The sequence below is a fragment of the Protopterus annectens genome, chromosome 14.part0 (genome assembly GCF_019279795.1).
Source record: "Protopterus annectens isolate FY-2018-M chromosome 14.part0, PAN1.0, whole genome shotgun sequence".
Classification (NCBI taxonomy): domain Eukaryota; kingdom Metazoa; phylum Chordata; order Ceratodontiformes; family Protopteridae; genus Protopterus; species Protopterus annectens.
In genome coordinates, this window is record NC_056748.1 from 898,569,232 (window position 1) to 898,713,410 (window position 144,179).

Genomic DNA, 144,179 nt, shown 5'->3' on the forward strand with positions numbered 1-144,179 from the left:
TTGATCAGATTTCCTGAATTGTTTAGTTCTGTCCAGATAGAAGCGGAGCTGATGATGAACGTCCAGACAATGTAGTTTTTGCTCCACCCTGTTTGAATAATTAGGAAAGAGAACTGGAAGATCAATAGATTGATTTAAATTTGTCTGAGAAGCCACCTTGGGTAAAAAAGATGGGTTAGTTCTTAGAGAAACCCTGTCTTTGTGGAACAGTAAATAAGGAGGGCGAATGCAGAGGGCATGAAGTTCAAATACTCTCCTAGCCAACGTAATGGTGACTAGGTATAGTGTCTTCCAGGAAAGTAACTTCAAGGAACAGGTGGCTGCAGGTTCGAAGGGAGGGAGAATCAAGGATGCTAAAACTAAGTTTAAATCCCACTGTGGTGGAGGGTCTTTGATCGGAGGCCTGAGTAAAAAGATACCTCTGAGGAATGCCTTGCAAAGCTTATGGGACATGATGTTGGAGTCCGATAAGCCTATGTGAAAACTTGAGATGGCTGCTAGCTGAACTTTTACTGTGGAGGAAGAAGATCCTGAGTGAAAGATTTCGGCTAGGAAATCTAAGACTGAGTGTATTGGAGCAGTGAAGGCATCTATGTTCCTAGCCTTTGCCCAAAAGGAAAAGCATCGCCATTTACTAGCATAGATCCTTCTGGTGGAAGATTTAAGGGAAGCTACGATGATATCACAGACAGAATTTGAAATCATTGGAAGCCTGGCTAGGGACAGAAGAGGAGCAACCAAGCTATGAGGTTGAGAGATTGGAGGGATTGGTGCAGCTGCCCTGATTGATGGGTCAAAAGATCTGGCATTTGATCCAGATGCCAAGGCTGCTCCAAAAGGTAGCAATGCAGGAAAGGGAACCATATCTGTCGAGGCCAATAAGGGGCAATGAGGATCATCTTGGCCCTCAAGGTGGTAGCTTTCTGAATTGTTTGTGTGATTAACGGAAAGGGGGGAAAGGCGTAAAGAAGTCCCCGAGGCCAATCGTGGACTAGAGCGTCTCTGGAGGGATGACCTGGAAGGGGGAAGAGTGTGAAGAAGTCGAGGCACTTGCTGTTTTGTGGTGTTGCAAAAAGATCGCAGCAAGGAAACCCCCACTTCCGAAATATTTTGTCCGTCACCGATTGCTTGAGAGACCACTCGTGAGGCATGAGAACAGCTCTGCTCAGCCTGTCCGCTATGACGTTGGACTTCCCGGGGATGTGCATTGCTATCAGAAACTGCTGAGAAGAGATCGCCCATTGCCAGAGTCTGAGTGCTTCTCGACACAGGGGATATGACCTGGTTCCGCCCTGCTTGTTGATATACCATACTACAGACATATTGTCCGTCTGAATTGCAATCGTCCCCAGGGGAAGAGAGTCTTGAAGGGCTTGCAACGTCAAAAGCACTGCTCTCATCTCCAGGACGTTTATGTGCAAGTGGCATTCGAAGGATTGCCATGTGCCATGGACTGTCCTGCCCTGAAAATGCCCCCCCCCCCAATCAGGGAGGCGTCCGTTGTGACTGTGGCAACCGGGGGGGAGGAGTAAAAGGTCTGCCTTGATGGACTTGAGGGGAGACCATCCACCAAGACAGATATTTTCTGCAAGATAGAGTTATTAGGATCTTGTGTGTCAAAGGGAGCTGTTGGAAGGACCACTGGGAGAAAAGCATCCACTGAAGAAGCCGCATGTAAAAGTGGGCAAGGGGAAGGAGCGTGATGGCTGCTGCCATGAGACCTAACACCTTCAGAACATATCTGGCCTGAACTTTGTTGTTCTGAAGAAGGACCTGAACATGACTTTGAATATCTAAGACCCTTTGCTCCATTAACTTTGCTGAGAGTTGAACGGTGTCCAAGGTGGCGCCTATGAAGGTAATAGACTGACAAGGCGACAAGGCAGACTTTTCAAAATTTAGAGAGATACCTAGCTCTTTGCAAATGTGGATGGTGTAGTCTCTGGCTAGAAGAAGTTGACGCCTGGTGGTGGCAGTGAGGAGCCAGTCGTCTAGATATGGAAACACCTGGAATCCTTGACGTCTCAGGTGAGCCGTAACCACTGCCATACATTTGGGAACACTCAGGGGGCTGTAGTGAGACCAAAGGGCAGGGCACTGAGCTGGTAGTGACTGGCTCCCAGCCTGAAGCGGAGAAACCTTCTGGAGCGCCTGTGCATTTTGATGTGATAGTACGCATCCTGAAGGTCCACTGAGCACATCCAATTGTCCTTGCCCAGAAGGGATAAAATGGACTGTAGCATGACCATCCGGAACCTTGTTCTTTTTACAAACTTGTTTAGATTGCTGAGATCCAATATTGGCCTCCAGTCCCCTGTTTTTTTTGGTACCAAAAAGAACTTTGAGTAGACTCCGGATCCTAGCTGGTCTGCTGGGACTGGCTGGATGGCTCTCTTTTTTAGCAGCTTTGATATTTCTAGTGCTGCTTGTTCCCTTAGACTGGGTGGAACATCTGGAAGAGACCCCATTTGAATCATTGGGGTTTGGATAAAGGGGATTTTGTAACCCTCGGATATGATCGACTGCACCCATTTGTCTTGAGTGAGGGAGAGCCAGGCTTGTGGGTACAGCGCTAATCTTCCCCCGACTGCCTCCGAAGGTGGACAGTCAGGCAACACCTCAGGTATGCTGGAAGGGTTTGTCAGAGAAGGTTTCTATGCTACCCTGGTTCTGCGGACCCCCTCGGCCTCTTGGGCGGTGTCTGTTGTTGTTGTTCCCCCCTCTGCCTCTAGGGGTGAACTGACCTCTTGCATCAGGCGTGACTCCTTGTGATTTATGGAACTACATTTTTCCACCCTTATAACCCTTAGGATATGGTCTGGATGGGGTAGAAAAACAGACTCCTACGGCAGAAAGAGTCTTGCCATCTTGTTCGCATCTGGTCAAAGTATCTTTCACTTGAGGTCCAAACAACGCTGAACCATCAAAAAGGGAGTTAGTGAAAGATGCCTTGAAGGGGTCTGCGAAGTTACAAAGCCGCATCCAGGCATGACACCTCAAAGCCACACCTGTGCCTGCGGCCCTACTCGCTCCATCGGCTGCATATGAAATAAGCCGCATGGAGGAGTTGACAATAGAATTCAGGGTTCCTAGCTGTGAGTTAATTTTTTCCTGAGACCCAGCAGCTGATGGATCCTGTAGGACTTCACCCAGTTCTTTAAGAATGTCTCTTTGAAGATGGGTGAAGTGGCATATGTAGTTCAGCAACCGCATGGCAAAGGTCGCTGACGAGAACATCTGCTTGCTGTACCTATCCATTGTCCTAGATTCCTTGTTAGGTGGATGGATAGGTACTGAAGTATCAGCCAGTTCCTTCTTAGTGGCTGCCGCCACCACCATGGCATCAACTGGGACACCTTTGGATAAAAATTGTTTATCAGAAGGGGCTGTTATAAATTTAGAAGGATTCCAGAAATGCAGGCAAATCACTCCAAAATGTAGTAAATCTTTTTATTTCATAAAGTATGGGATGTGTTGTACTTTTCAAAATAAAAGGATTTACTACATTTTGGAGTGATTTGCCTGCATTTCTGGAATCCAGGATAACCTTCATTGTGCCGGACACCTTTGTGTTTACTTGGTTGCTGTTTTTCTTTTTTGGTATAAATTTAGAAGGCCTCCGTGGGGTGGGTTCCAATGAGTCAGGGGCCGTCCATGCCTTCTGTGCCACCACTTCCATAAGGGGGTCGAAGGGCGGAGACACCCAGGAGGTGGAGGGTCGAGAACAAAAACCCTCCAGGTAAACCGACTCGTCCTCGGAAGGATTAAGGGAAGACCAGTTCCCCCTCTGTTTAAGGATTTCAAGGATGTCAGAGAAGGAGACATCCTCAGAGGGGGACCTTGGGGATCCTTCCAACTCATCCAAGTCAGTATCAGATGTGACGGACTCAGGGGAGTCCACATGCTTCCTCTTACATGTCCTCTTACGCGGGGGTTCACCTGATGGATCAGTGGAAACCTCGGAAGAGGAGGATATTCCCAATGGGGAAACCTGAGGCGTTGGGTCTTGATGGCCGGGGGTGAGAGAGTAGGAAGAGACATCAGCAGGCACTACTATGGGAGGAGCTGATGGAGCTGACCGTTGAGCAGGCACTGGGGCCAATACACTCCTCATGACCTCGAAGGCGCTCCTGTCAGGCAGGCTAGAGAGCTCCCGCTCCGAAGAGCTAGGAACCCCAGCCAGCACCAACAAGGATGGCTCCGACATCAATGTCAGGGCCGAACTCACCAACGCCGATGCTCCAAGGGGGAGAATGGGGTCGGACAAGGGTCCGATGCCACTCGCCCCCTCGGAGCTGGCGAGAGAGTCCAAGCACCTGGATCCCTCCACCATGGATGAGATCGGAGCAGATGACGGAGCCGAAGGGGGAGGTATCGGCTCCGACATCAAACCGGTCATGGCTCTGAGGAGCTCCAGCTCTGAACACTGTGGTAGTGTCGAAGGAGGAGTAGTCTATTGTATGGACGTAGCCGCTGTCTGATGAGATGGGCTATGAAGCATTTGGGCCAGTGCCTGAGACTTTAATAGTCTACTTACTACTCTCTCAAGGTCATGATCGGAAAGTCTGGACGACCGAGAGGAATGGCTCTGATGGCTCCACTCTGAGAGTAACGGTGACTTCGGAGCCGAATGTATGGACTCCAGTGATGGAGATCTGGACCTCTTTCATGTGAAGGGCATCAGGGTTAATGGAGTCGATGGAGCCGTAGACACGTCGGCTCCAGCCGGAGCTGACTTTGAAGACAGAGTCTTAGAGGTATCGGCTCCGGCTGGAGCTGATGCAGATAGCTGCGATACTGAGGTATCGTCTCCAGCCAGAGCCGATAATGTCGCAGGTGATGAACCACCATCCGAGGGCTTGAAACTCGGAGCCGACGGTTTAGGTGGTTTCGAAAGCTTCCCCTGCACAGACTTAGCCGGGGAACCTTCGGGCGTTAACAAGCCCCTTAATATCAATTTATTCCTGCGCTCCTGCAGGACTCTAGGGCTAAAAGCATGGCACACTGAGCAAGAGTCCTGCAGGTGCTGGGGTCCCAGGCAATAAACACAAGAAGTGTGACAGTCTGTCAGAGACATCTTCTGACAGCATGAGTCACACTTCTTGAAGCCTGAGACCTTTGTCTCCTTCGACATGGAGAAGTCGAAAGGAAAACCACAGTTAGCAGAAAAAACACACACACCCCAACAAATAGGGATACAGGAATACAGGGGAACACACAAACAGCAAAGAATCCCTGTGAGGGAATTAAAATAAAACGGAAGGCCTAAGGCCTAACCTAGGGAGAGGGAGTATGATAGGGATAAGGGATAAAAAATAGAGACTAAACTTTAATTTTAACAGAAACTAGCCTATTAAAGACTAAAAGGTATACTAGGGGAAAAACTAAGGAAAATACTAGGATTTTGTGAGAAAAAAACAGTCACTAACCTGAGCCAGTAAAAAGAGCAACCTCGCTAGCATAAGCGGCAAACGAGATCTGGGTAGTTACCGCCTAGCATCATGGGATATAGGGTTGCCTCAAGCCGGTAAAATTAGCTCTCGAGCTTTAGTATAGGCAGAGTCGGAGCCAAGACTTCAATGGAAAACTGGAAGAACAAGTTGTTAAACCAGGTTTATTCCAAACGCACAAAACAGAGAACACTCCAAGGTAGCAGCACCAGTTCACCAATGACCTAGGTTTCGTCCCAAGGAAATGACTTCATCAGATTGGTGAAGTAGTACTACTCATTTATACTAAAGTAAATTAGATAATTACACTCAATTAATTCTGTTAAAAAGACAAAGTACAAATAACATCCCCTAACCATAAAGGAATGAAAAATTAATAGGTTAAAAACAGCCTGTTGATTCATATACATTTGCTAAGTTGAGTTGTTGCTTTTAATACTTATAAAAAATGAATAATAGTAATGATTGTGTACCCACATAGTTCCACAGTAAATCTTCCTACCCTGTATAAATTGATGCCCTATATATAATATTAATGCCCTATACATGTAATTTATATATATTCTGGTGTGTATAATTTCTACTGGATTAAAAATTCTATAACAATTAAATGGTATATGTTGTATGATATATAACTAATGCTGACTAAATGCACCTGTCCTAAGTAAAATATAGTGTGAAAGGTTAACCATCCTGGCACCCTACACCCAATTTATAACCATAAAATACTATATGTTCTGAAGGTTTTTTAACTTAAGCCAGGGCTTGATTGAAATAAATTCATTCAGGCCTGGGTCATGATATGCATCAAGTCTAAGTTGCCATGTAAGCTCACTCATATCTAAGTGGTATTGGGTGATTCTTCCCTGTTGATCAAAGAACACTTGCTGAATTACACAAAATCTAAAATTGTGTCCATCATTGGCCATGACATGTCTTGCTAGGGCGTTTGTCGGTTTCTGGTGTTTTATATCTAGAATATGTTCTTTTATTCTGTCCCTAAACCTTCTACAGGTTTTCCCTACATAAAATGCCCTGCATTCTTGACATTTTGCTACATATACCAAGTTTTTGCTGTAACAATCAAAATGCCCATTAATTAAAATGTCAAATTGATTAATAGAAATTATGTGTCCTGATGTCCAAATGTGTTTACAAGTTGTACATCTACCACACTTATAATTCCCCTTACATTTGTTGCTCGTGACCATTGTGTCAGCCATACTTCTTTCAAAAATGTCCTTTAGTGACATGTCTTTCTTATATACAAACTTAGGCTTATGTGAGAAGAGCCTCGGTTCCACCTTATTATTGTGAAATATCTCCCAGTACTTCGTAACAATATTAACTAAAAACTCAGAATCCATGTTGTACTTTAAAATGTACAAAATAGTATCACATCCAAAAATATTTAATTCACTATTACTTTTAGAGTACCCAAACTGATCTACATTTGATGTGATAATTGGAATCATTATCTTGTTGTTTCTTTTGAATACAATTTCCTTTTTCAAATCAAAACATAATTTTTGCGGATAGCCTCTATTAAGAAACATTTTTATAACAAAATCTAATTCGTTCTCAAAGTCCACATTGTCACTGACCATACGCACAACCCTAACCATCTGCCCCTTCACTATAGCTTTTTTCTGATGTAAGGGGTGCCAACTATCATAATGTAAATAAGAGTTTGAGAAGGTAGGCTTTCTAAATATTGTTGATTTAACCTTACCTTCTTTTTTATCATATATTAAACTCACATCCAAATAATCTACCTTTTCAGTGTTAACCTGATGTGTGAACTTTAGGAACCAAACTGTATTGTTAATGTAGTCAAGAAAATTGTCCAATAAAATTTTTTTACCCATCCAGATGATAAAAATATCGTCCAAAAATCTCAAATACATATTAATATGTGAGCTATATTCACTTGTATGTACATACTTTCTTTCCCAATAGGCCATAATGTAATTGGCGTAGGTGGGGGCACAAGCTGCTCCCATAGCTACGCCAAAAGATTGTTTAAAGTAATGGCCATCAAAATGTAAAAAATTGTTTCTTAATACTAAATCCATTAATCTTACGTATGTGTTGACTTCATCTTGTTCGTAAACCCCAGTGACACAAAGCTGTTCCTCCAGCCATTCTAAACCTACATCATGTGGAATCACACTAAACAAGTTGCATACGTCTATGGTAACAAAATAAAAATCTTTTGGTATATTCCAATGTTTAATGTTTTCCAAGAAATGCCATGAGTCCTTTACTATATAAGGTGTAACTCTTAAACCTTTCTTTAGTTTCTGATCCAAATACTGGCTTATAAAACTGACTTTACTGCGTTTTCCATCCACTATAGGTCTAAATTTTACATTGTTTAGACCTTTGTGAATTTTGGGTATTCCAAAAATAGCACTCACAACAGGGTATTGGTTCAACATAAACTCATACTCATTTTCAATAATCTCTCCCTGGTATACCATATCGTCCAAGGCCATATCTATTTTTTGATAGGCTATATTAATTTCGTTAAGACTAACTTCACTATAATTGTCTTCTAACAACATGGACATCATAATACTATTATAATCTTGCTTATTGGTAACCACTATACCATTGCCCTTGTCCGGTTTCATTATACGTATACATTGTTTGTTACTGATAAATTTTAAAATATCATTTTCCTCTTTTGTTAAATTGTATTTACCTAAGTACTGTCTGTGCCTATAGTGTTCCCTAAATTCCTGCTCACATAAATGTTCAAAAGTTGAAACTAACTGATTCAAACCAGGGTTAAATACACTGAATTTTTTTAAAATCCTTCCATCATTTCCATGCCTAGTGTTACTAAGGTCCGTTTCCATATTAATTTTTAAATTCATTTTACGAATAAAAAGTTTTAAATCAATTAGTGAATCAACAATATTCCCCCTCCTACTTGGTACAAAGTTAAAGCCTTTGGATAAGAAGTCAGCATGTTTTATACCAATATCTATATTTGAATAGTTGTACACTTTAAAATCTTTACTGGTGTTTGAAATTACTTTGGGCTTACTTAATACACCTTCACTCTGTACTGAAATAACAGAAATAATGTTCTCCTGACATACCTCTTCATAAAAACTCACTATATCAAAATCGTGAATTATACTTCCATCCAGTACGTTCTCTTCTATGCTCAACTGTTCAGCTACTGGGTTTGAATAAAAATGGTCGGCATTCACAACTTGTCTTTTTTCGAAAACAGCAACTGTGTTTAAAGCATCTAAATATCTATGCCCTTCAACCCCTAGATTGTCACCAATTATAGTGCTGTCCTGAGCATTAAGATCATCACATATCATATGTATACTTAGGTTCATTAAGTCAGATTCACAAATGTTTAAGAAGTCTAAGTTTGTATATCCTTCAACCCCTGGTTTAACACCATTTACAGTTCTGTCCTGAACATTAAAATCATCGCCTATCATATGTGTGCTTAAGTTTATTAAGTCGGAATCACATATATTGTAACTGTCAGTGATATCATTCATACCTTTCTTACACAATTGTGCATCATTAACTACACCAGTTGCATCATTGTCAAATATTGAACAATTCCCATCTTTATCTACATTGTCAAATTGATTTTCACTACTAAAAGTTTTCCTATATATGATATCATTTTTGACATACCCATTATACTTGTCCATCAAGATAGTCATATTGTCATTTATACCATTACAATGTGCACTAATTACTGAATTTACTTCATAGTTAAACAGTACATTACCATGATCGCCAAATGTTTTTGAAAGTTCGTCTTTGTTTGGTTCCTCAGTTACGGTTGTAAAAAAAGTTCCGTCGGTATTAACATTAATTTCCTCCATAAGTGTAAGTGTTCCAGTATCAAATTCATTGTGCAAGCATAAAATACCATGGTCACCATGAATGTCAATAGAATCTAATACGTTAGATTCCGTGAAAACAGTTCGCAATTTGGTCCCATCAATGTTGTCATCAACGGTCCGCGTGTGCGTACTTAATGCCTGTATGGAGTTTTGGACCATCCCTTGTGTGGGCCTGTGGTTGTCTTGTTTTTGGCTCTTGCCCCCATCCAAATCGCTTGTTGTTCCTCGTGGTTGACTTCCCGATTCCGCAGGCATTCCGAACGCCTTAGGCCCTCTCCTAAAGGGTCCTCCTCAGCTTCACGACAGTTGTTACTCTCATGTGGTTGGCCACGTTCGTTAACATCATCACGTCTCCGCTTCCGATAGGTTGTATTATCCGATTCAGTTGGCTTAACTTTCTGCTTATCGTGGAATGGGTAGATACGCCCTTCCTCATACAAGTGGATATCTCGTTGTATTTTAGCCAGTTTTTTATTGTATATTGCCTCACAACTTTTTTCAACATCTGCTATCAAGTACGCGTAGTCTTCATAATGATGTGCAAATAACAAATCTTGAGTGATTTTGGTGTTTAAATCATCCAGTTCCTCTAATAGTTCATCTACTTTTTTGTTGTTGTACTTAACCATCAATCCCATTATTTTTGTACCAGTTTCGTCAAACAACTGGTGCAATTCAGTTAACATGTCCGGATGTTTGTCACATCCATTGGGATATCGCCAGACCCGTAGGCCCTTTGGAACCATCCTTAATTCTATATTTCTTTGGAGGTAACTGTTTTCAATATATGTTCTCTTTAACTTGAATAGTTTTTTCTCAAAAGTGACCATGAGTTCTGTTAGTGATTTCACCTGCACATTTTGTCTTTTAAAGATTGGAACACTGTCCTTTTGAAACTCATACTGGTTTTCTTTCCATTTATCCCTAATTTGCAACAAACATGTGTTACCCATGTTATTAGTGTTTGGGTTAACTGTATCCGAACTTTCCATATCACACAGCTCATTTGTACCTGTCCTTTCTGAATTAATAACTGCAGTTACCGGGGTACATTGTGTCAAAGGCAAACCCAAACTGCTACTAGTTGCTGGCACATGACTAGAATTATCTCTGTCCATCAGCTTTTGAATTTGAATCGTGTGCTCACCCAGTTGTTCATGAATGCGTTGGAGCATACCCATAAGGTCAGCAGTCTGAGTACCGTCCTCCATGTATAACCGACTAAGAACCAAATCCTGTACAAAATAGTACTGACTTCAATGGAAAACTGGAAGAACAAGTACAAGCTGCCAAAGTTGTAAAACCAGGTTTATTCCAAACGCACAAAACAGAGAACACTCCAAGGTAGCAGCACCAGTTCACCAATGACCTAGGTTTCGTCCCAAGGAAATGACTTCATCAGATTGGTGAAGTAGTACTACTCATTTATACCAAAGTAAATTAGATAATTACACTCAATTAATTCTGTTAAAAAGACAAAGTACAAATAACATCCCCTAACCATAAAGGAATGAAAAATTAATAGGTTAAAAACAGCCTGTTGATTCATATACATTTGCTAAGTTGAGTTGTTGCTTTTAATACTTATAAAAAATGAATAATAGTAATGATTGTGTACCCACATCGTTCCACAGTAAATCTTCCTACCCTGTATAAATTGATGCCCTATATATAATATTAATGCCCTATACATGTAATTTATATATATTCTGGTGTGTATAATTTCTACTGGATTAAAAATTCTATAACAATTAAATGGTATATGTTGTATGATATATAACTAATGCTGACTAAATGCACCTGTCCTAAGTAAAATATAGTGTGAAAGGTTAACCATCCTGGCACCCTACACCCAATTTATAACCATAAAATACTATATGTTCTTATGCCAAGGTTCGGCTCCGAACCCATCCAGCAAGAATGAAGGCGAGATTGACAATTTAACATCTACAATTTTTCATAAAACCTTACTTGAAATCCAAACTAAAAACACAATACCACCATCATCGAAATATTCCTTAATCACACCCATTATAAAAAAGAACAAAGATCCTACACACTGCAGCTCTTATAGCCCAATATATCTTCTTAACTACGATTATAAAATTGTCATGTCTATACTAGTTAACAGAATTAAAAAATCTTTAACCTATATTATAAATGAAGATCAAACTGGATACACAACAGACACACATACGATAACATACAAAGGATATTAACACTTATTGATATATTGAATAGAGAGAATCAAGAAGCCATAATAATTGCACTAGATATAGAAAAGGCCTTTGATTCCTTAAAATGGGACTATTTATTTAAAGTCTTAGAATTTTATGATTTTTCTCTCTTTTATTACTGTGTTAAAAATATTTACAAAAATAATCTAGCATATGTAAAATTAGGACCTTTTCCTTCCAAATCTATAGAACTAAAGATACTAAACAAAGTTGCCCTATGTCTCCCATTTTATTTGCACTAGCAATAGAAATATTTACCTCTAATATGTGACAACTCTAAAATAAAAGGTATTAATATATATGATTAATTCAATTCTAAAAAAGAAGTTATGTACTTACCATAACATTCCATGTGAGTTGTTCATCTCACCTTCATTCTTTACTGATGGGTTCGGAGCCGATCCCTCGGCTCCAAGTCGGCCAATTCCAACGCTCGAGGTCTTCAAATAGCTCAAGGCCAGGTTCCTATCCCATGATGCACCTAGAGTTAACTCAGATCTTGTTTGCTGCGTATAATAATACCATATGTCATTCTTTCACTCCCAAGAGAAGGTATAGAAGGATTGAGCAACCAGGATGGATCCAGCATCTCAATCATCTAACAGCCTAGGAGGGGGGAGGAGGGAGGGACATAAGAATGAAGGTGAGATGAACAACTCACATGGAACATTATGGTAAGTATACAACTTCTTTATGTGAAGTTGTTCTATCTCGCCTTTCATTCTTTACTGATGGGTAGCGTCCCAAGCACCATCAACCTCGGGTGGCTCACAGGAGTATATTTCTCAGGACCATGGATCCAAAGGATGCCCTGTCCCTGGAGGCCTTGTCAACTTTGTAATGAGTGATAAAGGTATGAGGTTTTGACCAAGTGGCTGCTACGCAAATGTTATCAATAGGAAGTATGGCAGAAAAGGCAGAGGATGTAGAAACAGCTCTGGTTGACTGAGCTTTAATTTTATGCTGTAAAGGCATGTTAGCAGCTGAATAAGCAAAGGTGATACAATCAGATAACCATTTAGAAAGAGTTGTCTTAGCCACTGGTCTACCCTTCCTGGAGTCTGAAAATGAAACAAAAAGCTGGTCTGATTTCCTGAAATCTTTTGTTCTATCCAATTAAAATCTGAGCTGTCTGTGAACAAGTTTGTGCAGCATGTACTCTAAATTGTTTGAATGGTTGGGGAAGAAGACTGGCAAATCAATAATTTGGTTGAGACTAGTTTCAGTGCAAACTGTGGGCAAGAATGAGGGGTTTGTTCTAAGTGAGACTCTATCAGTATGGAATATCAAATAAGGAGGCTTGATGGATAAAGCCTGAAGCTCTGACACTCTGCGGGCAGAAGTAATAGCTACTACAAAGATGGTTTTCCATGATAAAAATGAGGTCACATGAGGAAGCTGGTTCAAATGGCAGAAGAATTATGTGGGAAAGCATAAAATTTAGATTCCATGGAGAATAGGAAAATTTCACAGGTGGACTAATATGAAAGGTCCCTTTGAAAATAATTTGAGTGACATAATATTCAATCCTTCGAATCCAAGATGAAAATTAGAAATAGGAACCAGATGAACATGAACTGTTGCTGCTCCTTTGTTGAAAATCATAGTCAAGAACTCTAAAATGGAGGCCATAGGGGCTTGGTAAAGGATCAATATTGTTTTAGAGGCCCATATAGAATTTTTTTTCCATTTGCTAAGATATAGCTTCCACGTAGAAGATTTATGAGAGGATAAGAGAATTTGCATCATCTCATTGGAAAGGTTATTTTATTTTATTTTATTTTATTTTTATTTTACATTTGTTGACCGGGAGGATCCGACTGGATGCATGTCCATTTTCAGCGGAGGCCCGGGGAGAAAAGCTCCAAAACACAGGTTACAAAACACTTAACTAAACAATGAAGCAAAATATACATTCAAAATAAGAGCATTCTAAGTTATTCTTTCTAATTTATTTTAAATGTAAGAGGGGTAGGATAGTAAGGAGATGTAGAATATTCATGAGTTATAGACAGTTATTACATTCTTTATGGTTATGGAACCTGGCTATGATGGGAATTGGAGCAGCCAAGCTGTCAGCTTCAGGGAGTGCAGAGAGGGATGAAGTTCCCCTGACGAGTGAGTCAGAAGGTCTGGAACTGGGTCCTGAATCCAAGGGTCCTCCAAAAGATGAAGTTGAAGGAAGGGGAACCAAATCTGATGAGCCCAATGAGGGGCTATTAGAATGATGGTCCTTCCCAGGGTTTTTGCTTTCTGTAGAACCTTGGGTATCAATGGGATTGGTGGAAATGCATAGTGGAGACCTGGAGGCCAATCATGTATGAGTGTGTCCCTTGGGGCTTCTCCCGGAGGGAGAATCAGGGCAAAGTAGCTTCTGCATTTCATGTTCATGTGACTGGCGAAAAGGTCTCAGCAAGGCTGGCCCCACCTGTGGAATATCCTGTGCGCTATTTCTTTCTTGAGGGACTACTCATGAGGAACCAAAATTGCTCTGCTCAGCTTGTCTACTATCATGCTGGATTTCCCCATGAAGTGTGTTGCCAACAGAAAGCACTGGGTGGAAATAGCCCACTGCCATACTCTTGAGAGCCTCTCGACAAAGGGGGCAAGACCTGGTTCCTCCTTGTTTGTTCAAATACCAGACCACTGACATGTTGTCTGTCTGAATCACAATTGTACCCAGAGGAAGAGAGTCCTGAAAGTACTGCAATGCCAAAAGTACTGCTCTCATCTCTAGGACATTGATATGCAGATGTGTCTCTTGATCGGTCCATGTGCCTTGGGCTGTCTTTCTCTAAAAATCCCCCCCCCCCATCCTATCAGGGAAGTGTCCATGATCACTGTGGCTGCTGGAGGGGGTAGCACAAATGGGTGTCCTATTGTGACATGAAGTGAGGTCAACCACCACTGAAGATCCTTTTTGCAGGAATTTGTGATCATTATCATGTGAGACATGGTAAGCTCTTGGTAAGACCATTGAGTGAACAACAGCCATTGTATTATCCGCATGTGCATATGAGCTAGTGGTATGTCTAGAATTGCTGCTGCCATCAGGCCTAACAATTTCAGAACTTCTGATGCTGGTGCTTTGTCTTTGGATATCAGAATGGTGACATGCTGACAAAGAAGAAAGACTCTTTCTATTGGAAGCCTTAGTATGGTGTTGGTGGTGTCCAGTTCTGCTCCTATAAAAATGATATCCTGCGATGGCAACAAGGCAGATTTTTCTGAGTTGATTGTAATGCCCAGTTGATTGCAAAGTGACAGAGTGGACTCCCTGGCCTGAATGAGTTGATGCCTGTTGGTGGCGGTAAGGAGCCAATCGTCTAGGTATGAAAACACCTGAAATCCTAAATGCCTCAGGTGAGCCGTGACCACTGCCATCCATTTGGTGAATACTCTGGGGGCTGTACTGAGGCCAAAGGGCAGGGCTAAAAACTGGTAATGCTTGGCACCCAACTGGAAGTGCAGATGATCCCTGGGTGGCCTGGCCATTTTTATGTGGTAGTACGCATCCTTGAGATCTATCAAGCACATCCAATTGTCTTTCCCTAAGAAGGGAAGTACAGACTGAAGCGTGACCATCTGGACTTCTCTTCCTTTACAGATTTGTTCAGTCTGCTGAGGTCCAGTATGGGTCTCCAGTCCCCCATCTTTTTTGGAACTAAAAAGAATCTTGAGTAAGTTCCGGATCCTGTCTGGTCTGCTGGGACTGGTTGGATGACTCTTATACTTAGCAACATTTGGACCTCTATTGTTGCTTGTTCCGTGTAACTGGGTGGAATGTCTGGGATTTTTCTTATGGGTGGAGGGGGTATGGTGAATGGGATGAAGTATCCCCTGGAAATGATACTTTGTACCCAGCTGTCTTTTGTTATTTTGAGCCAGGCATCTGAGTACAATGATAAGTAACCCCCGACTAACTCCAGAGCAGGACAGTCGGGCCTCCTCTCAGGAGCACTAGTAGGGTTTCCCAGAGAAGTGATCTCTGTCGCCCTGGTGTTGCAGACCCCCTATCCGTGAGGGCAGCATCTTTCATTATTACCCCCTCCTCTGCCCCTGGAGCAGGGTTCACCACATGTGTCCTGAAAGGCTTCTTGGGCTTTTCGGAACCACATTTTTCCTCCCCTTTGACCCTTAGGGTAGGGTCTGGTAGGGGGTGGAAAAACAGACCCCCACAGCAGACAGAGTCTTCCCATCCTGCTCACACCTGGTTAAGGTTTCCTTCACTTTAGACCCAAAAAGGGATGAGCCATCAAAGGGAGTATTCATGAAGGATGACTTGAAGGCTCTTTAAGGAGATCTCTTTGTAACCTGGTAAAATGGGTTAAATAGTTGAGCGAATGAAGAGCAAAAGTTGCTGAACTAAACATGCACTTCCCATATCTATCCATGATCCTGGAGTCTTTGTTAGGAGGATGGATAGATGAAGTTTCAGACATTTCCTTTTTGGTGGCTGCCACCACCACCATGGCATCAACTGTCACACCTTTTGTTAAGAAAGATTTGTCAAAGGGGGCAGAAATTAACTTATTAGGCCTCATAGAGACAGGCTCCATAGTATCTGGAGACTCCCATGCCCTTCATGAGACCAGCTGCATCAGCTCATCGAAGGGCAGAGACACCCACGAGGTGGAGGGCTGAGACCCAAAAGCCTTCAGGAGAACTGACTCATCCTCAGTAGGGTTTTTGGACTGCCAGTCACCCCTCTGCCTCAGGATTTCAAGTATCTCAGCAAATGAGATATCTTCAGAGGGGGACCGTGGGGACCCTTCTGACTCATCTAAGTAAGTACCAGATGTTAGAGACTCCTGGGGGGAGTCTAAATGTTTCCTCTTACACAATATCTTCCTGGGAACCTCATCAGTGGGAGCTTCTGGTGAGGTCTTGGAAGAGCAAGGGCCACCCAATGGGGCTTCCTTAGGCTCTGGGTCTCTACGCTTGGCCAGGATGTGTAAGGCAGAAGCAGACACAGGTGCTTTAGGGGAGGACGAAGCCAGACTTGAGGTTGAGGATGTCTTAGGAGACATGACTCTCCTCATGGCATCAAAAGCACCTCTGCTCCGATGTGAGGGAACCGACGGATCCAAGGAAACCGTCAATACTCCTGGCACTGAGACAGTGGGCTCTGACCCAGAGGTAGGAGTCAAGCTCATCCAAGCCGAAGCCCTGATAGGCAGAGTCAGAACAGAGTGTCGGCTCCTATCGTCCTCGATCGGCACCTAGGATGTGAGAGTGAAAGGAGCTGAAGACAATGGAGCAGGCATCAGCTCCTAGGGTTCCAGAATCAACAGGTCCAACTCCTCTGACTCCGAAGGACCAGCATGGCTCAGAGGAGGAACAGTTTGAGCTGGTGTAAGAGTCTTCAGTTCTGAAGTCACTTGGGTTGAAGCCGATAACATTTTTGCCAAGGCCAGTGCCAGTAACAGCTTCTGCACCACACGATCCACATCCAGATCAGAAAGGCTGATAGAGGACCGAGATGAACGCACCAAAGGTGGTACCGACTGTAATAATGGACTCGTTTCGGGTACCGGTTCCAAGACTGGGGACCGACTCTGAAAAGAAAAGTTTGTCAGTTCTGATGGCAGTGGAGCCGAAGTCAAAGATATTTTTCATTTCTTTGATTCATAAGTCTTAGAAGACTTTGAGGACTTGCTAGATTCATCTTGGTCATGGAAAGCTTCTTGGAAGGACGGTTTCAATAAACCTCTGTCTATTAATTTTCTTTTCCTTTCCTGAAAGACCCTGGAGGAGAAGGACTGGCATATAGAACAGCTATCCTGTAAATGCAGGGCTCCTAGACAGTACACACAATTTACATGTCTGTCTGTTACAGACATCTTTTGGCCACACTTTGGGCACTTTTTGAAACCTGACTTAGGATGCTTCTCCTGGTCAGCCATTGTAATCTCAGAGAGAAAATTGCTGTCACCGCAAAAAAATTCTAAACAGTAATTATCCACAAAAGCCTTAAATAAAATCAGGCTAAGTCACACACACACACACACACACACACACACACACACACACACACACACACACACACACACACACACACACAAACACACACACACAAAAAAAAAAAACACAGAGTAATACTAATGTTAAAGTGACAGAAAATTGTCTGTCTAAAACACACAATAGGAAAAATATAAGCAGACTATGCAATGAAAAAAGAGGATAGCTGCTATAAGACACAACAAACCTTATCTAAGATTTTCTAAGGAATAATTATATCTGACAAAAATTACTGTCAACTGCAAAACTTCAACTGTAATTATCAATCCAAGCCTTTTCTAAAATAATGTTAAGGCTAAACACACCACACAGCAAATAACTATAAACTATCTAACTATTAAGTATAAATTGTGACAGAAGGTCACTGAATAAACACACTGTAATAATCAGAAAAAGGTTTTTTAAACTAGGCCTAAAACAAGAGGCCAACTAGTATTTTAAAGTACACTAATGGGAAGGGAATATAATGTAGGTAAACGCACCAAAAAGCTATAAGAGTTTATAAAACTATTCAAAACTATCTATAACTATCTAAATATCAATATAATTAAGTAAAGAATGAAAAAAACAGTTTTACTGGCCCGAGCTAATGCAGAACCTCCAATCTGTTGCAGTGGCAAACTAGATCTGGCGTAACTCTAAGTGCATCATGGGATAGGGACTTGGCCTCAAGCTATTTGAAGACCTTAAGCTTTGCAATTGGATGACTTGGAGCCAAGGGATCGTCTCTAAACCCATCAGTAAATAATGAACAGCGAGATAGAACAACTTCACATATAATGTTATTTGCTGATGAGGTGCTCCTTACTTTACATATATCAAAAAATTATTTAAAATAATTAGATAAACAGGTTGAAAATTTTTATATAATTTCAGGTCTCCACTTTAATAAAACAAAATCTAGCTTCATAGCATTAAACAAATCATATAAGATCATATAATTGGCAAACAAGCATCTACTTTAAACTACCTAGGTATATATTACAGGTTTGGACTGGTTTTCTGAATTTTTGTATGAAAAAGGTGTTGAACACAATAATGTGCAGGTATAAACTCAATTACTTGAACTTGTCTTGAGAAACAATTTTATTTATTTCAATCATGAAATTTATTTACAACAGGAGGGGGTGCAAATGGGTTCCTCATGTTGGGGCCTTTATGCCAATATTGTAGTCACGCAATGGGAAAAAAAAATCTTTTCACGTCTTCTTTTTTTGACTATGTAAAATGTTATACCCACTTCTTGGATGACATTTTTATTTTATGGGATGGACCCTTAGAATATATTAAGGATTTAACTGATTACACGGCTTTGACTACACCATTTTTAAAGTTCACATACAATTATGGTATGGAACAGTTACCTTTTCTAGATGTCCTTTTAATTAAGGATTATGGGAATAAGAAATTTGTGTCGAAAGTTTATAGAAAGGAAACATATTCAAATTCCTTATTTCATTACTCTAGCACACATCCTCAGAAACAAAAGAAAGCCATTGTCAATGGACAATTTGTTCAGGCTGCCCGTATGGTTTCTAATATGGAAGATTTTTTAAGTGAATGTGATAACTTGAAGTGTATGTTTTTACGAAGAGGTTATCCATGCAAGTTTATTATGGATATTATGCTGGAAGTAGTGAATAAAAGAGAGAGAGTCTTTTTTTTGCCCTTTATTAACTGACTCTGATACCAACACAGTTACTTATGGTAGTACATCTAACTTATCTAACAACAATCAGGATGAGAAAATGGATTATAAGACCTCTTTTATTACTATTTATACTAATGACAGTTACACATTAAGAAAAATTCTTGTGAAGAATTGGTTCATATTGAACCATGAGAAGGGTATTAGACCAGATATAGGTGTTCAACCTACTATGGTATTTAAGAAGGGTAGAAATCTCAAAAACATATTTGAAATGAAACCAATGTCAAATAGTAATGATGGCTACATGAGGAAATTTGCAATGTGTAATTACTGTAAACACATTAAGGAAGGAAATGTTTTCCAGATTAACAACATTGAAGTAAGGATCCATCAGAAGTATAATTGTGCCTCTGAAAGGATTATCTATTGTGCTTTATGCAACTGTAGCTGTTGTTTTTATATAGGTAAAACAAATCGTAAGTTAAAAAATCAAATTTATGAACATTTACATGACATAAATTTGAAAAAGGACACTAACGCACTTAGTAAACATATAATGGAAAATGTTGGACATTACTTTAATTTTATCATTATTGACAACATAAAAACAGAACTCCAGGGGGGGCTGCTTGGTCCCTATTATTAAAGAAGAGGGAACTATACTGGCAGCTGTGACTTGATGCATCCAGCTGGCCAGGCTTGAATGAACATATTTCTATAAGTTCCCTTTTAAAATTGAAGGCTTTAGAAAGATAATAAATAATTAATTACATTTTTAATTAAACTTTTAAATATATATACATTTATATATTTTTTCTTTGTTACATAAAGCATATTTAAATATGAATTTTTACTGTATTCATGGTCTATTTTAACATACTGTTTAATGTATTCTTATGTAGAAGTACCGTATTCAATATGTGTTTCTCTTTAAGGGAGTGTGTCATTTTAAATTTATTGATTAATTAGCTATGATTTTTTTTTTAAACTTTAGTATAAAATGTATTAGAAATATTAATTATTATCTGATGAAGTTCTGAAGAGTTCAGGATGAAAATGCTCATCTGTTTGCTGAATAAAATCCAGTATATGGATTTCTTGGACTGAGTTTTTGGTGTATTGCTCACTGCTGAGGGGTATATCCTACTGCTTGGCTTGGCTTTTTATGTGTTTGGAAAGTTTATTCATCTGTCTTCTTTTTACTACTTAGTTATTACTTTATGTAAAACTAGAGAAGAAACCTTAACTATAAATAACAATAACATCATAAAAATAATGAATAATTATGTGAATAAATGGAATAAAATGTATATAACATTTGAAGACAGACTGCAATTAATAAAAATTATATTACTTCCAGAATCAAAAAAGCCAAGCACCACCAATCCAACAGTTTAGGAACCGGAAAAACACTGCAGCTCGTACACAGAGAGTAAGAAAAAGTAGTTTATTCCTGTTTATTATTGTGGAAACTATTGTGGAATAAACTACTTTTTCTTACTCTCTGTGTACGAGCTGCAGTGTTTTTCCGGTTCCTAAACTGTTGGATTACTTCCAGAATGTTTATATATAGCTCAAGCTATTCCCATAATACCTGACAAACAGCTCTTGAAAAATTTAAATACATTATTACTAAAATTTCTATGGTACCTTAATAGAAACAGAATAGATTATACTCATCATATTAGACCATGGGAAGAGGGAGGCATCAACTTCCAAGATATAAAAACATATATAAAAGCTTAAATTTTCAACATTATCATAAATTGGATAGATTTAAACTACACTTCTAGCTGGAAGTCACTACATTTTACTATATTTCTAAATGAAAATCACATACTAAAAACTTTATGTTTTCTAATCCAATCCAACAAGTTATGGCATATCTTGTGTATCAACTTACAATATAACTTGATAAAACCTACTAAACTAAATTTTATAAATTCTATTTTCAATTGTTTTAGAAAATGTATTAATCCTAATATAGATATTAAAATTGGTTAGATCTATTAATACCTTTTAGCATTACAAAAAAAATTCTTTAATAAGATACATAAGAATGCCTTTAATACATGGGAAATAAAGAATTTTATATGTTGGGAAACATTGTATTAACAATCAAAAAGTCAGTGCATAATGAATAAATATGACCTGCTTTCATCCGATTGGCTAATTCTTCAAAGTGTATTAACATACTCACAAGACCTATGCAGAATTATAATAATTCTTCCTTTAAGAATGAACCTACATTTATAACATATCTAAATGAAATTGTTTATAATAATAATATGGAAAATGCAACCTCTAGATTATGTAAAATTCTAATAAGCTATAAAGCTAGTCCTCAACAGAAATTTTGGAATTACATTACTAAAGGGCATTCATTAAATATATCCTTGGAAAGCAAAACAAACATGTTGCGTTCAATTAAATTAACATCTAACATGTAATTTTAGAGAATCTACACATGGAAATTTATACATAGAGCATTTTATACACCTGATAAACTAGCCAATTTCAGTTCTTCCAATAATGCTACTTGCTGGAGATGTTTACAGAATTGTAAAGCAGACTGGATACATATTTTTCATGACTGTATTTTTGTTGAAAAATACTGGAATGATATCAACATTTTTTTTACAAGCCATGTTTACAGATTCATTTGTTCTAACTAAAGTTTTAATTTTGCTGAATATAAATGAAATGTTAGAATTGAAAAAAGAAAATATGTATGTACTATGGACAATCCTAGATGTTGCCAGGAAATGCACCTCCAGAAAATGAAAATCCAACTCTGCTCCTACCTTTGAAGAATTTGTAACATTATTAAATGAAACAGTGATACTGGAAATCAAAATCAAAGAAATGAGAATTTACCCAAAACTATGGAGCAATGATCCATGGAGAAAAAATGTGTCCCTTACTGAGACTTTAAAAATGATCTCTGACTCTTCCTAAACAGTTTATGACTAATGCTTACATATGTTGATTCAGAAAGGTTTCTATATAATTTTAAATTCAGGCTGAATGCAAATAGTGTATATATTTTTTTCTCTTTTTCTCGTTTAAATTTATTTGAAATCTATATCAAGATATTTGTTGCATTTTAAAAAAATAATAATAAAAACTTTTTGAGTAAAAAAAAAGACTATAGCTTTGCAAATAAGGTTAAAACAACCTAACATAGTAGGCAAAAATGTTTGTTTACCCACAGACATTATTAAAAGGGTCTAGGCAGTTCATTTGGCAAATGCTGAGAAAAAAATGCAGTCTAGGGCTGAAATGCGCAAGCTAAGACTTCTGAGGAATGGCTAACAACTTCTGTGACATATTTGTGTGAGACTGTGCAAATGACGGCAGCTCAAATGTTTGTATAGTCAGTTATCACAATTGTTTTAGTACTAAGGCAAACCAGTTACATAGACTGTCAAATACTATGTGCAAAGCAACAGATGCCAATAAAAAGCAGAAGTTTTAAATTTTTTGGACAAAATACTCACTAAGAACAGAAAATACAAAAGATATATCTGTAAGACATGCCTCATTGCAATTACAAAAAAAAAGTGCAACACACTGAAACAAAAGGTAAAGTCGGTCAATGATGTACCAAGGATTTATTTGAGGGTTACAATGCTATCTAATTGTTATGAGCTGAGTCAGTGATACATACTCCATATAAAGTGCCTAGTTCTCCTAAAAAGCACTGAACAAGACATTAATTATATGGAATAATTTGGTGAAATAGACAGAAATTACTGAATAAGTGAACAGAATGGTGACTGCAATGAAGCAAGAAAATTTAGGACTTGCACATACCCATAGAATCATAGCAAACAGATTCAGAGGGAGTGTTGAAGTAGTTGCCACTATACCTGTGCAAGTTCTTTTAAGTGGTAGATGCCAGTCGCAGAATGTGGCAGATTAAACTGGGTGATGCAAGCTATATGTTGTGGTTAGAAACAGATGTTTGATTTTGTCAGCACCAGAGATAATTCAATGTGCAGTAACTTTTAGTTATGTACTCACCATAACTTCAGATGTTTGGGATCCATCTAGCCTACATTCTGACTGATGGTTCGGAGCCGATCCCTTGGCTCTGACTCGGCACGCTTATGCCAAAGAGCGAAGTCTCTTATTGGCTGAGCTTACTATATCCCAGGATGCACCACTACCAGTCCCCCAGATCTAGTTTGTCCGCATACATGCACACACGCATGCACTGCTTATATAACATCGACAGATGATACAAGATAAAAACAGTAGAACTCAAACCGTTCAATCTCTTCTGATCTCCAAGGCAGGGGGAAGGAGGGTGGGTATTAGGAATGAGATGGATCCCAAACATCTGAAGTTATGGTGAGTACATAACTAAAAGATGTTATGTGATCCTATCTCGCCTACATTCTGACTGATGGGACAGCGTCCCTAGCACCTAAATCCTGGGTGGCTCACTGGAAAATACTCCTGAGTACCGTGGAACCAAAAGATGCTCGCCCTTTAGATGCCACATCCAATTTATAGTGGGAAATGAAAGTGTGCGGTTGGACCAAGTAGCCGCAGCACAAATCTCAGAAATAGCGAGCTTGGAATGAAATGCAATAGAGGTAGCCATAGCTCTAGTAGAGTGAGCTTTGACAGATGTTGTAAGTTGCTTATTTGAAGAGGAATAAGCCTGAGTTATGCAATCTCTAATCCATTTGGCAATAGTAGCTTTAGTGATGGTTTTACCCAGTTTATTATCTGAAAAGGACACAAACAATTGATCTGTTTTGAATTTGTTGAGTCCTGTCTAGATAGAAGCGCAATTGCCTGTGAACATCCAATGTATGCAAGGTGTATTCCGCTTTGTTTGAAAATTTTGGAAAGAAAACTGGTAGCTCTAGAGATTGTTGGAGACAGAGATTAGAACAAACTTTGGAACAAAAGATGGATTAGGCCTAAGTGATACTCTATCCTTGTGAAAAATCAAGTACGGTGGTTTGATAGATAGGGCTTGAAGTTCTGAAACTCTTCTTGCAGAGGTAATTGCAATTAAGAAGGCAGTTTTCCAAGACAGATATTTCAACTCACATGTAGCAGCCGGTTCAAAGGGGAAGATGTTAAGGCACGGCCAAATCAAGATCCCACGGCGCAGGATGAAAAACTGGGGGTCTTAAAAGCACAGCACCTTTCATGAAAGTTTTACATAATCTGCTGCTCATCAACGGTGGGTCTATGGATTCGTGAAATTTGGAGATAGCTGCTAGTTGGACTTTAATAGTAGAGACTGAAGATCCTTGATTAAACAAGGATGTTAAAAACTTCAAGACCTCTGGTATCGGGGCAGTAATAGGGTCTAAGCCTCTGAGTTGAGCCCAGATAGCAAACCTCTTCCACTTACTGTGATACAATTTCTTAGTGGTGGGTTTGTGGGCTGAAGATAAAATGTGAATAACTTCCGGGTCCAAGGTGTGATTTCTGACTAAAGTCGGAAGTGGAGGAGCCAAGCTGTTAATTTCAAAGTGTGAAGGGACTGGTGCTGTTGTCCCGACTGATGAACCAGAAGGTCTGGAGTTAGATCCAAAACCAAGGACCGTCCAGAGTATATTTCTGTAGGTAGGGGAACCATACCTGACGAGGCCAGTACGGAGCAATTAGAATCATTGTGGACCCCAATTGGGAAGCTTTCTGGATGACTTTGGGAGGAGTGGAACTGGAGGAAAGCATAAAGCAGTCCTGTTGGCCAAGGTTGGACTAGAGCATCCGTAGCTGCCTCCCTTGACGCGGGGTCAAGGAAAGAACCTTTGCACTTGTGTTTTGTGGTGTTGCAAACAGGTCGCAGCACGGAATCCCCATCTTTTGAAAATCTGAGCTGCTACTGTTTCGTTCAGGGACCACTCGTGAGGAGAGAGAATAGTCCTGCTCAGTCTGTCTGCCAATACATTGGATTTTCCTGGAATGTGGGTCACTACCAGGAAGCGGTTGGTAGCCACTGCCCATTCCCACACCCTCATGGCCTCTCTGCAAAGGGGTAAGATCTGGTCCCTCCTTGTTTGTTTAGATACCAGACCACCGACATGTTGTCTGTGTGGATAGCGATAATGCCTTGAGGGAGAAACTTGTGGAGGGCTTGTAGGGACAGAAGTACAGCCCTCATTTCCAACACATTGATATGGAGAAATGTTTCGTTGGAAGCCAAGAACCCTGAACTGACCTGCCCAGACAATGCCCCCACCCCGTCTGGGAGGCATCCGTTGTCAAGGTGGCCACGGAGGGGTATAACAAAGGTCTTCCTGATTCAGATTGGATGGCAGAAGCCACCAGCGGAGGTCCCGTTTGCGTTTCTGTAATCAGTATGTGATGATTGAGGGGGAGATCCTGAAAAGACCATTGTGTCGATAACAGCCACTGAAGAATCCTCATGTGCAATCTTGCCAGAGGAACTAGGAGAACCATGGCAGACATTGAACCTAAAAGTTGCAGGACCATCCTGGCTGGGGCTTTGGATCTTAGAAGCAGGGCTCGGGCTTGACCTTGTAATGTTTGTATCCTTTCGGTAGGAAGGAAGATTCGCATTAATTTTGAGTCTATCTCTGCTCCTATGAATCTTATGCGCTGAGAAGGCAGCAAGACAGACTTTGACCAGTTGAATGTAATTCCCAGGAAGCACCCAGGAGATGGTGGCTTGTAGGTTCTCTAGTAGTAGATGCCTGGTGGTGGCAGTCAGGAGCCAGTCGTCCAGATAGGGAAACACTTGGAATCCGAGACTCCTCAGGTGAGCAGTCATTACTGCCAAACACTTGGTGAACACCCTGGGGGCTGTGGTGAGACCAAAGGGCAGTGCACAAAATTGGAAATGACTGTCTCCCAGGCTGAAGCGCAGATACCTCCTGGACGCCTGATGTATCGGTATGTGATAATAGGCATCCTTGAGATCTATGGAGCACATCCAAACATCTTTCTCCAACAATGGGAGAATGGATTGTAAAGTGACCATTCGGAATTTGGACTTCATGACGGACTGGTTTAGTTTGCTGAGATCCAATATGGGTCTCAGGTCCCCTGTCTTTTTTTGGCACTAAAAAGAACCTTGAGTAATTTCCGGATCCGATCTGGTCTGTGGGGACCGGTTGGATGATTCCTTTTTCTAGCAGCTTTGAAGCTTCTACGGCTGCAATTTCCCTTTGACTGGGTGGTGGGTCCGGGATTTTTTTTGGACGGTGGGGGTGAGTGTGTGAAGGGAATGGTGTAACCTCCGGCAATAATCCGAAGCACCCATCTGTCCTGAGTAATAGACTCCCAGGCTTTTAGGTGCTTGGCAACGGCACCCGACTGGCTCGAGCAGCACAGCCGGGCAATCCCTCATGGAGTGTGGGAGGCTGAAGAGCCACGAAAGGACTCATGGTCTCCAGTGTTGCGGGGCCTCTGCCGCCTCTGGGACGGCGTCTCCCAGAAAATTTCCCGTCCTCTGCCTCTGGAAGGGGAATCTTCCTGCTGTTGAGGAAAGAATTTCTGTGATTTGGAACCACATCTTCCCTCCTCTTTAGCCTTGAGATAAGGCCGAAGGGAGTGGAATAACGTGCTCCTACGGCAGATAAAGTCTTTCCCTCTTGCTCACAGTGGGTAAGAGTGTCTTTTACCTTGGGTCCAAACAAAGAGGACCCATCAAAGGGAGCGTCGGCAAAGGAAGACTTGAAGGCCTCCAAATGACACAAATGGAGCCAGGCTTGTCTCCGTGAGCCACGCCTGTGCCTGCCGCTCTGCCCGCCTTCGCCACATATGAAATGAGCCTCATGGACGAGTTAGAAATCGAGGTGAGGATAGCCAACTGAGAGCTAACCGACTGGGCTAGCTGCTCAGGTAGGTTACCTGAGAGGAGTCTGAGCTCCTTGACCAGATCCCTCTGTAGTCTGGTGAAATGTGCCAAATAATTCAGGGACCTCAGAGTAAAGGCCGCTGAAGTCAAGGTGCGCTTCCCGTCCATGCTCCTAGACTCCTTATTAGGAGGATGGACGGACGTTGAAGCCTCTGCCACGTCCTGCTGGGTAGCAGATGCCACCACCATGGCATCTACAGCCACGCCTTTTAAGAACTCCTTCTCGGGTGGGGCAGACAAAAATTTGTTAGGGCGAGAAGGCACTGGTTCCACAGTATCTGGATGTTCCCACGCCTCCGACAAACCAAATCCAGGAGCTCGTCAAGGACGGAGACACCCAGGAGGCGGAGGGCTGAGCCCAAGGCCTTGAGAAACACCGACTCATCAGTGGAGGGTTTGGAATTCCAGCCGCCTCGCTTAAGGATCTCTAGAATGTCTGCAAATGAGACATCATCCGAGGACGACTTTGGGGCCCTCCGCATCATCAAGATCAGTGTCCGATGTAAGAGACTCGTCGGGGAGTCCACGTGCTTCCTCTTGCACGATCTCTTCCTTGGGGCTCCTCCGAAGACAACTCGAAGAACCCTCAGGAGGAGGGGAACCCCAGTGGGGTAACCTCAGGCCAGGGCTCCGCTGCCTAGACAGGGAACTGCCAAAGACCCAGTCTCCATGCCCAGGGAAGGTGCCGGTAAAGCCGTAGAGATGGCAAGAAGACTTGGCCAAGGCACTCCTCATAGCTCTGAAGGCCGGACCCCAGAATCCTGGGAGGGTCCGGTCTCTGGAGCCATGATAGCAGAAGTCCCGCCAAAGCACTGAGAGGGAGGCTTGGAACCGACAGCATTGGCCCCAAACGTCACCCCGGGTCCGGCAAGAAGTCCGTGTGCAAACTCGGACCCGAAGGCCGGGTTGGAGGGTCGGAGCCGACCCTAGGATCTCCACTGGCTCCATCAGCACCTGCTCCGCCAGACGAGAGTGGTCGGAGGAGGAATGGCAATGGAATGGGCTATCGGCTCCGAAGCCAAGTGGGTCGGAGCAAACAAATTTCTGAAAGACTGGGGACTGGAACAGTCTTTGGAGCACCCTGTCTATGTCCGAATCTGACATCCTTGATGACCTGGAAGAGACCGAATGGGTCGAGTAGGCCTCTCCAACGGCTCCAAGGGACTAGGGGACCGGCTCGAATCGACTCGACAATTATCGGCGCCAAGAAGTGTCCAAACCAATTTCCATCGGTGCGAAGAGGGCTTCGCCGAGGAGGAAGTGTCTGAGCGGACAACCTTCATCGCCGAGATCAGTGGAGCCGAATGTGATGCCCCAGCCGCCGGCTCCGAACCCAGAGGAGTCGAGGCTGGAGGCATCGAGGCAGACCGCCCTCGGCTCCGAAGTCCATGGAGCCGATGGAGAAGCCTGCCTATGTCTTTTGGCGGTCGGTTCCGACGGACTGGTCGGAGCCGCCCTTTTCTTTAGCAGGAGAAGGAGAGGAAGCTAATGCCTCTTCAAATGATGGTTTAATAAGGCCTTTTAGAATAAGTTTATTTTTCCTCTCTTGGAGGACCCTCAAGGAAAAAGCGTGACAGACGCTACAGGACTCCTGCAAATGTTTGGCGCCCAAACAGTACACACAGAGAGAGTGGTCATCTGTGATCGACATTTTGAAACTGCACTTAGTGCACTTTTTAAACCCTGAAGGCCTAGGAGCCTGTGACATAATGGCAACCAAATTAGTGTATAACCAGTAAAATACAAGACACACTAACTATCACAGAGAAATTCTTTTCTTTGAATCAAGAACTGTCACAAATAGAAAGGTATGACCAAGGAATACAAGAACCTTTAAAAATAAAAAGGAACTTGACAGACAACGGCTGACAAGGGAAGGCCCTTCAACCCAAATGGAACCTCCAGTCAGACAAAGCGCAATCACTACACAAAGTTTTTCCACAAAAAACTTCAATCATACACAAAAATACGATATAGCTGTTAAAACAGCTTTTTGTTGAATTTTAAAGGAATTCCTGACAGGAAAGTAAGAGAAAAAACCCTACTTAGCTCAGCCAAGCTCGAGACCACGTCTTTGCTTGTTAGCGGCAAACGAGATCTGGGGGACTGGTAGTGGTGCATCCTGGGATATAGTAAGCTCAGCCAATAAGAGACTTCGCTCTTTGGCATAAGCGTGCCGAGTCGGAGCCGATCCATCAGTCAGAATGTAGGCGAGATAGGATCACATAACATCTAACATTATTAATAGACTGGAAGATTTCAAAATTACTACTGATGACATTCTAGTGTGGGGTGTAGACCAGAGAGTGTGTTGCGACTTTAAGAAACATTTCAAAGTGAGGGCATGTACATATAAATAGAGAACATGTGCAGGCAGCAGTGCCATTTTGAGTGAACAACCAGAGTGTTAACCTGTATGAGCGCAGTACTCAGTCTGTTTATAAGTTTATTTAAGTTTAAGTTACTAATCCTCAGTCCTGATTTGTTTGTATGTAATAAAGCTGCTTGAATTGAACCCTCACCTGTTTATCTGTTTTATCCTGACTGGACAAGTGACACAGGGTACTGCAAGGAAGGGTGGAGACAATAAACCTATGGAGCTACTAGACAACTCAATCAGTCTGACTGAGCTACTAGACAGACTAAGGTCACAAGGTTTGAAGCAAAACAAAGCCAAGATTCAGACTAGAGTTACATTCTTGAAGTAGAAGAGTCATTTACTTACTGCAGCTGAGATACAGCCAGAATGCATGGAAAAGTAAACATTCAAACTCCTACTGATAAACACTTATTGATGTGAATCTTGGTGGGTGCTACAGTATCTGTCAAAGTTCATTCCACACTTGTCAGAAATAACCAAAGCCATAGCTGCAGTTTGGCAAAAGAGGCAGTCGCCACTGCTGTGAGTATTTAGGTGGCACTTTTGGCACTGTAGAAGAGGTGTCATATGGTCCCCTCCAAACAATCTCAACTGAGGTGATTTAAATGCCATTTCTTCAGTCAGTGGCCAATTTATGTTATGAGACATGAGTTGACCATTTCTCAGATTATTCCCTTTTCTCCAAGGTATTGTGATCTTGAAGTTAGTATATATAACTTTGGGAGCTTGTCCTCCATATCAGGGATGCAGATGGAGGGGCTTACCCCCTAAAAAAGAAGTTTAAAGGAGAAGAGCAATGTTCAAGAGGTGCTCTTCACCCTCATTTTCAATCATATTTTTTTCTGCTTGTCGGCACTCAGACAGCACTTCATAAGGGAGCCTATAAAAAAAGAAGTTATGTACTTACCATAACATTTCATGTGAGTTGTTCATCTCGCCTTTATTCTTTCACATGGGTTCAGAGCCGATCTCTCAGCAACGAGTCGGCTGCTTTCACAAGCTCGAGGTTTTCGAGTAACTCGAGGCCAAGTCCCTATCCCATGATGCTCTCTGTCTCACCTCAGATCTAGTTTGCTGATCCCAACATATATAACATAATAAACACATAAACATCACTCCAGCTGGAGTAAGAAATACTATAACAAGACCCACCAGACTGCAAAAACTCTTACTCGTTCTTTGAGAAGCCTGGAGGGGGAAGGCGAATGGGAATGTAAGAATGAAGGTGAGATGAACAACTCACATGGAACATTATGGTAAGTAGATAACTTCTTTATGTGAAGTTGTTCAATCTCGCCGTTCATTCTTACACATAGATAGTGTCCCAAGCACCATTCATCTTGGGTGGCTCACGGGAGTATATTCCTGAGGACAGTGGAACCAAAGGAAGCCCTGTCCCTGGAGGTCTTATCTACTCTGTAATGCGTAATGAAGATATGAGGCTTAGACCAAGTGGCAGCAGCACATATCGTGTCCAAAGGCAGCCAACCCATATAAGCTAAAGAAGTAGAAACAGCCCTAGTGGAATGTGCTATCATGCTATGTTCTAATGGTTGATTCATGGAGGAATATGTGAATTTTATGCAATCAGTCAACCATTTGGAAAGGGTAACTTTTGATACAAGAGGCCCTTTCTTGGTGTCAGCATGAGAGACGAAAAGTTGTTCTGATTTTCTAAATTCTTTTGTTCTATCCAAATAAAATCGGAGTTTTCTGTGAACATCAAGTTTATGCAACATATACTCCAGCTTGTTGGAATGGTTACTGAAGAAAGTATGGAGTTCAATAGTTTGATTCAGATTAGCCTCTGAACATACCTTTGGAAGGAAGGAAGGGTTAGTCCTGAGCGACACTGTCAGAGTGAAAAATCAAATATGGGGGTTTAATAGATGAGGCCTGAAGTTCGGACACTCTACATGCTAATGTAATGGCCACCAAGAAGATGGTTTTCCAAGACAGAAATTTTAGTTGGCAGGAGGATGCAGGCTGAAATGGAGGAAGAATAATCCTTGATGGAACAAAATTCAGATTCCAGGGAGTGAAAGGTTGTCTAACTGGTAGTCTAAGATGTATGGTACCTTTTAAGAAGGCTCTACAAATACTGTGAGACATAAGATTAGAACCTTCTGATCCGAGGTGAAAATTTAAATTGCAGCCAATTGAACTGGTATGGTGGCAGCTGCAGCAACTTCATTAAAAATCTTAGTCAAGAACTCTAAAATGCTAGCAATTGGGTCGATGTATGGGTCAATATAATTTTGCATAGCCCAGAAGGCAAACCGCTTCCATTTGCAGCCGTACAGCTTTCTGGTGGAAGCTTTATGAGAGGATACAAGGATATGCTGTACCGCCAAGGAAAAATTGTGGGACCTGGCTATGTTGAAAATCAGAGGAGCCAAGCTGTCAATCTGAGGGAATGAAGAGAAGGATGAAGAGCCCCTGACTAATGTGTCAGCAGATCTGGAACTGGGTCCAGAATCCAAGGTTCCTCTAGTTGGCAGAGTCGTAGGAAGGGAAACCAAATCTGTCAAGGCCAATATGGGGCTATTAGAATTATCATCCACCCCAAGGCTTTGGCTTTCTGCAAGAATTTTGGAATCAGGGGAATTGGTGGAAAAGCATATAGAAGTCCCAGGGGCCAAGTGTGTATGAGAAAATCCCTTGGGTTTTCCCCTGGTGGGGGATTCAGGGCAAAGTAGCTTCTGCATCTGGCATTCATAAGAGATGCAAACAGGTCACAGCAAGGCTGGCCCCATCTGTGGAAAATCATCTCTGCTACGTCATCTTTGAGGGACTACTCATGTGGCATCAGAATGGCTCTGCTCAGTTTGTCCACGATCACGTTGGATTTCCCCAGGATGTGCATCACTATCAGAAAGCACCCGGTGGATACAGCCCACTGCCAGACACTCAGGGCCTCTCAACATACGGGATAAGACTTGGTTCCCCCTTGCTTGTTAATATACCATACTGGCATGTTGTCGGTCTGAATCGCAATCTTTCCCAGAGGAAGAGAGTCTTGGAAGTACTGCAACACCAAAAGTACTGCTCTCATCTCCAGAACATTTATGTGCAATTGTGAGAACAAATGGATGACCTACTGTTATATGATGACTGGTCAACCACCATTGAAGATCCTTTCTGCATGAATCTGTAATCATTATCAAGAATGACATCAGAAGTTGTTGGTAAGACCACTGGGTGAAGAGTAACCATTGAAGTATTCTCATGTGCATACACCCTAGAGAAACTGCTATGAGAGTTGCTGCCATAGTACCTAATAATTTCAACACTTGAGATGTTGGTACTTTTTTGTTCGTCAGAATGTCTGATACCTGTTGTCAAAAAGTGACTATTCTTTCCAGTGGCAATTTTACCATGGCAGTGGTGGTGTCTAAGTCTGCTCCAATAAAGGAGATATGCTGCGATGGTGACAATGCAGACTTGTCCAAATTTATAGTTATTCCTAACTTAGAGCACAGATTGAGAGTGTGATCCCTGGATTGAAGTAGTTGATGCCTGGAGGTGGTGGTGAGGAGCCAGTCGTCCATATATGGAAACACTCAGAATCCTAGATGCCTCAGGGGAGCAGTAACCACTGCCATGCATTTGTTAAACACGCTGGGGGCTGTTGTGAGACCAAAGGGCAGTGCTCAGAACTGATAGTGACTGGCTCCCAGCCGGAAACACAGGTGATCTCTGGAAGGTCTGGCCATTTGGATATGATAGTACTCATCCTTGAGATCTATAGAGCACATCCAATTGCCAGTTCCTAGAAACAGAAGAATTGATTGAAGCGTGACCATCTGAAACTTCTTTTTTTTACAAAGGTGTTGAGTCTGCTGAGGTCCAAAATGGGCCTCCAGTCCCCTGTTTTCTTTAGAACTAAAAAGAATCTGGGGTAGCTTCCAGATCCTATTTGGTCTGCTGGGACTGGCTGGATGACTCCCTTTTCCCATAGCCTTTGAATTTCTATGGTTGCTTGATCCCTGAGACTGGGTGGAACATCTGGGATTTTCTTTCTTACAGGGGGAGGTTCTGAGAATGGGAAGACATAACCTCTGGTAACAATACTTTGTGCCCAAGAATCTTTTGTAATTTCTAGCCAGGCATCTGGATACAAAGACAAGCGACCCCCGACTACCTCCAGAGTAGGACAGTCGAGCCTCCTTTCAGGAGTGCTGGTAGGGCTTGCCAAAGAACTGATCCCTGTTGCCCTGGTTCTGCAGACCCCCTCTGCTGCCTGGGTGGCATCTTCCATTATTACCCTCCTCTGCCCCTGGAGGGGGGTTCACTACGTGTGTGTTCTGAAAAGCTCCTTGGGACTTCCAGAACCACATTTTTCCTCCCTTTTGCCCTTTGGGGTAAGATCTAGTAGGAGTGGAAAAATAGGCTCATATGGCAGATAGAGTCTTTCCATTTTGTTCACACCTAGTGAGTGTCTCCTTGACTTTAGGCCCGAAAAGGGATAACCCATCAAATAGGGTATTAATGAAAGAAGACATGAAGGCTTCTGCAAAGGGGTATATGCGCATCCAGGAATGTCTCCGAAGAGCTATTGCTGAACCCGCTGCCTAACTCGAGCCATCGGCTGCATAAGAAATGAGCCACATGGACGAGGTAACTATGGAATTATGGGTATTGAGCTGGGATGTCACCTTATCAGGAATGCCTTCAGTTGTAATACTCTGTAGAGTATCTCCAAGCTCTTTAAGGAGATCTCTTTGAAGTCGGGTAAAATTTGTCAAATAGTTGAGCGATCGCATGGCAAAAGTCACTGAACTAAAAATGCATTTCCCATACCTGTCCATATTCCTGGAATCTCTGTTAGGAGGATGGACAGTAGAAGAGGTTTCAGACATCTCTTTCTTGGTGGTCACCACCACCACCATGGCATCAACCAGCACTCCCTTGGTAAGAAACATTTTGTCCTGTGGCGATGTAATAATCTTGTTGGGCCTCCAAGGGACAGGTTCCACAGTATCAGGAAACTCCCACTCCCTTCGAGCAACCAACTTCATCAGTTCATCGAAGGGTGGATTCACCCAGGAGGTGGAAGGTTGAGACCCAAAGGCCTTCAGAAGCACCGACTCATCATCAGTAGGGCTAACAGACTGCCAGCTACCCCTCTGTTTCAGGATTTCAAGGATATCAGCAAAGGAAATATCCAAGGGACAGGTTCCACAGTATCAGGAGACTCCCACTCCCTTCGAGCAACCAACTCCATCAGTTCATCGAAGGGTGGATTCACCCAGGAGGAGGAGGAAGGTTGAGACCCAAAGGCCTTCAGAAGCACTGACTCGTCATCAGTAGGGCTAACAGACTGCCAGTCACCCCTCTGTTTCAGGATTTCAAGGATATCAGCAAAGGAAATATCCTGTGAGGGGGACTGTGGGGACCCTTCTGACTCCTTTAAGTCAGTGTCTGATTTGACAGACTCCTGTGGGGAGTCTAAATGCCTCCTCTTGCAAAACTTCTTCCTGGGAACCTCATCAGTGGGAGCTTCTGGTGAGGTCTCAGTAGAACATGGGTCACCCAATGGGGCTACCTGAGGCTCTGGGTCTCAACACTTTACAGGGACCTGTGATGTAGAGGTAGAAAACAGCACTTTCAGGGATGAGGAGGAAGGCCCTGATGAAGTGGGTGTCTTGGAAGACATAACTCTCCTCATGGCATTGAAGGCTCCACTGCTCTGACATGAGGAAGTAGCCGGTTCCGAAGAAGATGGCATGCTCCCCAGTGCTGAAACAGGGGACTCGGACCCAGAGGAAAGAGCTGAGCTCATCTGTGCCGAAGCTCCAAGAGGAAGGGTCGGAACCAACCCATCAGTTCAACTCTCCCCCCCCGGAGCTGACCGCAGAGTGTTTGCTCCCAGACTCCTTGAATGGCACGGAAGTAGTCTGAATCAGTGGGGCTGATGGCACTGGAACAGGCCTCAGCTCCGAGGGTTCCACAATCATCAGTTCCACCTCCCCCCCGGCTCTGAAAGCCCAGCTCAGCTTGGAGGAGGAGTAGACACCATAGGTAAGACAGTTTCGGTTCCGAAACCAGTTGAGCCAGAGTCGACAATATTTTGGCTAGTGCCGGATTCTCGAGGAGCCTCTGCACCACTCCGTCCACATCCACATTGGAGATGCCCCTCGAAGAACGAGTCGAAGGGATCGACACAGTCACCGACTGTAAAATAGGTGATTTCAAAGTTTAGAGACTGACTCCAAGACAGGGTACTGGCTCCGAAAAACAAGCTCGGTGCTCAGCTCCGAAGACTGCGGAATCGGCGACCGCACCTTCTCAGCAAGTTTCAGAGCCAAAGACTTCAGCTCTGAAGAAGTGTTCGAAGATTTGGATCCCTTCGAAGATTTTGAAGTCTGGTTGGCCTTGTTAAGTGATTCCTGAAAATCAGGTTTTAAGAAACCCCTGGCTACCAGTTTTCTCCTGCGTTCCAGCAAGACCCTGCTGCTAAAGCAATGACAAATGGAGCAGTCCTCCTGAAGATGGACTCCCCCCAAACAGTACACACAACTTACATGCAGATCAGTAATTGACATTTCCTGCCCACACTTAGGGCATTTCTTGAACCCAGACTTTTGTTTCTCTCTTTCTTTATGATCTGCCATAATTCAATGAAAGAACAGGATATATCTATGTCTATCTATGTATATATAAACTGTCTAGATACAAACACCACTCTAGACAAAAAGAAACCAATCTCTAAATAGTTGAACAAGCTAACAACAAGCACACACACTAAGAAAAAATGCTAAAGCTGTAAACAACTATAACAGCTATGGGTTGAAATAATTATCAAGTTAAACTAATAAACTTTTAAACTTTTTAAACAGGATAGGAGTAAATCTCAAACGCGGCCAATGAAAGGCCTAAGAGCAGCCACTCTATAAAGATGAAAATTCATCAAAAAGGACTAAGGACAGTGCCTAACAAAAAACTAAGGCTAACTAGCCAAGAAAAACACACTTTTTGGTAGAGAATCTAAAGTTAACTATCTAATAATGAATTAAAAATAGAAATACTGGCCCGAGCTCCACTCTCGACCTCCGATCTGTTGCAGTGGCAAACTAGATCTGAGGTGAAGCAGAGAGCATTATGGGATAGGGACTTGGCCTCGAGCTACTCAAAAACCTCAAGCTTGTGAAAGCGGCCGACTTGGAGCTGAGGGATCGGCTCCGAACCCATGTGTAAGAATATTAGGCGAGACTGAACAACTTCACATCAACTCTTTGAACATGATGCAATATGTACAATGATAAAAGTTTTGTATTACTAAAAATGTTGGAATTATTGTACCAGTGCTGAAGTACTTTGAATAAGCTTTAGCAAGTATGTTACAAGCAAGTGTAAGACAGCTGGGAGTAGCAGGACTGCTATTGCAGGAGGGAAGACCTGTTGCTTCTGCACTGAGTAATTAACAGATATATGAGTCACATATGCACAGGTGGAAAAACAGATGCTTAACATAGTGTTTAAATGTCAAATGTCATGACCACATTTATGGGAAACATTAAAATTAAGTCTGAGTGCAAACCTTTACAGAGTGTTTTCAAAAACTATTTGCGAAAAGTGGCAGATAGGTTGCAGGAAGTGCTGCTAACTCTTCAAAACCATGATATTGAAATATAATACAGGCCAGGGAAATTGATTCATGTCGTTGATGCACTAAGTAGAGCCATTCTAAAAGAATACAAGGAAGATCTGCTGGAAAAGATTTCTGTCTCAGATAATAGTTAGAGCTAAGAAGTTGCAAGAATTGAACTCTGCTTCTAGAGATGGTATAGAGGTAAACCTGTTATGTAAATCATTATGTCAGGATGGCTGGAAAATACAAAGCAAGTTCATGTATTCATCAGGCTATATTATATGTTCATAGAAGGATTATCCTACACATGAATCTGCTGTTTAAATTAAATAAAATCTTCTTTCCATCTCACTTCAGCAGACAAATGTCACTGAAGGTTTGCAAATCACATTTGGTAGTGTCAAAATGTATATAGAGAGATTTAGCAATATCATTTATTGGTCTAATATGACAAGGCAAATAGAAAAAAGTGTGCCATGTATAGCCATCAAAACCAGAAGGACAAGTTAATTCTACATGAAATTCTTAACACTCGTGATGTTAAAGTTGGGAATCAACTTAATCAAAAATAATAACCTTAGTTTTCTACTCTTTTGAGACAGTTTCAAGTCTTTTCGGGATAGAAAATTAATGAAGCTAAAACAAAGGCAACAGCTTTAAATTATGTACCCAAACATGAATTAGTTCAGCAATATCCATATTTATGGGGACATGATAAAATGAAGTACTTAGGAGAATGGATTAAAAAGGATTCTAGTGTGGCAGCTAAGGATATGTGGGAAGATACTAAAAAGATAATACACAAACGGAGAAGCTGGAAGCACTGTTTTATGAATATGGATAGCAAGATACAAGCAGTTAAAATGTTTTTAGTCCCTTAATTTTATGTACAAGGTCAGGCATATTTTTATCAACCAGAGGAGAAGTTGTGGATAACAATTAATAAAGAGCTGAAAGATTTTATCTGGGAGGGAAAGATAGCAAGAGTCAAGTGGGATAAGCTGATTCTTCCAACAGAACAATGTGGTTTGGGATTACCCAATTTGAAGGGGTATTTTAGAGCTACACAGTTAAAGCTCATATAAGTAGCACAAGCAGAAACTTATAATTCAAACTCGAAAGAAATTATAACAAAATAGGGGGAAGCTCAATAGACAAGGAGAGGCTGGGATTTTGGATGCAGATCCTTAAGGATAATAGCAATAACCACACAGAATATTATATTCATAAAGTATCAGAAATTATTCTAAGAACTACGCCAACACGGGAATGGAGAAAGGAGATTCTGCTGATAGGGATGTCTGCAGTTAGGGATACAGGCAATAGGCAAGAGGGGGCTGAAAATTATTGGAGAAAACTAGCAAAAGAACCAAGGTATTAGGAGCAAATAATTATCAAGGGAAAGGTAATAGAATGAAAAGAGGCCAATAATTTATTTGGACTGCAGGCTAGAGATTGCCTTCCTTATCAAGGATCAATAGAATATAGGCAGAGAGAAAGAAATAGGGTGATCCTAAGTGAAAGACCGCCACTGGTAGAGTTTTTAGTAGAATCTAGAACAGAAGCTGGCATTAAAAAAGGAATAATTAGTAGTGCTATCATTTTTTATATATATATAAATATTATAATATTAATAAATATATAATATATATATTAATATAATATATAATATATATATATATAATATAATTAATAAAATATTTTATTTTTATTAGCATTATATAGCTTATATATATATGTATATGTATATATATATATATATATATATATATATATATATATATATATATATATATATATATATATATATATATATATATGTATATATATATATATATATATATATATATATATATATATACATATATAAATACATATACATGCACATACATATACAATATTGCATGATACCTATAAGAATCAATCAGAGGAAGTTATAAAGAATTGTAAGAGAGATTAGATAAGCAATTCACAAAGAAAAATGGGGGGATTAATGCACAGCTCACAAATATGCAACAGAGTTAGGAAATTTAGGTTGTTTGCTTGGCAGTGTTTACAAAGGTATTTTTATACCTCAAGCAGACTTCAAAAAATGTTTCTTCAGGTAGACAACAAATGTTGGAGGTGTGATGGACCAGAAATAGATAATTGGGAACATATTTTCTGGGAGTGTAATGAGTTGGCAGGCTTTAAAAATTCCCTGCAGACTATTCTATCAGAAACACTAGGTAAGCAAACTGGTATAACTAAGGAAATTAGTTTTTGAGCTATGATACAGAATCGGAATTGTCTGCCTAGACATAGTAAGGCCTTGCTGAGTCTAATTATGGTGGCTGTCAAAAAAGCAATTACTAGAAAATGGAAACTAAAGTCTAAATCAATTATACTAGAAGTAGTGATTATAGTAACAGAGGTAAAACAACTCTAAATGGGATCTTTAGAAAATTTGGAATTGTGGGAACAATACATGCAGTGGAGGAATGAGGTTTAAAAGAAGGCAAGATTTGAATGATCTTTGTAATATTTAACTGATGGTGATTGGATAGATTATAAGTGATGTATAAATGTTGATTTTGTTGAATTCATCACACTATGCTTGCCAGTTTGTCAGATTTCAGCAATACCTACCATGTGGACAAAGGAGAGAGTTGCATTATATAACTTATCACAATGCCTCACAAGGCCTTGAAATATTTATAAAATGATGTATATAATATTAAAGAGTTGTGGGGCTTACTCTTTTCCATTAAATGTGTGTGTGTTTGTGTGTGTGTGTGTGTGTGTGTGTGTGTGTGTGTGTGTGTGTGTGTGTGTGTGTGTGTGTGTGTGTGTCCTATATGTGCATCTCATTGCTACCTACTTGTTCTCACCAGTCAATATTTTCTTTAGTAATGACTGTGTGCATTTATATCAGTGATGAACACAATGTAGTTAGTATGCCATATATTTTCATTTATCTTTCATATTTTCTTTAGCAGATGGACACAATACCCATCCAGTATACTGGCAATAGCATACTTGCCTATACCAGAAACAGTTTGGTAAGCAGAGGTTGCCACCATCTCTTTTGTGAAGCCTGGAGAATGTGGAAGAGGTATTGGTGCACCATGTGGTCTCTCACAGCTATGCTGAAAATAATACCAGGTGTTGTCCAAGCTGCAAGGAGAATCATGAAGACACTGATACTGTGCAGCTGGTTAAACTTGTGTAGGCCTTACCCAGTTATATAGCACATTATGTAGCAGGTAAGAGATCATATATTATGTTTTTCAGTGTATTCAGCTTAAAAAGTCATAGAAGTTGAAGAGATGGAGGGAGTATATAGCATCTGGGAAAGCTGCTGGTGCCTTCACTTTTATTTAATCTGTCACAGGTAGAGTTGGTAAATCTGTCAGAACGTAATAACATCCTGTCCATCTAGGGTATGTTTCTGTTCAATTATGTAACCATCTGTATCCTGTATGGCATTTCTCCCTCTGTAACAACATTGCCTTTTGACTCTGTTTGTGCCTATCTATCATGTTTCCATAATGATGTGCCATATCCAACAAAAAGTTGTCTTTATTAGTCTGCTTCCAGGTGTGTTCCACACAATCATTTCCTAATCCTGTCTTACACTAATATTAATTCCTATTGCTACATGTTCTCCTGTGTACTATGTTTTCTTCAAAATGAGGTCCTTTGTCAAGAATAAAAACTCTTTGTGCACACATTTTACATGCGTCTGCATACTGTCCTCACAAATCTCTGGATGAGGCTGTTCCTTTTCTTCTTCACAGTCCTGATTTTTATACTGCTTCTGACCTTTCCTAGCACCCATGGTTATTTCTGTGGGGAGAGTGTTGTTTTGTTCAAATTTTTTTATTTACACTTTCTTTCAGTAATAACTAATATGCAAAATCACATTTTGCAAAATTTCTTGTTCTTACAAAAATATTGACTTTGTAGTATTGTTTTTAGATGGGCTGTTATCTGCACTACATATGAGATACTGAATCTCCCATATTCATGCTGCATAACAGTTTGAGGTCATAGGAGCTTGTGGAAGAAAGAATTTTTGCATGACCTTATGATCTTATTAATATGTAAGCGTGAAGTTATAAGAGACCTTGCATCTGTCTAGAAATATTACTTTACATGGTTTGTTTTTCTTTATTGTGCTTTTTCAGGTTAGGACAATTTGACAAACATGCTGACTTTTTTCAAATGCATGTTATTTGAATGCAGGTCATTCAAATTTCTGTCATACTTCTGTGATCTTCTATTTTGCAAAATGTGATATATTCTACATGTGATTATTTATTTTTGAATGGATAAATGGACTGATCTGTTGGCTGTTTCCCAGCCATCACCTAAGCCAAATACAACTGTAAGCAATAAAAAATAAAAAAATACAGTGCTAAGGAAAACATTATATATATATATATATATATATATATATATATATATATATATATATATATATATAGATAGATAATCACATGAACACATTTGAATAGTTTGTTCAAATTGTATTCCACAGAAAATACAGAAGTTTTGTGCAAGCCAATATTGATAGGGTAGGTTTAAAGTTAAAGTTAGCACACATCCATAAGGGTAGCATAGGGGGGGGCTTTGCCTGCACTACCTTATAGATGTGTGCCAGTCTTAGCCTTGAACCAAACTCCAACTCTACACATTGCACTACTAAAAACTCTTTCCCTAACAATACCACTATACAAGACAAAAGGTCACAGATTACACACAATACTAAATCGGTTCCCTTATATAGTCCCTTACTCAATCCTTACCAGTGAAAACTCACACATACACATTAACTGATATAATGCATCCTTGCACATCTTCAGTCACCTTTTCAGTCAAACATTAATTTTCCTGCACATTCCTACTTACCTGCACTACATAAAATGTCAATTCACCCATATTCAGTTCTCACAAACATTTGTGCATTCTCTTTTCTACAGCTGTGCAAAACATTTCTACCTAATGTGTTTACTTCCTCTTAAGTTACAATCATTTATCCTTATCTGTCATGAATAAGACCATTGCACTGTATCAAATGCTTTATCATTGTTGTTTTAAGTAATGATAAATTAGTTCATAAAACACTTTTTTCTTATGGATTTACTATATTGTCTTTTTTTTTAAATTTTGTTTTCTTGGACTTTGCATAACATTCTAATAACAACTATCTTTTACGACTACCTTTTGATTGTTTTAGGTTTCTCCATGAAAATAACCACTTGTGAAAAGCCCCACAGAGACAGCAATAGAACTGTAGCATTTCATTCCATTCCTGATTTAATGTGAAGCCAGAGCTTTATATTACCAAAGTATACATATGGCGGCAGAACTGGAATTGTATTAAAGTAAGCAACAAAATATAACTTTCATTCCCATTCTTGTAATTTGTTCGATTCTTATAGCTACTGCATTAAAAATAGTAAAATAGTTCACCAGGGTGTTTAATAACTAAATGGAATAATCTAGAAATCCTAAGAAAAAAATACTGAAAGTATTAGAAGTTATCATTGCTTAATTATAATAGCAGTTCTCATGATTTAGCTTTCTAAGCTTTAGTGTATTATAGAGATGTGCTCATGTAAGTAGGAACATGGTAAGAATCAAGCTTTAGTTGTCATAAAAACTTTGCAGGCAGTCAACTTCCCTCCCCTAAAAAAAGGTCTTGCTCAATATTGAGGATGGTGTTCCTAGAAAATCTTTAGTGTGTTTGAAAAGTGTTTTCCTTTCTTATTTGGAACTGACAGCATAAAATGTTCATACATTCTGTTGGTTATGTCCATGAAAAAACTCTAGTACTTTGAAAAAATGAGTAATGTATATTTCCACTGTTAAATGACAGGCAATTCAGATCTTAGGTCAATATTTTATTTGTGTTACCTCATCCAAAAAATACTCACTGTTGAATGAAAAAACTATGGTCTCCATAGCCAAATGCCCATCCTTGGTCTTTAATTACTGTCCTATCTATTTTTATGGAAGAGTCTCTTTTCAAGCCAATTTTTAATTTTCTCAGCACTTTAAATGGAGAATAGAAGTTTTTCATTCAGGATTTCACAAAGGTTTTTATTACCCGGAATACCTTCCCAGCTTTAGTCAATACTTTAATCATGTGAGAGTCCAGATCATGTTAGTTTTATTTCTTGTAAAATAACTTCTGAACCTACACTATTGAGTCAGTAATGCTGATATTATTTCATTTTGTATTGCTTTCTAAATAATCTATACTTAAGTTCAGTTGTGAAATTAATTCTGATTGTTTTTGAAGGCAAATGGAGAAGTACCTCAATAAGCTTCTGAATGAAGAAAACACTGCAGAATCTGCACTGTTGCATGAACAGCCTACAGTCAAAGAGAAAGGTGAACCTACCCTCAAAGACGTACAATGTACATTATAGACAATTTAGTCAGGAAAGGTGGTAGGCTCAGATGACATCATTGCAGATATAATCAAGATGTTAAGTATGTCAGGAGAAAAATGACTTCTGAGGGTATTCATTATGACATGGAGTGAGGGAGATAGAGAGGGTGCTATCCTAGACATCTGAAGAATAAGTATTTTAGTGACTGGTACAAGAACAAAGGAGATATTCACAACTGCAGGTAGTACAGAGGTATGAAATGTTGGCACATTGCATGAAAGGTCTGGAGAGGATAACTGATAAATACACAAATTAGTAAAAAGTAAGAGGGGAGGTGAGCAGTTCAAATTCAGATCAGGATGCAGCATAACTAACCAAATGTTTTCAATGAGACAGACACTGGAGAATAATCTGAAGATGAGGAAGGACTCCAAATGGTATTCCTAGACTTGAATAAAGTATATGACAAGGTTCCAAGAAAGCTTATTTAGGCAGCCATGTGATGGCTTGAAGTCCTGGAAACACTGGTAGAATTAGTGCAAGCTATGATCCAATGATAAAAGAATAAGAAGTTACGTACCTACCATAACGTTCCATGTTAGTTGTCTTCTTCTCGCCTTCTTTCTTGCTGGTTGGGTTTGGGGCCGATCCTCGGCTCCAACTCGGCTATCTACTAAAGCTCGAGACCTACCCATATCCCACAATGCTTGGCGCTAGATACCCAGATCTCGTTTGGCACAGCTAACACCATAGAAAATTTTCAAGGACACCTGCCCAAACTACAAGGTTTACCTACAGTACTAAAACAGAGGAGGACATAACCCAGATAAGACTCAGCCAGAGGAAGAAGGCCTCAAAAAGGGACTCTTCTCGGTCTGTCCAGACTAGGGGGATGAAGGGTGGGACACAAGAAAAAGGCGAGAAGAAGACAACTAACATGGAACATTATGGTAGGTACATAACTTCTTAATGTTAAGTTGTCTATCTCGCCTTCATTCTTGCTGGTTGGGGCGGCATCCCTAGCACCTTATTCCTGGGTGGCTCATCGGAACAGACTCTTGAGCACAGTGGAACCAAAATCAGCTCTACTCCTAGAGGCCATATCCAACTTATAATGTGAAATGAAAGTATGAGGAGTGGCCCATGTGGCTGCAGCACAAATAGATTCCATTGGTAGTCTTGCTTGAAAAGCTACCAAAGTAGCTAATGCTCTGGTGGAATGACCTTTAGGTTTAGTAGGGAGTTCTTTATGTCTCAGCTGATAAATCAAAGTAATAATAGAGGACAACCACCTGGATAAGGTTACTTTAGAAACTGGCAGGCCTTGTTTGCCCTCAGCATAGGACAGGAAGAGTTGATCTGATTTTCTTGCTTGTTTAGTCCTATCCAAATAAAAATGTAATTGCCTATGAACGTCCAATTGGTGTAACTTTTGTTCAGCTTTGTTAGAATAGTTAGGAAAAAAGACAGGTAGATTGATAGCCTGATTCAGATTTGTTTCGGAAGGTATCTTGGGCAGAAACGAAGGATTAGTCCTGAGTGAAACTCTATCCTTATGAAACACAAGGTAAGGAGGATGAATACAGAGGGCTTGAAGTTCCAAAACTCTCCTAGCTGAGGTGATGATACTAAAAAGAGAGTCTTCCAGGAGAGTAATTTTAAGGAACAGGAAGCCGCAGGTTCAAAAGGGGAGAGAATCAAGGAAGCTAATATCAAGTTGGGGGGGGGTTGGGAGGGTGGCCTAATGGTTAAGGTGTTTGCCTTACAAACACAAGATGCAGGGTTTGAGTCTCACAAGGGATAATTGGCTAGGCTTAAAATGGCTCGCAAGGGCAGTTAGCTTAGTATGAACCTATGAACCCTATGAACCCTATATAAGTTTAAGTCTCACGGAGGCGGGGGAACTCTGACCGGGGACCTAAGCAAAATAGTTCCTTTAAGAAAGGCCTTGCAAAGTTTGTGGGACATGATGCTGGTTTCTGACAGGCCAGCGTGGAAATTTGTGATAGCAGCTAATTGGACCCTAATGGTGGCAGACGAGGAACCAGCTTGAAAAAGTTTTGCTAAAAAATATAGAACATGATGGACAGGGGCTGCAAAGGGGTCTATATTCCTAGCCTCTGCCCAGAAAGAGAAACGTTTCCACTTACTAGTATAAGTCTTCCTGGTGGTAGATTTGTGCGAAGAAAGGATGATTTCACACACCGGTTGGGAAATATATGGAAGCCTGGCTAAGGTTGGAAGTGGAGCAACCAAGCTGTGAGGTTGAGAGACTGAAGGGATTGGTGCAGCCCGCCCGACTGATGGACCAAGAGGTCTGGCACTGGGTCCAGATTCCAAGGCTGCTCCAGCAGGTGACGATGCAGGAATGGGAACCAAATTTGTCGAGGCCAGTAAGGGGCAATGAGGATAATCCTGGATCCCAATGCGGTCACCTTCTGAATTAGTTTTGGAATTAGGGGAAAAGGTGGGAATGCATACAGAAGACCCCGGGGCCAATTGTGAACCAGAGCATCTCTGGGGGAGTGGCCGGGGAGGGGAAAGAGAGTGAAGAAATTGTTGCACTTGCTGTTAAGAGGAGTTGCAAAAAGGTCGCAGTAAGGCTGACCCCATCTGCGGAAAATTTTGTCCGTTACTGACTGATTGAGAGACCACTCGTGAGGCATGAGAATAGCTCTGCTTAGCCTGTCCGCTATGACGTTGGACTTCCCGGGGATGTGCATTGCTATCAGAAACCGTTGAGAGGAGATCGCCCACTGCAAGAGTCTGAGTGCTTCTCGACATAAGGGATATGACTTGATTCCACCCTGCTTGTTGATGTACCACACTACAGACATATTGTCTGTTTGAATTGCAATAGTCCCAGTGGGTAGAGAGTCCTGAAGAGCTTGCAATGCAAAAAGCACCGCTCTCATCTCCAAGATGTTTATGTGCAGGTGGTACTCTAGAGGTTGCCAAGTGCCCTGGACAGTCCTGCCCTGAAAGTGCCCCCCCACCCGATCAGGGAGGCATCAGTGGTCACCATGGCAACAGGAGAAGGAAGAACAAATGGTCTGCCCTGGAGTACTACAGGGGAGACCATCCACCAAGCCAGGTGGTCTTTGCATGATTGAGTGATTATTATCTTGTGAGACATCGGAAGTTGTTGAAAGGACCATTGGGTAAAAAGCATCCACTGAAGAATCTGCATGTGAAAATGAGCCAGGGGAACTAGTATGATTGCTGCTGCCATGAGACCCAACGTTTTTAGTACAAATCTGGCCTGAATCCTCTTGCACTATAGTAAGACCTGCACATGTCAGCGAATGTCTGACACTCTGTCTAGAGGAAGTTTTGCGGACAGATCTGTTGTATTTAATCTTGCGCCTATAAAGGTTATAGACTGACAAGGTGACAATGCAGACTTTTCGAAATTTATTGAGATATCTAGCACGGAACAACTTTGGATGGTATAATCCCTGGCTCGCAGTAGCTGATGCCTGGTGGAAGCAGTAAGGAGCCAGTCATCTAGATATGGAAACACCTGGAATCCTCGCCGTTTCAGGTGAGCTGTAACCACTGCCATGCACTTGGTGAACACCCTGGGGGCTGTGGTGAGACCAAAGGGCAGGGCTCTGAACTGATAGTGACTGGCTCCCAGCTGGAAGCGGAGAAACCTTCTGGAGCGCCTGTCCATTTTGATATCGTAGTATGCATCCTGAAGGTCTATGGAGCACATCCAGTTGTCCTGACCCAAAAAGGGTAGAATGGACTGAAGTGTGACCATCCTGAACTTTGTTCTTTGAAGAGATTTGTTTAACCTGCTGAGATCCAAAATGGGTCTCCAGTCCCCTGTCTTTTTTGGTACCAGAAAGAACTTGGAGTAAATTCCGGATCCTTGCTGGTCTGCTGGGACTGGCTGGATGGCCCTTTTTTCTAGCAGTTTTGAAATTTCTAGCACTGCTTGTTCCCTTAGACCGGGTGAAACATCTGGAAGGGACTTGGTTGTTTGTACAGGGGTGTGGACAAAGGGGATTTTGTAACCCTCGGATATGATGGACTGTACCCATTTGTCTTGTGTGAGGAGATGCCAGGGTTCTGGGTACAGTGACAATCTTCCCCAGACTGCCTCCAAAGGTGGACAGTCGGGCAGCCCCTCAGGGGTGCTGAAAGGGTTTGTCAGAGAAAGATTCTCTGCTACCCTGATTTTGCGGACCCCCTCTGCCCCTCAGGCGGTGTCTATTATTGTTCCCTCCCCTGCCCCTGGAGGGAAACTCACCACGTGTGTCAGGCACGACTCCCTGGGGTTTCCAAAACCACATTTTCCCACTCTTCTGACCTTTAGGGTATGGTCTAGAGGGAGTAGAAAAACGGACTCCCATGGCAGAGAGAGTCTTGCCTTTTTGCTCACACCTGGTAAGAGTATCCTTCACCTGTGGTCCAAACAGAGCTGAACCATCAAAGGGGGTATTGGTGAAGGACACCTTAAAGGGGTCAGCAAAGTTACATGACTGCATCCAGGCATGTCTTCTCAAAGCCACGCCTGTACCTGCGGCCCTACTCGCCCCATCGGCTGCATAAGAAATGAGCCGCATGGAGGAGTTGACGATAGAGTTAAGGGTCGCCAGCTGGGAGTTAATCTTATCCTGAGCCCCTGCAGCTGATGGATCCTGAAGGGTATTACCCAGTTCCTTGAGAAGATCCCTTTGAAGGTGGGTGAAGTGGCACAGATAATTCAGCGACCGCATGGAAAAGGTCGCTGAGGAAAACATCCGCTTCCCGTACCTGTCCATTGTCCTAGACTCTTTATTAGGTGGATGGACAGGCACTGAAGGGTCAGACAACTCCTTCTTCATGGCTGCTGCCACCACCATGGCATCAACGGGGACACCTTTTGTCAAAAATTGTTTGGTGGGTGGGGCTGTAATGAACTTAGTGGGCGTGCGGGGAGTTGGTTCCACTGTGTCCGGGGCTGACCACGCCCTTCGTGCCACTACTTCCATGAGCGGGTCGAAGGGTGGAGACATCCAGGAGGTAGAAGGGTGAGAACCAAATGCATCTAGGTATACCGACTTGTCCTCGGAAGGGTTAAGGGCAGTCCAGTTCCCCCTCTGCTTAAGGATCTCTAGGATGTCTGAAAAGGAGACATCCTCAGAGGGGGATCTTGGGGACCCTTCCGAATCATCCAAGTCAGTATCAGACATGACTGACTCGGGGGAGTCGACATGTTTCCTCTTACATTTTCTCTTCTGAGGGGGCTCCTCTGAATGATCAGGGGAGGCCTTGGAAGAGGAAGATATGCCCAATGGGGTGACCTGGAGCATCTGTTCTCCACGCTTGGGGTCAGGAGGGTGGACAGTGACCGATGCAGGCACCATGGGGGGAGGAGCCGAAGGGGCCATTCGAGGAGCCGACTCAGGAGTCAGCACGCTCCTCATGACCTCGAAGGTGCCACTATCAGGCAAAGCAGAGGGTCCCCACTCCGAAGAGATGTGAACCCCTCCCGGCACCAAGAGGGACAGCTCTGAGGCCAATGTCAGGGCCGAGCTCACCTGCGCCGAAGCCCCGAGAGGGAGAACAGGGTCGGACAAGGGTCCGATGCCACTCGCCCCCTCGGAGCCGACGAGGGAGTCCCGGCACCCAGATCCCTCCAAGGAAGGATCCAATAAAGAGATTGGAGCTGATGAAGGAGCCAAAAGGTGTGGTATCGGCTCCGACATTTCCAAGACTCGAGCCCCAACCAGCTCCGGCTCTGAACACAAAGGGGGAGTAAGAGGAGGAACTGCTGAAGACACTGGGACAGCCACAGTCTGTTGAGAAGGGCTGGTTAACATTTTGGCCAGGGCCTGCGATTTAAGGAGTCTACTGACCACCCTCTCCAAGTCATGATCAGATAACCTGGAGGACCGAGAGGAGTGGGACCTATGGCTTCGTTCAGACTGAAGCAACGGTGACCTCGGAGCCGAATGAACCGATTCTAGGGAAGGGGACCTAGAACGTTTTTGACCCAACAACGGTTCCGACACTAAAGTCAGAGCCGATTGAGGTCTAGAGATGTCGGCTCCAGCCGGAACCGAAGAGGAGGAGGCAGATGCTCCGCCCGGTGACGGCTCCGAACTGGGAGCCGACGGTGTGGCGGGCTTTATGGATTTCCCAGACTAAGGCTTCTCCGGGGATCCCTCTGGCTTAAGTAAGCCTCTCAAAATAAGCTTGTTCCTACGCTCCTACAGGACTCTTGGGCTGAAGGCATGACAGACCGAGCAGGAGTCCTGCAGGTGTAGGGAACCCAAGCAATACACACAAGAAGTGTGACCATCTGTCAGAGACATCTTCTGACAGCACGAGTCACACTTCTTGAAGCCTGAGACTTTAGCATCCTTGGACATACTGGCCAGGGGATACTAAAGAAAGAAAAATTAAACTAGTGCTTAAAAAGGCACACAGAAACACTCACACACCCGCACTAGTTAAGCTAACAATAATAACTACAAAAAACTATCTCACCACACTTAATAACAACAACAACTATCCTTAATAATATATATAAAAAGTACAAGGCTAAACACTACTCCTATAGGTACAAAAAAGGGTGGGGTTAGCCACTAATAGAGAAGAAACAAGGGGGGGAGGGTAGAAACTCTATAACAGAAAATGAGTTTCCTTAGTGGAATAAACTAGGGGATACACAGTTTAACTATACTACAAGGGTAAAACTAACTATATCTAAGAAAAATACAAGGTAAATATTAGCTAATAATAGAAAAAAAAAAGGATTCATACGACCTGAGCCAGTAAAAGCGCAACCTCGTAGCTGAAGCGGCAAACGAGATCTGGGTATCTAGTGCCAAGCATTGTGGGATATGGGGAGGCCTCGAGCCAGTAAATAGCTCTCGAGCTTTAGTAGATAGCCGAGTCGGAGCCGAGGATCGGCCCTAAATCCAACCAGCAAGAATGAGGGTGAGATAGACAACTTAACATCAAACAGTAATTGGACTCAGATTGAGGGGTTCCCAGTGGAAGTGAGTGTGCATCAGGACAGAGATCTATGTCCACTCCTGTTCAGACAGGTGATAAACTACATCAGCAAAAAGGTCAGAGAAGACAGATCAACAAAGCTGTTCTTTACAGATTATGCGACACTGCAAACAGACTCTGAACAGGATCTTCAGAAAATCATAGGGGATCAGAAGACAAAACTGAGCAAACATGAGATGAAACTGATTACATACAAGACAGCAGTTATGGCAGCAAATTAAAGAAATAAAATTGAGATAGAATTCAAGGGAAGCCTGAAGAGGTCAAAGTTAGGTTCAGAGGTACTACAGTCAGCTGGTACAAGTGTCAGGGGTACATCATGATAGAAGAATACCAAATAAGTTGAAAAGTAAGGTGTATAAAACAGTGATTTGACCAGTGCTTCTGTATGGTACAGAAACCTGGGAAGTGAAGGCAGAGCAGATGAAGAGATGATGAAGATGAAGTGCCAGAGACGGATAGTATGATGCACAATGTGGGACAAATGAAGAAACAAGGACATCAAAGCAGAAGCCAACATATCTTCATTTACAGAGAGAAAAGATTGCAATGGTTCAGATATGTGAAGCACAGCAGAAGATGATTTGGTAAAATAAATTTGGGAGAGACATAAAGATGGCAAGAGGAGATTAAGACATTCAGCCAAGAGAGCCTGTAAACAAGAAGGCAGTCAAAGAAATTAGGGCAGTGACTCTGAATCAAGTGAAGAGGTGACAGTCAAAATAACACCTCAGCCTTATGTCAAAATGTAAAAAAGGTGACTGGTGATGATTATGTTACAGCTTTCTGAAGGCATATGCTATTTTCTTGAATATTTATGCCAGCGGTGCAGCAGCTAGCATACTCGGGTTTGATGCTTGGAAGATCATAATGCTGTGGATTTTGATCCCACAGCATAATGGAGTAGGGGCATAATGGGCGGGTTAGCATAACAGTTAAGGTCTTTCCTTCATAAACAGAGGGTATAGGATTTGGTTCTGACCTTCAGTTATTGTCTAGGCTTAAAATAGCCCTTTAGGACAGTTAACCTAGTACTTACCTCTGAACCTATCAACCAGATGCCTGAATTCACATCCTGGCACCAACACTGTAGTATAGCATTAGTGGGTGCTGCACTCCTGAAGTGCCATCCTTCAGATGAAATATTACACTAAAATAAAATATACCTGGGTTGGTGGAAGTTTACATGGGTGTTTCAGATCTCATGGCACTTATCAAAACGACAGGGGCAATTTTTATTAACACTAAGTTATTCACATTGAGGGAAAAAAGCATACCCCTTGCACACCAGATTCCTTAGTGCAAAGCATTAGATACACATTGATCATTATTTCATGACAAACACATTTTTCTATTGTTTATTTTATAAAACATAACGCCATCTCCCAACCCAACATTTTCATAAAATGTAATAAAATATTTTGTCTCTCCTTTCAGACCTAACTCACTGACATCATATAACCCATACAAAATAATATTTCCCATTAAATGCTGAGAAAAAGCTTTAACCTGTTTCTTGATCAGTTTAAACAGCAGAGGCCTCCAAAGCAGACACCCAAACTGCTACCTCAAGACACCCCACAAGCAACACATTAACCACAAAAGCAGTGTGCAAAGCAGTCACAGCCCTTAAGGCCAAATACAACACCAAACATACTTGTCATAGGTGACTCCATAGTCAGACACACTGACGTCCCACTCACCAGGCTGAACAAGGAGAGGGTCACAGTAAGCTGCATATCGGGCGCTAGAATCCGCCACATAACACAAGCACTCGGGTCACTCCACGGCAAGTACAAATATGACACAGTCATTGTCCATGCTGGTGTGAACGACCTGAGACGTACCTCCCTGGACTACATGAAAAGAGACATAGAGGAGCTCTCTGATTATGTAGCCCAGGCAGGTATGACCCTAACCTGAGCAGTATCCTTCCTTCACCAAGAATGATGCCACAATATAGAGACAAGATGATCAGCTTTAACAATTGGCTTAATGTCTGGTGTCATTCAAAGGGGATCCAGTGTCTGTCTGCCTGGGATGACATGCTTGACAAGCCACGCTGCTTCGCAAGGGACGGCTTGCACCTGTCACCCTGGGATTCCGGATATTGGCTAAGGCTCTTGCCACCCCATAGTGCCTTTTTAGGCAAGGCTCAAATTCTAAACCTACCACCCTAGAAAACAAAATGGGAAGAAACTGAGGGTAATGCTGCTCAATGCCAGAAGTCTAAATCTCAAAATGCACACACTCGAGGCCCTTCTCAGTATGGAGAACATCGATGTCTGTGCTGTAACTGAAACCTGGTTCAAGGCTCCTGAGAGCACCCGGCACTATTAGGTTTTACCTCATATCATGCGTTCCGGCCCCAAAACCCGGACCACACCACAAAAGGAGGGGGTGTATCCATATTCATAAAGGATACCCACACCTCCAGGTTGGTGGCAACGCACAAGCTCGGAAACCATCCAGGTGCAACTAACCATAGGCAAAACTGCTCTACAAATTGTAGCATGCTACAGGCCACCATCTCAAACTCAGGAACCCCACACAGCCTTCCTGAAGACACTGGAGGGTATAAATGTATCTCCAAATACCATCATATTGGGTGACTTCAACTACCCGAATATAGACTGGGAACATTACTCAAGCCCTAACTTTCTAGCCCAACGGTTCCTGGAGTTCATAAATTCAAATGCCATGGAACAGCTAGTCACTGTTCCCACGAGAGGAGAAAATATACTAGATCTCATTATCACAAACATGGGGACAAAATGCTCCACACAGGAAGTATATCCCTCATTGGTGAGATCTGATCATAAACTAATCTCACTGGAAATCCACATCCCACCCCACCCCAAACAAAAAGACCACAGTGAAGAACTTCTAAAGCAAACTTCACACTACTCAAGACTGGTGCGGTATCCTTCAAGGCCCCTGGGCCAGTGGAAACCACAACCCAAGCTGCGGAAGCCCTTACAAATGCCTTCTATGAACACCTCCAGGACTGCATGGATCAGGCAATCCCAAATAAAACCAAGACTCTTTCCACAAAGGGCAAACGTCCAGTCTGGTGGACCCCAGCCATTAACAAACTTTACAATAAGAGGAGAAAGCTATTACATGATAGAACAAAATCCATAAAAGGGAAGTCACCCTGATCATTATTAGTAAAAAATACGAGCACTCATAAAATCAACTAAGGCCAGTTTTGAGAGAAAAATTGCCATGGATTCAAAGGACAATCATAAGGCCTTTTTCAGCTATGTTAGGAACCTGGGTGGAAACTCCCAGATATGCTCAGAATTAGTCCAAAATGATACAAAAATCACTGAACCCACAGACATTGCCAACATACTGGCAGACAGGTTCAGTGCAAATTTCACCCCTCTCCCCACTAAAGGAGAGATAACTATCCCAGCAGTGTAGCCTCCCAGACATCTCAAATGCGCAGGTGAAAGCTGCTCTCTCTAAAGCTAAAAACACAGCATCAATGGGACCGGATGGTGTCCCCGGCTGTGTGCTACACGAGCTAAATGAGGAATTAAACCCGCACATAAGGCAGCTGTTTAATCTCAGCCTTACCACAGGATACATGCCCAAGGAGTGGTGACGGCAACTGTGGTCCCACTCCACAAAGGCGGTGCCTCTACGGACCCTGGTAATTACCGCCCATAAGCTTAACAAGTCTAGTCTGCAAAGCTATGGAGAGGATCATAATGGAGCTCATAAACAAAGATATAGGGGACTTGCAGACATTGGACCCGACCCAGTTTGGCTTCGTCAAGGGAAGATCATGCCTTTTGAACTTGGTCGACTTCTTCAAAACAGTCACCAAGGCCATTGATGAGGGAAAGGCAGTCCATACAGCCTACCTTGACCTTGCAAAGGCTTTCGACACAATACCCCACTCGGGTATTGTAGAAAAACTTACCAGCTTAAATGCAAATCCATATGTCACAAGATGGGTTGCAAACTGGCTTAAGGACAGAACCCACAGGGTTAGAGTTGCTGGCGCTATGTCAGACTCCAAGCCGGTCACAAGTGGTGTCCCACAGGGCTCGGTCCTTGGCCCCCTATTGTTCGGCATCTACTTCTCGGAAGTACAGGCCAACATGGGAGGACTTTGGCTGACAAAGTTTGCAGAAAACTGCAAACTGGGCGCCATAGTGGAAAGTGCATCGGACACGGATATCCTTCAGAAGGGACTCACGGAAACAGATAGCTGGTGCCAGAGCCATGGCCTGAAGTTAAACACCAAAAAATGTATAGTCATACCCTTCAGGAAAAACAAGGTAACCCCAAGCTACCATATAGGTGGCAATCCATTAAGCACAGAAGAGGTTATCAGGGACCTGGGGACCCAGGTTGACAGTGGCCTTTCTTTTGACACTCACGTTGCTAAAGTGGTTAGAAAGACCTTCTACATTGCCCACCTGATCATGAAGGGATTCACATCCAGATCTAGTGAGGTCATTGTTCCCCTGTACTCTTCACTTATAAGACCAATGATCGAGTACAATGCCCCATTCGGGATGTATCTCGCCCGACATCTGCAGCAATTGGAGAGACCCCAAAAGTTCCTCACCAAAAGGATAAAGGGACTCCAAAATCTGTCATATGCTGCCAGATTGAAGAAACTCCAGCTCTATTCAGTCGCATACTGTCTGCTCAGAGGTGACATGTGCCTGACATACAAGGCCATGTCCAACCCGAAATTAATGGACATGCTCCACCTCAAAAATCCAAATCCACCAAAACCACTAGAGCAAGCGACTTAAACCTTAGCACGGATATAAATAGGACGTGCTGGAGGGATAGATTTATCACTCAGAGACTCCCTATGCTGTGGAATAGAGTCCCGGTCCATGTGAGGCAGAGCACCTCGCTGGCTCTGTTAAAGAGAAATCTTGACCTGTGGATGGGAGATCGTAGGTTTACCCCGGGAATCATCTCTGTGTCACTGCTGGACAGAGGCACAACAAACTAATGGGCACAGTATTTTTTCATATAAGGGGTGGCGTAAGCCACAAAAATTTGGGCTAGGCTTATAAATGCCTTGGGGCAGATAGCCTAGTATAAACCTATGAACCTATGAACCTATACATTCAGTTATATGTCCCAAAGACATGTATTTATGTAAAAATGTACTCACAAATTTTGCAAAGTACATCTATGTACTAAACATAATCTTTCCAGCACAGACTTATATTTCATCTGGCCTTTTACTGTCAATCTACAGTAAAATAATCTCCATAAAAAATCAAGCCAAGAAAGTTCAGATTTTGTCTTTCTAAAATAATTAACTTATATTTTTCTAAGTACAGTGCCTAAACATTCTTAGCTCAGCTGAAAACATTCCATTCTACAATTTCTTGACATGTTTTACATTTACTATCTAAACCACCGTCCAAATTCATACATCATTTCTTATGTTTATTTAGCATTTCTTCTTCTTGTACTACTATTTCAATACCCACAACCCATTTTTTTTTCTTTTCACAAATTACTGTGCCTGTTCTGATGTATGGCATATAATTTCAAATGGTGATTTAACTACTTTCTGCATTTTTGTAAACAAAAAAACAAGCAAATGCTGAAAAAAGCAGTGTTAGGCATTTAGATGCTTCCATCGTCTTCTTTCTTATGTAAAATATGCTTTTTTGTGAGACTGAATCTGCATTCTAGATAAAAAAAAATCTTTCATAAACCTACTTTCTAATGTTTCATGTAGCAGTCATGTTGGTTTTCCTACAGCTTAATGAGTACTTAATGAATGAAGAGTCAACCTACCAAGTTCAACTGGAACCGATTTACTTGTTAAATGTATTTTGTCTACTCTTCACGATTGCAGAGTTTATATATAAAATGTCAGGGATGATAGCATGTCACCCATTTTGGGGTATTGGGTGGCTGCCCCTGGAAAACAAAATAATAATCATTTTTCATTGAGCCAAGTTTCCAGTAAATAAAAGTATGTGAGATGGGTCATCATCAAACTAGAACATGATAAACTAGCTTAGCATTTCTGTGCTAATCATTCACACTCTTTTTTAAATAACATTTGAAATGTCTTCTACAATATTTTGTCCTCCATATTGCTCAATTCTGATTCTCAGGCTTTAAAACTCACTTCTTTCTTTCCAAGCTTTATATCTAAGACTTCTACCATAGTTCTCCATAAAAAAAAACCTAACCAGAGAATAAGGCCTAGCATGGTTTTCCAGGGTGGTCATGATATAAGCCCTACCCTAAAAATAAGCCCCAGTTAAGATCGTCAACAACACATGACGGATGTTCTGAATTATAAAATAATATTATTATTGACACCTGTTGATGACTGAGGTTATCGTACTTTGCTCGTCATTTTCGGACCATTCAGATACCCAGCTTCTTCTCTTTGCAGAAAGTCGTAAGATTTTTTCCCCAGGAGTCCTCCATGATTCTTACTGTAACCCTAATCCTCACTCACACTTGACATTTGAGATTCTTGGCCCATAAACACTGGGAAGTGTACTTTGATTGGTCAAAGTACAGACAATGCACGTAAAACATGCAGACTTGATAACGAACGGGTGTGGTTGTGTCTTCTTAACTGTCGCCACTTTTGTTGCCACTCCTGTCTCGTAAGTCTTCAATTAACCCCCCCCCCAGACAAGATGAGTGCAAAAAGAAAGAGCTATTCTGTCGAGTACAAGAAAGGAATCATGGAGGACTCCCGGGGAAAGAATCTGATGGCGTTCTGCAAAGAGAAGAAGTTGGATCAGGTCAGCAACTATTATTTCCTGAGCTAGAAGACATCATCTGTGAATGGATCGCTAACAGGAGAGCAAAGGCTTTGGTTGTGCGCAGGGCTAATATTCAAGCATTTCCCCTTGCAATGGCACCACAGTTAAAATATCCCCAGAAGAATTCAAAGCATCACAACATTGGCTGGATGGCTTCCTTCAGCAATATGAACTGTCTCTAAGAAGATCGACAACACTGTTCAAGCTGGAAGATACTGAAGTTATTAAACATGCACTTGCATTCAAATCCTTTGTTGATGGCATCGACTTTTCTAACTACCAACTCTCCAACATGATTGCTATGGATGAAACTGGAGTGGCCAAGGATCTCAAACAACAATTGATCAGAGGGGTGCCTTGTCAATCTACAAGCCCTCCACTCGTTACGAAAGTACACATTACCTGTATTTTGACAATTCATCAAGATGGAAAGAAAATCCCACCTCTAATCATTAGTAAGGGCAAGAAAGATAAGATTGAATGTGTTTCAGGCATTTACATTCTTGAAACTGAAAAAGCTTGGTGCACACAAGCAGTTATAAGGAAGTGGGTTGATGTAATGCTGCCACTTGTTTTGCGAGGTGACGAAAGAGGTCTGCTAGTCTGGGATTTAGCCAGGACTTACCATGCTAAAAACATGAAGAATTTCCTTGCACAGAGAAGAATAGATCGGAAATGGAGTCGCAAGAAATTCAGACCAGAATTCGGGGTTTGGAGACTTATGACAATGTTCCAGAAGAAGATGACATGACTGTATTTGAATAACTTTTCCATTATCGGGGCAACAGAATGGATTGTTTTGCTTTCAGCTGCCAGCAAGCTCTTGTCAGTTTTTTGACGTTATTGAATTAAGGTAACGTTTCATTATCAAGGGGTAATTACAAAGTAAGACCACTAGTTCCCAGACTTCATTTTTACAACTTTCCATCATTCTTCTCTCATGGTTTGGGTAAGGAATAAAGAAAGCAACACCACTCAAAAAGTGGCAGTTATTCACCTGTTTTATTCCCCTCCTCCAATACACATGTATTGAGATTTTTCTACACTTTCTGTAAAGCATGAAATATTGCACTGTGAAAGCCAAGGTGTAGATATTCTGAAGTTGAAATGTTTGTTGCACTGTTTATGTGGAATTCTCACACAACTATTAATGCATTACCTAGAACTGTTGCCCAATAACAGAAAAGTCCCAAATAAATGTCAATTTGTGTACATGAATAAATTTCAATTTGTGTACATGAATAAATGTCGATTTTTGTACATGAATAAATGTAGATTGTTGTACGGGGGGGATAAATAAGGCATCCCATGATAATAAGCCCTAATGAGTATTTCAGCGGGGGAAAAGTATAACACCCAGTCTTATTTTCGGGGAAATATGGTATTTCCTTCGAAAACTCAGCACATTCCATCTTTCCTGAAAACTCAACCCCTTTGTATTCATGTCTATTAACTGATAACTCCAATTTCACAAATTATTTTTTAGTCATTTATAACACTTCCCTTATATACTTTGCTTTCTTATGCATTAAACGTTAAGATCATATTACAAGAATTCTAAAATAGATGATAGTGGAGCTCGGAAAGGGTCAATGTTCTGCGTGTTGGTCCAAATTGAGAACCTTTTCCATTTACTGCCATATAATTTCCTGGTAGATGGATTGTGAGAAGACAAGAGAATTTGTCTTGTATCTTCTGAAATTGAATGAAGCCTGGCAATTAGGGGAAGTGGATTAGCCAAGCAGTCAGTTTCAGGGACTGCAGTGAAGGATGGAAATCCCCTGACAAGTGCGTCAGAAGGTCCGGAACTGGGTCCAGGATCCATGGATCTTCCAACAGATGATGGTGGAGAAACGGAAACCAAATCTGTCGAGGCCAGTAGGGGGCTATGAGAATAACAGTCCTTCCCAGTGATTTTGCTTTCTGTAAAAATCTGGGCATCAATGAGAAGGGTCGAAATGCATAAAGGAGACCCGGGGGCCAATCGTGTAAAAGTGCATCTCTAGGGGGATGACCAGGAGGTCGTATTAGGGCAAAGTAGCTTCTGCATTTTGAGTTGATGTGGCTGGCAAAGAGGTTGCAGCAAGGCTGGCCCCATTTGCGGAAAATAAACTCCACAACCTGTTGTTTGAGAGACCACTCATGAGTGAGCAATACTGTCCTGCTTAGCTTGTTCGCTATCACGTTGGATTTCCGCGGGATGTGCATTGCTAACAGAAAATGCTGGGATGACACAGCCCATTGCCAGACCCTGAGGGCTTCTCGACAAAGGGGGTAAGACTTGGTTCCGCCTTGCTTGTTCAAGTACCAGACTACTGACATGTTGTCCATCTGAACTGCAATAGTCCCTAGAGGGAGAGAGTCCTGAAAGTACTGCAACGCTGTACTCTCAACTCTAGAACATTGATGTGCAGATGTGATTCTTGATCTGTCCACGTGCCTTGGGCAGTCTTACCCTGAAAATGCCCCCCCACCCTATCAGGGAAGCGTCCATGGTCACAGTGACTACTGGGGGGGGGGACAAAGGGTCTTCCGATTGTGACATGAAGAGACGTCAACCACCACTGAAGATCTCTCTTGCAAGAATCTGTGATGAGAATCATGTGGTGCAGCGGTAGTTTCTGGTATGACAACTGAGCAAAGAGGAGCCATTGAAGAATTTGCATATGCATCCTTGCGAGTGGTATAGCCAGGATTGCTGCTGCCATCAAACCTAGCACCTTCAATACCTCTGCTGCTGTAGCTTTGTTCTTTGACACCAGTGAGCTGATGTGTTGGCGGAGAAATGAGACTCTTTTGACAGGAAGACGTAGAGTGGTAGTTGAAGTATCTAACTCTGCTCCTATAAAAACGATATGCTGCGATGGCAGTAAGGCAGACTTTTTGAAGTTGATTGTAATGCCTAATTGATGGCAGGGTGTCAGGGTGTATTGTGTTGCCTGAGTCAATTGATGCCTAGTGGTAGCGGTGAGGAGCCAATCGTCTAGGTATGGAAACACCTGGAATCCTAGACGTCTCAGGTGAGCCATGTCCACTGCCATGATTTTGGTGAACACTTTGGGGGCTGTAGTGAGACCAAAGGGCAGGGCTCAAAACTGGTAATGACTGGCTCCCAGCGGAAACGCAGATGATCTCTGGAGTGTCTGTTCATCTTTATGTGACAGTACGTGTCCTTGAGATCTATAGACCACATCCAATCACCTTTCCCTAGGAAGGGAAGAATGGACTGAAGCGTGACCATTCGGAACTTCTCTTTCTTTACGAACTGGTTGAGTCTGCTGAGGTCCAAGATAGGTCTCCAGTCGTTCCGAATACAACTTGGTCTGCTGGGACTGGTTGGATGACTCTTTTTTCTAGCAATCTGTGGACCTCTATGATTGCTTGTTCCCTGAGATTGGGTGGAACATCTGGGATTATGTTTACAGGAATGGGTGGGGAAGAGAACGGTATGAAATATCCTCTGGAAATGATGCTTTGTACCCATGTATCTGATGTTATGTTTAGCCAGGCTTCTGGGTACAAAAACAAGTGACCCCCAACTGCCTCCAGAGCCGAACAGTTGGGCCTCCTTTCAGGGGCACTGGTAGGGTTGGCCAGAGAACTGACCCCTGACACCTTGTTGCTGCGGACCCCCTCTGCCACGGGGGTGGCATCTTCCATTATAACCCCCTCCTCTGCCTCTAGAGGGGGTTTCTCCACGTGTGTCCTGAAAGGCTCCCTGTGCTTTTCAGAACCACATTTTCCCTCCCCTAGGGCCCTTGGGGTAGGGCCGAGTAGGGGTAGAAAAACGGACTCCAACGGCAGATAAGGTCTTGCCTTCCTGCTCACACCTGGTTAAAGTTTCCTTTACTTTGGGCCCAAACAGTGATGAGCCATCGAATGGGGTATTAATAAAGGAAGACTTAAAGGGTTCCACAAAGGAACAGAGATGCATCCAGGCTTGTCTTCGAAGAGCAATGCCCGAACTAGCAGCTCTACTTGAACCATCAGCTGCATAGGATATGAGACGCATGGACGAGTTTACCACTGAGTTTAGGGTAGCAAGCTGGGCGTTGACTTTGTTGGCCACCCCTGCAGCTACCGTACCCTGGAGAGTATCTCCCAGCTCTTACAGGAGATCTCTTTGTAGTCTCGTAAAGTGGGTTAAGTAGTTCAGTGATCGCAGAGAAAAAGTCACTGAACTAAACATGCATTTCCCATATCTATCCATGACCCTAGAATCTCTGTTAGGAGGATGGATAGATGTGGATATCTCAGACACTTCATTTTTGGCGGCTGCAGCTACCACCATGGCATCAACAGGCACTCCCTTTGTCAAAAATGGCTTGTCTACTGGGGCAGACATGAATTTATTGGGCTTACAAGGAACAGGTTCCATGGCTTCCGGTGACTCCACGCCTTATGAGAAATCAGTTCCATGAGCTCATCATAAGGTGGAGACACCCAAGAAGTGGAAGGTTGAGACCCAAAAGCCTTCAAGAGCATGGATTCATCCTCAGTAGGGGTCTTGGACTGCCAATCGCCCCTCTGACTAAGGATCTCTAGTATCTCTACAAAGGAGATATCCTCAGAGGGGGATCCAGACCCTTCTGACTCATCTAAGTCCGTGTCAGAAGTCAAAGACTCTTGTGGGGAGTCTAAGTGCCTCCTCTTGCATAGTCTCTTCCTGGGCACCTCCTCAGTGGGAGGATCTAGGGAGGTTTCAGAAGAGCAGGGGACACCCTGTGGGGGTACATGAGGCTCGGGGTCACTACACTTAGATGGACCAGTAGATGAAGAAGCAGACACAGGAGCTTGAGGTGAGAGGGAAGGCTGAACCGATGCTGATGTTGTCTTTGGAGACAAAACTCTCCTCATAGCATTGAAGGCACCATGGCTCCGACAAGAAGGAGTGGATGGACCCAAGAGTACCGTCCGATCCTCCTGCATCAAAACCCTGGGTTCCAAGCCCGAGGTAAGAGCCGAGCTCATCCGAGTCGAAGCCCCGAGGGGAAGAGTCGGCACCAACAAATTGGTTCGACTATCCTCCCCGGACCCGATGGGAGAGCATCGGCTCCTAGAGTCCTCGGTCGGTGCCGAGGACATTCGAATAGATGGAGCTGATAACACCGGTGTGGGTATCGGCTCCAAAGGTTCAACGATCATTGGTTCAGTTTCCTTCAGCTCAGAGAGTGCAGTACAGCTCGGAGGAGGAGTAGACAAATCCGGTTCCATGGTCTTCAGCACCGACGAGCTGGTCGGGGCCGACAACAATTTGGCAAGTCCTGGTGCCTGTAAAAGCTTCTGCACTAGCCGATCCATATCCAAATCTGAAAGGCTGACTGAGGACTTAGCTGAATGCACCAAAGGTGCTGACTGGAGCAGAGGAGAAGAAGGAACTTCAGAGACCGGCTCCAATACTGAGAGCTGGCTCCGAATCAAAGGTACACTTGGTTCTGAGGTCTGTGGAACTGATAACCCTCCTTCTGAAATTTTTGCCTTTTTTGTCACTTTCCCTGAAGATTTGGATTTTGAAGATTTGGAGGACGTGCTAGTACCCTCATGGCTACTCAACACCTCAGAAAAGGATTGCTGTAGCAATCCCCTGTCTATTAGCGTCCTCCTTCTCTCCAAGAGGACTCTTGAAGAAAAGGAATGGCAAATGCTGCAAGTGTCTTGGAGGTGTTTAGCCCCCAGACAGTAGACACATTGAATGTGTCCCTCAGTGACAGACATTTTCTGCCCACAATCTGGGCATTTTTTGAATCCCAATTTAGGATGAGATTTCTCCTTTTTATCCGACATAGTTAAATAAAACAAATCAGTAAACTGCAAAAAGTAAGACAGTAAAGTCCTTACTCACTTGTAAAGACCCACAAAACAACTAAGCCCAATCCAGGCACTATCTATAACAATATAATTATAGATTACAAATATAGGGCTAAAGAGGCCCACAGAGAATAACCCTGACTATTAGAAAGACTAATAAGAGTAAATAGGGCTAAAGACCCGCACAAACCAACTAAGCCAACAGGGCACTAACTATTTTAAACTATTTAAAACTATTTTATTTTTTATTTTATTTATTTAACATTTGTTGACCAGGAATGTCTGACTAGGTTCCACAGAGCCTGTTTTTAGCGGAGGCCCAGGGAGAAATGCTCCAGATGCATGTCTTTGGAATATGGGAGGAAACCGGAGTACCCGGAGGAAACCCACGCGAACACAGGGAGAACATGCAAACTCCACACAGAAGGCACCCCGGCCGAGAATCAAACTGGAGAACCTCTTGCTGTGAGGTGACAATGTTAACCACTGCACCACTGTGCCGCCCTATAGATTATATTATGTAATTATATAATACTAACACACAACTATCTTAGAAACAAAAAGGAAAGTTATTTTTTATAAAACTTGCTGTTATTTTCCCACAAATGGTCCAAGCTAGCTGGAGCACCGAGATCTGGCTTGCCGTGGCAAACTAGATCTGGGGTAATTCCAACAGTGCATTGTGGGATATGGGGCTTGGTCTCGAGCTACTGGCAAACCTTGAGCTTTGCTATCGGCCGTGTCAGAGCCGAGGATCGGCTCCGAACCCATCAGTGAGAATAAACAGCGAGATTTAACAACTTCACATTAAATATTACATGGGTTTGGAGCCGATCCCTTGGCTCCGAGTCAGTTGCTTTCACAAGCTCAAGGTTTTCGAGTAGCTTGAGGCCAAGTCCCTATCCCGTGATGCTCTCTGCCTCACCTCAGATCTAGTTTGCCGATCCCAACATATATAACATAATAAACACATGAACATCACTCCAGCCAGAGTAAGAAATACTATAACAAGACCCACCAGACCACAAAAACTCTTACGCATTCTTCGAGAAGCCTGGAGGGGGAAGGCGGGTGGGAATGTAAGAATGAAGGCGAGATGAACAACTCACATGGAATGTATGGTAAGTACATAACTTCTTTATGTGAAGTTGTTCAATCTCAACCTTCATTCTTACACATAGGTAGCTTCCCAAGCACCATTCATCTTGGATGGCTCATGGGAGTATATTCCTGAGGACAGTGGAACCAAAGGAAGCCCTGTCCCTGGAGGCCTTATCTACTTTGCAATGCATAATGAAGGTATGAGGCTTAGACCAAGTGGCAGCAGCACATATCGTGTCCAAAGGCAGCCTAGCCATATAAGCTGAAGAAGTAGAAACAGCCCTAGTGGAATGCGCTTTCACACTATGTTCTAATGGTTGATTCACGGAGGAATATGTGAATTTTATGCAATCAGTCAACCATTTGGAAAGAGTAACTTTTGATACCAAAAGCCCTTTCTTGGTGTCAGCATGAGAGACAAAAAGTTGTTCTGATTTTCTAAATTCTTTTGTTCTATCCAAATAAAATCTGAGTTTTCTGTGAGCATCAAGTTTATGCAACATATACTTCAACTTGTTGGAATGGTTACTGAAGAAAGTAGGGAGATCAATACTTTGATTCAGATTAGCCTCCGAACATATCTTGGAAGGAAGGAAGGGTTAGCCCTGAGCGACACTCTGTCAGGATGAAAAATCAAATATGGGGGTTTAATAGATAAGGTCTGAAGTTCGGACACTCTACGTGCTGATGTAATGGCCACCAAGAAGATGGTTTTCCAAGACAGAAATTTTAGTTGGCAGGAGGATGCAGGCTCAAATGGAGGAAGAATAATCCTTGATAGAACAAAATTCAGATTCCAGGGAGTGAAATGTTGTCTAACTGGTGGTCTAAGATGTATGGTAACTTTTAAGAAGGCACTACATAACCTGTGAGACATAAGATTAGAACCTTCCAATCCAAGGTGAAAATTTGAAATTGCAGCCAATTGAACTTGTATGGTGGCAGCCACAGCACCTTCATTAAAAAGCTTAGTCAAGAACTCTAAAATGCTAGCAGTTGGGGCAACGTACGGGTCAATATCGTTTTGCAAAGCCCAGAAGGCAAACTGCTTCCATTTGCCAGTGTACAACTTTCTGGTGGAAGCTTTATGAAAGGATACAAGGATATGCTGTACCTCCGAGAAAAAATTGTGGGACCTGGCTATGTTGGAAATCAGAGCAGCCAAGCTGTCAATCTGAGGGAATGAAGAGAAGGGTGAAGAGCCCCTGATGAATGTGTCAGCAGATCTGGAACTGGGTCCAGAATCCAAGGTTCCTCTAGTTGGTAGAATCAAAGGAAGGAAGGAAAAACAAATCTGTTGAGGCCAATATGGGGCTATTAGAATTACTGCCCTCCCCAGGGCTTTGGCTTTCTGCAAGAATTTTGGAATCGGGGGAATTGGTGGAAAAGCATATAGAAGTCCCAGGGGCCAAGCATGTACGAGAGAATCCCTTGGGTTTTCCACTGGTGGGGGATTCAGGGCAAAGTAGCTTCTGCATTTGGCATTCATAGGGGATGCAAACAGGTCACAGCAAGGCTGGCCCCATCTGCAGAAAATCATCTTCGCTATGTCGTCTTTGAGGGACCACTCATGCGGCATCTGAATGGCTCTGCTCAGTTTGTCCCCAATCATGTTGGATTTCTCCGGGATGTGCATCGCTATCAGAAAGTGCCCAGTGGATACAGCCCACTGCCAGACTCTCAGGGCCTCTCAACATCATGGATAAAACTTGGTTCCCCCTTGCTTGTTGATATACCAGACTACTGACATGTTGTCAGTCTGAATTACAATCGTTCCCAGAGGAAGAGAGTCTTGGAAGTACTGCAACACCAAAAGTACTGCTCTCATCTCCAGAACATTTATGTGTAATTGTGACATTGTCTCTGACCAGGCGCCTTAGGCTGTTCTTGCCTGAAACCCCCCACCCTATCAGAGAAGCGTCCGTGGTTACTGTGGCTGATGGTGGGGGGAGAACAAATGGATGACCTACTGTTATATCTGTAATCATTATCAAGAATGACATTGGAAGTTGTTGGTAAGACCACTGGGTGAAGAGTAACCATTGAAGTATTCTCATGTGCATATGCCCTAGAGGAACTGCTATGAGATTTGCTGCCATAGTACCTAGTAATTTCAACACTTGAGAGACTGGTACTTTTTTGTTTCCTCAGAATGTCTGATACCTGTTGTTGAAGAGTGACTATTCTTTCCAGTGGCAATTTTATGATGGCAGTGGTGGTGTCTAAGTCTGCTCCGATAAAGGAGATCCACTACGATGGTCACAACGCAGACTTGTCAAAATTTATAGTTATTCCTAACTGAGAGCACAAATTGAGTGTGTAATCCCTGGATTGAAGTAGTTGATGTCTGGAGGTGGTGGTGGTGATGGTGAGCAGCCAGTTGTCCAGATACGGAAACACTCGGAATCCTAGATGCCTCAGGTGAGCCGTAACCACTGCCATGCATTTGGTAAACACTCTGGGGGCTGTTGTGAGAACAAAAGGCAGTGCTTGGAACTGATATTGACTGGCTCCCATCCAGAAATGCAGATGATCTCTGGATGATCTGGCCATTTTGATATGATAGAACGCATCTTTGAGATCTATAAAGCACATCCAGTCGCCAGTTCCTAAAAATGGAAGAATCGATTGAAGCGTGACCATCCAGAAATTCTCCTTCTTTACAAAGGTGTTGAATCTGCTGAAGTCCAAAATGGGCCTCCAGTCCCTTGTTTTCTTTGGAACTAAAAAGAATCTGGAGTAGGTTCTGGATCCTATTTGGTCTGCTGGGACTGGCTGGATGACTCTCTTTTCCCTCAGCCTTTGAATTTCTATGGCTGCTTGATCCCTGAGACTGGATGGAACATCTGGGATTTTCTTTCGTACAGGGGGAGGTTCTGAGAACGGGATGACATAATCTCTGGTAACAATACTTTGTACCCAAGAATCTTTTGTAATTTCTAGCCAGGCATCTGGATACAAAGACAAGCGACCCCTGACTGCCTCCAGAGTAGAACAGTCGGGCTTCCTTTCAGGAGTGCTGGTAAGGCTTGCCAAAGAAATTATCCCTGTTGCCCTGGTTCTGCAGACCCCCCTCTGCTGCCTGGGTGGCATCTCCCATTATTCCCCCCCTCCTCTGCCCCTGGAGAAGTGTTCACTATGCGTCTTCTGAAAAGCTCCTTGGGACTTCCGGAACCACATTTTTCCTGCCTTTTGCCCTTTGGGGTAAGGTCTAGTAGGGGTGGAAAAATGGACTCCTACAGCAGATAGAGTCTTTCCATCTTGTTCACACCTAGTGAGGGTCTCCTTGACTTTAGGCCTGATAAGGGATGACCCATCAAATGAGGTATTAACGAAGGAAGACTTGAAGGCTTCTGCAAAGGAGCATAAGCGCACCCAGGAATGTCTCCGAAGAGCTATTACTGAACCCACTGCCCAACTTGAGCCACAGGCTGCATAAGAAATGAGCCGCATGGACGAGTTAACTATAGAATTAAGGGCATTGAGTTGGGCTGTCACTTTATCAGGAACACCTTCAGCTGTAATACTCTGTAGAGTATCTCCAAGCTCTTTAAGGAGATCTCTTTGAAGTCGGGTAAAATTTGTCAAATAGTTGAGCGATCGCATGGCAAAAGTCTCTGAACTAAAAATGCATTTCCCATACCTGTCCATAGTCCTAGAATCTCTATTAGGAGGATGGACAGTAGAAGAGGTTTCAGACATCTCTTTCTTGGTGGCCGCCGCCACCACCATGTCATCAACTGGCACTCCCTTCGTAAGAAACGTTTTGTCCTATGGTGATGTAATAAACTTGTTGGGCCTCCGATGGACAGGTTCCACAGTATCAGGAGACTCCTACACCCTTCGAGCAACCAACTCCATTAGTTCCTCGAAGGGTGGAGTCACCAAGGAGGTGGAAGGTTGAGACCCAAAGGCCTTCAGAAGCACCGACTCATCATCAGTAGGGCTAATGGACTGCCAGTCACCCCTCTGTTTCAGGATTTCAAGGATATCAGCAAAGGTGATATCCTCTGAAGTGGACCGTGGGGACCCTTCTGACTCCTCTAAGTCAGTGTCTGATGTGACAGACTCCTGTGGGGAGTCTAAATGCCTCCTCTTGTAAACCTTCTTCCTGGGAACCTCATCAGGAGCTTCTGGTGAGGTCTCAGTAGAACATGAGTTAACCAATGTGGCTACCTGAGGGGGGTCTCGATGCTTTACAGGGACCTGTGATGCAGAAGTAGAAAGCAACACTTTCAGGGATGAGGAGGAAGGCCCTGATGAAATGGGTGTCTTGGAAGACATAACTCTCCTCATGGCACTGAAGGCTCCACTGATCCGATGAGAGGAAATTGCCAATTCCGAAGAAGACGGTATCCTCCCCAGCACCGAAACAGTGGGCTCCAACCCAGAGGAAGGAGCCAAGCTCATCTGTGCTGAAGCTCTGAGAGGAAGGGTCGGAACCGACCCATCAGTTCAACTCTACCCCCCCCCCCAGAGCCAACCAGAGAGTTTCGGCTCCCAGACTCCTCGAGCGGCACCGAAGTAGTTGACCCTGTCGATGGAGCCAATGGCACTGGAACAGGCCTCGACTCCGAAGGTTCCACAATCATCAGTTCCACCTCCCCCAGCTCCAAAGGCCCAGCTCAGCTCGGAGGAGGAGTAGACATCATAGTTAAGACAGTCTTCGGCTTCAAAACCAGTTGGGCTGGAGCCGATAACAATTTGGCTAGTGCCGTATTCTCAAAGAGTCTCTGCACCACTCAGTCCACATCCACATCGGAGAGGCTCCTCGAAGAATGTGTCGAAGGGATCAATGAAGTCACCGACTATAAAATAAGTGATTTCAAAGTTTTGGAGACCGGCTCTGAAAAATAAGCTCAGTGCTCGGCTCCGAGGACTGCGGAACCGGAGACCGCACCTTCTCAGCAAGTTTTGGAGCTGAAGACTTCAGCTCAGAAGAAGCTTTGAAAGACTTGGATCCCTTCAAAGATTTTGAAGTCTGGTCGGCCTTGTCAAGCAATTCCTGGAAATCAGGTTTTAACAAATTCCTGTCTACCAGTTTTCTCCTGTGTTCCAGCAAGACCTGCTGCTAAAGGAATGACAAATGGAGCAGTCCTCCTGAAGATGGACTGTCCCCAAACAGTACACACAACTGGCATGCAGATCAGTAATTGACATTTTCTGCCACAATTAGAACATTTCTTGAACCCAGACTTTTGTTTCTCTCTTTCTTTATGATCCATCATAATTCAATGAAAGAACAGGATATATCTATGTATATATAAACTGTCTAGATACAAACACCACTCTAGACAAAAAGAAACCAATCTCTAAATACTTGAACAAGATAGCAACACACACACTAAGAAAAAATTCTAAAGCTGTAAACAACTATAACAGCTATAATTATCAAGTTAAACTTCTAAACTTTTAAACTTTTTAAAGAGGACAGGGGTAAAACTCAAACGCAGCCAATGAAAGACCTAAGAGGAGCCACTCTATAAAGATGAAAATTCATCAAAAAGGACCAAGGACAGTGCCTAATGAAAAAATAGAAGTTATGTACTTACCATAACATTCCATGTGAGTTGTTTATCTCACCTTTATTCTCACTGATGGGTTCGGAGATGATCCTCGGCTCCGGCACGGCTGATAGCAAGCTCAAGGTTTGCCAGTAGCTCAAGACCAAGCCCCTTAACCCACAATGCACTGCTGGAATTACCTCAGATCTAGTTTGCCGTGGCAAGAGAGATCTCGGTGATCCAGCTAGCTTGGACCATTTTCTAGGAAAAATTAACAGCAAGTTCATAGGTTCATAGGTTCATACTAGGCTATCTGCCCTAGGGCATTTATAAGCCTAGCCAGAGTGTGTTTGGCTTTTGCCACCCATTTTAAATTAATTTTGCTATGCCCTTTTTCGAGGTTAGTATACTGTGCCTCTGTCTAACAGTGACACAGAAGTGATATCTGGGGTAAACCTACTATCTCCCATCCACTCATCAAGATTCCTCTTGAAGAGAGTCAGTGAGGGACTCTGCCTAACCTGGACTGGGATTTTATTCCAGAGTGAAGGGAGCCTCTGGGTTATGAATCTGTCCCTCCAGCATGTCCTATTAATTTCAGTGCTGAGGTTCAAGTCTCTCGAGCGCGTAGCTCGATGGGATTTGGATTTTCTGAGGTGCAGCATGTCCATTAATTCCGGGTTGGACATGGCTTTATACGTCAGGCACAGACTGCCTCTGAGCAGGCGGTATGCCACTAAGTAGAGCTGGAGTTTCTTTAACCGGGCAGCATATGGCATCTGTTTGAGCCCTTTGATCCTCTTGGTGAGGTACTTTTGGGGTCTTTTCAGTTGCTGCAGGTGCCTGGTAAGGTATATCCCAAAAGGGGCATTGTACTCAATTATGGGCCTGATGAGGGATGAGTAGAGGCACGATGACCTCCCCTGATCTAGATGTGAATTCCTTCATGATTAGGTGGGCTATATAAAATATTTTTCTAACCACTTTGGCCACATGGTTGTCAAATGAGAGATTGCTATCAACTTAGGTCCCCAGGTCCCTAATTACTTCTTCCGTACTTAATGGATTACCACCTATGTGGTAATTTGTGGCCACTTTGTTTTTGCCAAAGGGGATGACTATACACTTCTTGGCGTTTAGCTTGAGGCCATGGCTCTGGCACCAGTTGTCTGTTTCTATGAGGCCCTTTTGGAGGATGCTTGTGTCGGCTGGAGAGTCGATTATAGCGCCCAGTTTGCAGTCATCTGTGAACTTGGTCAGCCACAGTCCTTCCATATTGGCCTGTACCTCCGAGAAATATATACCGAACAGGAGAGGTCCCAGGACTGAGCCTTGTGGGATGCCACTTGTAACTGGTATGGAGTCTGACATGGCTCCAGCAATTCTAACCATGTGGGTTCTGTCCTTGAGCCAGTTTGCAACCCATCTAGTGACATAGGGGTTTATATTTAAGCTGGTGAGCTCATCTATAATGCCCGAGTAGGGTATTGTATCGAAGGCTTTTGCGAGGTCCAGGTAGGCTGTGTGGACCACCTTCCCCTCGTCAATGGCCTTGGTAACTGTTTCAAAGAAATCAACCAGGTTTAAGAGGCAGGATCTGCCCTTAACAAAGCTGAACTGGGTAGGATTCAGTGTTTGTAGGTCCCCAATATCTTTTTTTATGAGGTCCATGATGATCCTTTCCATAGCTTTGCAGACCAAGCTAGTCAGGCTTATGGGGCGATAGTTTCCAGGATCTGTTGAGGCACCACCTTTGTGGAGAGGGACCACTGTTGCTGTATGCCACTCTTTGGGTACATATCCTGTGGTAAGGCTGAGACTGAACAGTAGTTTTATGTTTGGGTTTAGCTCTTCTTGGAGTTCATGTAGGACGCAGCCCGGGACACCGTCTGGTCCCATTGATTCTGTGTTTTTGCTTTGGAGAGGGCGGCCCTTACCTGAGCACCGGAGGGGTCAGGGGGGCAGCACGCGGCTGGGATAGATATTTGCCCTTTGGTGGGGAGGGGGAGAAGTTTGCACTGAAACTGGCAGCTAGGATGTTGGCAATGTCTGTGGGTTTGGTGTATTTTTGTCATTTTGGACCAATTCTGAGCATATCTGGGAATTCCCACCCAGGTTCCTAACATAACTAAAGAAAGCCTTGTGATTATCCTTAGTGTCCTGTGCAATTTTTCTCTCGAAGCTGGCCTTAGACGATTTTATGAGTGCCCGTAGTTTTTGCTAACACTGATCAGAGATGCCTTCCCTTTTGGGATTTTGCTCTATCATGTAGTAGCTTCCTCCTTCTATTGTATAGTTTGTTTATGGCTGGGGTCCACCAGACAGGACGCCTGCCTTTGGAGGATTGGGTCTTGGTTTTATTTGGGATTGCATGATCCATGCATTCCTGAAGGTGTTCATAGAATGCGTTTATAAAGGATTTTGCAGTCTGGGCGTATTTTCCACAGGCCCGGGGCTTTGAAGGATTCCACCTCGGTTTTGAGGAGTGTGAAATTTGCTTTAGAGAAGTTTTTCACTGTGGTTTTCTGGGCAGGGGGTGGGGTCGGAATGTGAATATCCAGTGAGATTAGTTTATGGTCTGATCTTACCAGTGAGGGATACACTTCTGGTCTGGAGCATAGAGTCCCCATGTTGGTGATGATCAGGTCCAGTATGTTTTCCCTCTTGTGGGAGTGGTAACAAGTTGTTCCATAGCATTTGAGTTTATAAATTCTAGGAACCTTTGAGCTAGGGTATTGGAGCTAGAGTAATGCTCCCAGTCTATGTTTGGGTAGTTGAAGTCACCCAATATAATGGTGTTTGGAGAGACCTTCATATTTTCCAGTGTTCTCAGGAAGGCCGAGTGGGGTTCCTGGGTTTGGGAGGGTGGTCTGTAGCAGGCTATAAACTGGAAGGCTGTTTTACCCACTGTTAGTTGCACATGGATAGTCTCTGATGCTTCATGCTGTGCCACCAACCTGGAGGTGTGGGTATCTGTGACGAATATTGATACTCCCCCTCCTTTTCTGGTTTGGTCCAAGTTTTGGGGCCGAAAAGCATGGTATGAGGTATAACCTGGCAGTGCTGGGGTGCTCTCAGGAGCCTTGAGCCAGGTTTCTGTTACTGCGCAGATATCGATGTTCTCCATGCTAAGGAGAGTTTCGAGTGCATGCATCTTGAGGTTTAGACTTCTGGCATTGAGTTGCATTACTCTTAGTTTCATATCCCTTGTGATACCTATGGAGGTGGGTTTGAGCCTTGCCTAAAAAAGGCACTATGGGGGTAGCAAGAGCCTTTGCCAATATCCGAAAGCCCAGGGGTGACAGGTGCAAGCCGTCCCTAGCGAAGCATCGTGGCTTGTCGAGCATGTCATCCCAGGCTGACAGGCATTGGATCCCCTTTGAATGACACCAATACTTAAGCCAATTGTTGAAATTGATCATCTTGTCTTCATATTGTGGCATCATTCTTGGTGAGGGTAAGATGCTACTCAAGGTCAGGGTCATACCAGCCTGGGCCGCATGCTCAGAGAGCTCCTCTATGTCTCTTTTCATGTAGTCCAGGGAGGTACATCTCAGGTCATTCACACCAGCATGGACAACGACAGAGTCATATTTGTACTTGCCTTGGAGTGACCTGAGTGCTTGTGTTATGTGGTGGATCCTAGCACCTGACAGGCAGCTCACCGTGACGTTCTTCTTGTTCAGCCTGGTGAGCGGGACGTCAGTGTGCCTGACGATAGTCACCTATTACAAGTGTATCAGGTGTGTTTTTTAGCCTTAAGGTCTGTGACTGTTCAGCACACTGGCTTTGTGAGCTATGTGTTGCACGTGTTTTGTTTTGAGGTAGCGGTTGCTTGGGTGTCTGCTTTGGAGGTCTCTGCTGCTTAGGCAGATTTTTATTTAGAGCCTCCGAGTATGTTTTTGTGTGTTTATGTGTTTGGTTTGCTGTCGTGGTAGGTCTATGTGAGACTGGAATTGTAGTGAGTGTGATTTCCTTCTCCTCCTGACAGGTTTCGCCAGTACTGAGTTGAGAGAGCTTAGCCTCCAGTTTGGCTATATGGTTGCATCTCTCACATGTGTTGGAATTTGTAGGGAGGAGGAGAGGGTTGTCTGTGTACATGAGGCAGTTGTAACATTGCCTCAAGGTTCCCAGATTCACCAGCTGGACCGGAGAGGAGATTGACAACTGACCTTTGGACATGCTAGAATAGTATTGGGAATTCCTTTATAATTGAAAAAAAAGGGCCAATGGGGAACAAGGTACTCAAGGGGAGTTTGTGAGGGTGTAGTGCTTTTAATTTTTTAGTGCTGACTTATATAATTGCTTTAGTGAGCAAGTGCCAGGTAACTTAAATGCAATGTGTTACAGGTAACTTAAATGCAAAAATGACAAACAGTAACTTTCTTTCAAGTGAAACAAGGAAATAAGTACAGTAAGCAATGCAGATGTCACTAGGGATCCAAAGCGCTGAAAAGCCATGTTTTAGGTGGAATTAGCATTTCAGGGAAATAACAAGCAAACAAGCATACAAACAAAGCTAGATTCAGCAGGCCTGGATCTAGTCTATGCTACAGCAAACAAGGTGTACCAATTTCAGTAAGAAACAGTTCAAATATGCAGGCACTATAAGCCTTTGACCAGAAATTCCCAGTTCAGAAGGGCAGAGTCCAGCCTCTCCTCCCACAAGAGTGCAGACCACGAACCTTCTTAATGTAAAATAACTGGCCTGAAGCCCAAGTGCTTAAACCAGAACTAATACACTTTTAGAATAACAGACACTGAGCCCTCAATCAGCAGTTCCCAACTTAGAAGGATGTAAGCTACCTGTCCTGCCACCACAGTGCAGCCCACAAACCTTCCTAATGTAAAACAACTGGTCTGAGCCCAAGTGCTTAATCCAAAAGACTTAGAATGATAGCTACACTTTAATCAAGTTACTACCAAGCAGTAATAAATACAATTGAATACTTTAAAGAATGCCTGGATTAGTGCTCAAGTTAAACAAACAAAGCTAGATTCAGGAGGCCTGGATCTAGTCTATGCTACAGCAAACAAGGTGTACCAATTTAGTAAGAAACAGTTCAAATATGCAGGCACTATAAGCCTTTAACCAGAAATTCCCAGCTCAGAAGGGCAGAGTCCAGCCTCTCCTCCCACAAGTGTGCAGACTACGAACCCTCTTAATGTAAAATAACTGGCCTGAAGCCTAAGTGCTTAAACCAGAATTAATACACTTTTAGAATAACAAACACTGAGCCCTCAATCAGCAGTTCCCAACTTAGAAGGATGTAAGCTACCTGTCCTGCCACCACAGTGCAGAGCACAAACCTTCTTAATGTAAAACAACTGGTCTGAAGCCCAAGTGCTTAAACTAAAAGGCTTAGAGTGAGTTACACCAAGCAGTAATAAATACAACTGAGTACTTTTAAGATGACGCAAAAGCAAAATAAAGTAGGAAGAAACACAAATACAGTAAAAGCAGATTTTTTTTTTTGAGTGAGCAAATGAGATGGGCCCAGGAGGAGTATCCAAGTGCAAATTTACAAGAGGGGCGGGCAGTTTCAAAGCCACCAAGATTAACACCAACACAAAAACAGTGAGGGTGGACAGGAACTTACTGACAAACAGAGTCACAGCTTCCAGCTAGATATTCCTCAATGCAACACAAACAATTTACTTTAAATCGTGTATTATTTGAAGTGCAGATAAAAGTTACTTAGCTTCACTTAGGCGTTCAAGTTGATAGCATGCAGGTCTTAACTGGCCAAAGCTCACAGTTTAAACAGAATGTAATTCACTGTACCACTTGTATAAGACAGAAACTGAATACAATGAAGGAACTACCCCCACCTATCACTGGCTATGCAGGTTTTAACAAGCCTTAACTGAAAATAAGACAGAAACTGAATACAATGAAGGAACTACCCCACCTATCACTGGCTATGCAGGTTTTTAACAAGCCTTAACTGAAAATACCACAGGTACTACTGACAAACAGAGTCACAGCTTCCAGCTAGATATTCCTCAATGCAACACAAACAATTTACTTTAAATCGTGTATTATTTGATAAAAGTGCAGATAAAAGTTACTTAGCTTCACTTAGGCATTCAAGTTGATAGCATGCAGGTCTTAACCGGCCAAAGCTCACAGTTTAAACAGAAGGTAATTCACTGTACCACTTGTATAAGAAGTCTATAAAACGTTTTGTTTTTCGTTTATAAAATATAGTGTGTGTTAGCATTAGGTCTTTTTATATTTACTCTATAGTTAAATACTTATAGTTTAAAAGTTAGGGCCTTGTTGGCTTCTTTGTTGTGTGGGCCTTTAGCCCTTTTTTTTCTACTATTAATCTTTATAATAGTCAGGCTTTTTCTGTGGGCTTTTAGCCCTATATTTGTATCTATATAATACTGTTATAGGTAGTGCCCAGATTGGGCTTAGTTGCTTGTGGATCTTTCAGTCACTAAGGGCTTTACTAATTGACCTTTTTTGCTTACTTATTACAATATTACAATTTACTAAATAGATGCTGCCTACCCTTAGGAATGGAAGGCCTAGAAAACTGTATAATCCTCCATTTTTCTCCATCAACAAATAAATTTACCACCGACTTCTGCTGTGGTGCAGCGGTAGCATTGTTGCCTCACAGCAAGAGGTTCTCCCGTTCGATTCTCAGCTGGAGTGCGGGGAGTGCCTTCTGTGTGGAGTCTACATGTCCTCCCCGTGGTTGGGTGGGTGTTAGAAAGACATGCGTAAATGAGCGTGCCTTTGTTGAAGGTTGCACGTCGAGCTGGCACCTCAGTGTTCGTGAAAATCTACTGCCAATCATTAGCGGACCGGAGTTCTGCTGTGGCGACCCCTAACTGGGAAAAGCCGAAAGACAACAAGAACAGCAATAAATAAATTTACCACCAAAGGTCTGACTTCTACATATTACACAAATTACACGTAAACCATGCCTCCATAGTCCAGACCAAATTCCTAAACGATTCCATTAAAAATCCATCTCTTTCTACCTTTGTCTTTTAAGAACCCAGTATTTTGAAACACAAAGCATCCTGTATTTTTATTTAATCAGTGATATCATGCCCAGTCTTCAATGAGAACTTTTTATATCATTTGCATTAAAAGAAAAACCTCATATACACATGTTGCTTTTTTATGTGTATGTTTCTTCTCTTTCTTCTTTTCTTTAACTTTGCACATACACTAACCTCTCTGTACCAGTGTCTGATTCTTACATTACATTTGACTGATGGCAGAAGATAAAAAATAAGCTTATCCAGTCAGTGTTTTTTATGTATTAACATTTTAATACACCCCAGTCACTATCTTCCTCCTACCTCTTTTTCAACCTGCACCATTCCCACTTAAATGAATCTGTGGTGTGAACGACCTGAGATGTACCTCCCTGGACTACATGAAAAGAGACATGGAAGAGCTCGCCGATCTTGTAGCCCAAACAGGTATGACCCTAGCCCTGAGTAGCATTCTCCCATTGCCCAGAATGATACCGCAGTACAAGGACAAAATGATTGACTTCAACAATTGGCTAGGCTTCTGGTGTCATTCTAAGGGGATCCAGTATCAGTCTGCATGGAATGCCATGGTCGACAGACCACGATGCTTTACCAGAGATGGCCTCCACCTGTCGCCCTTGGGATTCTTTTTACTGGCTAAGGCTCTTGCTGCCACTATAGTGCCTTATTTAGGCAAGGTTCAAATGACAAATTCACCACTGTAACAGGAACAGGCAAGCAAAAAACTGAGGGTAATGCTGCTCAATGCTAGAAGTCTAAATCTCAAAATGCACTCACTTGAGGCACTCCTTAAAATGGCGAACATCGATATCTGTGCAGTGACTGAGACCTAGTCCAAGGCTCCAGAGAGCACCCCTGCACTACCAGACTATAACTCATACAACACTTTTCGGCCATGTAACCTGGACCGGAACCACCAAAGGTGGAGGTGTGTCCATATTCATTAAGGATATCCAAACCTCCAGGCTAGTTGCTCAGCATAATGCATCTGAAGTTATCCAAGTGCAACTAACTCTGAGCAAAACTGCAATCCAAATTGTAGCTTGCTAGAGATCCCCCACCATGCCCCAAGATTCCCACTTCTCTTTTCTTGATGTACTGGAAAATATTAGGGTTCAACCAAACACCCTAATAATGGGCGATGTCAACTACTCAACCATTAACTGGGAAAATTACTCATGTACCAACTCCTTCACACAACGCTTTCTGGAATTCATAAACTCCAGTGCCCTGGATCAACTTATCCACACCCTCACCAGGGGCAAAAATATCCTAGACCAAGTCATTACCAACATGAGTGACCAGTGTTCCACACCTGAAGTCAACTCCTCATTGGTCCGATCCAACCATAAGCTAATCACCCTTGATATCCACATCCCGTCCCCATCCCCCATTAAGGAAACCACGGTAAAAAATTTCTCCAAAGCCAACTTCATGCTTCTTAAGACAAAAGTGTTGAACTTCATGACACACATGCAGATGGACAATACAGTTACGACTGCTGAATCCTACACAAATGCACTCTATAAGCACTTACATGAGTGCATGGATCATGCTATCCCAAACAGAACCAAGATGCTATCCTCCAAAAAAAGGAAGCCAATCTGGTGGTCCCCTACCATAAACAAACTGTACAACAGAAGGAAGAAATTGTTGCAAAAGAGAGTAAAATCCCATGAGTGGAGGAGCTCCCTGGTCAGTCTCAGTAAGAAGCTGAGATCCCTTATAAGATCCTCCAAAGCTAGCTACAAAAACAAAATCACCACTGATTCTAAGGACAACCACAAAGCATTCTATAGCTATGTCAAGAATCTCAGTGGCAGCACCCAGATCTGCTCTGAGTTACAGCACAACAGCATGAAAATTACAGAACCAACTGATATTGCCAACATCCTGGCAGATAGGTTCAGTGCTAACTTTAACCCCCCCCCCCCATCCCCTAAAGGGCCCATATCTATACAGGAAGAATGCAGAGTTCCTGTAATCACAACTACTCAGGTAAAAGCTGCACTCTCTAAAACCAAAAACACAGCATCCATGGGACCGGACAACATCCCAGGCTGCGTTTTACATGAACTTCAGAACAAACTGGCTCCCCACCTAAGCACCATGTTCAATCATAGCCTCACATCAGGCTTTGTGCCCACTGAATGGTGCACAGCATCAGTTATCCCACTCCACAAAGGGGGAGCCATCACTGATCGTGGGAACTATCGCCCTATTAGCCTGACGAGCCTGGTATGCAAGGCCATGAAACGTATCATCATGGAACTCATAAACAAAGACATTGGTAACCTCCAAACTCTGGATCCCACCCAGTTCGGGTTTTTGAAAGACAGATCATGCCTCCTGAACCTGATTGACTTCTTTGAGGCAGTCACCAAAGCCGTAGATGAGGGTAAGGTGGTTCATACAGTCTATCTTGACCTCGCCAAGGTTTTCAACACCATTCCCCATTCTGGAATTATAGATAAACTCACTAAACTAGGTATAAATCCCTGTGTCACAAGATGGGTTGCCAACTGGCTCACTGACAGAACCCACACTGTAAAAGTTGCACACTCCAAATCTGACCTCAAAACAGTGACAAGTGGAGTACCACAGGGTTCAGTCCTGGGACCTCTCCTGTTTGGTATCTACTTCTCTGAAGCACAGGCTAACACAAAAGGCCTCTGGCTAATGAAGTTCGCAGATGACTGCAAACTAGGAACCATAGTCGAGTCCCCAAATGATGTGGAAATCCTACAGAAGGGCCTCACTGAGACAGATGCCTGGTGTCAGAGCCATGGCCTCATGCTCAATTCAAAAAGTGTATTGTCATCCCCTTTAGTAAAAACTCTGTACCCATGAACTACTACATAGACAGCAGTCTGCTTAACACCGAATGTGTAATAAGAGACCTTGGGATGCAGGTGGACAGTAGTCTGTCCTTTGATAGTCACATCTCTACAGTAGTCAGGAAGTCCTTCTATGTGGCACACCTCATTATAAAAGGGTTCTCATCCAGGAAAAAAGAGGTCATTGTTCCCCTCTACTCAATACTCATTAGACCCATTATAGAGTACAATGCCTCTTTTGGAATGTACCTCACGGAGGCTCTCAATAATAATCTGCTCAAGCAACAGAGACCTCCAAAGCAGAAATGCAAGCAACATCCACCCTCCAACACAACCCAAATGACACATAGCCCGCAGACTCAGTGTGCCACTCAACCATAGCCAATAAGGCAAAACAATGTACCCAACACACTAGTCATAGGCGACTCTATAGTCAGTCACACTGATGTCCCACTCACCAGGCTAAACAAGGAGAAGGTTACTGTCAGCTGCCTGTCAGCTGCCAGGATTCGCCACATAACCCACGCACTCAGGTCACTCCACAACAAGTACAAATATGACTCTGTCATTGTCCATGTTGGTGTGAACGACCTGAGACATACCTCCCTGGATTACATGAAAAGGGACACGGAAGAGCTCTCCGATCTTGTAGCCCAGGCAGGTATGACCCTAGCCCTGAGTAGCATTCTGCCATCACCCAGAATAATGCCGCAGTACAAGGACAAAATGATTGACTTCAACAATTGGCTAAGCTTCTGGTGCCATTCTAAAGGGATCCATTATATGTCTGCCTGGGATGACATGGTCGACAGACCACGATGCTTTGCCAGAGATGGCCTGCACCTGTCACCCCTGGGATTCCAGATACTGGCTATGGTTCTTGCCACCCCTATAGTGCCTTTTTTAGGCAAGGTTCATCAAATGACAAATTCACCACCGTAACAGGAACAGGCAAGCAAAAACTGAGGGTGATGCTACTCAATGCTAGAAGTCTAAATCTCAAAATGCACTCACTCAGGGCACTCCTTAAAATGGAGAACATCGATATCTGTGCAGTGACTGAGACCTGATTCAAGGCTCCAGAGAGCACCCCTGCACTACCAGGCTATAACTCATACCACACATTTTGGCCATGTAACCTGGACTGGAACACCAAAGGCGGAGGTGTGTCCATATTCATTAAGGATATCCACACCTCCAGGCTAGTTGCTCAGCATAATGCAGCTGAGGTTATCCAAGTGCAACTAAATCTGAGCAAAACTGCAATCCAAATTGTAGCTTGCTACAGATCACCCACCATGCCCCAGGATTCCCACTCCTCTTTTCTTGATGTACTGGAAAATATTAGGGTTCAACCAAACACCCTAATAATGGGCGATTTCAACTACCCCACCATTAACTGGGAAAACTACTCGTGTACCAACTCCTTCGCTCAACGCTTTCTGGAATTCATAAACTCCAATGCCCTGGATCAACTTATCCACACCCCCACCAGGGGCAACAATATCCTGGATCTAGTCATTACCAGTATGAGTGACCGGTGTTCCACACCTAAAGTCAATGCCTCATTGGTCCGCTCTGACCATAAGCTAATTACCCTAGATATCCACATCCTGCCTCCACCCCCCATTAAGGAAACCATGGTAAAAAATTTCTCCAAAGCCAACTTCATGCTTCTTAAGACAGAAGTGGTGAACTTCATGACACCCATGCAGATGGACAATACAGTTACGACTACTGAATCCTACACAATTTCACTTTATAAGCACTTACATGAGTGCATGGATCATGCTATCCCAAACAGAACCAAGATGCTATCCTCCAAAAAAAGAAGCCAATCTGGTGGTTCCCTGCCATAAACAAACTGTACAAGAGAAGGCAGAAACTCTTGCAAAAGAGAGTAAACCCCATGAGTGGAGGAGCTCCTGGTCAGCCTCAGTAAGAAGCTGCGATCCCTGATAAAATCGTCTAGTTATGAAAACAAAATTGCCACTGATTCTAAAGACAACCACAAAGCATTATATAGCTATGTCAAGAATCTCAATGGCAGCACTCAGATTTGCTTTGAGTTACAGCACAATGGCACTAAATATACAGACCCAACTGATATTGCCAACATCCTGGCAGATAGATTCAGTGCTAACTTTACCCCCCTCTCACCCCCTAAAGAGCCCAACTCTATACCAGAAGAATGCAAAGTTCCTGTAATCACAGCTGCACAGGTAAAAACCACACTCTCCAAAGCCAAGAACACAGCATCCATGAGACCAGACAACATCCCAGGCTGCGTTCTACATGAACTACAGAACGAACTGGCACCCCACCTAAGTACCATGTTCAATCATAGCCTCACTTCAGACTTTGTGCCTGCTGAATGGTGCACAGCAACGTTTATCCCACTCCACAAAGGGGGAGTCAACATGGACCCCAGGAACTACCGCCCCATTAGCCTGACGAGCCTGGTCTGCAAGGCCATGAAACGTATCATCATGGAACTTATAAACAAAGATATTGGTAATCTCCAAACTCTGGATCCCACCCAGTTTGGGTTTATAAAAGGCAGATCATGTCTCCTAAACCTGATAGACTTCTTTGAAACAGTCACCAAAGCCGTAGACAAGGGTAAGGTGGTTCACACAGCCTATCTAGATCTTGCCAAGGCTTTTGACACCATCCCTCACTCTGGAATTATAGATAAACTCACTAAACTAGGTATAAATCCCTGTGTCACAAGATGGGTTGCCAACTGGCTCACTGACAGAACCCACACTGTAAAAGTTGCACACTCCAAATCTGACCTCAAAACAGTGACAAGTGGAGTACCACAGGGTTCAGTCCTGGGACCTCTCCTGTTTGGTATCTACTTCTCTGAAGCACAGGCTAACACAAAAGGCCTCTGGCTAATGAAGTTCGCAGATGACTGCAAACTAGGAACCATAGTCGAGTCCCCAAATGATGTGGAAATCCTACAGAAGGGCCTCACTGAGACAGATGCCTGGTGTCAGAGCCATGGCCTCATGCTCAATTCAAAAAGTGTATTGTCATCCCCTTTAGTAAAAACTCTGTACCCATGAACTACTACATAGACAGCAGTCTGCTTAACACCGAATGTGTAATAAGAGACCTTGGGATGCAGGTGGACAGTAGTCTGTCCTTTGATAGTCACATCTCTACAGTAGTCAGGAAGTCCTTCTATGTGGCACACCTCATTATAAAAGGGTTCTCATCCAGGAAAAAAGAGGTCATTGTTCCCCTCTACTCAATACTCATTAGACCCATTATAGAGTACAATGCCTCTTTTGGAATGTACCTCACGGAGGCTCTCAATAATAATCTGCTCAAGCAACAGAGACCTCCAAAGCAGAAATGCAAGCAACATCCACCCTCCAACACAACCCAAATGACACATAGCCCGCAGACTCAGTGTGCCACTCAACCATAGCCAATAAGGCAAAACAATGTACCCAACACACTAGTCATAGGCGACTCTATAGTCAGTCACACTGATGTCCCACTCACCAGGCTAAACAAGGAGAAGGTTACTGTCAGCTGCCTGTCAGCTGCCAGGATTCGCCACATAACCCACGCACTCAGGTCACTCCACAACAAGTACAAATATGACTCTGTCATTGTCCATGTTGGTGTGAACGACCTGAGACATACCTCCCTGGATTACATGAAAAGGGACACGGAAGAGCTCTCCGATCTTGTAGCCCAGGCAGGTATGACCCTAGCCCTGAGTAGCATTCTGCCATCACCCAGAATAATGCCGCAGTACAAGGACAAAATGATTGACTTCAACAATTGGCTAAGCTTCTGGTGCCATTCTAAAGGGATCCATTATATGTCTGCCTGGGATGACATGGTCGACAGACCACGATGCTTTGCCAGAGATGGCCTGCACCTGTCACCCCTGGGATTCCGGATACTGGCTACGGTTCTTGCCACCCCTATAGTGCCTTTTTTAGGCAAGGTTCATCAAATGACAAATTCACCACCGTAACAGGAACAGGCAAGCAAAAACTGAGGGTGATGCTACTCAATGCTAGAAGTCTAAATCTCAAAATGCACTCACTCAGGGCACTCCTTAAAATGGAGAACATCGATATCTGTGCAGTGACTGAGACCTGATTCAAGGCTCCAGAGAGCACCCCTGCACTACCAGGCTATAACTCATACCACACATTTGGACTGGAACACCAAAGGCGGAGGTGTGTCCATATTCATTAAGGATATCCACACCTCCAGGCTAGTTGCTCAGCATAATGCAGCTGAGGTTATCCAAGTGCAACTAAATCTGAGCAAAACTGCAATCCAAATTGTAGCTTGCTACAGATCACCCACCATGCCCCAGGATTCCCACTCCTCTTTTCTTGATGTACTGGAAAATATTAGGGTACAACCAAACACCCTAATAATGGGCGATTTCAACTACCCCACCATTAACTGGGAAAACTACTCGTGTACCAACTCCTTCGCTCAACGCTTTCTGGAATTCATAAACTCCAATGCCCTGGATCAACTTAGCCACACCCCCACCAGGGCAACAATATCCTGGATCTAGTCATTACCAGTATGAGTGACCGGTGTTCCACACCTAAAGTCAATGCCTCATTGGTCCGCTCTGACCATAAGCTAATTACCCTAGATATCCACATCCTGCCTCCACCCCCCATTAAGGAAACCATGGTAAAAAATTTCTCCAAAGCCAACTTCATGCTTCTTAAGACAGAAGTGGTGAACTTCATGACACCCATGCAGATGGACAATACAGTTACGACTACTGAATCCTACACAATTTCACTTTATAAGCACTTACATGAGTGCATGGATCATGCTATCCCAAACAGAACCAAGATGCTATCCTCCAAAAAAAAGAAGCCAATCTGGTGGTTCCCTGCCATAAACAAACTGTACAAGAGAAGGCAGAAACTCTTGCAAAAGAGAGTAAAACCCCACGAGTGGAGGAGCTCCCTGGTCAGCCTCAGTAAGAAGCTGCGATCCCTGATAAAATCGTCCAAAGCTAGTTATGAAAACAAAATTGCCACTGATTCTAAAGACAACCACAAAGCATTCTATAGCTATGTCAAGAATCTCAATGGCAACACTCAGATTTGCTTTGAGTTACAACACAATGTCACTAAATATACAGACCCAACTGATATTGCCAACATCCTGGCAGATAGATTCAGTGCTAACTTTACCCCCCTCTCACCCCCTAAAGAGCCCAACTCTATACCAGAAGAATGCAAAGTTCCTGTAATCACAGCTGCACAGGTAAAAACCACACTCTCCAAAGCCAAGAACACAGCATCCATGAGACCAGACAACATCCCAGGCTGCATTCTACATGAACTACAGAACGAACTGGCACCCCACCTAAGTACCATGTTCAATCATAGCCTCACTTCAGACTTTGTGCCTGCTGAATGGTGCACAGCAACGTTTATCCCACTCCACAAAGGGGGAGTCAACATGGACCCCAGGAACTACCGCCCCATTAGCCTGACGAGTCTGGTCTGCAAGGCCATGAAACGTATCATCATGGAACTTATAAATAAAGATATTGGTAATCTCCAAACTCTGGATCCCACCCAGTTTGGGTTTATAAAAGGCAGATCATGTCTCCTAAACCTGATAGACTTCTTTGAAACAGTCACCAAAGCCGTAGACAAGGGTAAGGTGGTTCACACAGCCTATCTAGATCTTGCCAAGGCTTTTGACACCATCCCTCACTCTGGAATTATAGATAAACTCACTAAACTAGGTATAAATCCCTATGTCACAAGATGGGTTGCCAACTGTCTCACTGACAGAACCCACACTGTGAAAGTAGCAGACTCCAAATCTGACTTCAGACCAGTGACAAGTGGAGTACCACAGGGTTCAGTCCTGGGTCCTCTCCTGTTCGGTATCTACTTCTCTGAAGTACAGGCTAACACAGAAGGTCTTTGATTAATGAAGTTTGCAGATGACTGCAAACTAGGAGTCGTAATCGAAACTCCTAACGATGTGGACATCCTACAAAAGGGTCTCACTGACACAGATGCCTGGTGTCAAAGCCATGGCCTCAAGCTCAATGCCAAAAAGTGCACTGTCATCCCCTTTGGTAAAAACTCTGTACCCATGAACTACAACATAGGTGGTAGTATACTTAACACTGAAAGTGTGATAAGAGACCTTGGGACACAGGTGGACAGTAGTCTCTCCTTGGATAATCACATCGCCACAGTAGTCAGGAAATCCTTCTATGTGGCACACCTCATCACAAAAGGTTTCTCATCCAGAAAAAAGAGGTCATTGTTCTCCTCTACTCATCACTCATTAGACCCATTATAGAGTACAATACCCCTTTTGGTATGTACCTCACAAGACATCTACAACAACTGGAAAGGCCGCAGAAATACCTCACAAAGAAGATTACCGGCCTCAAACAGATGCCCTACGCAGACCATCTAAAAAAACTCCAGCTTTACTCCATCGCGCCTACTCAGAAGTGATCTCTGCCTAACATACAAAGCTATGTCAAACCCAGAGCTGTTGGATAGATTCCTGTCCCAGAGACTTCCCATACTCTGGAATAAACTACCTATCTATATCAAACAAAGCTCCTCATGAGCACTCTTCAAGAAAAATCTTGATGATTGGATGGGAAATAGGAAATTCACCCCAGGGATAACTTCTGTGGCTCTGCTCGACAGTGGCACAGGAAAATAATTTTCTTGGGTGGCAAAAGCCAGGGTACCTTTTTGGCTGGGCTTGTATAGGCCCCAGGGCCGATAGCCTAGTACCTACATATGAACCTATGAACCAATGAACCTAAGACATCTGCAGCAGCTGGAAAGGCCACAAAATACCTCACAAAGAGGATCACTGGCCTCAAACAGATGCTCTACACTGACCATCTCAAAAAACTCCAGCTTTACTCCATAACATATCGCCTACTCCGAGGTGATCTCTGCTTAACATATAAAGCTATGTCAAACCCAGAGCTGTTGGACATGCTACACCTAATGAAATCCCAATTCCTCTGAACTACACGGTCTGGGGACCTAAACCTTGTCACCACAATAAACAGGACATGCTGGAGGGATAGATTCCTGTCCCAGAGAATTCCCATACTCTGGAACAGGCTACCCATCTATGTCAAGCAAAGTTCTTCATTAGTACTCTTTAAGAAAAATCTTGATGAGTGGATTGGAAATAGGAAATACACCCCAGGGATCACTTCTCTGTCTCTGCTCAAGAGTGGCACAGGAAAATAACTTTCTTGGGTGGCATAAGCCAGGGAACCTTGTTGGCTAGAATTATGTAGGCCCTCGAGCCGATAGCCTAGTACCTACCTATGAACCTATGGACACTCTCTCCATTCTGAAAGTACTTTCTATGGGTCCACTGCTCTCTGTCTGTGAAAAAAGTATTCACCCAGATCCAGAAGTTGTAAGTCTCTACAATCTGCTGCCTGTGCCCCCTTCTTTCCCTTCAGTCCTTCTTATTAAGAATAAACTCTTCACATCTCCCTGATATTTCCTGTGATACTCTACTAGTCATTCCCCCAGTTCCTGACATTGGCCCTCACACCACAAGTCTCTGTATCCCAACATTTAATAAACATGCAGCTATCCAGTTCCTCAGTTTTCATCTTACCCCAAGCCCTCCAGTTTTTCTATCAGTCCTGCTGTAGTCCAACAAGACCATATCTACCAGTACTGTTTGTAACACATTTATAAAATTGGATCAGGTTTGACTGATAGCTCCTTCTGTCAATAAACCTGATTTGCTTCTTGTTTTGTAGATTGTTCTCTTTTAGGAATGTTACCAGCCTTCCCCCACCCAGGGATTCTATCCATGATTTTTCCTGCCAGTGTTGCAATCTAAAAGGTTTGTAGATCACAGATTTTGTCTGCTGCTTCCCCCTGCCCTCCAGTCATCTGGTACATCTGCACAAGCCAGTGATCTGCTGAGGAGCTCTATCAAGGGATTTACTAACATACTGAGTACTCAGGGAGGTAGACCATCTAGTCCATGGGGTCCCATATTTCGAAACTATCTCTTGCACAATTTCATCTTGAAGTTCCATATTTGTAAGGCAGTCCGCTCAGAAATGATCTTCGAGCACATTTCATACAGGTTTTTTGTATAATCGTCTTGTCTATGCCCCATTTCCCTACAATCTTCTTATATTAGAGCTTGTTGCTTTTTACTTTACAAAGAACTTGTTAAACACATGGAAAACACAGTTTGCCTGCTTGTCATATTCAATATAATGAGAAGTTATGTACCTACCATAACGTTCCATGTTAGTTGTCTTCTCTCGCCCTCTTTCTTGCTGGATGGGTTTAGAGCCAAACCTTGGCTCCGACTCGGCCTATACTAAAGCTCGAGAGCTAATTTTACCGGCTTGAGGCAACCCTATATCCCATGATGCTAGGCGGTAACTACTCAGATCTCGTTTGGTAGCTAAGAAACCATAGCCAATTCAGTCTCCCCTCTGAGGTGGAGGAGGAGAAGGAAGAACTCTCAAAAAAAATCACTACCTGAAGCTGAAACTACCCCAGGACCAACTGTCTGAGCTAGGAATAATGCAAGATAAGGTCCCCTGTAAGAAGGGGAAGAAGCTCTCGGTCTGTCCAGGCTAGGGGGATGGTGGGCGGGACGCAAGAAAGAAGGCGAGAGAAGACAACTAACATGGAACGTTATGGTAGGTACATAACTTCTCAATGTTAAGTTGTCAATCTCGCCTTCATTCTTGCTGGATTGGACTGCGACCCTAGCACCTTTATTCTGGGTGGCTCATTGGAACAGACTCTTGAGAACGGTGGAACCAAAATTTGCCCTGTTTCTGGAGGCCGTGTGCAATTTGTAATGTGTAACGAAAGTATGAGGAGAGGCCCATGTGGCAGCCACACAGATAGTGTCTATTGGTAATCTAGTTTGAAAAGCTGTAGATGTAGCCAACACTCTGGTTGAATTGGGCTCTTAGCCTAGAAGGCAATTCTTTACCTCTGAGTTGATAAATACAAGTGATCACAGAAGACAGCCACCTAGACAGGGTTACTTTAGATACCGGAAGTCCCTTTTTACTCTCAGCATAAGATAAAAAAAGTTGATCAGATTTCCTGAATTGTTTAGTTCTGTCCAGATAGAAGCGGAGCTGACGATGAACATCCAGACAATGTAGTTTTTTCTCCACCCTGTTTGAATAATTAGGAAAGAGAACTGGAAGATCAATAGATTGATTTAAATTTGTCTGAGAAGCCACCTTGGGTAAAAAAGACGGGTTAGTTCTTAGAGAAACCCTGTCTTTGTGGAACAGTAAATAAGGAGGGTGAATGCAGAGGGCATGAAGTTCAGATACTCTCCTAGCTGACGTAATGGCGTCTAGGAATAGTGATTTCCAGGAAAGTAACTTCAAGGAACAGGTGGCCACAGGTTCGAAGGGAGGGAGAATCAAGGATGCTAAAACTAAGTTTAAATCCCACTGTGGTGGAGGGTCTTTGATCGGAGGCCTGAGTAAAAAGATACCTCTGAGGAATGCCTTGCAAAGCTTATGGGACATGATGTTGGAGTCCGATAAGCCTATGTGAAAACTTAAGATGGCTGCTAGCTGAACTTTTACTGTGGAGGAAGAAGATCCTGAGTGAAAGATTTTGGCTAGGAAATCTAAGACCGAGTGTATTGGAGCAGTGAAGGGATCTATGTTCCTAGCCTTTGCCCAAAAGGAAAAGCGTCGCCATTTACTAGCATAGATCCTTCTGGTGGAAGATTTAAGGGAAGCTATGATAATATCGCGGACAGAATTTGAAATCATTGGAAGCCTGGCTAGGGACGGAAGAGGAGCAACCAAGCTGTGAGGTTGAGAGATTGGAGGGATTGGTGCAGCTGCCCTTATTGATGGGTCAAAAGATCTGGCATTGGATCCAGATGCCAAGGCTGCTCCAAAAGGTAGCGATGCAGGAAAGGGAACCATATCTGTCGAGGCCAATAAGGGGCAATGAGGATCATCTTGGCCCTCAAGGTGGTAACTTTCGGAATTGTTTGTGTGATTAACGGAAAGGGGGGAAAGGCGTAAAGAAGTCCCCGAGGCCAATCGTGGACTAGAGCATCTCTGGGGGGATGGCCTGGAAGGGGGAAGAGTGTGAAGAAGTCGAGGCATTTGCTGTTTTGTGGTGTTGCAAAAAGATCGCAGCAAGGAAACCCCCACTTCCGAAATATTTTGTCCGTCACCGATTGCTTGAGAGACCACTCGTGAGGCATGAGAATAGCTCTGCTCAGCCTGTCCGCTATGACGTTGGACTTCCCGGGGATGTGCGTTGCTATCAGAAACCGCTGAGAAGAGATTGCCCATTGCCAGAGTCTGAGTGCTTCTCAACACAGGGGATATGACCTGGTTCCGCCTTGCTTGTTGATATACCATACTACAGACATATTGTCCGTCTGAATTGCAATCGTCCCCAGGGGAAGAGAGTCTTGAAGGGCTTGCAACGTCAAAAGCACTGCTCTCATCTCCAGGACGTTTATGTGCAAGTGGCATTCAAAGGGTTGCCATGTGCCATGGACTGTCCTGCCCTGAAAATGCCACCCCCCCCACCCAATCAGGGAGGCGTCCGTTCTGACTGTGGCAACCGGGGGGGGGGGGGGAGTAAAAGGTCTGCCTTGATGGACTTGAGGGGAGACCATACACCAAGACAGATGTTTTCTGCAAGATAGAGTTATTAGGATCTTGTGTGTCAAAGGGAGCTGTTGGAAGGACCACTGGGAGAAAAGCATCCATTGAAGAAGCCGCATGTAAAAGCGGGCAAGGGGAAGGAGCATGATGGCTGCTGCCATGAAACCTAACACCTTCAGAACATACCTGGCCTGAACTTTGTTGTTCTGAAGAAGGACGTGAACATGACTTTGAATATCTAAGACCCTCTGCTCCGTTAACTTTGCTGAGAGTTGAACAGAGTCCAAGGTGGTGCCTATGAAGGTAATAGACTGACAAGGCAACAAGGCAGACTTTTCAAAATGTAGAGAGATACCTAGCTCTTTGCAAATGTGGATGGTGTAGTCTCTGGCTAGAAGAAGTTGACGCCTGGTGGTGGCAGTGAGGAGCCAGTCATCTAGATATGGAAACACCTGGAATCCTTGACGTCTCAGGTGAGCCGTAACCACTGCCATACATTTGGTGAACACTCGGGGGGCTGTAGTGAGACCAAAGGGCAGGGCTCTGAACTGGTAGTGACTGGCTCCCAGCCTGAAGCAGAGAAACCTTCTGGAGTGCCTGTGCATTTTGATGTGATAGTACGCATCCTGAAGGTCCACTGAGCACATCCAATTGTCCTTGCCCAGAAGGGGTAAAATGGACTGTAGCGTGACCATCTGGAACCTTGTTCTTTTTACAAACTTATTTAGATTGCTGAGATCCAATATTGGTCTCCAGTCCCCTGTGTTTTTTGGTACCAAAAAGAACTTTGAGTAGACTCCGGATCCTAGCTGGTCTGCTGGGACTGGCTGGATGGCTCTCTTTTTTTAGCAGCTTTGATATTTCTAGTGCTGCTTGTTCCCTTAGACTGGGTGGAACATCTGGAAGAGACCCCATTTGAATCATTGGGGTTTGGATAAAGGGGATTTTGTAACAATCGGATATGATCGACTGCACCCATTTGTCTTGAGTGAGGGAGAGCCAGGCTTGTGGGTACAGTGCTAATCTTCCCCCGACTGCCTCCGAAGGTGGACAGTCGGGCAACACCTCAGGGATGCTGGAAGGGTTTGTCAGAGAGGGTTTCTCTGCTACCCTGGTTCTGCGGACCCCCTCTGCCTCTTGGGCGGCGTCTGTTGTTGTTGTTCCCCCCTCTGCCTCTAGGGGTGAACTGACCTCTTGCATTAGGCGTGACTCCTTGTGATTTACGGAACCACATTTTTCCATCCTTTTGACCCTTAGGATATGGTCTGGATGGGGTAGAAAAACTGACTCCTACGGCAGAAAGAGTCTTGCCATCTTGTTCGCATCTGGTCAAAGTATCTTTCACTTGAGGTCCAAACAACGCTGAACCATCAAAAGGGGAGTTAGTGAAAGACACCTTGAAGGGGTCTGCGAAGTTACAAAGCCGCATCCAGGCGTGACGCCTCAAAGCCACACCTGTGCCTGCAGCACTACTCGCTCCATCTGCTGCATATGAAATAAGCCGCATGGAGGAGTTGACAATAGAATTCAGGGTTCCTAGCTGTGAGTTAATTTTTTCCTGAGACCCAGCAGCTGATGGATCCTGTAGGACTTCACCCAGTTCTTTAAGAATATCTCTTTGAAGATGGGTGAAGTGGCATAAGTAGTTCAGCGACCGCATGGCAAAGGTCGCTGATGAGAACATCCACTTGCCGTACCTATCCATTGTCCTAGATTCCTTGTTAGGTGGATGGATAGGTACTGAAGAATCAGCCAGTTCCTTCTTAGTGGCCGCCGCCACCACCATGGCATCAACTGGGACACCTTTGGATAAAAATTGTTTATCAGAAGGGGCTGTTATAAATTTAGAAGGCCTCCATGGGGTGAGTTCCAATGAGTCAGGGACCATCCACTCCTTCTGTGCCACCACTTCCATAAGGGGGTCGAACGGCGGAGATACCCAGGAGGTGGAGGGTCGAGAACCAAAAGCCTCCAGGTAAACCGACTCATCCTCGGAAGGATTAAGGGAAGACCAGTTCCCCCTCTGTTTAAGGATTTCAAGGATGTCAGAGAAGGAGACATCCTCAGAGGGGGACCTTGGGGATCCTTCCGACTCATCCAAGTCGGTATCAGATGTGACAGACTCGGGGGAGTCCACATGCTTCCTCTTACATGTCCTCTTACGTGGGGGTTCACCTGACAGATCAGGGGAAACCTCAGAAGAGGAGGATATTCCCAATGGGGAAACCTGAGGCATTGGGTCTCGACGGCCAGGGGTGAGAGAGTAGGAAGAGACATCAGCAGGCACTACTGTGGGAGGAGCCGATGGAGCTGACCGTTGAGCAGGCACTGGGGCCAATACGCTCCTCATGACCTTGAAGGCGCTCCTGTCAGGCAGGCTAGAGAGCTCCCACTCCAAAGAGCTAGGAACCCCAGCCGGCACCGACAAGGACAGCTCCAAAGCCGATGTCGGGGCCGAACTCACCAACGCTGACGCTCCGAGGGGGAGAACGGGGTCGGACAAGGGTCCGATGCCACTCGCCCCCTCTGAGCCGGTGAGAGAGTCCAAGCACCCGGATCCCTCCACCATGGATGAGATCGGAGCAGACAATGGAGCCGAAGGGGGAGGTATCGGCTCTGAGGAGCTCCGGCTCCGAACACTGGGGTAGTGTCGAAGGAGGAATAGTCTGTTGTATGGATGTAGCCGCTGTCTGATGAGATGGGCTATGAAGCATTTGGGCCAGTGCCTGAGACTTTAATAGTCTACTTACTACTCTCTCAAGGTCATGATCGGAAAGTCTGGGCGACCGAGAGGAATGGCTCCAATGGCTCCGCTCCGAGAGTAACGGTGACTTCGGAGCCGAATGTATGGACTCCAGTGATGGAGATCTGGACCTCTTTCATGTGAAGGGAATCAGGGTTAATGGAGCCGATGGAGCCGTAGACACGTCGGCTCCAGTCAGAGCCGACTTTGAAGACAGAGTCTTAGAGGTATCGGCTCCGGCTGGAGCCAATGCAGATAGCTGCGATACTGAGGTATCGGCTCCAGCCGGAGCCGATAATGTCGCAGGTGATGAACCACCATCCGAGGGCTTGAAACTCGGAGCCAACGGTTTAGGTGGTTTCGAAGGCTTCCCCGGCACAGACTTAGCCGGGGAACCTTCGGGCTTTAACAAGCCCCTTAATATCAATTTATTCCTGCGCTCCTGCAGGACTCTAGGGCTAAAAGCATGGCACACTGAGCAAGAGTCCTGCAGGTGCAGGGGTCCCAGGCAATAGACACAAGAAGTGTGACCGTCTGTCAGAGACATCTTCTGACAGCACGAGTCACACTTCTTGAAGTCTGAGACCTTTGTCTCCTTCGACATGGAGAAGTCGAAAGGAAAACCACAGTTAACAGAAAACACACACACACACACCCCAACAAATAGGGATACAGGGGAACACACAAACAGCAAAGAATTCCTGTGAGGGAATTAAAATAAAACGGAAGGCTTAAGGCCTAACCTAGGGAGAGGGAGTATGATAGGGATAAGGGATAAAAAATAGAGACTAAACTTTAATTTTAACAGAAACTAGCCTATTAAAGACTAAAAGGTATACTAGGGGAAAAACTAAGGAAAATACTAAGATTTTGTGAGAAAAAAACAGTCACTAACCTGAGCCAGTAAAAAGAGCAACCTCGCTAGCGTAAGCGGCAAACGAGATCTGGGTAGTTACTGCCTAGCATCATGGGATATAGGGTTGCCTCGAGCCAGTAAAATTAGCTCTCGAGCTTTAGTATAGGCCGAGTCAGAGCCAAGGTTCGGCTCCGAACCCATCCAGCAAGAATGAAGGCGAGATTGACAACTTAACCACTTATTTCTGCAAAATATCAAATCAATTAGGAAGAAGTTACAACCTCCCATAAATGTCTTCTATAAATTCCAATATTCTCTCATCATTCAGTCAGTATTCCTAATTTATCTTTTTTCTTTCTTTTTCTTCTTAATTCAGATGCTGATTTACAAATTATTTTCTAAATAACCCCATAGGAGGCTATATTAGTTTTTCTTTATATAGTGTGAACATCTCCACTTTTACTTGCAAAGAGTTAGATTACTTCAAATTAATTCCATGGCACAATCTTTTTTTCCATAAAGTTCTGTAATACTTTAAACACTGTCCCTTTTTCCAAAAGGGAAATATAAGTAATCCAGACTGCTCAAGCTGGGTCTCGTAACCAACCTGTGACCTAGCTGGTAACAGGACAAACATAAAGGAGTACCAAGCCTAAACCCAGAAGATATCACCTAAGCTCTTTCATGTAGGAGAATGCTTTAAACCCCCTCCTGGCAGGATGAATAAGATACCTTGTAGAAGTTTTGTAAAAGTATTTTAAAAGGTTTATTCAAGCCTGTTAAGTGAGCTGATAGACAGGTGCTCTTGAAACTGAATGCACCTCAGGACAGTGTCATATATGCTGCTGTGGAGGATTTGTTTATATGCCCTAACCCCCCCACCACACACACACACACACACACACACACACACACACACACACACACACACACACACGTGCATAGTCCCAGAAAGATGTGCAATGGACATGTGGTCTATTTCCCTACCTCCACTGTGACTCAACCAATTCCCCACCTTCCTTAAGGGCAATACCCCTCATATGTCCCCATCCTCCTCTGAGGTTCAAACATGAGGTGCCCTTTGTGTGTGCCATCCTTCATTGCCAGCACATCAAAACTGATAACTGAACCAAAGTTGTCTGGAATACAGTTGAAGCTTTATCCCTCCACACCACAGTGCTGGCTACTCTTGCTATTGCATATCCTTATCTTGTTTCATACATTGTTCAGACCTCTTGTTTTAGTCTATTCCACTAAACTTTTCATGTAATCCTAATATTTTTGACTTCCTATTCATCATATAATTTTCCTATGTACCGAGTATGTGACTTATTTACTTTTTCTTATACATAAGGACCCTAAATGTTTCAGCTATTTATTTATCATTGTTTTCCACATTACTAGCCATACCAGTCCTACTTACCTCTTTGGCATCATAGCCACATTATCTGCCTGTTCTAACTTAATTCATTGTACTTCACATCAGTGTATTATTACCTATCACAAGCTCTATATTGCATTTTATGTCTGTTTACTTATAGATATTTTCTGTCTTTCTCTACCTCTAGGCCTTATATTTTTGTGATACATGTTTGTCTGCCTTACCCTGCCTACAGAACCCTACATTTTATTTTGTTTTATCCATTTACCACGTCAGCTAATCTAAACTAATCCCATTTTAACTGTTTAATATAACTGGTCTTTTCTACCTTACTAAACAGAAGCTACATGATTTCAGGTAGAAGAGCAAGAATTAACAGTTCAAGTGGGAAAATACTAGCTAGCGATAATTATTCACCTTCCAAACTATTATACAACTAGTCATGGAGCCTTAACTGGGTAAGGCTTCAACTCACTGATTGTAACTCAATGTTCAACTCAATGATCAGTGTTTCCCATTGAAAATCACTGCTGGTATGCTTTCCGTTTGCATGCTGGTAGTGATTCTTTGTGTGATCTTTTTCTTCCTGGGTTGAGTGAACATGCAGTTAAGTAAGGTTTGATATTTATATATATAGATATATATATATATATATATATATATATATATATATATATATATATATATATATATATATATATATATATATATATATATATATACTTGTATCTCTTTTGATTTATTCAACTTTTAAGAGTTAATTTCATCTTGTTGAAGGTTCAGTTCTTTTAAACTCAAGGAGACATACATACCTCTCAACATCTTACCTCTATAATAAAAGGAGAATTTCTGATAACTGGTTCATTTTGTAATAGACTAGTGCATTCTGGATCCTGGCCCTTCTTTTGTTTTCTAAAAGGTAGGAGCAATAGATCTCATTTAGAAGGGGCATTTAATAAGAAGTTATGTACTCACCATAACGTTCCATCTGAGTAGGTAGACTTCATTTGTCTGCAACCTTTGGGATTCGGATCCGACCTCAGATCCGAGCCGGCAATCTTTCACAGCTTAGATTCGAGCTCCTAGCTCCTCCCCTTCACTCATAATCCCCTGCCATCCCTGACTGACCTCAGATCAAGTTTGCCCATAACCAATAAGGCTGAAAAAGGAAACTAACTACCTTAAAAGGGCAGAGTAAAAAACTTCTGGCCAAAAAACATCCGAAGGTCAGGGGGAAGGAGGGTGGGATGGTTGCAGACAAATGAAGTCTACCTACTCAGATGGAACATTATGGTGAGTACATAACTTCTTAATCTGAAGTAGTTGACTTCATTTGTCAGCAACCTTTGGGACAGAGTCCCCAGCTACCTGTACCTTGGGCGGCCTTCATGTTAGGATGTTCCGAAGCACTGCAGAGCCAAAGGATGCTCTTCCTCTAGAGACAATATCCAATTTATAATGGTTGATGAAGGTATGAGGTGAAGCCCAAGTGGCTGCTGAGCAAATATCATCCAGGGGTACTCTAGCCCGAAAGGCAGCAGAAGTAGACATGGACCGAGTAGAGTGGGCACGGACTCCCTGAGGTGCGGGCCTGCCAGAACTTTCATAAGCCAAAAGAATGCATTGTGAAATCCACCTCGACAAGGTGATCTTCGACACAGATTTACCTAAATTAAATTTGGCAAAGGAGACGAACAACTATTCAGATTGCCTATGACCAGCCGTTCTATGAATGTAAAAACGCAGCTGTCTATACACGTCTAAAGAATGCAGTTTGTATTCTCCTTTGTTCTGGTATTCAGGAAAGAAAACTGGCAGATTAATGGATTGGTTTAATATTTGCCTCAGAAGCAATCTTAGGAAGGAATGAGGGATTGGTCCTGAGGTAAACCCTATCCTTGTGGAAGGTCAAATAAGGAGGTTTTACACATAGGGCTTGAAGTTCAGAAACTCTCCTAGCTGAAGTAATAGCAACGAGAAAGGCTGTTTTCCATGACAAATGTTTGAGATCAGCTGAAGCTGCAGGTTCAAAGTGGGGAGCTGTCAAGGCCTGAAGTACTAAAGTCAAATCCCAGGGAGGCACTACTTCCTTTATTGGAGGACTGAGTAGGAAGGTGCCCTTCAGAAAGGTCTTACATAACTTCAAGGTGATCAATGGACCCAGTTCATGTCCCACGTGGTAATGAGAGATAGCTGCTAGTTGAACTTTGACTGTGGAACAGCTGGCCCCCTGATGAAAAAGCCCTGAAAGGAAATCCAAGATGGCGGGCAACGGAGCTGTGAAAGGGTCTAGGTTCTGATGCTCCACCCAAATAGCGAAACATTTCCATTGACTCCTATAGACTTTCCTAGTAGAGGGCTTGTGTGCTGCTACTAGGATAGCTTTAACTGGGGAGGAGATACCGGGAGTCCTAGCTACGAGTGGAACTGGAGCAACCAAGCCGTAAGCTTGAGATTGTCCAGGTTTGGGACTGGGAGGCCTAGGGGGTGGGAAATCAGATCCGGAAAGGGATCTAGCATCCAAGGCAGATTCACCAGATGAGACCGGAGGTAAGGGAACCAAGCTTGAAGAGGCCAGAATGGGGCAATGAGGATCATTTTACTCCCCAACTGACTGGCTTTCTGTAGAAGTTTCAGCATCAGAGGTAGAGGAGGGAAAGCATAGAGTAGACCAGGAGGCCAAGCATGCAACAGAGCATCTCTCGGGAATTCCCCGGCAGGAGGAATTAGAGCGAAGTAGCTGTTGCATTTCGTGTTTGAAGGAGAGGCGAAGAGATCGCAACAGGGTTGTCCCCATATGGCAAATATCCGCTTAGCTACCTGGGGATTGAGAGACCACTCGTAAGGAGACAGTATGGTGCGACTGAGTTTGTCCATCAAGATGTTGGACCATCCCGGAATGTGCATTGCAATAAGAAAGCGGTTGGTGGAGATCGCCCATTCCCACACTCTCATAGCTTCTTGACAGAGTGGGTAGGACCTGGTTCCCCCCTGTTTGTTGATGTACCAGACCACCGACATGTTGTCTGACTGGACTGCAACTGTTCCTGTAGGAAGAAGGCTCTGAAGTACTTGCAACGACAACAGCACTGCCCTCATCTCTAGAACATTTATATGCAATGAGGTCTCTGTATCGTTCCACATGCCTTGGACCATCCTGCCCGCATAATGCCCCCCCCACCCGAGGTAGGAGGTGTCCGTGGTCACCGTGGCTAGTGGAGTGGCCATGGAGAAAGGGCACCCCACTTGGAGGTCCAGGGATTGTAACCATCATGCGAGAGCCCTTTTGCAAGCCTTGCTGAGGGGAATGGGATGACTGAGAGGGTATCAATGGAAGGACCATTGGACTTGGAGAGTCCACTGCAAAACCCTCATGTTCAGGCGAGCCATGGGGAGTAGGGTAATTGTGGCCACCATGGAGCCCAGCGCCCTCAGGACCAATCCTGCCGGGGGAGCCGACGATAGTAAAATGGCCCGCACATGTAGCCTCAGGGTGTGAAGTCGTTCTGTGGTTAAGAAGGCTAGTAAGTTGTTGGTGTCTAATCTGGCCCCGATAAAGTCTATCACCTGAGTCGGGTTGAGAAAGGATTTGTCTGTGTTGACGGTGATCCCCAACCGGGGAGCAAGTTGGAGAAAGTAATTCCTGGCTGAGCAGAGTAGATGCCTTGTTGGGGTGGTCAGGAGCCAGTCGTCCAGGTATGGAAACACCTGCATTCCCTGAAGCCTCAGGTGGGCCACTATCACTGCTAATACCTTGGTGAACACCCTGGGGGCTGAGGTGAGACCGAAGGGAAGGACCCTGAACTGATAATGACTGGCTCCTAGCCGGAAGCAGAGAAACCTCCTGGATCGCTTGTCCATCAAAATGTGGTAATACGCATCCTTGAGGTCTATCGAGCACATCCAGTCGCTCTCCTGCAACAGGGGGAGAATGGATTGAAGGGTGACCATCCGGAACTTTTCTTTGGTTACTGAAATATCCATACATATTCATGCAGGAATTGTACAGCATGTACAGATATCCACTCAGGTGCTAGTTTTACACACCCTCATTTAGGTTTCAAGTTTAATAGTAATTGTTATGTTGATTGCAAGACACCTAATGTTTATTTTACATATTGTATCATATGTTTTTCTTATTACATTGGCAAGACAAATAGGTGCCTTAAGGACAGGATACTTGACTACTACAGAGATATTAAGAATTGCAAAGAGAGTAGTGTTCTTGCTGTACATAATAAAACTGAAGGATCCAATCACATATTTAAGTTTTTTGTATTAGAGGTACTACATGAGAATAGGAAAGGAGGTGACCTGGTGAACTACACTGAGGCCTCAGAACAGAAGTGGATAATGTTATATAATGCAGATAAATTGCCAGGCCTCAATAATAAGGTGTCATTAAAACCTTTTTTAAAATCTCAACCACTGAAGCACTGATTCCCTTATTTAGCAGTATTTTATTATTTATTATTATTATTATCATATATGAGATGTAGTTAGTAGCTTTATGTTTTTTATAAAGGTTTTTTAATGTATATATGTATGTCTTTTATGATGATTTTAGATGCTATAGTTCCTTTAAGGACTGATTTCCTATTAATTGTGTCTTTAATTGGACTAGTATAAAATTGAGTGAGTTTGATGTGTAGTCTGATGAAGGGGTTGGATCCCTAAAAGTGCTTACTTATTAATAAAGTTTACAGCCGTGGTACAGCATGTGCATTTCTTCTTCTTTTGGATATTTATGTTTTGCGCACTAGCTGTTTTATTAGTTGGATAGAAATGTTTATTTCTTGCTCAAAGTCAGTACTCTACCTTAACACTGGGGATAGCTATCTGATGATTTATATAAGATGCTTGTGTTACAAATGTATTAGAACTGTATGTCATGTGTATATCAAACTGCTTGTACAGACATGTGTGTTGAAAAGGTATTTGTAAAAGTGCTGTATTTAAAATGGATCCACAGTGTGCCCTACTGGAAGAGAACAGAAATGTACATGCACTATTGTAACTGTTTAAATGTATATATTTTAACAGTGGAAACTGAAATACAGGAGGTTAACTTCAGAAAAAAATATCTGAAATGAAATTACTTTATGGCTAGGTCATAAAATATGGTATCTTTCAGTTTTCAATGCAGCAAGAGACACAATGTATGTACTAGGAAAAGTTTCTGTGTTGTCTTTAGGATTAACTAATTACTAGTCTTGAAAGCATGAAGGAATGCAATTGTTTTATGACTTCCAGCATCTGCCAGAGATCTGAGGAAAGCCCTTGTATATTTTTACAGGTAGATGCTAAATACTGCCAGCTTCATCAATGGTTGTTTTGGCATGGGGACTAGAAGTCAGATAATAAAAAGTGATGTCATTCTGCAACCTATCCCAGCAGTAATATTTGAGATATTATTTTGAGAAGTCTCTTAGTGAGACAAAGCATTCTGCATTCTTTCTTGGTCCTGACAACAACAAGAAAAAACACTCACCACATGTGCTTTGCTCTAATAAAGTAAGTTTCTAGGGAATAGTACAATTTTCAGATACACATTAGGAATATAGTAAAACTTAGTTTAGATATGCTTTTTTTATTTATTTGAGTCTGTCCTGCAATGTTGTAAATATTTCCTGTGGTTTTGAACTCTGACGTCACTGTGAATAAATATTTAGTATTGTATTATTTTTTTTTTATTTATAATTAAATATATTTAAACCTTTCATTGTGGCTGATTTGTGTGGAGATATTTAAGTTTTGAGAGTACTTGCATATCTATTTGGTGACACTGTGGGCCACTCCTAATAGCCTTGCTCTTGGTCAAACTACCATTTTTGTTAATATTAATTTTACTCAGTGAGATTAGACACCCTTCATTAAGGGTGTTTCAGTAACTAATAAGGAGTTGACTGGTGACAGTGGAAACCACCTTATAGTCTCGGCAGAACTAATAAACCTGTGCCAGACTTTTGCAGGTGTGTGTGTGTGTGTGTGTGTGTGTGTGTGTGTGTGTGTGTGTGTGTGTGTGTGTGTGTGTGTGTGTAAATCAAACCTCAAATAATGTGTGTGTCAGCTACTTGGGCAGGGACATGAAGCACTGATTGGACAGAGAGGATGCAGAAGGTCTTGGCTTGGTCACTCAGCTGAGATCTCAACTCTATAGCTGTGCCAATGGGGAATCTTATAGGGGATCTGGAGAAGGAGGGAAAAACAGCCCTGGATTGACTGTGGTCTCTGTGTGCTCTTAAGGGAAATTGCACTTGATGCTGAAAGCTGCATATGTTAATAATGTGTGTGCACTTGTCATCCTCAGTGAATACCCCCCACTGTGGCCAGTGGTGAGGATTGAGGCTCCTTGAGTACCAGTCCATTGGAGGGTCATCACATAATAAACCACATTTTCTCCCAAAACTACCAGTTTTACTAGGACTTAGGAGACAGAAAAAAATTTTGAGCCAAAAATCAAAAACAATTGACAAATATGGAGACACTGCAGAAGCCCATCAAATATTAAGATAAGTCAACATACATAAGGAAACAATTTCACTGTATAGAGCACACATACAGAAACTTAAAATTACAAATTATATCCACAAAATAAAATCAACAAACATGAATCAAGGAAGTAAGAACCATACAACCAATGCCGTACATACAGGATATGATCCAGATATAAACCACAGTCAAACAAGTTTACCATAAAGATGAACTTATTACATAATTATGTGCTTTCGTTCCTGAAACCAGAACTTCATCAGAACTAAAGGCCACAAGAAACCACTTTCTTTTGTACTTTCAAATATTAGAGTGACAGTGTGATATTATTTTAAAAGCATCAGAATGTTATTAAACCCAACAAATGAATGTTAATTGAGATAAAAAATACAATATCCCAAAATGTAAATAACTATTGCCATTAATTATTATATACTATAAAAGTCAATTATATCACCATAAATATTTTAAAAATCAATAAAAACAGTTTAAATATTCTCTAATGTCATAAGTATACAGCTGAAGATGTACAAAATAAACAACTCATTACGAAAAAATGTACAATGTCAATAAAGTAATCTAAAATTAATAATACATAAATAATTAGAAACATGCAGTTGCACAATGCATATTTGCAGGAGTATATTAAAAAACAGATTGTACCTAAAGGACTATGGATGTTCGAGTTCCCTAACGGTATGTGCCACAGTGATCATTTTTAGACAGAATTTGTGAATTTATTTGACCAACATGGTCTGTATTATTAAATACAATTCCTACACTATTAGTAATTATATGAAGGAAATTGAAAATCTCAGTCATTTTAGACATGATGATTTATTGTTTGAGCAGTACATTGATGCTTATAATATGTTTTCTAGGATAGACAAGAAGTGTGAGGCTAACAATCAGAGGGAAATTAATAAACTAAAAGAGTATAGTGAACATAAAGCTTATCCCATTACAAATTCTTATCAACCCCCTGAGACTGATGTACATAATGATTATCCATTTGTTTCTAATTTATGTGAGAATTTGGGGAAGGAGATATTTTTAGTTTTAATTCAGAGGAGGATTTTGCTGCCCTAAGGAAGTCCAAGAAACTAGCACAACAGACCTACCATCCACTGGAACCTGGATCGAGTGGTTTGCTACTTCCCCACTAGAACCAACACCAGAACCATTTACTCATGAAGGGGAAGAGCAAGAAATGACAGAGATAGGCACGGACTACATTTTATTGTCACAAAAAAGGTTCAATATTTTTAATTATAGCCATATAACTGTTATCCCAGAGTTGTTTTTTATTTGTTTTATAAAGGATTTAAATTCATCCTCAAGCCTCCTTTCGACATAGCTGATATTATTATTGAATTGAAACTTTTTACTAGGAAGCTTAATTTAGCTAATATTTTTTTCCAATTCTGATGTGTACATGTCTTTTAATAATGGTAAGATTCATTATAGAAGCAAGAGTACGTACTCTCCCCTAATTAATCCAGTTTTTCAAGCTTTTGAGAAGGCTTGTATCAATGATTTAATAATGGTTTTAATTACTACAATTTGACCGGAACAGAGAAGATATTGTTCAACAACTTAAGAATGACAACTCCATCAGAATCCTGAAACCAGACAAAGGTTGTGGTTTAGTGATTATGGATTCTATTGACTATTCTTCTGCTGTGATTAATATTCTACATGATCCTGCCACTTATATACAGGTTTCTTGTAATGAAATTAATATTGTGTACCATAAAACTGATTTGTTTTTGTATGATTTGTTACTGGAAGGAAGAATCTCTGATGACATTTGCCAGTTATTGAATGTAAAGAAACCGCTGGTTCTGACAATCTTTGGTATACCTAAAGTTCATAAAGATATCCATATTTTGAATTTAGACCTATTGTGGCTGCCAGTGGTTTGGTTACTCATCTTCTTGCTGCTTTTATTGATGGACAACTTAAACCTATGCCCTCCTTTAAAACCCATCTACTTAAGGATTCTTGGGATTTCTTGGGTAGGTTAACACAAGATGAATAGTCTCCCAATGTGGGTTTACTTACTATTGATGTAGTAGACCTTTTTACTTCTATTCCCAAGGTAGAGGGTTTAGACTTGTTTTTGAAAGCTTGGTTTCCTTTACTTTTTTGGCACCTTGTGACACTCATTTAATTGGGATTTAATGGAAATAGTTCTCAATAATGATTTCATTTATTTTGAAGGAGATATTTATAAACAGATTAGGGGTGTCACCATGGGAGCAGTGTGTGCCCCTGTATTTGCAGATCTGGTTCTGCTAGCATAGGAAGGATCTGTTGTTTTTGTGTCAAATGTTTTCCAGCATTGCAAACTTTATTTAAGATTTTTAGATGATATTTTTATTCTGTGGGAAGGATCAAGAGGTATTAATGAATTTGTTGATTTTTTGAACATTAGTACTTCATATCTTAAGTTCACTTGGAATTATAGTAATGAAGCAATTAGTTATTTAGATAAAACTGGAAAAAATAACTACTTGACCCTGTGCAGAAAAAAAGAACCATGCCAAAAGGAAATGAAAATAAAAAGAACAGTAATGGTAATAATAAGATGGCACAAATTTGAAAAAGACCACCAAAAACATTCAAATTGATGTGGCCAATGGTGAGATAAGCTCATTAGGTAATGTATAATTAGTTAAAGGTTTGAAAAAAACACCAAGGTGCAATGGGATAACAGTAGTCAATGAGCAGTGAAGTACAGTAGTTACATAATGTGCTGGTGCGTGTGTGCGTGTGTGTGTGTGTGTGTGTGTGTGTGTGTGTGTGTGTGTGTGTGTGTGTGTGTGTGTGCGTGTGTGCGTGTGTGTGTGTGTGTGTGTGTCACAGATATCATTTTAAAGCACATTTGAGGTTGAAACTTTCATTGAGTCCAGGGGGGTAGTATGCTCTGAGAAGGAGCTGCCACCTAAGTTCCTTTACTTCTAGCAGAGTGTTGCAGTCTCCTATGAAAGGTTGGAGTTTCTCAAGAACTAGAAACTTAAATCCCTGAAAGCCAGTGCACATATTGCTGTGCTTGGCTAAGGCATTTCTGTCATCAGACATCCGAATGGCCATTCAGTATTCTTTAATACGGTCGGAAAGTTTTCTGCATGTTTTTCCTATGTAGAACTAGTTACATAGAGAGCAGATAGCAGCATACACCACTTTCCTGCTATGGCAGTTGCAGTGTTTGGGGAAGGACACTGTGAGGTGGCAGTGAGGAAACCTGTAAGAAGGGAGTGGCGTTTGCACACAACACATGATCTACAGGGGTGCATCTCGATTGTTTTGGGGAGGACTGGAGCTGGGGTGGGAAAGGCCGGCCCTGTTGGGGTGCTAGAAGCTAATGACCAGTGTCCTGGTTTTCTTGTAAGTGAAGATGGGTTTGTTGCCCAGAATGTGGAACAGGTCCCAGTTGTTACGGATGATGTGGCAGTGGGGTGAAACAATGTTTTGGATATCAAGCTTGTCTCTACTGATGGGAAGGCAGAAACTACAGATGTAGTTGATGGCACTCATGCTGGGGAGTTTTGGAGTGAACCCAAATGAAAGAATGGGTTGCAATTTAGAGTGCCAAGCTGCCTTAACTTCCTGGAATACTCGGTCAACCAAGGAATGTGGGTAGTTTCTTTGTAAAAAAAGGCGCTGGAGGAAGGCACATTCTTGGAGAAAAGTGTGTTCATTGCTTATGATTCTGGATAAGTGACTGAACTGATTTAGATACTTTGATTACACTAAAAGATACTGGTTTCAATTTGACTATATATAGAAAGCCAACGTTTAGTAATTCTTACATTTTGGCAGCTCGCAAACTATTTGTCAAAAAAGAAGCCTTATTAAAGGACAATCTATTAACATTGCTTGAATGACCTATAATAGGGAAGGTTTAAAGAAATAATTTGAAGATTTGGAGTGTGTGTTTCTTGAAGAGGTTACCCCTTAAATTTTATTACAGAGATTACTGATGTTGTTTTAGTACAGTGGGGGAAAGATACAAACCACTTTTGGGGATAGCTTTGGAGGTAGAAACTAATGAATGTGATGAAAGGGCCACATCAAAAAATGTTACTTCCTCCTATCAACGTGCTTTGATTGTGGAGTACAATAAGAAAATCAAAAATATTGTTAGAAACAATTACAGTATTCTTAAAATAAACCCTGTATTGTTTGATGTGGTAGGATATCAGCCAGAATTTGTATATATGGCAGCATCAAATGTTAAGAATTTACTTTAATGGGCTAATAAATGATTATGGGAATTGATACCCTACCTGCTGACACTAGTAAATGCAATGCTTGCAAGCAATATACTTTTATATTGATGGAAAAAGTAACAGTTCTTAAAAATAATTTGAAGAGTAAAATTAAATGAATTAAAGGGAGTTGGTAGAAATTGCCCTTGTTTCTATATAGGAAAGGCAGAACGAGCCCTCCATAAAAGAATTTATGAGCATATGTATGATCTTAGATCACATAGAACTAACATGCCTTGTATAAACACTCTGTGTTATGTGATAATTTCACAGGCTTTAGATCTGGTATATTGGACAAGGTTAATATTAATCCTAGGGGCAGAGAGTGGGAGACAAGGCTTGAGTTCAGAGAGTTATTATGGCACTTAAAGTTAGAGGTAATGATCCCCCTGGATTGAATGACACAATATCTCTTATACTGGTTTTAAAACTCAAGGCAACTAAATTGTAAGTGATAACTGAATTTAGTATACATTTTTTAATATGTATTTATGTATTATTAATTTTAGATGACTTTATTGATACTGTACACTTTTTCTTAATGAGTTGTTTATTATGTACATATTCAGCTCATATTTATGACACTACAGAATATTTAAACTGTTTTATTTAAACATTTATGGTGATATAATTGACTTTTACAGTACATTAGTAATTGATGGCAATAATTATTTACATTTTGGGGTATTTTGTTAAGTTTTTTTAATGTCAACTGACATTCATTTGTTGGGTTTAATAATATTCAGACATTTTAATATTGCACTGTCACTTTAATATTTTAAAGTATAAAAGAAAGTGGTTTCTTGTGACCTTTAGTTCTGATGAAGTTCCAGTTTCAGGAACAAAAGCTATTAACTGTTTTATTTAATAAATTTATGGTAAACTCATTTGACCATCGTTTATATCTGGGTCATATCCTGTATTTACAGTGCGGATTATGTGGTTCTTAGTTTGTTTTCTGACGTTGGCTGCTGTTACTTGGTTATGAACCAAGGAAGTGACAATAAACATTAATGGATCTCAGTGTAACAAGGCATATATAATGCATAAACCTACTGCAGTTGACACCTGCCCATTTGTTTTTAGCTGGACTGTGCAGAAATTAAGAACCTTGTTCAGTTCTCCAGTTTTCCAGATGTGTGATCCAGTTTTTGAGACATTTTGTGTTCTGTGAGGGTCAACAGTGTTTCTTTATAATGTCAGCACATCTGTACACAAACACGGAGTGCTGACATTTAACAAATACTGATGCCCTGCTTGCACTCTACTCCCCTGGTACTGACCACTTAAGAGACTCAAAGTTACTCTAAAGAGTAGTAGGAAGAATAAAACATCAAGAAGCCCACAAAATTTAAAGAATAAATATGGGACTATTGGAATGCACTTTTTAAAGGATTTTGGTTGCCTGCAGTTTTGATCTGGAGGTTTTTTTTTTTTTTTTGGGAGGCAGGTAAGCAGACATTGGCACCCTATCTCTCAACTGTCCCTGATTTTGCTTCATTTTTATACTATCCCTTGTAATTTCTTTCCTTTTTCTGGCAAAACTTCTGATATTGAGGATTATAGCCAGTCAGTAACACCTGACAGAGCTTCATACATCATAATGTTCAGAAAATGCATGCTGATGGCATAAACTTGTTGCTATATTAATATTTTAATTTAATTAAAGTAATAATTAAAATCTGTCCCTGTGTTTGGGCCTTTGTCTCACATATTATTTTTGGCTTTCTCCAGAATGCTTGAGCAAAGAAATTAAGATGTATAATGGGCACATAACTCCATTAGTGATTTAACAGAATGTTCCCAATGCTGCCTATTTTTGGTCTCTTTCAAGAAAAAGTAGTGACTTTCTGGCAAATCGTTGCAGATTGCAGCACTAAATAATAACGGACTTGGTGTTTCAGACTTTTTAATTTAAATGTTCTTACACTTTGACATTTGAAAGCTACATAGACACAACTTGATATGAGGATTGTCTATGGATGAAAATGACAGAACACTACAAAAAAAGGAGCAGCACTGCAGTAAACCAAGTCCACCGACAAAAAGTACTTAAACAACAAAAAACAAACCTCGGACTATGGAAACGCCTAAAAGTAAACTGTATTCCAACAAAGTAAAATGTTTGATGTAATACAATTAATGTTGTATATCTTGCTACCTGTATAAGATGTACTTCCTTCTATGTTTGGAAGATTAGTCATAGATTAAAAGACCAGATTACAGAGCATCACTCTGAAGTACGTAGAAAAGTTTCTACAAATGCTTTCTCAAAGCATATGATGGATAAAGGGGCTGACCATGAATTTGGCTTTATGGTCATCCAAACTATATATAAAAATAAAAATATGGTAGGTGAGGACATAAATAATAAGTTAGAAATATGTGAGCTAAATTGGATTTTACAGTTACAAGCTGGCATGGAACCAGGTTTGAATGCCCATGCTAGCATCAAACCTGTATTAAGAAAAAACAGATGAGCTTACATTGACATTACAAGTTTTTCAGCATTCTTAAAAAGAAGTTATATACTTACCATAGCATTCCATGTGAGTTGTTCATCTTGCCTTCATTCGTTACTGATGGGTTCGGAGCCGATCCCTCGGCTCCGAGTCGTCACCTACTGCAAAGCTTGAGGATTTCAAGTAGCTCGAGGCTAAGTCCCTATCCCATAATGCACCCTGAGTTACCTCAGATCTTTTTTGCTGCATAAACTAATACCATATGTCATTCTATAACTCCATAAAAGAGAAAGTATAGAAGGATTGAGTGAACAAGAAGGATCCAGCATCTCGGTCTTCTGAAACTCCAGGAGGGGGTAGGAGGGAGGGACGTAAGAATGAAGGCAAGATGAACAACTCACATAGAACGTTATGATAAGTACATAACTTCTTTATGTGAAGTTGTTCTAGCTTGCCTTTCATTCTTTACTGATGGGTAGCATCCCAGGCACCATCAACCTCGGGTGGCTCACGGGAGTATATTTCTCAAGACCGTGGATCCAAAGGAGGCCCTGTCAACTTTGGAATGAGTGATAAAGGTATGAGGTTTTGACCAAGTGGCTGCTGCACAAATGTTATCAATAGGAAGTCTGGCAGAAAAGGCAGATAATGTAGAAACTGCTCTGGTTGAGTGAGCTTTAATTTTGTGCTACAAAGGCATATTGGCAGCTGAATAAGCAAAGGTGATACACTCAGATAACCATTTAGACAGAGTTGTTTTAGTCACTGGCATACCCTTCCTGGAATCTGAGAATGAAACAAAAAGCTGGTCTGATTTCCTGAAATCTTTTGTTCTACCCAAATAAAATGTGAGCTGTCTGTGAACATCAAGTTTGTGCAGCATGTACACTAAATTGTTGGAATGGTTGGTGAAGAAAACTGGCAAATCAATAATTTGGTTGAGATTAGTTTCAGTGCAAACTTTGGGTAAGAAAGAGGGGGTTTGTTCAAAGTGAGACTTTGTCAGCATGGAAAATCAAATAAGAAGGCTTAATGGATAAGGCCTGAAGCTCTGACACTCTGTGGGCAGAAGTAATAGCCAGTAAAAAGATGGTTTTCCATGACAAAAATCTGAGGTCACATGAGGAAGCTAGTTCAAACGGCGGATGAATTATGGGGGAAAGCATACAATTTAGATTCCACAGAGAATAGGGAGATTTCACAGGTGGTCTAATATGAAAGGTCCCTTTGAGAAAGGCTTTGGATAATTTGTGTGACATAATATTCAGTCCTTCAAATCTCAGATGAAAATTAGAAATAGCAGCTAGATGAACAAGGATTGTTGCTGCTGCAGCTCCCTTATTGAATATCATAGTTAAGAAATCTAGAATAGAGGCCATAGGGGCTTGGTGAAGATCAATATTGTTTTTAGAGGCCCATATAGAATTTTTTTTTCCATTTGCTGAGGTACAACTTCCTCGTAGAGGATTTATGAGATGATAGGAGAATTTGTTTCATCTCATTGGAAAGCTTATGGAACCTGGCTATGATGGGAATTGGAGCAGCCAAGCTGTCAGCTTTAGAGACTGCAGAGAGGGATGAAGTTCCCCCGATGAGTGCATCAGAAGGTCTGGAACTGGGTTCAGAATCTAGGGGTCCTCCAAAAGATGAAGTCGAAGGAAAGGGAATCAAATCTGATGAGGCCAATAGGGAGCTATTAGAATGATGGTCCTTCCCAGGGCTTTGGCTTTCTGTAATACCTTGGGTATCAACGGGATTGGTGGGAATGCATAGAAGAGACCCGGGTGCCAATCGTGAATGAGTTCATCCCTTGGTGCTTCTCCCAGAGGGGGAATCAGGGCAAAGTAGCTTCTGCATTTGGTGTTCATGTGACTGGCAAAAAGGTTGCAGCAAGGCTGGCCCCACCTGTGGAATATCCTGTCTGCTATTTCCGTCTTGAGGGACCACTCATGGGGCAATAAAATTGCTCTGCTCAACTTGTCTGCTATCATGTTAGATTTCCCCGAAATGTGCATTGCTAACAGAAAGCGCTAGGTGGAAATAGCCTACTGCCATACTCTGAGGGCCTCGCGACAAAGGGGGTAAGATTTGGTTCCTCCTTGTTTGTTCAAATAACAGACCACTGACATGTTGTCCATCTGAATCACAATTGTACCCAGAGGAAGAGAGTACTGGAAGTACTGCAATGCCAAAAGTACTATTCTCACCTCTAGGACATTGATATGCAGATGTGTCTCTTGATTGGTCCATGTGTCTTGGGCTGTCTTTCCCTGAAAATGTCCACCCCATCCTATCAGGGAAGCATCCATGGTCACTGTGGCTGTTGGAGGGGGTAGCACAAATGGGCGTTCTATCATAACAAGAAGTGAGGTCAACCGCCACTGAAGATCCTTTTTGCAGGAATCTGTGATCATTATCATGTGAGACATGGGAAGCTCTTGGTAAGGCCATTGAGTGAACAGCAGCCATTGTAGTATCTTCATGTGCATACAACCTAGTAGTATGGCTAGAATTGCTGCTACCATCATACCTAACAATTTCAGAACCTCTGATGCTGGTGCTTTGTTTTTGGATATTAGAATGCAGACATGCTGACGGAGAAGTAAGACTCTTTCTACTGGAAGTCTTAGCGTGGTGGTGTTGGTGTCCAGTTCTGTTCTGATAAAGATGATATGCTGTGATGGCAACAAGGCAGATTCTTCTGAGTTTATTGTAATGCCCAGCTGACTTCAAAGTGACAGAGTGGACTCCCTGGCCTGAATGAATTGATGCCTGGTGGTGGCGGTAAGGAGCCAATCGTTTAGGTACGGAAACACCTGGAATCCTAAACATCTCAGATGAGCCGTGACCACTGCTATGCATTTGGTGAACACTCTGGGGGCTGTAGTGAGACCAAAGGGCAGGGCTCAAAACTGGTAATGATTGGCTCCCAGCCGGAAGCGCAGATGATCCCTGGATGGCCTGGCCATTTATATGTGGTAGTACGCATCCTGGAGATCTATTGAGCACATCCAATTGTCTTTCCCTAGAAAGGAAAGTATAGACTGTAGCATGACCATCTGAAACTTCTCTTTCTTTACAGAGTTGTTTAGTCTGCTGAGGTCCAATATGGCTCTCCAGTCCCCTGTCTTTTTTGGAACTAAAAATAATCTGGATCCTATCTGGTCTGCTGGGACTTGTTGGATGACTCTTTCTTAGCAACATTTGGACCTCTACTGTTGCTTGTTCCCTGTAACTGGGTGGAATGTCCAGGATTTTCCTTGTCGGTGGAGGGGGTGTGGCGAAAGGGATGAAGTATCCTCTGGAAATGATACTTTGTACCCAGTTGTCATTTGTTATTTTGAGCCAGGCATCTGGGTACAAAGATAAGTGATCCCTGACTGCCTCCAGAGCAGGACAGTTGTGCCTCCTTTCAGAAGAGTTGGTAGGGCTTCCCAAAGAAGTGATCTCTGTCGACCTGGTGTTGTGGACCCCTTCTGCTGTGAGGGCAGCATCTTCCATTATTTTCCCTCCTCTGCCCCTGGAGGGGGGTTCATCACGTGTGTCCTGAAAGGCTCCATGGGCTTTTCAGAACCACATTTCCCCTCCCCTTTGACCCTTGGGGTAGGGTCTGGTAGGATTGGAAAAACAGACCCTGATAGCAGACAGAGTCTTTCCATCCTGCTCACACCTGGTTAAGGTTTCTTTGACTTTAGGCTCGAAAAGGGACAAGCCATCAAAGGGGGTATTCACGAAGGATGACTTGAAGGGCTCCGCGAAGGAACACAAGTGTATCCAGGAGTGTCTCCTAAGAGCAACTCCTGTACCCGCTGCCCTACTAGTTCCATCCACTGCATATGAAAAGAGGCACATGGACGAGTTCACTATAGAATTGAGGGTAGCAAGCTGGCTGGCAACTTTGTCTGTAGCTCCTGCAGCTACTGTACCCTGAAAAGTATCACCCAATTCTTTAAGGAGATCTCTTTGTAGTCTGGTAAAATGGGTTAAATAGTTAAGCAAACGAAGAGCAAATGTCGCTGAACTAAACATGCACTTCCCATATTTATCCATGATCCTAGAGTCTCTGTTAGGAGGATGGATAGACGAGGAAGTTTCAGTCATTTCCTTTTTGGTGGCTGCCACCACTGCCATGGCATCAACTGGCACACCTTTTGTCAAGAAGGATTTATCTAGGGGGGGCAGATATGAACTTATTAGGCCTCCTAGGGACAGGAGAATCCCACGCCCTTCGTGAGACCAGCTGCATCAGCTCATTGAAGGGTGGAGACACCCAAGAGGAGGAGGGCTGAGACCCGAAAGCCTTTAGGAGGACCGACTCATCCTCAGTAGGGTTGGTGGACTGCCAGTCACCACTCTGCCTAAGGATTTCCAGTATCTCAGCAAATGAGATATCCTCAGAGGGGGCCATGGGGACCCTTCTGATTCATCCAAGTCAGTGTCAGATGTTAATGACTCCTGAGGAGAGTCCAAATGTTTCCTCTTACACACTCTCTTCCTGGGAACCTCATCAGTAGGAGCTTCTGAGGAGGTCTCAGAAGATCATGGGCCACCCAATGGGGCTTCCTGAGGCTCTGGATCTCTGTGCTTAGCAAGGATCTGTGAGGCAGAAGCAGACATAGGTGCTTTAAGGGATGAAGAAGCTGGACCCAAAGTTGAGGATGTCTTGGGAGACATAACTCTCCTCATGGCTTCAAAGGCACCTCTGCTCTGATGCGAAGGTACCGACAGAGCTGAGGAAACCGTCAATACCCCCGGCACTGGGACAGTGGGCTCTGAGCCCGAGGTAGGAGCCGAGCTCATCCGAGCCAAAGCCCTGAGAGGCAAAGTCGGAACTGACAAGTCAGTTCGACTATCCTCCCCGGACCTGACCAGAGAGTGTCTGCTCCTAGACTTCTTGATCAGAGCCGAGGACGTCAGAGTGAATGGAGCTGAAGACACTGGAGCAGGCATTGGCTCCGAAGGCTCCACAATCAGCAGGTCTGACTCCTCTGGCTCCGAAGGACCGGTATGGCTGGGAGGAGGAAGAGATATAGCTGGCATAAGGGTCTTCCCCTCCGAAGGTTGGAGCCAATAACAATTTGGCAAAAGCCGGTGCCTGTAAAAGCTTCTGCACCACCCGATCCACATCCAAATCAGATAGGCTTACAGAAAATTGAGATGATTGGACTGATGGTACCGACTGGAGAAGAGGCGATTTAGGAGTTTTGGATACGGGTTCCAAGACCGGGGACTGGCTCCAAAAATAGAAGACAGTTGGTTCCGAGACCTGTGGAGCCAATGTCACAGAGTCTTTAGATTTTTAAAATTTTTTTGATTGTTTTGATTCTCCAGAAATCTTGGAGGACTTTGAGGATTTATTAGATCCATCCTGGTCACTCAAAGCCTCTTGGGAAGAAGGTTTCAACAAACCTCTGTCAATAAGCTTTCTTTTTCTCTCTTGGAGAACTCTAGAGGAAAAAGAATGGCATATAGAGCATGTTTCTTGTAGGTGCAAGGCACCCAAGCAATAGACACAAGTCACATGGCAGTCAGTAACAAACCTCTTCTGCCCACATTTAGGCCATTTTTTGAAACCTGACTTAAGGTGTTTTTCTTTTTCATCAGCCATGACAGAAATGGACACACCCAATAACAGCAATATCAATTAGCCTTCTAATAAACAACAGGCTAACTATAAGCACACAGACACACACACACAAGCCTTTTAAACTAAGGCTAACTATAAGCACTAATAAGCCTTTTAATAAATAACAGGCTAACTATCAGCACAAACACACACAAGCCTTTTAATCTAAGGCTAACTAACACTACTAATAAGCCTTATAAAAACAGGCTAAATATATGCACACAAGTCTAAAGTTAAACCTAACAAGCACACACACACACAGAATTTTAACAAGTAAATTCACACTAAGTAATCACACAAAAGTCTTTTAACACTATATGTGACAAAAGGTCGCTGAATAAAGAATTTTTTAGTCAGAGAAGTTAAATAGGCCTATAAGAAAATTGAGGCCAAATATACAGCTAAGAAACAGCATACAGGGAAGGGAACTCTATAGATAAAGTTTTAAGAGCTTATCTAACTTAAATATATATCTACTATGGTGAAAAACTAACAACAATATTTGTAAAATAGCAAAGTATTTAAAGTTTACTGGTCCGAGCTATCGGGACCCTCCAATCAGTTGCAGCGGCAAACTAGATCTGAGGTAACTCAGGGTGCATCATGGGATAGGGACTTGGCCTCAAGCTACTTGAAATCCTCGAGCTTTGCAGTAGGTGCTGACTCGGAGCCGAGGGATCGGCTCCGAACCCATCAGTAAAGAATAAACGGCGAGATAGAACAACTTCACATTATATCTTTTATATATATATATTCCTATGTTTTTAGTAATCTATGTAGTTCTGAATATTTTTCATATTATGATATGGTTCAATGTATTTATTTTTCATAATTATTTTAAGGTTTTAACATGTTGAATTGTCATACTGCTGCTTTAAATCAGACTTAGGCTGTGTCACATGACTGTATGAAGTTTATAAAATGGAGAGCTACTAAGGCACTTTGCAGCACTGAGGAAGGGTTTTTGCTAACCTGAAAGCTTTTTGTGCATTTTACTTTGTTAGAATAAAGTTTACTTTTCAGTGTTCCCATAGTCCGAAGTTTTTTTTTTTTTTTGATGAAAATGACAGACATTGCTGTCATAAGCAAAAGTTAAATACTTATTACTCTGGCTTTAAAGGACTAGTGTACAGCTGTGTAAAGCATGTTGAAATACTTTATTTTAGCCAATTTTATCACAATCCGACATCAACGGTATACAAAACGTGGCTGCAGTTAAAGTATACAGAGCCTATTTGTGGATGAAAGTGACTTACCTATGCTGTTTGATTATTGTTAAATAGTTACTGATCCAGAATAGCAGGAGCAGTTTCGCACAGTGCATTGTATTTGCTGAAATCAGTTTAAGAATGAGTATTGCCTCGGCTTATGCTTGTACATGCATATGGGTGTTACAAAGCATTTAAGAGAAACAAGCTGGCCATAATTTGTTTCATCTTCTTTCACAGTCAAACAACACCATCATATACAAAAAGTAGCTATTTTTGGTGGTCTGATCAGAATGTCAGTGAAAGCAACTGATCATTGACACAGTGGTGCAGTATGTTGCCATGTCACAGCACTTGTCTCTGGCTGAATTCTTGATTATAGCGCCTTTTGTATGAAGTCTCCAGGTGCTCCCTGTGTCTGTGTGGGCTTTGGCTTGGTGCTCTGGTTTCCTCCAACACTTCAAAGATATGCCATAAGTGAATTGGCATTCTTACAACTAACTCTTGGACACTACTTAATTTCTTCCTCAGAACAAATTACTAGTCATGATTTTTTAGTCAGACCATCACTGAGTCAAAAGGTTGAAAAAAAAGTTATGTACTCACCATAATGTTCCGTCAGTTGAGGAATGAATGAAAAGGATGGCAGATCAGGCTTTAAAATGCACTTTAGAGCATTTGGAGCCACGTGGCTTCTGGAAGCATAGAGGCCTCCAGACTCCCCCGCACCCCTGCTAAAATGTTTCCTCCACAGTTATTCCAGTGCAGATTTGGCCAGGTAAGATGTGTTGAAATGATACAAGAACAGGCTAAAAAGTTAAATAAAGTGTTAAAAACAAGAACAATATCTGTATGGTGTTCTTAGACCAGAATGGGGAGATATTGGAGAGTTGTAAGTTATGTCAGGTGGACAGTGGATAACTGGATGAGAGCTTCATTTCACACAAAGCCATTTTTACAACCGCTGTATATGGTATTTGAAATTGTGCTTCTGAATTTGGCTTTTTAAAATGGGGTGTGGCTACAAATGCAAGGGGTATATTTATATTATACATGAGGTGTGGCCTACTTGTCAGAAAATTTGAGGATGTAAAGGCAGCCACCCTAAAACCTACTAAAACTCCCTAGAAGATGACAAACTAGTCCATGACATGTCAGCTAACAACATGAAATTAGAACAAGTTTAACACTACATAAAAACTCAGGGTTCCCATTCAGAAGCCTGAAACATCATAAGCCTGAAAATCAAAATCCTGAAACCAAAAGCCTGAAAATTCAGAATCCTGAAAACTCAAAATCCTGAAAGCCCAAAATCCTGAAAGACCAAAATCCTGAAACTCAAAATCCTGAAAACACAAAATAGACATACTGATGTCATTGTGGCTTTGCTATTGTTATCCCTGTGGTGTTAGGTCATGCGTTGAGGTCAGGAAAGTGTGCGGTTGGTTTTATTTTAGGGTTAGGGGCAGTTTAAGTGAGTTAGGGTTAGGGCGCAGGTTAGGCATGTATGCAATAGTGACAAATATTGGGGTTAGGGGTGGTTTAAGTGAGTTAGGTTTAGGGCGCGGGTCAGGTGAGTGTGCGATAGTGACGGACCTTAGGGTTAGGGTTAGGGTCAGGGTCAGTTGGTAGATATTAGTGTCTTTATAGTGACATATTAGCATTATTTGTGTTTTCAGGATTTTGAGTTTCAGGATTTTGGTCTTTCAGGATTTTGGGCTTTCAGGATTTTGAGTTTTCAGGATTCTGAATTTTCAGGCTTTTGGTTTCAGGATTTTGATTTTCAGGCTTATGATGTTTCAGGCTTCTGAATGGGAACCAAACTCAATCACTCTGTAAAGATTGGTCTTCACAAAATAATGTGTGGAATGGTCAGAAGACACTAAGTGTGAGCTTTTTAATGACCATAATGGGTTTTCACAAAAGAAAATGTGGATTTGGACAGAAAATTGTGAGCCTTCTTTTGGTTGTCATGACTCAATATTATAATTATTGGGAAAAGTCGTTAATGTTTGATGAAGCTAGACAGACAGACAGGTCTCTGACTGCTTCAGCATTCTTTTCAGTCTTACTGCCTTTGTAGAAATAAATGCAGAATGTGTACTAGAATGTTACATTGATTTGAAAATAATAGTTGACACTGACTTTGAAGATTATACCTGCATTATAAATAAAAGGTGATTTTTGTGAACGCAAACATTTTTTTACAAATGTAACCATAAGTTTATGTTCAGACTTTGAAAAAGTAAGTGCATAGCTTTAGCATGTATTCCCAGAAATACTGATGTACAAAATTCATGCTTCTTCCTCTTAAAATTATTGATGTACTGGTTCATAGGAAATCAAAATAGGAGAAGTTACCTCCACCAAGAGACTGGTCACCAATGAGGTTCCCCTGGGTTCTGTGCTGGGACCTCTCCTGTTTGGCATCTACTTTTCTAAAGTAAAAACCAATACCAAAGGCTGTGGTTGACTAAGTTTGCAGATGACTGCAAGCTTGGAGTAGTCATTGAATACCCAAATAACTTAGCCATCCTGCAGGAAAGTTTGTTCCAAATAAATAACTGGTCCCAAAATCATGGACTGAAACTAAATTCTAAAAAAAAAATGCATTACTGTATCCTTTGGAAAGTTGTCTACCCAGTGAACTACCACATTAACAATATGTCCCTAAGAGCTGACCCAGTTGTTTAGGATTTTGAATCTTATGTGGACAGAGACCTAACTTTTGACTAACATGTGTCCTTTGTTGTAAGAAAGTCCTTCTATATTGCACAGCTTATAAACAAAGGGATTGTGTCTAGATCTAGGGATGTTATTGCCCTATTTTACTCAGCCCTCATTAGGCCAATCATTGAATATAATGCCCCTAATCTAACACTGATGCCATTTGGTATAATATTTGGCTCCAGATGATATTTTATGTCTTTAACTGATGTTGTGTCTTTCGGCTTATCCCAGTTAGGGGTCACCACAGTGGAACTCCGGTCCACTAATGTTTGGTAGTGGATTTTTACGTGCCGAGTTACCAGCCCTGACGCACAACCTTCATCGAAGGCACGCCCATTCATGCATGCCTCCACACAGAAGACGCTCTAGCTGAGAATCGAATGGGACAACATCTTGCTGTGAGGCGACAACGCTACCGCAGCACTGATAACAGAGTCAAAACAAACATCAAAAAGGTCAAGATGAATATACTTAACATATGTACAGAGACAGAAAATTTAACACATTCACTAAGAAATGACTGAACAAACCACAAGGAAGACTGAAAAAACTAATCCTTACAAATCACATTTTTAATACTGCCCTTGTTCGAACAAGGCATACTACTAACCTTATTCCAGATCTTTGCAGAATCATTACAAGCACAAAAGTTAAACTTCCAAAATTCAGCCTTAATCCTTCTGATTATATTCCTACTTAAAGTCATCTTTTTGAATTTAGAGCAAAACTCTGGTGTCACACAGTGATAAAACCCTAACTACAGGCCCCGCTGACCCTGGTTCAGTTATTGGCTTGGACGAATGATAGTGAAGCATGCCAGTCCTGTGAGGAATGACACACGATGATGAGCCCTAAGGAGAGGCATGGACAAAGCAGGAAGTTACCCTCGGACATAGTTGAGGAGCATGTGGGATGGGGAAAAGAGAAAAGTATGTACAGCATAAGAAAATAAACTTCCCCCAGTTGGAAGCAAGACAGCCAAGCCCCTTGGACACCCTTAGGATCCATGACCATCCCTAACAAATACCAGAGTAGTCCAGGGAATAGGAGAATGGCTAGAAGACTGGGCATGGACATGAAGCATTTGGATCTGGGCTGTTATCGTGAAGACCAAGGGGATCAAAAATAATAATAATAAAAATGAAGCATCCTAATCAGATTCAAAATATTATTTTTATCTGACCATTAACATCTTGTATAACAATAAAATATATTAACTGGTTAATGATAAGTAAGGGTATCATTACCAAAGCTTCACCTATATTAAAATGAATCACTTCAGTTTAAATTGTTTTGTTGATTACATAAATCAACTAAAATGTAACTCATGAATAAGCAAACAATGCACTCAAGGCCTCCTGCACCCCCGTAAATAAAACATCATATATTGGGATCTACCAAACAATCAAAACTCAGCAGATCAACAGCCTAAATGTCGACCAAAAAAAAACAACAGCTTAGTCAGCATACTCCTCAGAGCCTCCCTGCACCACCAACAGCTCCTGCTAATTAAATATACTAATTCTGAGATCTCACAATACCAGGGAAAAGCTATATCCCCAACTCCAGTATTATGCTGATCTCATAAAAAAAAAGCTTTCCTGTCAACCAAAGTGCAACCAGCAGGAAAGCTATTGACTAATTTTAGGGCTACCATATACATTAGATACACACACACACACACACACACACACACACACATATATATATATATATATATATATATATATATATATATATATATATATATATATGCACACACACACACACACACACACACACACACACACACACACACACACACACTCACGCACACACACACAAACACACACATATGGTATACATACCGTTTGCTGAATGTTCATGTGACCGAAGTTAAAGAACAGCTAGTACATGTTATTGAAAATCAGCTGATCCCATGTCAGCTTTTTTGCTCATACAAGATTGTAGTACAGCAGGGTTCATAGAATTTGCCCTTTCCCCAGCAGGGGGAGTGGGGGGTGCAGAGGGTTGTGTGCTCGAACAGTTGTGCTCAACTAGTCAAATTTCAATATTTTTCCTGGTCTATATACACAAACTGCATCATTGCAAAACAGTGCTGAAAAGTGAAACCCTCAATAACAGCACACAGCAGTGTCACGCAAGCACAAGACTGATATGAATAATACAAGTCTATGCATTTCTGGCAAACCTATATAAAATGAGATCAAAAAAGAATCACAGAAATACAGCATGATTGAATTTAGGACAATCATTGACAGGTCTGTTTCACAGATACATCCTAAAATCATTAATCAAAATCTAATCTAGTAATTTACAAGTACCACTCAATAAACTATACTTCATAGTTTCTTCAGTAATACAGTGCAAAACATAGTCAGTTAATAAACCCTGCACTTCTAAGGGACAAAAAATTCCTCTGTAACTAGCTATAAATCCTTGTGGACCAGTTGCAGTGAGACACTATTCAAAACACTAGGAACACAGTAGCAGTGCAAGACAAGTGACCAAAGGGACCATATAAGAGGCCTAGCTATATACACCTAAGACACACTTGAAAGATTTTTCCACCCTTTACAAGTACTTAATAGTGCCTAACTCCCAAATCAATCGAGGCCATGCATGATAACCCTGATGTAAATTTATGTCTATCTAATTATCAAGACTAGCTTTAAAAGTAGACAAAGTAGTACTTTTGACCTGTAGCGGTAACTTATTTCATAGGCTGGTAATACACTGAGTTAGGAACCTATCCCTTCAGTGAGTGTTGTTCATTTGTTGGTGTAAGTTTAGGTCCTTAGTATGGATTTTTTTAGAGCCACTGGTTTTGGGAAGAAATGATAAGTCAAATAGGAGTGGGTCTTTCATGGCTCAAAAAGCAAGACACAGATCACATCAGAGCATCTGGTAGACTACTGAGTAGAATAGAAGTTGTGCTAATCTGTTAAGGATTTAAGGCCTTTAATTTTTTTTTTGGTACTTATGTATTATCGCAATCAGATTTTCGCAGTTGTGAAAAGCGCATACCTGCAGACAAACAAGTGCCTGAAACACTTCAAACTGCTGATCATAGTCCTTACTACTGGCCAAAAAGTTTACATTTTTTCAAAACAGGAACACTTTAAGAAATTCTCTACCTGTTTTGCGTGCCTTATAGACACAAGCTTGAGTTATCATGGCTGGTCTCATAGTGTCTGTTGGAATATTTTCACAGAATAGAAAAAATCGTTCACAGAAGGAAAACACAGAGACAGAAAGTTTGCTTTGGGTACACTTTTTATTTGTAACCAAGGTTTTAATCAATGTATAAAGAACCATTGCATTCTTAATGATTTTACATTATGAGGATGGATAATTTTAACAGCTGATTCCGTGCTCATTTTTAATAGAGGAAGTTGGGAGTAGTGATGTTTTTGGCGTTATTGTACTTTTGAGTTATTGTAGTTATGTATGACATTCTTTTGCTAAGTAAGTGAGTTTCATTTACAATGCTGCTATTTCATATGTAATTTAAGGTAATGGTTGCATTCTGTAAGAGCAGGAAGACTGGAGATTAGCAGGTGGTCTACACCGGAAGATAACAGATGTTGACAACAGTCCAAAGATGAGAAGAGGCCAGAGTTCTGCATTACTATTGCAAATGTACTTAATAATTACGGTAGATACTTACTGTAATGTATTTTATTGGGAGTGCTGTTTGAGCGTGCATGTCATACAGCAAGAGTTAAATGGTATGTCCCTGACTATCTTGCCTTTGCTGAGGTTATGCGCAGGAATGTGGAAATTGCAATGCAGTGTAGCACTTGTGCAGGTCGCAGAACAAGTGAGACATGCCCCCTGGGAGCTGAAAATCTGACCGTTGTTCCTCTTTGGGCCTCATACCCAAAGTCACCCACTACTAATTACTTGCTTACACACAAGCTTTCGCAGAAACACTTCCATTTCTGCCACTTTGGAAATCTGGTTACGATAACATGCAAGTACCTTTTTTTTTTTTTTAGCAATAAATCACTGGGGCCTTTCCAGTTGAGCGATATGCTTGGACTTGTACATACCAAAAAGGGCACCATTTTTGATGATAAGGCTGTTAAGGGAGGAGTACAGTGGTAAAAGGACTTCTTTGGATAGTGAAGTATTCTCTTGGAAATTAACTGGTCTCAGTAAATGGAATTCCTAACTATGATGGATACATGATGATCAAACTTACCTTACATTTGCATTCTTTTACACTTTCTGTTCTAACCCTTTACTATTTCACTCTCTTTTTTGTCCATACTTATTCTAACCATCCCCCCTATTTTCTCATATACCGTGTACTTTGTTATTATTACTGTTACTGAGTCATTGCTATCTTCACTCAACATTTTGTTTGTATTCATAATACTTCTTGTTAACCTGCTTACCTACTGTAATTTATATTTGTCTTGGCTGAGACTAAAATAGGTCCATTTGAATCAGTGCTCTATTCGGTTACCAGATTGCATAAATAAATAAATGACAGAAAATTGTCCACATAAATACACAGATCTCTTATGACTATATCTATTTAAAGGGAGGTACCGCATATAACATATGCGGTGGAAACAACTTTTTTTCTTCTTTTTTTTTTTTTTTTTTTGCTGATCACTGCTATGCACCACTTTTTTGCATTTAGATTATGACTTTTCAGTACACAAGGTATGTGCATATTCCAGTACTTTTTGCAGAAGTCTAGTATTGGTGAGTGAGCACATAACAGTGCCCAACTTGCAGTCATCAGCAAACTTCATCAACCACACATCAGGAATATTGACATACCAAACAGGAAAGGGTCTAGCTCTGATCCCTGTGATAGCCCACTAGTTACAAGTTTACATTCAGAGATGGCACTAACAACTTCCACTACTTGGCAACTGTTGGACATTCAGTTTGCAAGCCAGTGGGCAATTTAGTGGTTTATATTAAGTTTGTATAACTTTTCAATAATGTAGCTTGGGGGATAGTATCAAAAGCTTTGGCCAGGTCAAGATAAGCAGCACGCACAGAGTAACCACTGTCCAAAACATCTATAACTTTTTCAAAGATGTTTACTAGGGTCAGAAGACAAGACCCGCCCTTCACAAAACCAAATTGAGAGTGGTCTAAATCAGTTAACTCATTACAGCTGAGTGCGCCTCCAGGCATTTCTGCAGTTACCTCCTTCTGCACCTCTAGGGGTCAAATGTTGCTTGTTCGTGTTTGCATTAATAATTCCAAAACCATGCTACATACAAAGTATCAGAATATTTTATCTTGAAGCCTACATGCTAGCAAACACAACTGTATTGATATTTGACCTCTGTCAATAAGTATTTGTTAAAACTGTAAGGTGATAACTTCATTTTTTAAAGGCTCAAGCCACACCCACTGGGAGTTAAAGGTACACACTCAAAAGAGCTGTACTGGAGGGAATGAGTTGCCTAGATTTGCACAAATTAGTTCTGCTATGATACATTACATGGCTTTTTATAAAAGGCTGGTGGAGTTGATGGACGTATAATTACTTGGGTCTGTAGATGGTGTTTTCCAAGCATCAGGGCAAATCTTATAGGTAGGCTGAGTTCTGTCAGTTTAAGCAGAGGCTGAGATAGTGCATATTTGCTACTGATGAAAATACAGCCTGGTATGGTATATGGTCCCATAGAAACTTTCCCTGGGATTCAGAAAAAAATCCTACTATGTGAGCTAAGAACTGCGGTCAAAATGGGCCATTTCCATGATGACAGAAAAATTGATCCAAAGACATGTCAGCCACTATGAGGAAAGACTTCTCATTATTAGCTAATTTGCATGTCTCTGAATCATGTGGTCTTACTGCTAGTGCTAGTCAACATTTTCCTGGAGTAAGCACCTCTGGTGGCTCATGCATTGCTCAGGCACAGACACTCCTCCTTATTCATGTTCCCACAAACACACATGCCTACACACAGCAATATCTCTTACTTGTCCCTGAGTAAACACAACATCCCTGATGTAGCCTCTTATTTTTTCCTCTTCCCCTCATAAATCAAGGATGATTACAGTCAGCCAATAATGCCTTGACATTAGATTTTAATTCTTATTGTTCAGAAAGTGCATTGCAATGTTATTCTTATTGCTCTATTAACTTTTTAACTACCCTGGAATAGTATTTAAAATCTCTCCCTGGTGTTAGATAGTGTTCCTCCCAGTTCTGTGATGGAGTCTTAAGCACAGCCATCTTAAGGTATAGCAACCCCCATGGGCATACCCCCACCTCTGTAAATTGTCCTTAATTATACAGAATAGCCCTGATTTTGCCTTTTGCCTGCCCTGTCCCTTGTAACTAATGGACTATTACAGTCAGTCAGTAACACCAGACATGTTTTTCACATTACTTATGGTTCAGAAAATACATCCTTATTAAGAGCTGGTTTGTAGTACACAGAATCAAAGTGCGCTTGATGAGGTACTTCCTGAGTCAAAGGAGTGGGCTTTGAAACTTTTTCCCCCATTGTGTGTGATTATTTTTTAAGTGACTTAGTAATATTTAAAGGCTATACCTGGTGTCTAGTCTTTGCACAGTAGACTAATCTCTGCTCAATGAATGAGTTTCTATGCCAAGGGTACAGGGTTTGAGGTTTTCCCCTTTTTGAGCAAGTTAGGGTAATATTTAATGAATGTCCTGAGTACTTAGTGTTAATCTCCCATATATATTACATCTTTTGTACTACAAAACCTGTTTTTCTACTATTTTTTTAATTTTGTTAAGATATTTCATATTCCAGGTGTCTAGTGTCCCCCCCACCCATACATCTTTTGTGTTGTAAAAATGCTATTCTAGTAATTTTCTTACTTGTCTTAAGGTACCATTTATTCAATATTCATGGTGTCTAGTGTCTCATAGCCCCATATATCTTTCATATTGCAAAAAAAGAAGTTATGTTCTTACCATAACATTCCATGTGAATTGCTCATCTCGCCTTTGTTCTTACACACGGGTTCGGAGCTGATCCTCGGCTCTGAGTCGGCCGCATCACAAGCTCTGCATCTAAGAGAAGCTCGAGGCACAGTCTCTATCCCATGATCCTCCACTGCTATCCCTCAGATCTAGTTTGTAAGAAACCAGAATGCACTACCAACCCCTGTGTCTAACGCTCATGCAAGCATACACCTGAACCTAACTTATAAACTAAACATAGACCGGTGTACACCTAATGAGACACCTAGTAATGAACAGGTAATGCTAGATAACCCAGCGAAGACCAACCAGACACTAGTCGTACCAGTTCTTCCAGAACATGGCGGTGGAAGGAGGGAGGGAATGTAAGAACAAAGGCGAGATGAACAATTCACATGGAACGTTATGGTAAGAACATAACTTCTTTATGTGAAATTGTTCGATCTCGCCATTTGTTCTTACACATGGGTAGCGTCCCTAGCTCCATTACCCTGGGTGGCTCACGGAAGAACGTTCCTGAGAACAGTGGAACCAAAGGAAGCCCTGTCCTTGGAGGTCCTATCTACTTTGTAGTGAGTAATAAACGTATGAGGCTTTGCCCACGTAGCCACCGCACAGATAGTATCCAATGGTAGACGAGCGGCATGGGCTAGAGAGGTAGAAACTGCCCTAGTAGAATGAGCCTTAGGCTTGAACGGAAGTGGTTGTTTGGAAGCTGAATAGACAAAATTTATGCAGCCCAAAAGCCATTTGGATAACGTGCATTTTGTTACTGCCATCCCTTTCTTATTATCCGCGAAGGAAATGAAAAGCTGATCTGATTTCCTGCATACCTTTGTTCTGTCCAAATAAAATCTCAGCTGTCTATGTACATCCAATTTGTGCAGCATGTATTCCAACTTGTTAGAATGGTTTTTGAAAAAGGTGGGAAGCTCAATAGATTGATTAATATTAAGCATTGAACATACCTTCGGGAGAAATGATGGATTAGTGCATAAGGTGACTCTGTCAGGATGAAAAACCATGTCTGGGGGTCTAACCGACAAGGCCTGTAGCTCTGATATCCTACGAGCTGAAGTGACAGCAATAAGAAAAAGAGTCTTCCATGATAAATATTTAAGTGAACACGTTGACACTGGTTTGAAGGGTGGTAACATAAGTTGAGATGACATCAAATTCAAGCTCCAGGGAAAAAACGGATCCCGAATGGGTGGACGGAGATGAAAGGTACCCTTCATGAAAGCTTTACAAAGCCTGTGAGACATAAGTGTAGAGTCCCCTTCACCTACATGAAAGTTAGATATGGCAGCTAACTGCACTCTTATCGTGGACGTAGAAGCCCCTTTGTGAAAGAGTGTAGATAAAAAAATCCAAGATTTTGTGTATCGGGGCCACCAAGGGATCTATGCCTTGCCCTGATGCCCAACACGCAAAACGTTTCCATTTGCTCCTGTACAGTTTCTTAGTGGAAGCTTTGTGGGAAGAAACTAGAATGTGTTGTACTGCTGGAGACAAAAAATTTGACCTGGCTAAGTTGGGAAGCGGAGCAGCCAAGCTGTCAGTTTGAGGGAATGAAGAGATGGGTGAGGAACTCCTGACGAGTGTGTCAACAGGTCTGGCACTGGGTCCAGGATCCATGGTTCCTCCATCTGGTGCATTCGAAGAAAGGGAAACCAGATCTGTCGAGGCCAGAATGGTGCTATTAAAATGATCGTCCTTTCCAGACTCCTGACTTTCTGTAGGAATTTGGGTATTAATGGAACCAGAGGGAAGGCATATAGGAGACCCGGGGGCCAATCATGTACCAGTGCATCCCTGGGGGCATCCCCCAGAGGGGGAAGTAGGGCAAAGTAGCTTCTGCATTTGGCATTTAAGGGGGATGCAAACAGATCGCAGCAAGGCTGGCCCCATCTGTGGAAAACCTTCTCCGCCACTTAACTTTTGAGGGACCACTCGTGAGGCAACAGGATGGCTCTGCTCAACCTGTCCGCAATGACATTGGATGACCCCGGGATGTGCATTGCTATTAGAAAGCATCCAGTGGACACAGCCCATTGCCAAATTCTCAGGGCCTCTTGGCATAATGGGTAAGACCTGGTTCCCCCCTGTTTGTTTATGTACCAGACCACTGACATATTGTCCGTCTGAACTGCCACTGTTCCTAGAGGTAGGGAATCGTGGAACTGTTGCAACGCTAGAAACACTGCTCTCAACTCCAGGACATTGATGTGTAGATTGTACTCCATTTTGGACCACTCTCCTTAGACCGTTCTCCCCTAAAAAAGTCCCCCCCACCCCATCAGGGAAGCGTCCATGTTTATTGTGACTGTAGGGCTGGCTAGCACAAATGGGCGACCTATCGCCAGATCTTGACAGTTCAGCCACCATCGAAGATCCTGCTTGCAAGATTCTGTGATCAAGATGTGGTGTGACAATGGAAGCTGCTGGAATGACCACTGGGCAAAGAGCAGCCACTGAAGGACTCTCATGTACATCCTGCCCAACGGAACTGCAATAAGGGTAGCTGCCATCATTCCCAGGGCTTTCAGCACTTGCGCAGCAGGAACTCTCTTGTTTTGAAGAAGAAGAACAACCTGATCCCTGAGGGCTGAAACTCTTGCCTGGGGAAGCTTGATCAAAGCTGTAGTAGTGTCTAAATCCAACCCTATGAATGAGACATGCTGTGAGGGCGATAAGGCAGATTTTTCAAAGTTGACTGTGATTCCTAAACGGGAAAAAAAGTTGATGGTGTAGTCCCTGGTTTGTACAAGATGATGCTTGGTGGTAGCAGTGAGGAGCCAGTCATCCAGATACGGAAACACCCGGAATCCTAGCCATCTCAGGTGAGACGCCACTACTGCCATGAATTTGGTGAACACCCTGGGGGCTGAGGTGAGACCAAAGGGCAGAGCTCAAAATTGGAAATAACTGGCTCCCAGCTGAAAGCGCAGGTGATCTCTGGACGCCCTGGCCATTTTGATGTGGTAGTACACGTCCCTCAGATCTATACAGCACATCCAATCGCCCTTCTGCAGAAAGGGAAGGATCGATTGTAGCGTGACCATCCGGAACTTTTCCTTCCTTACGAAGGTGTTGAGTTTACTGAGGTAAAGTATTGGCCTCCAGTCCCCTGTTATCTTTGGAACTAAAAAGAACCTTGAGTAAGTTCCGGATCCTATTTGGTCCGCCGGGACTGGTTGGACGACTCCTTTTTTGAGCAGCTTTGTTATTTCTATGGCTGCTTGATCCCGCAGATTTGGTGAAACATCTGGAAATCTCTTTTGATTGGGGGGAGTGGTTACAAATGGAATGTTGTACCCTCTGGTTATTATGCTTTTTACCCAAGAATCTGAAGTGAGATTTAGCCAGGCCTCTGGGTATAAAGCCAAGCGACCGCCGACTGCCTCCAGAGTAGGACAGTCGGGCCTCCACTCAGGAGTGCTGGAATGGCTTCCCAGGGGTGCTATCCCTGTCGCCCTGGTTCTGTGGACCCACATCACTCTGTGTGGACTGGAAAGATCCCTGAGTCTTTCAGAACCACATTTTTCCGCCTCTTTGCCCTTTGGGGTACAGTCTAGTAGGGGCGGAAAAATGGACCCCTACGGCAGACAGGGTTTTACCTTCTTGCTCACACCGAGTGAGAGTCTCCTTTACTTTGGGTCCAAACAGGGTGGCACCATCAAAGGGGGCATTGGCAAAGGAAGACTTGAAGGCTTCCACAAAGGAGCACAGGCGTATACAGGATTGTCTCCACAGAGCGATCACTGAGGTTGCAGCCCTACTCGAACCTTCGGCCGCATACAAGATGAGCCTCATGGACGAGTTAACTGTCGAAGTGAGGGTGTTGAGTTGTGCTGTAACCTTTTTTGAGACAGCAGCATCTGCGTTACCCTGGAGAGTAACTTCCAGCTCCTTAAGGAGGTCTCTCTGAAGGTGCGTAAAGTGCATGAGATAGTTCAGCGATCGCATGGAGAAAGTCACTGAACTGAAAACACGCTTCCCATACCTGTCCATAGTCCTGGAATCTTTGCTAGGAGGATGGACAGAGGAAGATGCCTCGGACATTTCCTTCTTTGTGGCTGCCACCACCACCATAGCATCAACTGGGACTCCCTTAGTGAGATAGGCCTTGTCCTGGGGGGCAGTGATATACTTATTGGGCCTCCGAGGACTGGTTCCACTGTGTCCGGACTCTCCCACGCCTTTCAAGCTATTAGGTCCATCAACTCATCGAAGGGCGGACCCAGGAGGTAGACGGTTGAGCCCCAAAAGCTTTCAGCAACACTGATTCATCCTCAGTGGGGGCAAGTGACTGCCAATCACCCCTCTGCTTTAAGATCTCCAGGATGTCAGCAAATGAGACATCCTCAGAGGGGGACCGTGGGGACCCCTCCAACTCATCCAAATCGGTGTCCGATGTCAATGATTCCTGTGGGGAATCAATGTGCCTCCTCTTGCACAATTTCTTCCTCGGAACTTCATCAGGGGGGCATCTGGTGAAGCTTCCGAGGAACAGGGGACACCCTCTGGGGCTGGCTGAGGCATTGGGTCTCTACGCTTGGCTGGGATCACGGGTGCAGAAACAGAACGCGGTCCCTTGGGGGAAGGAGAAGACGACTCCTTTGAAGTAAATGTCTGTTCAGACAGGACCTTCCTCATGACGTCGAAGGCACCGGAGCCCCGGGCTGAGGACTCCACCGGATCTGAAGAGCACAGCAGCTTCCCCGAAACTGGGACTACGGGCTCTGACCCCGAGGATGGAGCCGAGCTAATCTGTGCTGAGGCTCCAAGGGGGAGCATCGGAACTGAAAGTTCGGTTCGACTCTCCACCCCGGAACCGAGGAGAGACCGTCGGCTCCGAGACTCCCCGATGGGCTCTGAGGGAGTCGAGGTCAATGGTGCCAACTGCACTAAAGAAGGCTTCGGCACCGAGGGGTTAACAATCATTGGTTCCTCATCTCCCAGGTCCGAGGACTCGATGGGTCTCGGAGGAGGATCTGCATGAGATACAGGGAGGGCTTCAAGTTTCGATACCAACTGGGATGAAACCACAATCAGCTTGGATAGAGCCATGTTCTCCATAAGCTTCTGCACCACTCGATCCACGTCGGTGTCAGATAACGGCCTGGAAGAATGGGTCGAAGGGGCCAAAGATGTCACCGAGCGAAGGATCGAAGATGGAGGCACCTCCGATACCGGCCTCGATCAGAGACAATGGTTTGATGCTCGGCCCTGAGGTCTGTGGAGCCGGCGACCGAATCTTAGATGACTTGGGCTCCGATACCTTCGAAGACTTCGACCCTTTCAAAGACTTCGACGCCTGATCAGCCTTCTCCAAGGCTTCTTGAAAGTCTAAATATATAGAACACTGCACACAACTACAACTACAATTAAACAACACAGCAAAGTACTAACAATATTAGAAATACTAATATTTATCTATATATATTTATCTATATATATATATATATATATATATATATATATATATATATATATATATATATATATATATATATAAGCCTATAACTGTAATTTTGCTACTGTCAGAGCCCTGACAGGACTAACTCGGCCTAAACCGAAACTTGGAAAAAAACTATATATATAACGGGTAAAACCCTAAGAAAAAGCACACACACACACACACACACACACACACACACACACACACACACACACACACACACACACACACACACACACACACACACACACACACAAACTGGTTACTAAGTCGAAACTAACTAGAAAAATTAGTTTTAAATAGAATACTAATTGTAAAATACAAAGTTTTACTGGCCCAAGCTCTCTCCTCGACGCGATCTGTTGCAGCGGCAAACTAGATCTGAGGGATAGCAGTGGAGGATCATGGGATAGGGACTGTGCCTTGAGCTTCTCTTAGATGCAGAGCTTGTGATGCGGCCGACTCGGAGCCGAGGATCGGCTCCAAACCCATGTGTAAGAACAAACGGCGAGATCGAACAATTTCACATCTGTTGTTCTATGAACTTTTTATGTGTCTTTATAGTAATAAATACAGGTTTCCAGTGTCTAGTCTCCACCATATTGTAGAATTTACTTGTTAGTCTAGGGGAGTTTGGAAGTATGACAGTTGCCTCCTCACATGCACACATTCACACACATGTAGCCCCTCAAGATAATCACACTGAAAAACACACTCACCCATTCATCCATCCACACACACACACACACACACACACACACACACACACACACACACACCTACTCTACCTATCCCCTAACTAAGCCACATACTACAATCACATAAGCAGACACAGTCTCTCTCTCACACACACACACACACACACACACACACACACACACACACACACACACACATACACACACACACACACACACACACACACACACACACACACACACATACACACACACACACTCACCTGAGACCACTTATCCCTCTGCATACACTCACCCACTTATCCCTCTGCATACACTCACACATGCAGTCACATACTTACATACACATTGTGCAGGATCACTGTAGTGGGCCTGTCTCCAAATCTGAAAGAGCCACCACTAGCAGTCACAGCTCATGTAAGGGCTTACCATGGGCGGCAACCCTGTCTGAATCCAGCCCATAATTTTTAATCTTTGACAGTGATGCTGAGAGTTGTTCCACGGTACTTATAGGACAAACTAAATTTTCATAATGGATGCAACAATGAGGGTAGATGGGAGAGTAAGCACTAATTTTTTCTGCTACTATATTGTCTATATCTTTGGAAATGGAACATTTGATATTGTTATGGATGAGCTTGGTGCATTGTTGAACACTATTCCTTAATTTCCTTACATAACCGAAGACAGGTTTTTAGTTTCCTTTGGTATAAGTAGCGACCTTAAGTTTGTACTCTGCTTTACATTTTCTAATAGTACTCATAGGTTCCTTGCTGGCATGTTTCAGTGTGGTCTTAAGGTAGAGGGATGGAGAATTTCTTGTAACTCATCAATATTTTCCTTCTTTTTTTTACATAGTTTACTAATATGGGAATTCCACCAGAGAGGTTTATTCCTGAATTTATCATTATATTTAAGGCAGACAAGGTAAGAGTTTTCTGTACAGCTGCTTAGTTGCCAGCCAAAATTGGAGATGAATGTGGCTGCCCACTCAGCTAGGTCCATTTGCAGGGGACTGTTGGGAATTTTGCTTAGGTCTTTTACAAGTTTCAATATGTTTACCCTGGAAAAGTCCATAATGATGGTCTCATTTGGTGGTGGGGTGCTACCATTAAGCTTGACAGAAAAGATAACCGATTTGTGTTCACAGTTAACCAGGGATGAGTATGTAGGTGGTGGGGTACAGGCAGGTACCAGGTTGGTAAACACCAGGTCTAGGATATTAGAATCTCTAATGGGTAGTTACTAAACATTTGCTCCAGTGCATCGGTATTAACAAAGTCTAGGAAATGCTGAGCATATGCATTTTTAGAGGTGTAATTCAATTAATGTTTGGATAACTGAAAAGTAAAACCAGGTGGAAGATAACAAATACTGACCAATAACACCTGGATGTAGACAAAGTCTGAACACCAGGATGGTGGTGAAAGTTAAAAACACCTTACAAAGTTATAATTAACCAATCACCCCCAGCCCTACCCTGCCTGCACAGAGTATGTCTAGGTAAAGTAAAACAAAAGGAAGCCTATCCTTTGGTTAGCCATGTTTTTGAAACTGCAGCAATATCACTATTAGAAAGCATAGTCAAGTGCTCAAAAGAAAAACTTTGTACATAATGTGAAGTAATAATAAACAATTACATGTTGCATTAACCAGAACATATACACAGAAGTCTAAAACTTCTAAAATCCTTCTAATATTAAACACTTGTCTACATTCCTACATTCAGCAATATTTACATGCTACAAATTTCCTTTTACATGTGTACAGGTGCACATGCTAAAGCCTACCTGCTTAAGTCCATGCAGCTGTGAAACCCCAATATAGTGCACCATCACAATCATGACAGAAAATTAAATCCATTAAAAAAAGTAGTCGGGATGAATGGAAGAGTCACCAAAAAGATTAAATGGATGCAAAAATTCAGTACATTGTGGTTTCATAGATGGTTATACTTTAAAGTAGTCAGTCTTGATTGTTTTGTTAGCTGCTCTGAAACATTCAGATACCTGTGAGAGTGGTAACCTATACTTGCTTACAGCTAATCAAGGTTGATTACTTTAAAATATAACCATCTGTGAAGCCCTGATGTACTGAAACAATCACACTGCAGAAAAATTAAGTCCACTGATGAAATAGCTAAAATAAATGCAACAGCCACCAACAAATGAAGTGGTTGCAAAAGTTCTGTATTTGCCCTCTCTGATATAATAACCTAGAGAAGTTTTAGTAACATGGTGGTTTAGAGTTTAAAACAAATGCAGGGTATTCCCCTCACAGGAGTCAAATAACATCAATGCTGTTTATTACCCAGTTTCCTAAGAACTGTATTTATTTCTGATCTGTAAATTGTCTTTGTTAAAAGAAATGTTAATTAAATAATGCAAAGTAATAGCAGTAAACAGAATGAGTAGTATTTTGGAAGCTTTTGTGAGCCTCTTTCTTCTTTTAATTCATGTTTACCATTTAAATTTTCTATGTTTCCATTTCCCTGCTTTTCTTTTGGTTTGCAATACTTACATACAAAAGTGTATTTTGCCCTTGCACCTAGTATACTTCAGTGAGAGCAGAGGTGCAGAAAAGACTCACTGGGTTTCCTTGTAAAACTGTCTTAATCTTCACTGGAATGATGCAGCAGTAAACACTATTTTAGAAGGGAAATATTAGGACTGTTTAATCGACTGGCGTGGAGCAATGGATGTTGTTGTTTGTCTTTCGGCTTTTTCCCGGTAAGGGGTCACCACAGCGGAACTCCAGTCCGCTAATGATTGGCAGTAGATTTTTACAATATGCCGAGGTGCCAGCTCGATGCCCAATCTTCAACGAAGGCATGCCCATTTATGCACACATGTCCTTCAAACGCTACCCAACTGCGGGGAGGACATGCAGACTCCACACAGAGGCACTCCCAAGCCACACCGAGAATCAAATGGGAGAACCTCTTGCTGTGAGGTAACAATGCTACCTCCATACCACTGCGGCTGTAAAGGCGTGGAGCAATAGATAAATGCTATTATTAAGGTGACCAACAGTCCCAGTTTTTCCAGGACAGTTCCAGTTTGGAAGTCTCTGTCCCGGAATCCCAAACATTGTCTTTGGGACACAGAAATGTCCCAGTTTGGACCGTTCAGTCTGAACAGTGACTTGGCTTCCCAGGGTGGCCAGTCCCCTGCTTTCCCATCCTAAGCAGCTCTGGAGACTTTGCAATTTTTCGAGGATGCCATTGAGTATGGGGTAAGGTTGGATCCCTTCACCCTGGCAGGAGCCTTCCAGGCCCTGCCACCATCAGTCAGTCACTCCCTCAAGGACTTCCATCGTGGGGGGTTCAGCTTGACCCCACTCACCCAGGCAGGACCTCTCCAGGCCCTACACCCATCTGCCTGGTGCTCCCATATCGACTTCTGTCAGGGCCAAATCCTACAGTTCTCCCCTTTGAACTGGCCAAAAGACCTTCCCCAGCCATGGCCTCCCCATGTCAGGGGACTCCACTGCCTGCATGTCTCCTGCAGGCTGCCAAATCATGACAGATTGCTCATGCCCTTGGACCCTCACAGGGGAGCTTCCCTATGATTCTGTCCACTCCTCCGGAACTCCACTCAGCCACTGAGGGGCAGATCCACTCTTATGAAGGCTTCAGAGCCCCTCTGCTTTCCCATCCAGAGCAGCTCTGGGGACTTTGAGATTTTTCAAGGATGCTGTCAGTTATGGGGTGAAGTTGGATGCCTTCACACTGGCAGGAGCTGTCCAAGCCCCTCTGCCATCCATCCTGGTGCTTCCTAAAGGACTTCCATCATGGGGAGCTCTGCTTGACCCCACTCATCCAGGCAGGAGCTCTCCGGGCCCCACTACTGTCCGCAAGTTACTCTCTTAAGGACTTCCATCATGGGGGGCTGTGCCTGACCCTGCTCACCCAGGCAGGAGCTCTCCAGGCCCCGCTGCTGTCTGCCCTAGTGCTCCCTTAAGGGCTTCCATTATGGGGAGCTCTGCCTGACCCCCTCTCACCCAGGCAGGTGCTCACCCAGCCCTGCTACTGTCTGCCTCTCTCCCCCTTCCAGACTTCCGTCCCAGAAGGGGCATGGTCCGTACCCCCTCACCCAGGTGAGAACTGTCCTGTACCAGTCACTTTCCACCTCTCTCTCCCTTCCAGACTTCCATTGGGACTGACCCCCTCTGGGGTTCCATTTCTTCCTAGGAGAGAGAGCTCTTTTCCAGGGTTAAATATCTCCTAACTGCTGCCAAATCATGCAGTGTCATGCATGCTCTTGGAGCCTCTCAGGGGATCTTCCCAGCCTCATAGAACTCTTCTGGGCCATGAAGCCTCAGACAGTCCCTCATCCAGACTTCTGTGACACTGGTTTTCCACTTTGCCTTTAACCTAGGGCTTTCATACTCACAGGGGAGATGGGCCTGGTTTCCCTCATCTCTACACTTTTTCCGGCACAGTTCAGTCTCTCACCCCCATGGTGTCAGGCACCGACAAATGTGCATCACTTCAAGCCTCCTGGCATGTGGCCTCTTGCCTCTTGGGTGGTGCTTTTACAGAGTGCATCCCCATAGTGTCTGGTGAAGGAAGGGAGGCCAGCCTGCCTGCTCTGGTGCGAGATGATATGGCTGCCCTATCTCCACTCCTATGAGGGCTGGGAAAATGGGATTGCAGACCTGGCTTCCATGGGTGGCCCTCAAGTGTCCCCTTTTAGGTCCTGTAACACAATGGTCACCTTGGCTATTATAGACATTGGGGCAGCATAGTAGCACAGCAGGTAGTGTTGTCTCACAGCAAGAGGATCACTGGTTCAATTATTGGCTGGGTTGCTTTCTGTGCTGAGTCTGCATGTCCTCCCTATATTCACATGGGTTTTGTCTGGGTGCTCCAGTTTCCTCTCATGTTTCAAAAACATGCAGTAGATGAATTATTTACACTAAATTGGTCATAGGTGTGAGCATGTGTGTCTGTATGTGTGGTATGAAAGAACAACTGTGGCAGGACTAGCTACACGGCAGTGTGAACCTTGGCTGTAGATGACTGTCACTGATGTAGTGACACCCCAACCCCATGTGCAGAAAAATGAGAAAAAGGGGTTGTGAATGGGTGGATGGATAGATGGATATAAACATACTGACCATGCCTTACAGAAATAGATAAACACAGGTAATAACCATGACCTACCAGCAAAAAAATTAAAAATGCAATGAAGAAAAAGAAGTTATGTACTCACCATAACGTTCCATGTTGGTTGTCCATCACGCCTTCATTCTTACTGGTTGGGTTTGGAACTGATTCTCGGTTCTGGCTCGGCCACATACTAAAGCTCGAGGACTTCTACTGGCTTGTGGTTGTATCCCTATCCCATCATCCTCTAGTGAGGCTCCTCAGATCTTGTTTGCTGATAACATTAGGAACCTAAGGTGCCATCAATACCTATTATGAAGACAATGAAGAAGGTCAGGGGCACACTTGCCAGAGAAAGAAACTCTTTGTTCTTTTGTCGTCCAGGAGCTATAGGTAGGGGGAAGGAGGGTGGGAACACTGTAAGGAGAAAAAAACCTTCCTGCGAAGATGATATGAACCTGACAGCCCTTATTTTGGCTCTAACTGAAAGGGTTGACAAGCTTTCATCCCGTCTCGATTCACAACTTGGTGCAGCTGACCTTTCTAGTTCGCAACTAACGGATAGCTGTATTACTTCGGATTCCATACCACCGGGACAACGTATACCAGCTACAACAACTGGCGGTAACATTTCCAGTACTTTGAACTCTTTGCAATCCAACAACGGAATACAATCTATGCCGTATAATTCAAACACTTCTGCTTTAAGTGAACAGAATAACCAGCCGATAGTCGCTAATCATACTACCCCTGAACTCACCGTTGAACCTGGTTCACAGGGGCACTTGAGGTCTAATGGCGTTGGGGAGCTTATTGGAGCTCCCATTTTTAAGGACTGGATTAAGAACATTAACTACCTTAAATTTGATAACTTTAACAACACGGAGCAACCGGCTCCCAACGCGGACACACAGGAGGTGAGTGAAAAAGAATTTTCCAATAGTCTCAAACTTCTTGATACTAAACTGATGAAAATTAAAAAACTTCAGCTTGAAGTTAATTACTTTCAGGAGTGTTGTAGACAGCGCATTGTGCCTAAAGGTTTAAGGCACCATGTTTATCCAACTGGACTGCTACTTAACTCTTTATTTTATACTGAGTTAATAAACTTGTTCAACGAGCAGGGCTTTGCACTTATGGAATGTATGATTAAACATTACAGGCTTCAAATTTTAGAACTTAGTAAAGAAGTTGAGACGCTTAACAGTTATATTACGAACCATTTGGAATTCAACAGATACAGATTCGACTATGACAGAATTTTTTCATCTATTGAACAACTTTTGAATAAATTAAAGTTCACTAAAAATAAAAAGCTGACTAGAGACAGACTTGCGTATGACCAAGGTAAAGCATACCCCAAACCACCAGGAGGTAACACTGTACCTAATGACATCACAGTGACTGAAACTAGTACCTTCGAGACCTTTATTGATGAACAAGACACCAGTCTTGAACCCAATTCTAGGTCCTCTACGGACAGACCTAACAACAGAAGTAATAACACTTGGGCTGGCCATTTGAGAAACGGTAAGACAATTTACACCTAACAGGAATTATCAGGATGATCTACCGACTACTTCAACTAACCAGGGTAACAACTACAACAGACAGAACTCAGGGGCTATCCCTAAGAAACATTATGTTAACAATTATAATCAAAATAATCAGCAGAACTTTTACCAATACCAACAACCAAAAAACCAATTCGGTCCAACATACAAGCCGAAGAGATAGACCGAGTAGCCAACACTCCTAATATTGTGTATAACACAGCAGGGGACTTTGTGATTTACAACTTTTCTTGCATTGATATTGAACCTTCTTTGGCTGATGTTTTTTCCAGGGGACAATCTTTTGTACCTACTAAAAGTATGGATTTGGTACAGTGTATTAAGGATACTAAACTATTTGTTAGGAAACTTAATCTTAGCATTCTTTTAGAACATGCTCCATCAGCCAATCAGCCACTCAAGCTTGTGAGTGAATACAATCCTATGTTACACCCTACACTGTCCACATTTGAAGACATTATGGAATTAGACTTGCGTAGTATTAGTAATAATACACATTCTGGAATATACAGGAAAAACAGGCAGAGAAGCAATATCAGCAAGGAAGAACGAATGTTATTATCTACCTTTAAAACACTAAATATTAGGGCTATTAAGCCTGACAAAGGTGGGGGAATTACTTTATTTAACAACTTCGACTACATTGATAAAGTAGAAAACATTTTAGCTAATGAAACTTACAAGGAAGTATCCTTAAACGAAGTAAACACAGCATATAGAATGATTAAAAGTTATTATAGTGACTTATTTATGGATGGTTACATTGATTTAGATAGTTATCATTATATTAGTACGAACTGGCCTAGGATCCCAATCATGTTTGCAACACCTAAAATTCATAAAAATATTTCTGACCCCCCATTTAGGCCACTCATAGATGGCCGAGATTCTATAACATATGCATCAGCTAAACTGGTAGACAGTATTTTAAAAAAATATTTAACTACTGAAGTTCAGATTTGCAAAGACTCTTGGTCATTTTTGAGAAATTTTAATGATATACCATATAATGAAGAATACAATTTTGTCACTGTAGATGTTACTGACTTATACTCATCGATTTCACATTTAGAGGCCATAGAGTGGGTTAATCTTTTTTTACTTAAAAAAGGCGCTTCAACGAATGAAATATTTACAGTGACAACCTTGATTGACATTATCTTGACCAATAATTTTTTTTACTTTTAATGACAAATTGTATTTACAAAAATGCGGTGTTGCAATGGGGTCGCCAGTAGGGGGCAGTTTGGCTAACACAGTTATGGCATATTGGGAACATCAGTTCATATTTAATAACGATACTTGGCTTCCTTCCATTAAGTTTTACACTCGCTTTCTGGACGACATTTTCATTCTTTTTGAGGGCAACCAAAGAAAAGCAGATGAGCTATTAAACTTTCTTAACAACACTACAGACTTTTTGAGGTTCACTTCTAATTTTCAACTAGTTTCTATTGACTATTTGGATGTGAACCTATCAAAAGATACTGCCAATAATAAATATTTCTCTAAAATACATAGAAAGGAGACTTACTGCAATTCTTACTTGCATTTTTCAAGCCTCCATCCTATCACACAGAAAAAGTCTATAGTTAAGGGCCAACTGATACGAGCAGCCCGAATGACTACTTACAGTAATGACTTTGACTCTGAGTGTGACTTACTTACTAATTTTTTCAGCGAGAGAGGTTACCCGCACGAATTTGTTGAAGAGATTGTGGAGGAAGTAAGGTTTAAAAGACTCAATGGTATTATTGCTCCCATTTTAAATCAGTCTTCTGATCAGGGATCACATGTTATAGCAGATGTTTCAGTAGAAGTTAGCCAAACATGCCCCTTGGTAGAGAGTGAGGGTCTAGAGTTTAAAACTCAACTTGGCAACAAGTTTAGTACTAGTTTTATTACAACTTTTAATACGGATAGTGACCTTATTAAAAAGTTGTTATTTAAAAACTGGTCAGTTATCCAACAGGATAAGAGTATTTCACAGAAATTGTGTAACCTTCCTAGAGTTGTTTATAGAAGGGGTTACAATTTGAAAAATATTCTGGAAAGTAACCCTACTAAAAGCTTTAACAGAAAAAATGGAATGAAAATGTGTGAGAATTGTAGTATGTGTAAACATATGTACAGTGGAGAATGGGTTACCATCAATAATAAGAAGTATGAAATTAGATACAAACTTAATTGCTGTTCTAAATTGATAGTATATGTAGCTTTATGCTCACTGTGTCCAGCTTTCTATATAGGGAAGACTGAAAGACAGCTTAAAGAAAGAGTTTACGAGCACACATATGCTATACAGAACAACAAAATGGAAAATGCCCTATTTAAACATATATCTTTGCACCCAGGGCATAGTTTCACATACTCAGCACTGGATCAAATTCAGACTAATATTAGAGGGGGGCCTTACAACTTATTGTTAGAAGAACGTGAACTTACTTGGCAATGGCGTACTAATGCCTTTTGCCATCCAGGTTTAAACGACCATTGTAATATAGGCTGTCTACTTAAACTTAGGAGTCTGAACCGTAGCTAAATGATTCAAGTATTTATACCTCTTGGAGCACAGTATATATGATTTTTTATGTTTAACACATGTGTTACACTTTCACACATATTTTTCTATATACAGCCTATTACAAGTTGTATTTACTGCTTTTTTATATTTAGGCTTCTACAGTTAGCTATAGATTAGGTTTACTTCTTTTAATAGTTCACCTCAAAACACACACCACCCCCCCTTTTTTAGCAGGCTTGGTGTGTTACAGTCTTAGATTTTATTATTATACTTTAGTATTGAATTATATTGCTCAGGAATAACATTCTTGCTCTGAAACAGGTTTGTTCTGAAACACCTTTGTTTTGAACTATATTGAATACATATTCTGGTTCTGAATTGCATTTTTTATCACAATATTTGTGTCAATATATTTAGTTATTTAGTAGTTGACAGGGTATTATGAGAATGAGATATGACTTAATATTACAGTATGTTACAGTACTGGAAAAACGTAGATGAAGTGTTAAATATTAAATATTAAATGTTGAGGATTTTATATTTCATATACTATTTTACAATTTTTATATGTTTACTTATATTCCTTGAGAGATAAGTATAAGTATTAATATAAATATTTTATCTTATGTATTATATACTTGTTTGCTGTTGTCAGTTGTGGAAGTAGTAATGTTCTGTTAGTTTTTTACTTGACGGGTTTTTTAATTGAATGACTGTTTGCTAATTGACATTCTCAATGAATATACTTGTGACGTGAGAGTATAAAAATTTTAATGGAATTAAGTTTGTTAGTCTGAGGAAGTTGCTCAAACTTGAGCGACGAAAAGCGCTTCACCTGTATTCTATTAAACTTGAGTTTTGTCTTCAGCGGTGCGTTGGACCTGTTTTTTGATTTCTTCAGTTTGTTTTTGGATCACTGAGTTTGACAGGTAATAACCATGACCTACCAGCAAAAAAATTTAAAATGCAATGAAGAAAAAGAAGTTATGTACTCACCATAACGGTCCATGTTGGTTGTCCATCACGCCTTCATTCTTACTGGTTGGGTTTGGAACCGATTCTCGGTTCTGGCTCGGCCACATACTAAAGCTCGAGGACTTCCACTGGCTTGTGGTTGTATCCCTATCCCATCATCCTCTAGTGAGGCTCCTCAGATCTTGTTTGCTGATAACATTAGGAACCTAAGGTGCCATCAATACCTATTATGAAGACAATGAAGAAGGTCAGGGGCACACTTGCCAGAGAAAGAAGCTCTTTGTTTTCTTTTGTCCTCCAGGAGCTATAGGTAGGGGGAAGGAGGGTGGGATGTAAGAATGGAGGCAAGATGGGCAACAAACATGGAATGCTAGAGTGAGTACATAACTTCTTTATGTTATGTTGTCCTATCTCGCCTTCATTCTTACTGGTTGGGACAGCACCATATTTCCTGGGTGGCTCACGGGAATATATTCGTCAGGACAGTGGACCCAAAGGAGGCCCTGTCCCTGGAGGCCAAATATACTTTGTAATGAGTGATAAAGGTATGAGGAGTTGCCCAAGTCACAACAGTGCAAATGCTATCAAGTGGTAGTCTCACTCTAAAAGCAGAAGAGGTTGCCATGGCTCTTGTAGAATGGGCTTTGACTTTAAAGGGAAGAGTCTTGTTATTGGATTCATATGTAAAAGTGATACAATCTGACAGCCATTTTGAAAGAGTGACCTTAGATATAGGAGCACCTTTCTTTGTTTCTGAAAATGACACAAATAACTGATCAGATTTCCTGAAGTCCTTTATTCTATGTAAGTAGAAATGTAATTGCCTATGAACATCCAGTTGGTGAAGTTTATATTCTGCTTTGTTGCCATGTTTTGAAAGAAAACTGGTAACTCTATGGACTGATTTAGGTTATAGTCTGAACATGCTTTTGGCAGAAAGGATGGGTTTATTCAAAGGGATACCCTGTCTTTATGAAAAAGCATATATGGTGGCTTGATTGATAAAGCTTGCAGCTCTGAAACTCTTCTGGCAGAAGTGATGGCAATCAACATGCTTGTCTTCCACGTTAAAATTTTTAGATCACACAATGAAACAGGTTCAAAGGGAGAGAGGATCAAGCAGGAAAGAACAAAGTTTAGGCCCCATGGTGGTAGCGGTGTTTTTGTGAGTAGTCTTAAGTTAGTACCCTCCAGGAAGGCTTTGCATATTTTGTGGGACATCACGTTAGGGGCAAAATTGCTTATATGAAAATTAGATATTGCTGCTAACTGTACACGAATGGCAGCTGTAGCTGAGCCTTCATTAAATACTTTTCCCAGAAAGTCGAGGATAGACTTTATCAGAGCAGAGGAGGGATCAATGTTTCATGTCAGAGCCCAGGAAGAAAACCTCTTTCATTTACAGATATAGAATTTTCTTGTTGAAGCTTTATGAGAAGAGATCAAGATATGCTTGACCAAATGAGGGAAGTTAGGAAGCCTGGCTATATTTGGAATTGGAGCAGCCAAGCTGTCAATTTGAGGGTTCGAAGACAAGGGTGGACCGTTCCGGACTTACGAGTCAGAAGGACCGGAAATGGGTCCAGGACCCACATTTCCTCCTGAAGATGAGGCCAAAGGAAGGGGAACCAAATCTGATGAGGCCAATATGGGGAATGATAATTAGCCTGCTTCCCAATGAGTTGGCTTTCTGGAGAACCTTGGGTATTAGTAGAAAAGGAGGAAAGGCATAAAGAAGTCTTGGGGGACAATCATGTACAAGTGCATCCCTTGGTGACTTCCCCCAGTGGGGGGATTAGGGCAAAACAGCTGCTGCATTTGGCATTCATGAAAGTGGCAAAAAGGTTGCAGCAAGGCTGGCCCCATTTGCAGATCCTCTCTGCTACTTCTTGTTTTAGCGACCACTCATGGGGCATGATAATTGCTCTGCTGAGTTTGTCTGCTATCAAGATAGACATCTGCGGGAAGTGCATTGCTATTAGAAAGCTTTGGGAGGAGATCGCCCATTGCCATAATCTGAGGGCCTGTTGACAAAGGGGGTAAGACCTGGTCCCTCCTTGTTTGTTTATGTACCAGACAACTGACATGTTGTCTGTCTGAACTGCAATTATTCCCAGCGGAAGAGAGTCATGGAGTGCTTACAACATCATAAGCACCACCCTCATCTCTAGGATATTGATGTGCAAGTGGGCTTCATGATCCTGCCAAGTGCCTTGAACTGTCCTGCCTAAATAATGCCCCTCACCCTATCTGGGAGGCATCCGTGGTCACTGTGGCCACTGGCTGAGGGGGAAAAATGGCTGACCTGTTATGTGACTGGAGTGAAGCCACCAGCAAAGGTCCTTCTTGCAGGACTCTGTTAACAGAATTTGATGAGACATAGGTAGTTCTTGTAATGACCACTGGGTGAATAGAATCCACTGCAGAATTTTCATGTGCATGTGTGCCAGTGGAACTAAATTTATCGCAGATGCCATGGTGCCCAAGACTTTCAAGCCTGTTTTTTCCTGCACTTTTGTTTTGGAGGGAAAGTTGAAGACTTGCTGTCTCAGAATTAGGACTCTTTCTTAGGAAGTTTTGCCTTCATGTTTATTGTATCTAGATTTGCTCCTATAAACATGATATGTTGCAATGGCAACAAGGCAGATTTTTAGTAATTTATTGTGATTCCCAGGTGAGAGCAGAGAGGCAGTGGTGTCTCTTGATTCCAGTAGTAGATGCTTGGTGGTGGCAGTTAGGAACAAGTCGTCTAGATATGGAAACACTTGGAATCCTAGATGTCTCAGGTGAGCCGTGACTACTACCATGCACTTGGTGAACACTTTGGGGGCTGTAGTGAGACCAAAGGGTAGAGATCGAAACTGGTAATGACTGGTTCCCAGCCGGAAGTGCAGATGACTCCTGGATGGCCTGTCCATCT